The 144,179-nt window shown below is 39.3% G+C and overlaps 5 protein-coding genes across 7 annotated transcripts in view; 4 read left to right on the plus strand and 1 right to left on the minus strand.

The window, feature by feature from the left end:
• The first annotated feature begins 35,598 nt into the window (after nucleotides 1-35,598).
• Nucleotides 35,599-38,406, plus strand: LOC124153348. The gene is made up of 2 exons (XM_046526457.1): nucleotides 35,599-36,458; nucleotides 36,546-38,406. The coding sequence occupies exons 1-2, from the start codon at nucleotides 36,068-36,070 to the stop codon at nucleotides 38,237-38,239; spliced, it is 2,085 nt and encodes a 694-aa protein (XP_046382413.1). The 5' UTR covers nucleotides 35,599-36,067; the 3' UTR covers nucleotides 38,240-38,406.
• Nucleotides 38,407-44,720: 6,314 nt separating this feature from the next.
• On the minus strand, nucleotides 44,721-114,284 carry LOC124153351 (putative gustatory receptor 28b). Of its 3 annotated transcripts, none has more exons than XM_046526460.1 (8): nucleotides 114,146-114,284; nucleotides 110,420-110,512; nucleotides 108,489-108,630; nucleotides 105,050-105,183; nucleotides 53,773-54,136; nucleotides 45,902-45,970; nucleotides 45,723-45,812; nucleotides 44,721-44,921 (listed from the first exon to the last, which is right to left on the minus strand). In XM_046526460.1, exons 5-8 carry the CDS (start codon nucleotides 54,127-54,129, stop codon nucleotides 44,868-44,870), a joined length of 570 nt encoding a protein of 189 aa, XP_046382416.1. In that variant the 5' UTR covers nucleotides 54,130-54,136; nucleotides 105,050-105,183; nucleotides 108,489-108,630; nucleotides 110,420-110,512; nucleotides 114,146-114,284; the 3' UTR covers nucleotides 44,721-44,867. The 3 variants fall into 2 exon arrangements, with proteins under 3 accessions (XP_046382416.1, XP_046382418.1, XP_046382417.1); XM_046526461.1 differs by lacking the exon at nucleotides 108,489-108,630.
• On the plus strand, nucleotides 61,051-70,975 carry LOC124153349 (facilitated trehalose transporter Tret1-2 homolog). The gene is made up of 3 exons (XM_046526458.1): nucleotides 61,051-61,313; nucleotides 62,461-62,585; nucleotides 67,759-70,975. Exons 2-3 carry the CDS (start codon nucleotides 62,498-62,500, stop codon nucleotides 69,099-69,101), a joined length of 1,431 nt encoding a protein of 476 aa, XP_046382414.1. The 5' UTR covers nucleotides 61,051-61,313; nucleotides 62,461-62,497; the 3' UTR covers nucleotides 69,102-70,975.
• LOC124153350 (facilitated trehalose transporter Tret1-like) lies at nucleotides 82,865-92,088 on the plus strand. The gene is made up of 3 exons (XM_046526459.1): nucleotides 82,865-83,119; nucleotides 83,676-83,805; nucleotides 89,791-92,088. Exons 2-3 carry the CDS (start codon nucleotides 83,718-83,720, stop codon nucleotides 91,122-91,124), a joined length of 1,422 nt encoding a protein of 473 aa, XP_046382415.1. The 5' UTR covers nucleotides 82,865-83,119; nucleotides 83,676-83,717; the 3' UTR covers nucleotides 91,125-92,088.
• Nucleotides 114,285-129,792: 15,508 nt separating the features above from the next.
• Nucleotides 129,793-144,179, plus strand: part of LOC124153352 (facilitated trehalose transporter Tret1-like) — a 14,940-nt gene continuing 553 nt past the window's right edge. The window contains exons 1-3 of the mRNA XM_046526463.1: nucleotides 129,793-130,204; nucleotides 132,289-132,527; nucleotides 141,046-144,179. The exon at nucleotides 141,046-144,179 is cut by the window's right edge and continues 553 nt beyond it. Of these exons, the coding sequence (XP_046382419.1) occupies nucleotides 132,434-132,527; nucleotides 141,046-142,400 (1,449 nt within the window). The 5' untranslated portion in view covers nucleotides 129,793-130,204; nucleotides 132,289-132,433 and the 3' untranslated portion in view covers nucleotides 142,401-144,179. The remainder of the gene's footprint in view (nucleotides 130,205-132,288; nucleotides 132,528-141,045) is intronic.

Consider the following 144,179-nt stretch of genomic DNA (forward strand, 5'->3'; position numbering starts at 1 on the left):
TGCTCTTTCTCTTGGTAGATCGCTTCTTCCCTTTTTTTACCCTTCTAACATTATATTACTTCCGATGACAATGCCATAATGCGTGACACACCGTAGACGTGTGTTTCATAATATCGCTCCTTCACCTAGTTCAGCATGTGCACAAATATTCGGGAGCGAAAAATCTATTTCAGAAAGTTGCATGATTTTTTTTCGTTGTGTAATATTTTGCACGTTTAATGAAATATATATTATAATGATAACAAAACTTTTTGTGCCATTGATCAACAAGTGCTATATGGAATAAGATTAGAAGCGATGACTATTACCAATACCTCACATTAATAATTATTTTTTCCAAGCATACGTACAGGCACACGAAAGCAATTATGGAGTGCTATCCCATCAATTACAAAACAGAATTGGTTGTGGAAACTATGATAGCTGTTAGACATTAAACCGTTAATTTTTCAGAGCGTATCCTTCCATCTAACAATAAGACTTTACTATGTTTTGAGCCACCACTTGCGAGGTGCACAATGCTCTCAAAGATGGTGGCGATTAACCCAAATTTCCTCGTGTATGTTTCTCTCATATTTCATCGTTATTTTTTTATGGTCTTGCAATCTGCGGAAATGAAATGAAAAGAAATAAGTGGGCATGGCACTCAGGGTCAGCTCAAGGGATCTCAACGAAAACAGACGGCACTTGTGTCACAAAAATACTCCTGATGATGAAGGAGGGTCGTGATGGTGGAAGGAGCAGGCCAGGGGTCTCTCTCTCGGAGGTGGCAATAAACAAGACGGACGAGGCCATCTCGATTGCATTGTCGCCTACGGGTTGTGTTTCGCGCCGGACCGGAGGTCTGCGCGCCAGCCGAGAGAATATCGGGTGTCCTGCCCTAATTGGCCCCTCATCATCGCGACTCGTTGCGCTCATAGCGAAGGAAGGAAGACGAATAGTGATGAGCAGCGCAGAGGAGGCGATATGTTAAAACGCGCACGCAGATAACAGCAGCAGCAGCCTGGCGTGGCAATAATAATAATAATAATAATAATAACAACATATTAAAACTTGAAATTGCAGATAAATGTAGAAAATGTGGGAAAACTGATGAATCCATTGAACACATAACTTCGGGGTGCTCAGCTCTTGCCGGTAATGACTATCTCAACAGGCACAACCAGTTGGCCAAAATTACCCACCAAAACCTAGCAACTACCTATGGACTTTAAAAAAATACTCCACCATATTACAAATACCATCCACCCGCCGTACTAGAGACATATACACACATTTTATATTGGGACAGACCGATACTTACAGATAAAACCATATATTACAATAGGCCTTATATTTTACTGATCCACAAATTACAGCAAAGAGCAAACATAGTCGATGTAGCAGTGCCACTAAATCACAATGTTGAGTCTACGGAAAGAGAGAAAACACAAAAATATCATAATTTGGCCGGTGAAATAAAAAATATTTGGAAGTTGAAAGACGTCAGCATTCACCCACTGATAATCCCTTCGGAGGGAGTCTTGTCTAAAAGATTCAATAAAGAAGTCGAAGACCTGGGAATTAAAAAACAACTGATTAACCTCGGGCAAAAAGCTGTTTCACTACAGACCTACCAGATCGTGAGAAGATTCCTGGGTCGGGCATGATCGGACAGTGTAGGATAGGGTGAATTCTCTTCCTTAACATCCGAGCCTAATCCTAATTTGCCCTAAGGATAGGTGAATATATATATCTGGTCTGTTATAAGCAGCTGAGAAAGTGCATGAAATAATAAAAAAAATAATAAAATGCCTTTATTCGGGCGAGGTTGAGACTAAGAAGTCCCCTCTTCCACCTAACCCCTATAGTATTTGTAAGAGGCGACCGACAACTTAGCTTATTTGCGCCTCAAGAGAATGGTTTAGAAATAAGGGTGGCGAGAAACTTGGAGTTACTGTGGTCACAGCGAAAGGCGCCAAGGAGACCACGGCCTAACGTCCCATCCGACGGATGGAAAGGCATACTCTCTGAAAATAAAGGATTTGATACCGGACCCACTGAGTAGGAGCACTCCACATCAACCTGATCCCCGGCAGCAGCTTCAATTACACCGCCTTTCCCCTCTTGCTCTCCTTGGCTCCGGTATTCTATCCCTACATATGCGTAAACACGAAATTTTAGCTATTCAACGGGGCCAATTCTTCTTTAGAATACCAAAGGTAGGATTTATTGCAAAGAAGCGTTTGCATCGAAAAATATTGAAATGCAGTCATGTTTTATAATGGAACAATGCCACACCTCAACTAAATTTATCTTTGAATCCTATAATAACGCTTCGTCATTTGCGTCTTACTCTGCATCTGTTTGCATTAACCGCTGTTAAAATTAACAAACCTATAATAAACGACAAATAGTTGAGGTTACCACAATGCAATTAGTTTTTTTTTTTTTAATTGTAGCCCTCGCGGCTTATGCATTCAATGAGCGTGTACCTTAAGCCAATACACTCGGACACATGCCTCTTTATGATTTCTCACTTTCCCATCTAAAGCGCGTCCCCTGTGTCCCACCTTTCAACCTTTGCTCATGAAATGATCTGCTGCACAGCTATTCAAATGCACACTCCACCTCTGTCCCCACTCTTTTTATTTTACACATGTCCCAGAGGTCGTAATAAACGTGAAACCCCACGAGAAATTTGATCTGCTTGATAAAGTCAACGGATTTAACATCTTCATGGCTACAGGTCTGCAGTACTTGAGTGATACAAGTTGGCCGCAATGAAATAACATAAGACTAATGCTGAGATATCCACTTCTGATTCTCACATGACATATTTTCGACTACTTATGTGGCGTGAATTTTCCTAGCGGTTCAGTGTCTTCTTGCACAAAGGTCATTCGAAGACGGGTGTTTGAAAAATACGCATTTTTGTGTAGGGTATTTCTTTTCCAGGAACACCTCATATCTACTCCCTTTACTTTGTACAGTCTACCCCAGGTCATTGCAAAAGAGTAATAGAATGACTGATAGTAGATATTACTGTATAGGTATGAATATTTTTCAGTCAGCGAGATCATTTCCACCGTAGATACGGGTTACAGTAGGATTACTTCACCGAAGCGACAGTCTTTAATCATGCCATTTACGTTCTATCAATTTTTATTGGCATATTCGAAGTGCCCTTCTTCCTTATGGTAGGGTTTATGATTTATTCGTCTCAAGTGAAATTTAAGTACTTCATGTCCACTTTCATTTTGAGGGCATTCATTATCAATTGCACAATTACATAGTTAGTACATCAATAACAATCATTCATTATTCATTAGCTGAAAAATATGCTTTAAAAAAATTCCTCTAACTTTCTTTCTGTTGAAAACAGTATGTAAAATACTCGCAACTCCAACATCCATTCAACTTAACTTATGATATTACATCACAAGACTGCTAAATTTCTTTCTTGTCTTAAATGGAGGTGGAATAGATGGCAACTCCAATTTATGATTTTATATTAAATGAAACCTTTAATATGCGGTAATAATAATTAATATAAATGGATATGACGTGCAAACTTCGAATTATATTCCTACATATGAATCGAAAATACAGCGCAACGTCCTATTCTAATTTGAAAATAAATTATAATAATTATAATTTACTGTTAAAGACCAAAGGCAGGAGGAAATATTCTATTCGGAGCGAAAACAGCGAAATCACAGCCGTAATACTCATTTTCCCCTAATCTGCCGAGGAAGGATTTTCACGGTGCAGGAATGTGAGCAGATTACAGACTCACGATTCAAAGCAAAAACTTTTGGGGGAGTCAGGAAGGAGGAATGCCAGTTACGGGACATCAAAACCAATTGGCTCGAAACAGACGCTCACTCCCTCCCCTTTCCCCTCACGCTCCAACTCATAGTAGCTCATAAATTAAAAGCGACTCGGATTGGGAACGCTCCCAAAAATATTTCCGCACGATCAAAACTTCGTGGAATTTTTGAGATGCCCTCGTCTCCAGCACGGGTGTGTCGTAAAGTTTCCCCCCTATCACTAATGCACTCATATCAATAACTTAAGCACTTCAGCAATGCATATAACTTTTCTCATCATAATTTTTACTGCAAATATGAGAAATCAAAGTCATGTAGCCGTAAAAATGGCACAACATTTATTTACGTATTCAAACACGTCTTTAAATTCTCTTCCTCTGCGTCTAAGACATACTGGGGTTATAAACGCATCGAGTTGTATTGGTGTAATAATTTCTTACCTTAACATTTTCCACCGATTTTCTGATAACACATGTCACACCTCAATTTTACATGGAATAATTTTAAACTGTAATAAAAATTAAATATTTTCTGCAATATCAATTAAAATCAAAAAATCAATAGGTAAAATAAATTAGCACAAGTGGGAAAATTTATATAAAAAAATCGGTTTTCATACTTTTAGGAAATGCATTTCTATTTTTAATATTTTGATTTAATTTACCATAGAGGGTTTTAAATAAGAAATGACAATAGGCAGTCATTTCAACCATGGTAAATAAACTCTCATCATGAAAAGTCATAGAATGAGCGTGTTAACATATCGTGATTTAGTTAGACCACCTTCTGCTCGCATTGTTCACGATGGAGAAAAAGATGGCCGGTGGCCGTAATAGTCTTTTCATGTTCAACTGATGAGACGAAGAAATATTTTTTCTGAGAAAAATTCTGAACTACCAGTAAAACTTGGCTTTGTACAATAAGCTAATCTGGGCGGAAGAATCCCCACTCCGTAAGCACCAAGCGAGAAGGTTTTCTTCGCGCCTCACGCCCGAATCTTCAACTACGGATGCTGCTCGAATAGAGAGTGGAAGCGATGAAAAATATTTCTCTACTCACTGCTGGCTGGGTTTCGATTCATTGTACGTTATGTATATCGCAAATAACTAGATTAGTAGAAAAAATGGAGAATTTAGATCAATGTTTAATGTTTTCAAGCGCATTTCCGAGAGAAAAAGGGAAATTGCTACTAATGTAGTTGTTTAGCATATAATATTTTCACTTCGATTAATGGTTTCAAAATTTACGACCAATACTTTTTTGTACTATTTCATATCATGCTATGGTTTGATTCTCCTAGTGTCATTATCGAACCACCGCGTTGGGCCCGGATTCATTGGTGTGTAATATTACTTGGGGTCAAAAACCTTTCCCACTTGATTCCACTTCCCATACGGTACGATTCTAGCCGTATGCCTTATTGTGTCTCATTTTCGGTATTTTTATAATGCATCGACATAACCAAGAATTATGTCTGCAATTCAATGTCACATGGGTTAAAAAATCACGTACTACGGCAACCAAACCAATCACAATCCTTAACAAGATCTTATTTTTTTTCATTTTTTTGACGTGCCGAAATAACCTCTGTCCTGACGCGTGTATGTATAAATCCAGGCATCTCCCAAAGGTTAATCCCTCCTGATTCCATGTCAGCGTGTTCCTGACGTCCGACTCCCCATCCTCGGAGACGCTATGACGGACAGATTTCTTAAATGGAACTCGCTATCGTCCCCTTAAAATCATCTAACTCGTCCTCGAATTTCGTGAGAGATGGCGAGAGTCGTCTCCTTTACTTATTTGAATTTTCGTCGACGGAGCCGGAAGCCAACTCTTACCCTTCATTCACGAAATTCTTTCCCGCGCCGCGACGCGTCGTCAGCACGAAATCGGTCATCGGAGCCGTCGGACCAGTTTTCTTCTGTCCCTTTTTCAACATTCAGCCACGTGGCTTTGTCACAGCAATACTCGTGTTGCTATCCATCAAATAAACTGTCTCTCATAACGCTCACTCAGGAAAATACCCAGCAGAAGTGGTTTGATGGAAATCGTAAATCGGGAGATCCAAGTTCGAATCCCGGCTGAGTCAAATATTTTTTCGTGGCCAACTTCATCCGATGGTGTATTTAATAATGCGACCTTCTCAAAAATCTTCCCCACTCCTACGCTTAGCATTGCCTCTATCTCCAACTTCAAAAATTGCTTTCCCGAACTAGAGCCGTCCCATGAAATACGATCGTATCCCCATCGCATTTCCGATTTCCATTTTCTTCACTTAACCACAAGGACCTTAGTCACATAGCACCCCACACCCACTACCCTTATGTCTTCTCCATGCTCAAGGGTTTCTGCAGCGCGGGATGTAAATTTGAATAAGAAACTTTACTATTAAGAAGTAGAATTATAAAGATATATTTCAAACTAAACTTTGTTATATTCCACACAGTATTTTTTAAAGACTTAACGGTTTAGATCTGTTTACTCTTACCATGGATTTTTTCAGTTCTTTAAGTATTCACCAATCCCAACTTTTTCGAATGATAGCAACTTGGAACTAAAGATTTAAACTCATTCGCATCACTCTACTCTGCTCCTTCGCCAAATTTCCCCTTGCTTTCTTTTGAATATTCAGTCACGGATTTAAGACTAGTTAACAACAAATATCGGTTTTGGCCTTAGGATACTCAATCAAAAACCCTCCCAGGGCGAGGTAGCCAATGGAAAGGAACTGGCGCCTTGAATGAGAGAATTTCATTCGTTAGTGATTCAGTCTGGGCTGAGCTCTACCATCGCCCATCCAATCCAACCCTCAAAATGTATCATTGAGTTAAATTGAATAAATAATAATAAACAATAAACAACAGCTCGCCTTTTTAAAATTAATCATTTAAAATTTCTAAGGAAATACTTCAAAACCTGAACAAAATATTTATTTTTTTAGCTAAATTAATTTACAAAAAAGAATGAGCAAGTTGGTGAGACAATCGGCGTTTTAACTCGGATGGGCTTGGGTAGGGAGTCAAAAATGGCCATAACTTTGCTTATGTAATAGGTCGATGAAATAAACTATATTGGGTCCTACCGCGTAGTACTGGCTATATTCCGACGTTTTGTGACCCCTGTTGGTCGCTTTTTCAAAGGTGATTCAGATTACCTAATCTCAAAGTGATTTGAATCAACTTTAAAGAAGCGACCAACAGGGGTCGCAAAACGTCGGGAGATACTTGTACTACATGGTAAGACCCGAAAAAAAATGTTATCAACCATGGACCGAGAAAGCGTCAAAGAAGAATAATCTAAATCTACATCTACACAATACCCCGCAAGCCGCCTAAAAGGCGTGTGGCAGGGGGTGTTAGGACACCAGCCGTTTACAGCTTCAAAAAAATTAAGTGCTCTAACGAAGTTGGGACTAGCGTTTATTAAAGTCCTTTATGATTCGGGGGAAGAACGAATTCCCATATCTATCCGTTCGGCAAAACATGTCTCTTAATTTATCGCTTCTATCGGACCTGGAAATATAGTGTGGCTCCAATATTATGTTCTCTGTGTCGCTCTTAAAGATATCTATTCTCAATTGTTCAAGTAATCTAAGCCTAGCGCGCAGCCTCCGAGTCGCCAGCGGCTCCCAGCCTAATTCGCTTAAAATCTGGGTAACACTGTCTGTACGCCCGTAGCTGTGTATTTTATTCAGTTCGCGGATTAAGTCTTTCTGCACCCGATCCCATACGCTCGCTGCATATCCAAGGTGCGGTCGGACGAGAGCGAAATAGCACTTTACTTTTACTTTCTCATCCGAAAATCTTCCCACAATACGCTTTACGAATCCTAATTTCTTCAGGGCTAGGCCGCAAATATTCTTTATATGTGTTCCCCACGTGAGGTTCGAGGTTATCGTAACTCCCAGGTACTTCACTTCGTCTGTTGCCTTTATGTTAATACCATCCCCTGCATAAACATGGTTAGAGTTGGACGAATTCCGCAAGAAATATCCCGTCATGCATTTGCTCAGTAATGTAATAGATATTTGAACGGTCCCTTACTACGCATCAGCTACTTGTTTGTCAATATACGCCTTCACTTCCTTTCACCACGCTCAACTCTTGCCCCCTCCAACCCCGAATACCAAATCCTTCTCCTCCATCCTCCCATTCCCTTATTCCCATCTCCCCTCGCTCCACCTTCGCCCCCCAACCCACATCTTCGCCGTATTTCTCACCCTGGAACTAAACGCTTCGATTTGGGGCGAACAGCTTGCCTTGCATTTGAATCGGGCTTAATGAGGCGCGCTTCTTTCCTCGTCCCCTGCGCCTGCATTGAGCGGATCTGTTTTCTTGCGAGGGTAAAAGGCAGAATGGAAAGAAAGAGAAAAAGGATTGAAAACGTCCAAAAAAAGTGGAGTGCTAACGGGGTGGCGGGCGGAAAGCCCCCGTGAGGAACGCCCGGTCACGTATGCAGGTCTTCCTTAATTTCCCGACGGTGATTGCTTTTGGTTTTCCATACGCTGTGTGAACTTGCCTCTCCTACTCACCATCCACAGCCCATTACACTCTTCCTAGTTTCATTTGTTAATCAAGCATAATTACGAAGCACTTATTATTAAAAATCATATCCCGAGGATTCAAGTGCACGAAGCGAACGAGCAACAGAACTATCGCCAGTAGTTTAGACCGGAAAATAAAAGCATACTTATCTTTTTCACTTCGTTTTAGTCTCGGACCATTAGAAAAAAAACAACTTCAATAAACGACATATACAATCCCTTAACCACGGACGTACGTAGATAAGGGATTATGAGTTGATAAAAGATAGCACCACTTGTTTGCCAAATACGGAATAAATACCGACATTTTCCTCATAAAAATATTATGTAACAGAAAAATAAACACTTATATCATCCCCCTTCCGAAAGATTTTTCTAAAACAGCCCCATTTTCAACTAATTTAGCGTCGATCAGTTAACTCGGATTCTCGAACAGCGATGCTTAAAAGAGGTAATGTGATGACTTATTTTAGCTATAGTAGCTTTACATTCAATAAGCATTCGATGAAATTGATCAATCAGATTTACAGTTTGAAATTTTAATGCCAAATATGTTTGGATTGGTCGTAGGTAATGGGCAATTAAGATCCTATGCCTCGTTTAGATTCCATGTTACTCTACGAAGAGGTGCCTTTGTCCGTATGTTTCGGCTTACCAATCGCCCCTTTTCCCCAATTACAATTCTCTCTAACATTATAATACTTTTACTAATTCACCTCAGTAGAAAAAGAGGAGTGAGGGAAAGAGATAAGTACACATTAGCACCTTTCAAGCCTGTAATAGGATATTTTATGCATATAACCGGATATATAGCGGAAAAAATAATAAGGCCAAATACGAAAGCAAGAATGAGGCCAATACTCTCCCTAGTCATAAAAACATATTGGTTAGAGAAGCATGATAATTCTTAATGATAATTCCAGATCCATACTAAGTCAATTGTTGAAAAAACACTGGTGAAATTCATAGCTTATTTCTTTAGAAATGGTCAACAAAATCCATTTACGGAGAAATAAATAGAACGACACGAATCTCACGAAAGAAAATTATATCGAAAACCAACGATGAATTTCAACGGATGATATTTTTTAAGTTATCCATACTGCTATCTGGGATTTGAAAAACAAGATTCGCCACAATTCTTGCTTTTTAAAGCTTTGTGGAAGTTTCAGAAAAAATGGTATCTGATTGACTGCTGGTAAAAACTAATGATGAAATTACCTCATTCAAAGTTTAACCTTTCAACCATTTCCATATTCTAATTCACTGTTTTGAATTTGCTATGTATTATGCGCTTATATTTCATGTAAGTACAAAAATTTTTCCATTAGAATAACTCATTTTAGTCACCCATTTCCTCCTGAGGCCTCGGTAGTTAACCTGTAATTCATGAAGATTCATGGGCATAGTAACTTTTATATCGATCTTAAGCATTGGGAAAATCTAGTAAAAATAAAATGGTTAAATTCGATTTGTACATGCAGAAAAGTTAAAGAAGGATTACCAAGACATGAAAATAAGCCTTGCAATTCCCCTGAAACATCATCATGTCTCAAATGAAACAGTACCTGCACTAGTAACACCTTCCCTGCATTAGAATCCGTCACCTGATTGAGACGAAACTTACTTCTTCATGTTTCGGAGGGATGCGTAAGGGTCTCAATTTACATCCTGAGCAATAAAAATGCGTTTGGGAATAGACTACAGAAATTTTTGTATTTCCATCTGAATAGCAAATGCAAAAATTGAAGAGAGAAACATAGCGAGATGATTCATATGGAAATATTGAAGGGCGGATAATGACAAACGCTAACCAAATATTTAGGAAGTTATTAATGTAAAAAAATGCGGCAGCACTCTGAGATTGCCAACGTCTGACGGAGACTAAGGGCCGTATTCTTAGTCGACCCTACATAAGTGGTGGGGGGTGATTCCGTCGTCAACTTCTCTGAGATGACGTAGATCAAGGCCATATATGTGTAAGGTTCTGACAACCTCATCCGGCGGCCATTTTGATTCCTGAAGCGGACGATGTTTGCATGTACGTGAACGCATATTACTCGCCAAGGATAAGGTTTAATTTCTTTTAGCGATAGAATTAATGACTTTGTACTGTCGATTGTACACCTAATTACGCAATGTATCGTCTCTCAACATGGAATGTACTTCTGAAGAAAGTAAGTAAGATGTGGGACACTTTAAAATGTTTTGAAAATCTCCGCATTCGTTATTAGAAAATGAGGCAATTCATCTCTTATTTGTGACATCTTTGCATAAAAAACTGATTAAAAAGTACGGATCATTGATGGTCCGCAGTGGCGACGACTCCATTGGGCCTGAGGGGGCCCGAGCCCCCTCAAAAATTCGTTATAGGTGTGAGAAAAAATGTGTCAGTCTTGTCCATTTTCCCCGGAGTGTCCAGATATCGAGATTCAGCTTATCAAAGTTCTGATGTTGACGATATGATTCTTCTAAAATGTTTAATAAACTTAAAACTCACTGCCTATAAAATTCCCGGGGCATGATCCCCGGTTTGGGCCCCCCAATATTTTTTGTAAGTCGATATCCCTGATGGTCCGACGAATCAGGTGAGGACTTAGATTAAATTTGAAAAGGAAGCAAATGTTCGACTATTTTTAAAGACTAATGCGGGAATAAAGGAGCAATAATTGCTAAAACTTGATAATGAGAGTTGAAACGATCCAATGTACTAAAAACATAATCATAGTCCAATATATATTCTGTATAAAAAGTAAAATATTAAATAGATTATATAATATAATATGTTCTATTTAAATAGAGCTCCTCAATTAGGCCTGCAAAAAGTAATACTAATGCTCTGTGCTAAAGGAAATTTAATGTCTAGTAAAATCAATAGCATTGAGCGAGCAAATCATTTCTTTGTATATTTAAACGCAGCTTCACCGAATGAGATTAGGCAATTCAAATATGAGGCAGACACGTCACAGGTCAGATTACTCTCTGATTAACTTTTTAACGTTCACAGGGTCAGTTGATCACGGTGTCAATACGTGATCAAACACTTGAGGTGTGCAATTCTTTTTCTGCCACCCGAGAGTGCCTGGCAAATTAAATATAAATTCTGTAACATAGGCTAAAGGCAGGATAGCATTGAATCAATCAATTTTTTAAACCATTTTACAAAAATGCAAACCGGCTCCTGCAGAAGTACCGGGATAGTATGGAAGGGCAGATTCTGGAAATTTTAAAGATTCTGCGAGCCAATTTTTGTAGCGACACAAAATCGTTCATTGTTTCGGGTCATCTCTGCCTATTTCTTAAGTAATGGCCGTAAGATGAGTTTTGTCAGGAAATCATAAAGAGATTTCAGGGCGTCAAGGTTGTGTCTTAAATTCAGCCTCCGCGATAAATTATCCAGCAATTTATTTCTGGGACAGTGATTTTTTTCTCCGATTTCAATATCATATGGACATCACGTCGTGAGGTGGCATTTTTCATAGAATGATTTAAATATCCTATATAAGATTAAAAGATAGAACATTGATAGAACCCGGGGTTAGACAATATCCTAATAAGTTCACGGGAAAGAAGGCATGGCAAACGTATCACGGGCATGAGTTGTCTTTCATAGCACGAGCATAAATAAAAACAAATTGAAAGAAAAAAAAGAAGTGACGATAAAAATGCTAAAAGAAAGAAAACGCAGAGCATACCTGATGGAATGGTCGGATAGAACTGAGAGAATGATGCACATTTTTAAAACGCGAGAAGTTCTCCTGGAAAAACCGCGATAAGCCCGTCACAGCCTCCGTTCCGCGGTGTCATAAAACGACCTTTTTCGCTTAGAATCCTGGGTGTTAAGGATTGCAAAGTAAAGAGGGTATGTAGATATTAGGTGTTATCTTTGAAAGAGGTATTTTTGTATGAGTCTCAGGAAAATAGCTAACTTTTTCGAGGTTTGAACACATTTAATAAAAACATGGTCCCCCATCGTATCCAAAAAAAACGAAATTAACTCTAATGAAACGTGCACATTTACCTCTTTTATTTTCTTCACCATAGACCCCTTGAGGGTCCATGTCTTGAAGAACAGCTTAAAAATGATGAATGCTGAGCATTAAAACCCATACAGTTCCAATAACCTTACCGCGTCGCGGCTAATCCAGCTCCCGACGCGTGGAGACGAACCCTGCCGCGCGATCGAAAAATCAATTGAATATCCGGCGCCGCAAACTTATTTCAAAGTAAACTGCATATACACCTTACACCTTATATTTTTCCAATTTTCGCCCACTGTGTAGCGGGTGGAAACCCCAGCCAACATAAACACCAAGGCATACATAGTCACTGCCTCAGGAAGCAATGTCGTATAACCAAACAAAATTTAGACCTCTTGTCAAACTCCAATCTTTCCTCATTAGCCATTTCATCAATTAAAAGAAGGCTTATTCTTTCCTTCTCATTCGTGAAGTTCACCTTAATTTGGAGGAATTCAAAAATCTCCTTTTGGACTTCAGGATAAAGCTTGAAATCCCTTTTCTAATCGCTTATTATATCCAATAGCACTACAGCAGGGCAGTGGCGTAACTATGGGAGGGATAAGGGGATAGAACCCCCTCCAAAGCCTCAGAATAATTTAAAAATTATTTAAAAATATTATCTAGTTTTGTCATGTAATAGCGAAATCTGCTTGAAGTTAAATCTAAAGTGCCAAAATTATGTAAAATGTATTTCCAGGCATGTCATTTTTCAAAGATTTATTCCCGGACCCCGTTGCCTGGTGGGGGAGGTGTCGCCACCTTATCCCCCCCAGAGCCTATCCCTTGCTAAGCTACTGCAGCAGGGCATGATTTCGTAGTCAAAGAGTATGCCCACATGGGCGTACCCAGCGAGGGGCAGGAGGGGGCAGCTACCCTCCCCTAGAAGCAAAAATCGCTCAAGTCTTTAAGGAAAACCAGACTGCACTGAATTGAAAGTTTTCAACAATTTTTCTTTAATATTAGTTTAAAGAATGTGCAAGGGCGTTCCCAGGATCAATACAAGGGGGGGGGCAAGCCATAGTTTTTCAAGTTGTAGGTAAGATTTAATCATGTAAAAGGCGAATGAAATCAACATTTTAAGGAAACTGTAACAGATCTTTATTAATTTTTAAAATTACTTGCTTGAAAAAATATTATTTTCCTTAAAAACATTTGCTATTTTTGCTCCTTGGGGGTCAGCTGCCCCCTCCTTCCCTTCCCCGGGTACACCCATGGGCATGTGACTAAAATGTTTTATAAGCGAATAATTTTAAAAACTAATAAAGGGATGTTATAATCGTCCTAAAATGTTGGTTTCATTGACCTTTTCCATGCTAAAATGTAAAATGCTACAACTGGAACGACCATGGCTTGTCCACCCCTAGTTTTAATCCTGGGTACGCTCTTGTATGCCTACTGTTAGTCTTGCAAAGTACGGAATTCGATCAATATTTAGATCAAAGATAAAAATTAATGTGATCTGAACGTTAGAAATCCTATGAATATTTCAGAAGAGAGCAAAGTGGCCACATAAAACGTTTCCAGAATACATTAGACTCAGTGGTTCCCAACCCTTGATGTCTAGCGACCCACCTTTTAATTTTTTCCATTTTCGCGACCCACCCCTACCACACCCATGATTACGCACACACACGCACATAAAAATACGTATGTATGCATCTTGTACACTTAATTGGTATTTATATACGCTATTGCTTTCGTTTCAATGTAATAGGCAAGCATTGCACCAAGATTTTTTATGTTAAAAAAATAATAAAAATGACACATACATAAAATTAAAATTATTTGGTGAATCATTTAAATTTGGTACATTTTCAAGAGCCACGCCGCGACCCACTTAAATTCCGCCCGCGACCTACTAGTGGGTCGCGACCCACTGGTTGGGAAACGCTAGCCTAGAGGACTATGGCCGAGTCGGGAATCGAAACGTCGGCAATAATGCAGTTCCTGATCCGGTGGCAATCCCGAGAAAATTTCACGGAATCTATTCACCGGGAAAGCACCAAATCATAGATGAAATTATGACTGGATGATATTATGGACGACGTCACGCGCAGGATAAATATGATAAAATTACATCAATCTGCAATGGATAAATATTATGTAATCGATATCAAATACATTATTCACTCACGTCAACCAGTGAGGCAATATTATGAGTTTAGATGTTCTTATGCCGCAATAGGTGATCAAGTCCCAAATTATATTCTCTATGGTATTCCACTCAGGGTCGCAGGTAGGAATGAAGGCTGGGGGGATTGGGTGCAACTATACCAAGGTGTGTGGAGGTATGGTATACCCATCAGGATAAGCGTTAGGTGCGAGATTAATAAATTGCGCAATTTTAAGATAAATGGTTCAAAATGGTGAGTTTTACGTCTTTCGGAGGGATATTTTATTATTTCGTTCACTATTCTATATTAATATCAATTCAAAGTATAATGGATTAAACTTAAAAACTTCTATGAGCTCTGGGGGGGGGGGGGGGGTGTTTATCCCCCAAACCCCTCCCCCTCGCTACGCCTCTGATTCTGCTCAACTCTGTGGAATTTCATTCTAGCCAATGAAAAGAAAACTGTATTTATCCACCAATTTATTCTCGCGGTACAACTAGTATCGACGCAACGGCGTTCTCATTAGGCACCTAATGATGATGAATGTACCTGATGAAGATGCCGCCTCGTCGAAACTAGTTGTACCGCGGAAATGAATTGGCGGAAAAATACATACTTTCCTTTTCATTGCCCAGACTCAAACATTGGCCAAACATCACGAGCTTTGAAATGCAAAATGAAGGAACATCTAAGGGCCACCAAGAATACACAATATCACCTATCCGCCATCGTCGAGGCTGTATGGGAAGGACCAACGCAATAGGCTTCGAAAATGCTTTACTCATTGCTAAAGGGAAGTATTACTATCCACGACTCATGCGAGAGGATATCTAAGTAGACAAAAAACACCTAATTTCAAAATGGAGGAAAGCTAATCATTCTCCAACGCCTGGATGAAACTCGTCCACAAACCGACCAGTTAACAGGCACCTGCCCAAAACCAACGATTATGTAAGACGGGAAAAAACTTCCATCCGACACTTCAAGCCTGAAGACACCTGCTGCAATGCCGACGAAACTGCCATAGCGAAAATGAATGGACGCGGAGGACGACCCGAAAGCCAAGCTGCGAGTAAACTCCGTTGTATTCCACACAATATTTAATAAAGACTCGACCGGTTTCAACCTTTTCAGGTCATTATCTTATCAGGTCAGGTCAGTATTATGATTCATTTTTTTTCAATTACTCAATACTTCAAATAGGAGTTGTATCAGATACTAAATTATCGACCAAAATGATAATTAGAATCTTGTCACAATCAATCCGCGAGCTGGTGGTATTACCACTCTCTTAAAGTAAGGTCTTATAACTGACACCGGTGGAAGACAATTTTTTTTAAATACTTAACTCGCGAAGGAGCTGATTCATTCCACATTGGCTCAAAATTCCACCATTTTACATAGCATACGATGACGAAAGAAAGAGTAGGAGTAGGTAAAGCGCATTCAATACTATACATAGATTACTGAAAACCGAATAAATAAGGTTATTTCAACGTGAGGGAATGAAGAGTGGCTGGATATATTAGCAAAAAGTCTCATTTAAACCCAGATAAATCTAAATGAAAAACCCATGATTAAACATCTTCTAACCAAGCTTCAAGCATTCTCATAACTCTTCTACAGGTCGCTGCATCGGTGAGTCCTGGTTCTTATTAATACCACGTAAGCATTCATAAAATGAATATGACCCATAGCGATTGTATCTCACTCCGACCGCAATAGGGTAGTTTCCATCATCAAAGAAAACGAAAGGCGTTGATTGCGATTCGTTACCCACCATTAGTGTATTCATAATATACAAATTAATTGGTTTTGGAAATCCCAGCTTAGACGAATGTTAATGGTCAATTTTAACCTCATTTGAAAAAGGTCTGATTGGCGCCCTTGCGATGCCACTCCACGTGACGTCACAGGGACCAAGATGCTATAGGAGTAGTCAGGAGTTTTACATCTTCTGAGATTAACAATGCATGCATTAGGCACAGAGCTCAGGGAAATATGTCTTAATAACCACCTATTAAAGTTGCCTATGATGGGAAAATTTTCTTCGCTTGATAGGGTATTAATAATCCTTATTTAATCGAAGCGCTACCTGCTAGCAGGGTACTCTATGCTACCGCCATACTCGGCAGCAAGAAGCCCGCATAGAAGCGGCGTTCATTGCCTCGCACCCAGGTAGACACACACCAGATGTCACACGGGCTTTTCCCAGCATTCATACTTAGCCGTCACGTTTCCGCGCTCTTGAAAATTTTCACTTTTCATTTTATCGCGAAAAATAGATATCGTCATTTAAAAATCTAAAAGCGTGAAATACGTACTCCAGGAGAAATAATCTTTGGATTTAGGCAATAAAAAATAATAGGAAACCACCCTAGTGCCGGAATCCGAAAGACCTACATAAATGCCGGACATTTCATAATTAAAACACAAAGTGGACTGTATCGAAAATGATAACTAGCCTCCACGATAGCACTGAGTGACTTACCCCAGGCCGCCACGCTATAGGCTCCACGGTCAGGCGTCTTCAATATTACGATGATGCCCGTTAGTCGGTGAGTCAGTGAGTGAGGCCGGGTTCGAAGCCTCATGGGCCCAGGAAAGCATTAGATAACGAAAACATATTCCGACAGGTGTCGCGGTTAGTGGCAAATCCCTTACTGCCCTCTTTAGGCCAAAAAAAGAAAATCCACTACAGGGCGCGAATATCAAACATAGTTTTATTATTAACAGCATTAAGACAAATTTGGTATTTTTCAAATCTTACTTCCTTTATTTCCTGCAAAGTTCCAGGAAAATTCCGTTTTTTTTTCAATTAAGCTTTGCATCAAAAAATAGTTTTATTAGATAATTAAGTCATCGAGCAAAATGAAAATTAGAACCTTGTCACACTTAATCAGCGATGTGGTGACATTACCACCCTCTTACAGTAAGGTCTTAATGAGGAAACCGGCGAAGGGCAATAAAAAAGTGCGTGAATTAAAAAAAGGAGCTGATTTATTAATCATTGGCTCAAAATTTCTTCTGGTTACGTAGCATACGATTGAGTTTAGTACCCGAGACTTCATGAAGCAAAAGAGTAGGAGTAGCAGTAGTAGTAGTAGTAGGACACCTCACAGCTGCGATAATACTTACAACTCTTCATCATTCGCACATTCGGGCTTTTTTCTCGTGTTTTTTTTTCGCTCTGTATTCCTCAGGACTTCTCTCTTTTAGATAACTGTCTTTGTGGTGGCTTTTGAAGAAAAGAAACGCACTTTATTTCAAATGATTGCGGCCCTTTCATTCCAGGGTTAACCATGAATTTCTCTGCACGCATCCTCCTAAATGACCCGATGGCATTTTTAGCCAGTCATGAATTAAGGAGCCACTTCGTGAATTTAAGCAATTTTTTATTGTCTTCCACCGTCGTAGGCTATAAAACCTTACTTCAGAGACGTTTGTCAAAGTTCTAATTATCATTTTGGTCGATGATTTAGTTATCTGATACGACTCCTATTTTATGCATGATATAATTGAAAAACAGACCTTTCCTAGTATTTGGAGGGAAACAAAGGAAATAAGTGTTCTCTCGCGTTTTTTTTTCGCTCTGTATTCCTCAGGACTTCTCTCTTTTAGATAACTGCCTTTACGGTGGCTTTAAAAAAAAAGGCATTTTCTTTCAAATTATTGCGGCCCCTGCATTCCAGTGTTCACCATGAAATTCTCTCAACACATCCCTCTTATTTCACCTCAGCATTCTTTCCACCGTTTCATCACCGCTAGAATCTGCCATCGCTTTGAAAGTATTTTTGCTCTCATTCGTCAAGATCCGTTTAAAATAGTCACGGGTCATTAGAACAAAAAGGCAACGTTTTATTTAACAGTGTATGATGCAGTCCAAGAAAAGAATTTTTCACATATTAGCAGTGTAGAGATTCCACAGAAGACAAAATAACATTGCGGTGAACCATTTCTTACTAACTCTAACATGAATGTATTTGATTAAATGTAATTTTTAACAACCCATCTTCAAACAGGAAGTGGAGTTTGATTCATAATTCTGTAAGCCCTATTCCAGCATATGTTTCCACGACAAACTCAAAGACTGGCCAGAAGATGTTCGCGGGAGCTCCGGCTACACTGTAGACATCAAACATTAAAAAGCACGATGGAAGTTCACAAAATGTAAATGAACTATTCATCCAGGAAAGAACACCGGCACATTATATAATAAATACGTGCGGCTTTTGGCGAATCAGCTAATACCTTTAGACTTTAAATAAATACACGGTGACGTAAAATATTGTTTTCATTACTTATATTGTCATCAAAAATGATTTCTCGTATAATCGTAAAGATAGAGAGACATTTCAGCTCATTTATTCCATAATTATCAAAATAAAAATAACATTGAACACTGCGCAACATTCTTCAAAATCAGTATCCGATGTAAAAATATGGTGATCTTAAATGGTATTTACCACTCACACAACATGATAATCCTTAAAACAAACAAATATTTCATCCACCCTCCTCTACGTGGACAGAGCTCAGCCATAGCCACCTCATAGGGAATAGAACTTAGCGCATATTCTACCGCACGCCAGCAGACGGCATATCTGGCGCGGCAACAATACTTTCGTTTACCTTGGCAACCAGAAAACGTAGCCGTACGGTGACATTTTATCAATTGGATTTTCCAAGCGATAGAGAGCGGATGCGGCAGCATATTGTGGTGTTATAAACGAAGTTTAAACGCACTGATTACAGTATAAAACAGCTACAGTGAGTAATACATCAATCACTTGAGTAGTAGAGGAAGAAAATAGTCATCTTGCAGGCGTTTGCAGTCAGCAACAGCCGGCGGAGTTCCGTCTTCGGCCAGCAGAGTTCGAAAAGAGCTCGCGCAAATACGAGATTCCATTTATATCCTGCATTTGAATCTCATAATCGGTTCCATTCAGTGGATTTGGAGTTGATACCAAACAGCAGATCTCGCCATCCAAATTTTCCGCCACGTACATCATGGAACGGATTTTAAAGAGATGTGCATCGAGCACCTCTGGAAGTGTGATGGGTAACATCCTGGAGGAGAGGCTGGATAAAGAGTATAGCGTCCACCTGGAGCACATTCAACCGAATTTGATTAAAATCCCCAACGAGCTTCGAACCCAGGCAAAAAAATGGTTGATTTATCTAGTCGGAGTGACTCCCAAGACCCTGGACGAAAAGGAGAGGCGAAACATCCACCTGTCCGTCCTCCTCAATGACATGGCATCCGGAACTCTCACGGGGATACACAAGCTCACGAATCCCCCAAGGCCAGGGGAGCAAATGCCTCCGTGTTCAAAAATATACTTCGACGACACCGAGGAGAAATTGCTGGCCGCGGAAGTCGTTGAAGAAGACCTGAGCGACGATTTGTGCTCAGAACTCAACGAAGCGGAAGGTGATGGTGCAAATTCGGCCAACGGAGAACGTGTTCAAGACCATCCAGTGACACAAACTCCTGTCGTCGCTAGAGAAAGCTCGCCTGGTGACAAAAACCGTCTTTCCATGACGGATGATAAGAAAAGAGAAGGACACGACCATAGAAGTGGTAACACCGACGTTCGTCCAGATGCAGAAATTGATGGAGCTAATTCGGCCAAAAGAGAACGTGTTCAAGACCATCCAGAAACTTTGGATATGGGAAAGGCTCACAAAAATGGGAAACTTATGGGAGATGTCGCAAATGAAGGCATTAATTACGGAAAATATCGATATCTTCCATCTGAGAGTAAAATAATTGGAAGGAAAAATGAAACTGTTGTCGAGAATAATTCCTTTCATGGGAGCGGCAACGGTATCAATGCTCACCACTTCTCACCAGAGCAATTTCATGACTTGGAATATTCTGTTATGCCGCCTAAGAAACAAATATTGTGCCAGAACATTAAAACGGAATGCAATGACGCTTTCGGCCATGGTGATGGTGATTCATTAAAGCCAATGTGTATCCCATCAGAACCCGTTGACGCCAACAAGCATCCTTATATTTTGGCTGAAGACGAGAGAAATAAATGGGACAATAGAATGGACCGCGAGAATCCATGTCAACATACCGAAGGTGATTATATAAATAAAAACTTCATTCCATCACAAAAAACCAGAGCCTCCTACCATACTAATGAGCCGGCTGAACGGATGGAATATAGGACCCCCAGAATGGATCGCAAGAACCCTCATCTTCACAACGAAGGTGTCGTTATAAACGAAAACTACGTTCCATCGCAACAACGAAGAGCCTTCCACGATCCTTATGAGCCAGCTGAGCAGATGAAATTCTGTACCCACGGATTGGACGCTAAGAATAATCGCTTCAAAACTGAATATGACTTCAGGCATCCATGCCAACATGGACCCACAGGAGATCGGGAACAACGGAAAGGCGCGATGCCTGGTGTCAGGTTTGCAACTGATCCACCACCACCGAGGCGACCCGCAGAAAATCTGGGCATCTCACAAATGCCGTTGGATTATCTCCTGGAGCTAGTGGACAGGGCTTGGAGAGGCGAGGCATTTGAGGAAGTTGAGATTCTCCTGGAAAGCGTTTACGAGGATATGAGGGAGGAGCCAGAAAACGAATGGCTGTGGGAACAGCCCGACCCCCTAATAATAAGAGAGGCCCTACTACACAGGTTGACGCAGACAATCATCAACGAAATGAGGCGACAGGAGCATAAAGAGCTCCACCCGCAACAGACGACCCCTTCCCGCCAATACTTCGGCCAGACTTCACTTGGATGCAAGTGTTCCTCCCACTTTAACTACCAAATGCATTCATCCCAAAATGTACGTACATAATTCAAATTATATTAAAATACCTTTGCCGAGAGTTACATACTTAATATGCACAAGAGCGAGAATCGATTTCTGTTCTTGAGGCCGATATTGAAACGGTGAAAATCTAGATGTCGCGGTGGATCTGATAGGCTGCCTATGCCATTTTTTCATGCTGTTCCTTTCGTTTGGGATAAGCATTTATGTGAATCTCACGAACAATAAAATCCACTTCTACGAGTCTTTCGCATGTCTTAACCTTCTTTTAATCATAGGTCACGAATAAGTATTGTCAATTATTTAATTTTCAATATTTGTGTTAATACTCTACATAAAAAGAAAATACATCACAAAAACATTTGAATGACCCCATTCAAAACCTTATTCTATAAGCACATTAAAAGGCGTAGCCAAAGCGATAAGTTTGGGGGGCCACGAACAGGGGGGATCGGCGGGGTTATATATGAAGACTTCTATCTCTAGTAATCGCATTTTATGCTATTTTGACACTTAAAATTACACAATTAATCGGTCGTCGGGAAGGCTTAAACATATTGGTGGAGTAGAATAAATTTGTTTTATAGGTTAATATTTTCCCGCTTAAATGAATTGTCTAAGGGGGTGCGTGTCCCCCTGTGCCCCCCTTTCTAAGCCGTTGACCACTTTAGATATCATCTAAACATTATCCATAACGAAAGCTTCCTTTTTCATCGCAGATGATTCGTAAGGATTACGCCGATGCTTGGGAATTAGGAGAAAGAACACATCATTCCCGCACCCATTGCCGTAAGCACAACAAACCATTAATGGAGGAAACGAACCAGTCCCAACGCAGAACTGGACATCTGGAAGGAATGGTAGCTGGTGAAATTCAGCCGCGAGGAAGACAGGGGAGAGGTACAGCAGATATGGCTGCCTATCTGCAAGACTACGAAGAAATGGAACGCGATTTGAAAAATCTCGAGAAGAAGAGGAAATCTATGATACGGGCATACAATGAAGGGCTACAGAAAATATCCAACCCAAATATTCCACTCCAAAGTGTATGGATGCCACTTCGCAGCGAACTGGATGACATCACGCGCGAGATAAATATGTTAAAATTAGAACTATCTCAAATGGATAAATACTATGGGATGGATATCAAAAAAGATATTCCCTCTTGTCAACCTGTGAGACAATATTACTAGTTTCACTGTCATCATGTAACAATAGGTAATCAAGTTCGAAATTATACTCTTTCTAAAATGAAAAATTTTAGTTGCCACGCACCCTGATCATACGATGGCATTAAAAAATTTAGTAAGAGCAGAGGGTCATTCATGATGAACTCTGCTAGCTCAAAAAATATTATTAGAACGCTTTCATTTTGCTAATTTTTCAATTTTCTGTGAGAATGTGATTTTTTCCTGCATGGCCATTTTGTTCTACACATTATGTTGCATGTGACCAAAGGCATCGTCACAATGTCACCATGGCATGCCAAATACCAAATTATATTTCCTTGGATGTACTTTGGGATGCATTAAAATTTGATGACGTTGTTGGCTATCTAATTGTATTGCATTATATTATTTTACCCTTATTCTCCCATTGATCTTCATAGATTATGTATTCCGCTGAATTTTATTATTTTTAATGACATCCAATGCGCGAAATTTTTTTTAATGGCCCAGAGCTCTTTGCCAATTATTTGTCCAGTTCTTAAGTGTTCAATTAGTGCCACTTAAAATCTCTATCCACGCTTAAGTAAGCCAGAATGACGCGACCAATATTCATGTACTAGTTCAGGGATGCCGCAAATGACGGCACAAATTATGCCTCTCGGACGTAATCATTTTCAGATGTCATCATAGTCCCTATTTCCATCATTTTTTTCCATAGAGCTTGCCATCATTGGACACTTACGTGGAATAAGCAGCAGCCAATCAAAGTACGACAACGATAAGGAAGCCTTAAATGACAGAGTGATATAGAGAATGATGGTTTGCGAAATATTTCCTCAAGGGGTCTGCATAGAGGAGGGTCAATGTCATTCCATTAAAGGCTGATTTCTGTTGCCACTGCGGACGCATTTTAATCTGTTTTCAAAAATGTCCGCGGCGCTGTGGTGAGTGTAACGCGATCCTCTTTCATCCAATATTTTGCAGAACAAAGTTTGTCATTGCGAGAAACGGCATTGAAAAATAACGAATTTGACAGATCACATTATCATGGGCGTACCCAGCGGGGGCCAGTAGGGGGCAGCTGCCCTTCCCCCCTCCCCCCCGCCCCCCTATAAGTAAAAGTAAATTTAGTTCAAAACGAAATTTTTTCAACAAATTTTCTTCAGGAAATCCAAGAAAAGTGATATTAGTGCAGGGGAATGGATATTTTTACACTTGTAAAATGTTATTTTCGGCTGAGCTAGTTGCACAGCGGAACCGTGATGATTGACAATAATTTTTCCTTGGGAAAAGATATTCGAGGCATATTTTCACGGAGCCATCCCATAATGATAGAAAAAAGGTTTACTGTGTTCGTTTGCGATAGTTTATTTTAGCGTAACAACCGAATATTTCACCAAATAGTTAGCATTTACTCTTAAGGGATTACAGTGTTTTGATCAAAGTGGGCGTGGCTATCCTACCCAAGCACCCCCATTCCTGCCAAATTTCGCTCCACGCTCGAAACCAGTGGTTCCCCCTCCAGTATATTTACCAACAACCTCCTTGGCGACAACATATTTAGAGGACGACATGAGGATCCTCTTTTAATATTCGTGCTTTCCCCAGTCAAAGAAAATCATAACTGAAATGCGTGAATGCGTGAACTAAAGTACTCTGGATCGCCACCGGATCAGGAACTGCATTACTGCCGACGTTTCGATGTCCAACTCTGACATCGTCCCATTGCCCATGGACGATAGCTTTCACTCAATAGCCTAGAGCAGTGGCTCCCAACCCTTTATGTCTAGCGATCCACCTTTTAATTTTTTCCATTTTCGCAACCCACCCCTACCCTACCCATGATTACACACACGCGCACATAAAAATACGTATGTATGTATTTTGTACACTTAATTGGTATTTATATACATTTATATACGCTATTGTTTTCGTTTCAATGTAATAGGCAAGCATTGCACCAAGATTAGTTATTATATGGCAATATAGAGGACTCTGACGTTGATGATGGCGCAGCGCCAATTTTCCATACCGGTGGCGTAATGGAAACTAACTATGAAAGTAAGAAAAGACGTCCGATTAATTTCGGGCGCATTGTTAGGGCAACAGCTCAAGGTAAATAAACAATCGGTGTCGTCCGCCAGGTCGTGTCGGTACCTTAATTATCGCTACAAATACACTCATATCGAGCCAAAAGTAGAACCTTATTGTCTTCAAATTACTTCAAAAGTGGTCTGTACAAGATAGTAATAAGTACGGAGCAAATATGATCATTGACGTGGGAACTTACGTTGCATCATCAAGGCAAATAGTGGCATGAAAATACGTTTTCTATGGTTGTACGTAAACGAAGTATTGGTTTTCCAAAAGTATACCAAGTGCCAAACGTGAAAAATATTATATATTCGTAGAAACCAGATGCTTGTATACCGCTATATTCTTCTTATTAGTTTGTAGCAGGCGTAGGAATTGTCTGCTAGCAATGATAAGGCACTGCAATGGTTTGGACGATGTTTATTGATCCGTTCCATATTTCAGACTGACTTGCCGGCCGAAAGGCCGCAGTATTAATTCTATTGGTGCACTTCCAGAATGTTCTATGTTACTGTTCTTGAACATGAAAGAAATTTCTAGAAAGGAATTCTAGAATGCAAGATTAATAAAAAAATTACACTTTTCGGACCGGCGAATCGAGCTCGGGCTGCCCACTTGGGAGGCGACCGCTCTACCGCTGGGCTAGCTGACCTTTTGAAGATATGCGATGATGGAGCGCGATTTATCTTGCCTCCGGGCAATCGGTGTGGCGACGAGGCAGGACGTGCGGCCGCCACAAGTTCAGTCAATTTCATTATTTATTTAACTTGGTGGCTATAAAGTGGAAGTATTATTACCTTTCCGCTGTGTTACTGTACATTTTAAAATGGTTTGTGCGAGCTCGTCTCCCTTAATATGCATTACAACGTAAATTATTTAATCGAGGTGATCAGCAGACGATATTTGGCCGCCATGTTTTTGTAGGGTGTAGCGTTGGTTCGGGTACCCTACATCAAGTAGGGCCCGTTTAGTTCCAAAAACGGCCATATGTAGGGCTTGATGTGGCGTATGTAGGGTGAGATCGGTTTATGTAGGGGCTGATGACGTATCCAGGGTCGGTTGGCCCTACAGGGTCGCCTAAGAATACGGGCCTAAGTAAGACAAGTGCGCTCCATTGGTTGGTAAATGGAAATCAAAGTTGTAATTTCAATTACGGAGGAGAATTTTCTTTTGGTCTTTTCACGGCTCTGAGCATGAAAATTAAGAACTCTTCCCACACAAAATCGTCTTTTCTCTCCTTAATTAGGTCACGTATATCCTCACCCATAAATATGAGACCGAAGTGAATTACGAATCCCACAAACTAAGACAATAAATGAAGAGGTTGGAGGAAATTGCAAAGAGGGAATTATGTGCACGACAGTGAATATTCGATGGTTTAAGACGCATGACGCGAGGATGAATGCGTTGGAGATGCGGCTGAGAATTCCGAATCACGCCCCCTGCGAGAGGAAGCCGGCGCGGCGCGTTTAGTTAACTGGCCGCTGGATTTATGGACCAAGGGTCCTTGCGGAGGTTGGGCGCGAACGAAAAGCAAACGCTGGGTGCCAGGAGCAGCTTCGTAAGACAAAACCATAGGGCATGAAAATGTCATTTGCACGTCTGATTTATGAGTGCTACTTTTTATTTCGATCCTTAAATTTAAAATGCGGTTAAAATTATTCACATCTACTGAATGTAAAGGTAAAGCATTGTGATTCTGGGATGTTTTATCATATTCCATTTCCCACTCTATTGTTGTCACACATTACTGCTGACCTTCTTATTGTTGACGCACAAAGAAACTTACTATTGCTTTCTCGGTTACCTACTACAATATTCACACGCTATTTTAAAAGTGGGTCAGTTTTATTTTTTTATCGGTTAACTTATGATTCCACCTTTTTTTGGGAAATTGGTGAAGAATTTGATGCAATTCCCTCTCTTTCCATTTGTCCAGAGTATAAATTATTTTATGGCGTGATTATTTTCAAGTGTTATTAAAACTAATTCAAAATGTGAATAATGATTATTGAAATGGTATGGTGAAGCACGTAAATGAGAACTGAGTTATTAGTGCAATATAATTGCATTTATTGTCAAAATCTTTGTTAGTTAACGGAAAATAACGCTAATTTGACAAATAAATGCTCTGCGAGATAACTAGAATTGGAACTAGAACATTCCAGCTAAAAACATATGTTTGCACTGACAACAATACCGAAACTAACTAGATTGAAAAAAAAACTCCGAAGAATCATAAAAATTGAATATGAGATACTTTTGACAAAATACAGAAGCATGTCACATTAGTGGATACATAGGTTAAAACGAATTAAATTTAAAACATACATTACATTTCCTTATCTCTTTTCCATGGCCATTGGTTGACAACCTGGGTGTAGACACATTTAGGGAATCCACGCAATACCTCACACCTACTACTATCTCATACAGACTGTCCCAAGGGTCGTGCGTCATTTTTGACTTCTAATTTTAGTAACTTCCCCTCGAGCAATATTCTTGAAATTTGGCATACTTATGGGGAAAGGTCCTAAGTTTTATTGAGTGCAAGAAATATTTTACAATTTTGACCTTTTGACCTCACAATGAGGGCCAAACCAGAATTTTTAATTTGCCTAATGGGGTTTCTATGTTAAAAATTCGAGATAGAAAAAAGTCTGAATTTCATTGACCAAGATGTCAATTATTTGGTTTTCGGACACGAGGAAACCGAAAATAACTCTTTTATTTAAGAAAATTCAACCGTTGACCCAGTAAGGCCACAGTCAAGGTCATAAGGGTGGCAAAAAGAATAGGATACCAACAAAGGTGTCGATCCATGGGTTTTAAAGGGTGCCCAAGTCATTGGTATTGTCCAAATGCTCGTCTTATCCACTATTTGACCTCCAAGGCTAATACTGAGGTCAAAGGTCATAGAGGTAAACGTTGGGCCATCTTGACAACCAACGTGTCGAACCATAGGTTTTAAAGGGTGCTCAAGTCATTTTTGCATTTTATTTTTCGGTATTGTTGATTTTTTGACCTTCGGAGGTCATAATGGGGGTCAAGGGTCATAAAGGCATGATTTGATATATCAGGGAAACTAATGTCTCCAACCAAAGGGTGACCAATGAGGTGCGTAGTGCACATAGTATCCATTTTGTTGACTTGCTAACCTCCCGAGGAGGTCATAAGGTGGTGCAAGGTGAAAGGTGTGCAAAAATATCCAGGAAATCAACCCGCTTACCGAGAGGTTTTCAAGGATGCCCAAGACAGTGGAGCGATAAACATATCCATCTTGTTAGTTTTTGACCTCTGATGGATACATGGGGGTCGAAGATCACAGAAGCTTGCGCGGGAATATCAGCACAAGTTTTTAATTGGCTAAAATCAGTCCCCATCCCCTTCTTAATCACCAATTTAATAATTTATACATCACTAAACAGAAGTGCATGCTCTCACTATATGCGCACACCTTTGAAATACCTTACCAAGAGTACAAAATACTCGAAATACCGATTTCCTCAAACGACCATCCTCACTCGCTGATCAGTATTCTATGTTTGTCCTTCGAATTTCTCTTATGTGAAGATATACATGCACAAATACGGTACTCTTCATATGAAGTATGTGCGGATAAAATATTTGTAAAAAGGTGTTTAAGTTCTAATGCTACATTTCAATATATTATTTCTCAAAAACTAGTATGTTCTAAAGACCTATAAACGTCAATACATCATATGGCAAAAACGACGGATAAGTATATTTTTTTCAAAACATCCGCTGTTTCTAAATCATACAAGACATGGATGTGAGTTGCATCTATTGAATTGAATGTGAGTTGTGGACCTCGGCAGCGTAATGGAGTACACCTGAAGATGTAACCACGTTACGAAACCCGGGTCGTGTCCATATTAAAATAATAGTGAACCTTACAAAGTTTTATTTCTTTATTTCCTGTAATGGAGGACGATCTCTTTTCGACTCCATCCGGTAGGAATGCGGTCGAAGCGAAAGAATTCCCATTCGTTTTAAAATGTCAGCCGATGCTCCAGCGGTGAGGAGAAGAGCTTTTTCGATGGGAAAAGAAAATGATTCGTAGGGAAGCTGGGAGTGCAAGCCCCGGCAAAGAAGCGAGCTTCTTGGGCGCCGAATTGAAAGCAGAGTGACTCAAGAGGGTGAGATCGGGGGAGGATTAAGGGAATGAATGTGTTTCAGCGACCCTTGAACCGGGACCCCGGAAAACGGCGAAGACGGAGGTAGGGAAAGGAATACATAGTAGGAAGGGTGATGGGTCAGAGTAGGGACAGGCAATATAGGTACAGGCCTAAGAGTATTTGAAATACAAAATACCGCTCCAAATGATTTTGAAATACAAAATAACTTTGACTTGGGTATTTGAAAAACAAACAACAAAATAGTATTTTAAATACCCTTTAAAATACAAAATACAGTTGCATGACAACTCAGAAATCTTAAAAAAAATATAGCCTGCATTGGCACGTTAAGGATGGTTGTAAACATGAAGAAAAGACGATTCTAACGAAAACAAAGAAAATTCTGAATCATAATGTTACAGAAGTGTTATCAGAGCTACTTCAAAAGTATTTTACAAATGTATTTTTTATTTTGTAATGGGAAAACACCAAAACTTTGTGTATGAATTACAAAAGACAATATACATTCAGGCCGTGTATTTTAAATACCAGGTAAAAATTACAAATGTATTTCAAATACGTATTTTAAAATACTCGTATTTGAAATACTGCCCAGCACTAGGTCAGGGGTACGGGAGGACTTGTAGGAATAGAATTAGACCGTGAGAGAAGTAAGGCACCGTTGAGAATTTTCTATTCGCAGACTTTGAGGCTGCACTCTTATGATCACTTGAATAAACTCAATCTCGGATTACACACCTGCCCACCTTGAATAAGCAAAGAATAGAGAACGGAGTAAAAATCACCGTTGTTGAAAACCAAAAGCAATTTAAACTTAATTAAAATCGGTTTACTACATATCTAACACAATTTAATTCTGGCACTGCAAGGAGAACACACCCATTAGCTGATAGACAAGTCGTTTTTTGATTCTTCGATATCACTAGAAAAAGTTACCCGGTCCGAAGCCCAATAAAAGTTTCTGCAATTACAACTGCCCTATCTCCATATTTTTTCGAAAGCATGGATAATTAGTGACAAAGATGGAGCTTTTTTTATTTTAGAATAAAATAATGACCTCATAAGAAATCTCATATGAAAACTATCGCTAAATAAAAATAACTAAAAAGTTATAGCTGCATATTAAAGTAAAAGTGATCTATGTTAAATTGAGGATTTAAGATGCAAAGCAATCATTGCACCCAATCGAAGACGATATACTTTTTAGGTCATCAAACTAATTCTTAAGAAAAATTTCTGTTGAAAATCTTTTACTCTGAAAATTACTTAGACTTCTTCGTATCAGTAAATTCTTCGCAATAATAATCACACCCCTAATATCATTTCCAAAACCTAAAAGCTATCATTGGAAATTCTTGCGAAAATTACGTGTTTTTAATAGCTAAAAATTTCCAGATCCTATTTTGGATGACCAGCTGCCCCTGACCTGCCTCATTTAACAATGACGGTGGAAAAAACGGAAGTCTCAGGAATGGAAGGAGGAGAAGAAGCGAGGGTCGGGTCGTAAGGTGAATTCAGAAATGTGGAAGAGCTTATTGAGGAAAAACTTTACGGGAGGGGAATATGTCCTCATTTGACATTGTCCCAATAATATATCACTAAAATATATAGGTTCTAAGAGAAAATCGTGAGTAGATAATTTATGAAGGCAGAGTCATATTTCCCCCGAGGGTAAATTTTTCTCTTATTGATCATAGTCTTCTATGCGTGTCTATGTGTGGTCTACAAACAAAGTAAATCAACAAACTTTAAGTCCGTTTAACGTTTAAGTGCTTACGAAAGAGTAATTTCAGAGGTATATACTAATTATTTTTTCCCATTATGGCTATTTCCCATAAGATGGTAGTTTTGTGGGGAAAACGTTATGAATAAAGGGAAAATGCATTATTAAACATGCCTGAACGAAAAAAATTAGACGGAGAAAATATTCGAAAACAGATGGTAATAATGCCGAGTTGAAGTCTCCGCCTTTTTCCTTGAGTTCGTTACGTCCTCGAAGTCTTACCGCGGTCGAGACTCCTCGCCTCTTTCGCCATTATTTCCTCTTCTACTTAAGTTTGTAGTCGCGTCTGAGTCCCTCGTGCCTCGATGATCATCCCACAAGAAGCATCGCCGTCTCCACTCTTCATTCTTGCAATAAATTACTTTTCTCTCCAGCCGCCACACCCATTCTTGCCAGCCTTCCACGAGACCATTCTTCCCGGAAAAAGGCCTGGGCGAAATTGCTCCTCTTCCAAAAGTTTGAATAGGGTGGTTTCCTATTATTTCTTATTGCCTAAATAGAAATATTATTACTCCTGGAGTAAGTATTTCACGCTTTTATATTTTTAAATGACGATATCTATTTTTCGCAATTAAATGAAAAGTGAAAATTTTCAAGCTCGCGAAAACGCGACGGCTAAGTATGAATGCTGGGAAAACCCCGTGTGACGTCGTTCTGGTTCCCGCTGCCGCCAAGTGAAGTGACCTTTGAGCGAGGCTTTGAGCGCTGATATGACGCAGGATGCTAGCACGTAGCGCTTGGCTTAAATAAGGATTATTATTACCCTATCAAACGAAGGAAACTTTCCGAACTTAGGTAATTTTAATGGGTGATTATCAAGAGATGTTTCCCTGAGCTCTGTGCCTCATGCATGCATTGGTAATCTCAGACGATGTAAAACTCTACTCGTGTAGAAACTAGATCCCTGTGACGTCACGTGGAGTTGCATCGCATGGGCGCCAATCTGGCCTTTTTCAAATTGACCATTGCCATTCGTCTAAACTAGGATTTCTAAAACCAAATAATTTGTATATTCTGAATACACTAATGGTGGGTAACGAATCGCAACCAATGCCTTTCGTTTTCTTTGATGAATGAAACCCTACTATTATTGCCTTAACTTACATTTGATTTTACACGGAGATATTTTCAAAAACTTTCGTGACACGAAGGCCAGTACACCCTCGCATTTTCAAGTCGCCAGCCCCCACTCAGTATTGCATGCCACAAACTCACCGGTGAAAGTAATCTCTCTCTCCCACCCTCCAAAAAAAACGAGCCCTGTGATGAATCTTGGCGTTGACCTTCACCCAATGATCATTTCATCGATGATGAATTCGTCGCGGCTCAACTTGGTGGAATTTCGCCATGAAGACTGGAGTCATAACCCCTATGAAAAAATTGTATGAACCTGCATAAAATTTGTATACATTCTTGTACATTGTCATGACAATTGTATAAGAATGTATACAAATTTTATACAGGTTTACACAATTTTTTCATAGGGGAATGAATTCATTATTTTCATCAGAACGTTTATTCACCAAACCTGTTTCGGCACTTCGTATGTGCTCATGTGAACCAGTGGTGTCGTGGTGCCGGAACGGGCCAGAACGCCGTTCCGGCATTGATTAAAATAAGACATAACAGTCAAATAACACTTTTATCAATTTTGTTTAGTCCAAATATCTAATATATACATTCGTAACTGAAACAAAAAAATTGTCATCAAATTTAAATTATAACTTGTAATAAAAAAGAGACAGAGTAATATTTCACTAATGAAAACAGATAAGGAAAGCGCGTTCCGGCGCTGCTAATTTTTCCATGACGTCAATGATGTGAACTTGTATACATGAGACGTTCACCCCAAAAAGTTCAGATTGAAACCCTTGAAAAAGTGGCTCAGTAAGAGCTGCAACCAGTTGAGTGAACAAACGTAACGTGTAAAATAGCAAATTCCTCGTTACTTCTGTCACCTTCACATTAAACTACTCGGCCTACAAGAGGAGTCGCTTCCCTACCGTCATTTTTTAAATCAGCTGACGGCCCCACAAGCGGCAGAACTCTGCTTTCCACCGGCGATCTCACGATAGCAAATCTTCACTGAACACATGACTAATCACTCGTTGTGATTTAATTACAAGCACTGCCACAATATTTCACGGCTGAAAATTTCACACACGCGTTTGCCAGGAAATACGACTGAGGTCTGAATGAGGTGCACGGGAGGCGTGAGAGGAGAGGGAAGGGAAGGGATGAGTGGACACGTGGCAGTCAAAAGGAGTCGAAAGCGCTTGCGAGCCGCAGTGGACAATTCAATGCGTCGCACAGTGGGCTGAAATCGAAAAAAGCTGGACAAAAGTCCAAAATGACGTTTTTTTGAGATAGAGACTTCAAACTTGGCGTAAATACTTATAAATGATTACCAACTATAAATGTGTGTGCCTTTTTACATCAATACGACTCGTTACCGAGATACAGTGGCCCAAACATGACCAACTTTTTAGAAATACGCGCGATCTCGTTTTTCTTCAGAAACCTTTGAATTTAATCAGGTGGTGTTGCGTTGGCATGATTTTTATGGAATAAAAAACGCAATATTCCTTTGACCTGATGCTTTGCCTATACTTTCCATGAATTTTGAAGATTTTGGTTCTCATTTGACTGGTTTTACAACGCAAAATGGCGGACCCGTTTTTCACGTGAAATTTGACGTAAAGTAGACATTATCTTTCGTTCACGAAATATATAACTCGGGAAATTCGCATTATGGTGTAAAGTAGAGATTTCTTAAGAATACTAAGCAGAAATCTTGGAAAAAAGTCTGCGACGAAGGAATTGAGAGCGATTTTTCGATCGCGAGTCAAGACTGAGCTACACGCCGCGGGACCCTGAGGCTCGGTAACAGAGGTCGATGTTTCAAGTTTTTTGAAACTTTATTCTTGAAAATCGTCATTTTAAGCACAGAACCTAGTCATTAATGACCTAAAACACTATACTGATGACATTAAGAAGCATTATGGATCGACCGAATTGACCATTTAACGCGTTACTCGAGTGAAAATGCTAGGGATTGGATATTTGTCGGAACCAACGTATAAGAAACATTATTCGGGTATTGAAGTGAAGTTAAGAGATTAAGTTGGCATACTAAAGAGAGAGAAAAACAAACTGTTTCCGTGAAAGGCAACTACCGATTCCCTTTTCCATTTCCAACCTCGCCGACGTGGGTCGCGCGGAAAGGGGCGTTTTATGACGACGCACAGCCTTTGAAGGTATTTAGCGGATTCTTCCTCAAGGGTTTTTCCCTTTCCTAAGCAAAAATACGTGTCAATTTGCAGTCTTATTTTGAAATCGGTGAAGTAGTGTCGAGCTTGTTCTCCTAGTGTTGTGTCGTGCAGTAGTGTGATTGTCAAGTTCGTTTTGTCTATTGATTTCTTTCGGGTTTTTCTGAAATTCTACCTTTTCTCGGAGTTTGACGTCGCAGTGATTTTCCAGCTTAAATTGTATAAAGTAAGTTTATTTATTCTTTCGATTTCAAAGATGAGTTGTTGTAGTTCATTTTTAATGATATATTTTAATTACCTATCGATTTTTACTATTTTTTCCACTCAGTAACCATGGCAATTATGATGCGTGTTACTTAACATATATTTCTAATTTTCAATCCACCTCGCAGGGTTTCGAGCGCTTTTTGACGTACAAATGGATTCAAACCAAGTTACTCGTTTTGAGTTACATAGTGAATTGTTAGAAACGAAGGAAATGACACCAGGCAAAAAAATACACTTGTTGGATTTTTTGTAGCGGAGATTAAATGTTGAGAGCTACGAGGCTGCTAAAGATGCTCAACAGCTACGGTGGTGAATGATTTGAAGGTAATATAGAATCGACTTGTAGGTGTGATCAAATATCTTTTGGATTATCAACCTCACATTGCTACATCCGATTTTTTTAATCGTACAGGATATAATTAAAAAAGTTGCAGGCAAGAAAGAATACAACAAATCTGGAATCTAGTTCAATGGTGAAACATCTGGTACATCTCTTGGTTAAATTAAAAACTGTTGATCCGAAGATGTAGCACTTAAATATTTCATTATTCCGTCAATATTGTCTCCACATTCTTTCGTAATAAGACCGGAGACCATCTTTAGCAGCCTCGTAGCTCTCAACATTTAATCTCCGCTACAAAAAATCCAACAAGTGTATTTTTTTGCCTGGTGTCATTTCCTTCGTTTCTAACAATTCACTATGAAACTCAAAACGAGTAACTTGGTTTGAATCCATTTGTACGTCAAAAAGCGCTCGAAACCCTGCGAGGTGAATTGAAAATTAGAAATATATGTTAAGTAACACGCATCATAATTGCCATGGTTACTGAGTGGAAAAAATAGTAAAAATCGATAGGTAATTAAAATATATCATTAAAAATGAACTACAACAACTCATCTTTGAAATCGAAAGAATAAATAAACTTACTTTATACAATTTAAGCTGGAAAATCACTGCGACGTCAAACTCCGAGAAAAGGTAGAATTTCAGAAAAACCCGAAAGAAATCAATAGACAAAACGAACTTGACAATCACACTACTGCACGACACAACACTAGGAGAACAAGCTCGACACTACTTCACCGATTTCAAAATAAGACTGCAAATTGACACGTATTTTTGCTTAGGAAAGGGAAAAACCCTTGAGGAAGAATCCGCTAAATACCTTCAAAGGCTGTGCGTCGTCATAAAACGCCCCTTTCCGCGCGACCCACGTCGGCGAGGTTGGAAATGGAAAAGGGTATCGGTAGTTGCCTTTCACGGAAACAGTTTGTTTTTCTCTCTCTTTAGTATGCCAACTTAATCTCTTAACTTCACTTCAATACCCGAATAATGTTTCTTATACGTTGGTTCCGACAAATATCCAATCCCTAGCATTTTCACTCGAGTAACGCGTTAACACTAGAAGGCCGAAGGGGTCAAATTTGACCCCTCGGCGTTTTTAAATTGCTGACGATTTCTTAATTTTTTTCTGATTGAATTGAATTTTTGTGACTTTTCATCTGTTATGACAAGACGTGAACACGGTGAATTTCATAAAAAACGGTTGAACGGTTAATTTGGAAATTTAACTTTTACCTTCGAGCCCGGAGGGGTCAAATTTGACCCCCTCCCTGTGATAGAGTTTTCAACGTTCCCATTTCTTTGCATCATAGCTATTATACTATAAATGTGTTTTTGAACTGTTTGAAAATACTCTAATGAAACACGATCTCATCTCTCTATACCTTCTAAGTCGTAAAAGTCCATATTTTACTCCTTAGCCACATCAACATGCTTGTTTTGCATTTCCTCTCTGATGTTTACTTGAAATATCAGTCACCGTGGTGTTTGAATTGAAACTTGATATTCGTTGAGTGTGTTCATACTTTCAATGTGTCTATTCCTTCAATTTGAAGCTTACTCATTCACAAGTCCGCGTCGTTGATTTTGAAATCTGATAGTTTTTTACTTGGCAGGCGGAGTGTTGACTGGCGAAGTTTTTTGATGCTTAGTGAGCGTCGATTTGAAACTTTGTCTCTGCGTGGTGATGGTGATTACATTTTCTCACATCATTTGTTCTCATATTTCTACTACCTACCATTCAGTGTTTGTTTCAAAAGCCAGTCGAAGACGAGCACTGTTGGAAGGTGGACTTGTCGACAGCGAACTTCACTCGTTGTCCGTGTTCTTAGCTATGGCTCGGAAAGGATTATCCCACGAGGAGCTTCTCGCAGCCTTACAGGACATAAGTGGAAATGAATCGGGTTCTGATTGTGGTTTAGGGGAAGATAGTGATTCGAGTAGCGACGAAGAACCTTTTTTGCTGACAAACCATTCCATCCCATCTTCCGAATCGGATTCAGATGTCCCCGATACAAGGTTGGAAGACAGCAGTGCACCCCCTCAGCAAGATCTAAGGAAAAATACTATTGAGCATGGTAAGTAATTTGAAATAACATGAGAATGTGATGTACTAAAAATAGTACTGGTAGATATTTATTTCTTTCCTTGAAATTATTTTTCAGAGAAAAGGAAGCTTTTAGAAGGAAGCAGGGGCCGTGCGGTTCGAGGAAGTAGGGGCCGCCGAGGGATCGGAGCTGTTCGGAGAGCAACGAGCCTACGAGGACATCTAAAAAGTCGTGGGAGTCGTGGAGGTTATGTCATGACGACAGCTTTAGATACCACGGATTCGCAAATGTGTCTCCCAAGAGGTAAAGAATCGGAGGGAGAAAATGGCATAGGTACTATTCTATATGCCGCAGATGGTAGTGAGTGGAGAGTAGTGCCCCCAAATGAAGGTCTTCCTGGGAGGCTTGCGAGACAAAATGTGTTCGTGGATAGGGCAGGACCCACAGCGCATGCCAAGCGCTTTATAAATGAAACTTGCTCGAGCGCCTGGAGGCTGATTATAGACGAAAAAATTCTCAGGATAATAAAAAATTGTACCGAAACAGAAGCTCGAATGAAGCTTGGAGATCAAAATTGGTCTGTGACATTAGAGGAGCTAGATGCTTTTTTAGGAATTTTCTATTTGAGAGGAGTCCTCGGGGCCAAATCTCTTCCCATAAAATCATTATGGTCAGTGAAGTGGGGTTTGCCCTTATGCAAAGCCGCAATGTCTAGAGACCGTTTTCAAGAAATTTTGCGTTTTCTTAGATTTGACATAAAATCAACAAGGCCAAGTAGACTGGCTACAGACAAATTTGCGCTTATATCCGAGGTGTGGAGCAATTTCATTGAAAATAGTCAGGCATGCTACATTCCAGGGCCCTACGTAACAATAGATGAACAACTTTTCCCCACAAAAGCCCGTTATCCATTTTTGCAATTTATGTCAAGTAAGCCGGATAAGTACGGGCAAAAATTTTGGCTAGCTGTGGATAAGGATAAAAAGTATATCATAAATGCTTTTCCCTATCTAGGAAAAGATGATTCCAGGCCAAATGATATGCGTCTCGGAGATCACGTGGTGCTACAGTTGATTTCCCCCTACTTAGGAAAAGGAAGGAATATAACTTGTGATAGTTTCTTTACTTCTCTTTACCTCGCAGAGACTCTGAGGAGTAAGAACACTAGTGTAGTTGGAACTATCAACAGATCTCGAAGGGAGATCCCTTCTGAAATCAAAACCTGTCGCATGCAGCTGCACGAAACTAGAGTTCTGAAAAAGGATAATGTCACACTCACCGTATATCAAGGCAAGAAAAATAAAAATGTTCTTATAGTAAGTACTATGCACCCAAATGTGACCGTTAATTTAGGTTCTAAACATAAACCAGAGACAGTTTTATTTTATAATGAAAACAAATACGGCGTAGATATAGTAGACCAAATGGCGAGGCTTTATTCAGTAAAGCCTGCAGCTCGACGTTGGCCTCTTCACACTTTTAGCAACATTCTGGATCTCGCTGGGATAAATGCTTGGATTCTCTTTAGAGAGGTAAACAATTGTAAGATCTCTCGCCGTAAGTTCCTTCTTACTCTCGTAGAGGAGCTAACAGCTGCTAACACCCTCGCACGTCAGGGGCCATCGCAGATCGAGGACGATGATAATCTGTGTGAAGCAAGCGCGAAGCGCAAGAAATGTCAAGTGCGTTTGAAATGTAAAAAGGATGCTAAGGGATTCCTAATTTGTAAAACTTGTAGGAAACATGTGTGCAACAAATGTATTTTTTTAGAGCGAAAGGTTGTTACATGTGTGGGCTGTCAAAGTAATTGATTCTCTTCTAAGGATGCACAGCAGCTGAATTTAGTTCCGTGATGTATGGTTCCCCTTGAATGTAATCATGGCTTATAAAAATAAAAAATTGTAAAAAAGTATGATTTTTATTGTCATTTGAAATAATACTCAGTTAACCAATATAAAATATGTTTTTCTGTACTTGTAGTCTAAAAAGCTGTTAATAGTCTTGACAAATAACTGAAAAAAAAATTAAAATGAGGACCTGCTGGCATTCATGAGAAATAGGTTCTCACAAGAATAGTTTAATAAAGAGAAAATGTTATAATAATACATCTGATTGGAGAATAAAGTCGTTATTTACAAGTATTATGTAATCCCTAATGAATAGCATAGCATAAATCCCATGAAATAAATGGATGAGTCAGAAAAAAATAAGGGGGTCAAATTTGACCCCTCCGGCCACCAAGGTTGAGCGAAATTGCCGTCCTCCTAGTGTTAAATGGTCAATTCGGTCGATCCATAATGCTTCTTAATGTCATCAGTATAGTGTTTTAGGTCATTAATGACTAGGTTCTGTGCTTAAAATGACGATTTTCAAGAATAAAGTTTCAAAAAACTTGAAACATCGACCTCTGTTACCGAGCCTCAGGGTCCCGCGGCGTGTAGCTCAGTCTTGACTCGCGATCGAAAAATCGCTCTCAATTCCTTCGTCGCAGACTTTTTTCCAAGATTTCTGCTTAGTATTCTTAAGAAATCTCTACTTTACACCATAATGCGAATTTCCCGAGTTATATATTTCGTGAACGAAAGATAATGTCTACTTTACGTCAAATTTCACGTGAAAAACGGGTCCGCCATTTTGCGTTGTAAAACCAGTCAAATGAGAACCAAAATCTTCAAAATTCATGGAAAGTATAGGCAAAGCATCAGGTCAAAGGAATATTGCGTTTTTTATTCCATAAAAATCATGCCAACGCAACACCACCTGATTAAATTCAAAGGTTTCTGAAGAAAAACGAGATCGCGCGTATTTCTAAAAAGTTGGTCATGTTTGGGCCACTGTATCTCGGTAACGAGTCGTATTGATGTAAAAAGGCACACACATTTATAGTTGGTAATCATTTATAAGTATTTACGCCAAGTTTGAAGTCTCTATCTCAAAAAACGTCATTTTGGACTTTTGTCCAGTTTTTTTCGATTTCAGCCCACTGTGCGTCGTGGAGACACGCGCCGCCATCCCTCCGTCACGAAAGGAAAGACGACCAAACACGTGGGAGCTATAGCGTAGCCTAGCCCGACAGAGCACAAGCCCAACAGTGATGCCTCGTGCAGATTGCGATTGTTCCAGTCAGCGGCGCAGCGAGAGGGGGTTTTTTGGGGGATAAAACCCCCCCAGAGCTCAGAGGATTTTTTAAGTTTAATCCATTTTACTTAATTGGATTGATATTAATGACAGAATAGTGTAAGGATTAATTAAATATCCTTCAGAAAGCCGTTAAACTCACCATTTAGAACCATTTATCGTAAAATTCCGCAATAGGGTAGTTTCCTTCATCAAAGAAAACGAAAGGCATTGATTGTGATTCGTTACCCACCATTAGTGTATTCATAATATAAAAATTATTTGGTTTTATAAATCCCAGTTTAGACGAATGGCAACGGTCAATTTTGAAAAAGGCCAGATTGGCGCCCATGCGATTCCACTCCACGTGACGTCACAGGGCCCTAGTTTCTATATGAGTAGATAGGAGTTTTACATCGTCTGAGATTACCAATGCATGCGTGAGGCACAGAGCTCAGGGAAGCATCTCTTAAAAACCACACAAAAAATACCTAAGTTCGGAAAGTTTCCTTCGTTTGATAGGGGAATAAAAATCCTTATTTAAGCCAAGCGTTACCTGCTAGCAGGGTACTCAGCTACCTGCTAGCAGCCTGCGTCATATCAGCGCTCAAGCCTCGCCTCAAGGTCACCTCACACGCCGACAGCTTGGACCAGAAATCCGTCACACGGACTTTTCCCATCATTCCTACTTAGCCGTCGCGTTTTCGCGCGCTTGAAATTTTTCACTTTCTGTTTAATCGCGAAAAATTGATAGCGTCATTCGAAAATCTAAGAGCGTGAAATGCGTACTCCAGGAGTTCGATTTAGGCAATAAAAAATAATAGTAAACCACCCTATTTATTAATTTCGCACCTACCGCTTATCCTGGTGGATATATTATACCCCCACACAACCCGGTAATAGTTGCACCTAACGCCCCCCCCCCCCCCCCCAGCCTTAATTCCTAGCTGCGCCCCTGGTTCCAGTATTCGTTGGAACTATCGTGCATTCACACAACGATTGTTAAAACCTGAGCTGCCCTCTAGTGCTGACATCTAAAAAGAACGAGAAATTGACGGTTAGTAAAGCTTTTTAGGTATGCAGGGTCAAGATATTGCTGTATTCAACGTGTACCTATTTAACAAATAATTTTTCTTCCGCCCATATCCTTCCTTGTTTTGACAGCTCCATGAATAAAATAGAGCGAAGGGAGCTTCACGAACTTTTCGTCTTTCTCTTGTCACTTCCTCTTCCGGTCTCCCAGCGCCTAACTATCGTAAAGTGGCCACGTTCGGAACTACCTGAACTATTGTCAGGACATGCATTCACACAGCTAGTTCTGCCAACTATCGTTAGGACGATCGCTCGGACAATCGTAATGTGAACGAGGCATGACGGGAGCCAACGAAGCCCGACGGGTTGAAAAACCTACTCAGCCTTAAGGTCCTATTTTACCTAGCCCGACTCAAATGCAAAAGTACTAGACAAATAGACCGAACTCTATCGTAATATGCCGGGGCAGCCTGGCCAGGTCGGCTGGTCGGCAATCGCCGAGGGCCAGTAGCGTAGCCAGGAATAGGGTAGTTTCCTTCATCAAAGAAAACTAAAGGAATTGATTGCGATTCGTTACCCACCCGTTAGTGTATTCATAATATACAAATTATTTGGTTTTAGAAATACCGGTTTAGACAAATGGCAAGGGTCAATTTTATCCTCATTTGATAAAGGCCAGATTGGCCACAGGGACCTAGTTTCTATAAGAGTAGATAGGAGTTTACATCGTCTGAGGTTACCAATGCAATCTTCGTTTGATAAGGTATTAACAATCCTTATTTAAGCCAAGCGCTACCAGCTAGCATGGTACTCTGCTACCTGCTAGCATCCTGGGTCATATCAGCGCTGAGAGCCTCGCCCCAAGGTATAAAGGTCGCCCTCGCATTAATAATTGATAATAACTTTTATTTCGATAGTTAGAGCCGATGATCGCGAAGGGGCCATCAGATATGGAGTTAAACTTGTAATAAGCTTCTTGGTCACCTCTTTGGTTAGACGATATAATTTAATAAATTTGGAATTGTCTAAATTAAAGGGCGACTTCCGTTCCCGTATTGCTGGTGAAACTTGTGGTATCTTTTGCTCTTCCTCTTCTAGATCTTCTAATACTTGCAGTCGCAATAGTGCCATCGCCATGTTTGTTGATTACTCGTACTTCAAAAAAGGTTTTCACTGGGTTTGAGTAAGGGAGAGAAATTTCATACGTACGAGCTCACTCCCCCGATTTGAGCATACCAAATTCACTCGTAGTTCGAGAAAAGGTCACGTGACCCCTTAGTTACCACTCACTCGCATGCGAGTGAAAACTCAGGCATAGGCCCCCTGGGGGGGGTTTTATCCCCCAAAACCCTCCCCTCACTGCGCCACTGCATGAGACCACCTTCTGGAAATCCAAATGGACTGGTGGCCAAGCAGGAGATGCTGAGAGGGCATCTGCTTTCAACCATGGCAATTCGTCTACTATGTACTCCCAGCCACGGATGGAATGGTGCGCAATTCCTGAATCCCTAAGGACGATGGACAAGTTGCACCTTGAAGCGTGATGGGAAGGAGGTATGGAAGACCTTCCCCAATGTGAGACCCAAGAAATCTTCACAATCTTAGGAGGTTATTTTCAGAAGGTGCAGACCAGGTGCGCAGCTAGGAATTAAGGCTTGGGGGAGTTAAGGTGCAACTGATACCAGGGTAATCGGTAGGTGCAAGATTAATAATTTGCGGAATTTTAAGATAAATGGTTCAAAATGGTGAGTTTCACGGCTTTCTGAGGGAGATTTGATCAACCCTTACACTATTATATTAGTAATATCAATCAACAGGGGCGGATCCAGGATTTCTTTCTGGGAGGGGCACAAGCAAGGCCGTATCCAGGATTTTGTTCAGGGGGGGGCACAAGGATACCTTTTTATACAAAACAAACGAAATTATAATGGGACCGTATTAAAAATCTATCAAATTTTTAAGGGTCTGGGGGGGGCACGTGCCCCCGTGCCCCCCCCCTGGATCCGCCTATGTCAATCAAATTAAGTAAAATGAATTAAACTTAAAAATTTCTCTGAGCTCTGGGAGGGGTTTTATCCCCCAAAACCCCCCCTCGCTGCGCCACTGGTGCAGATTACAGAGGCTGATCCAAAAGAAGGGTAGGTACTTTCTTAATCCAGGTCACTTATTTTTGAACCTGAAGGAAAACTTCAATCTATACGACAATTAGCTGCAAGAGCTGATCTGAAGATCTGATAGTGAGTTGCTACAGAAAATGTTGCCAATATGTTATTAAGTATTATTGCCACAACCAGGAGTAAAGAAAACCAGAGAACAGCCATTGAGGTATTTATTTTGGCTAGGTTTCTCCCTGGTGATGGACAAATATGTGAGTTCATATGATCCCCGTCAACATGGACGAAAGAGTTGAGAGTGGAAAAAGGCACGTCTGATGTTAGTCCTAGTAATTCCCAAGGTAATGAGTAAAACTAGCATTGATTTATGTGGTCCTTTGCCAGAGACGAGGAAGGGAAATATGTAAGTTCTTAATTACTCCTATCTGTTTGGCATTGAATCAGTGGCGGATACAGAAAAAACTCAAGGGGGGGGGGGCACAACATATCTTGAGTTGTCTTTACTTTTATCGTAATAAAATATGATCAAGTCACAGACAAAGTATATGAAAATTATATTTAAAGTGATTATAAACATGTAAATGACAATGCCATCATATGATATAAAAAAGCTACAATTTGTGGTTTTGAAATGTTCGGCAATACAGGCGGACCCGCAAGGGGGGTGCGCGTGCCCCCTGCGCCCCCCATCTGTATCCGCCACTGCATTGAATTACCTTGATGCCAGTCCAATGTTTGACAAAACTTCTTGCATGGTGATTGATATTCTAGCGCAGTTATTTTAGCAGTTAGGGTCTCCCTAATGTTTAGGGAAACCCTGACTGTTACTACTTAACTTTTGCTCATATTATTTCAACTTAACTGAAGTACTGAATTTTTCTAGTAATCAAAAACAGTTAACTTACACTCAAAAAAAATATGCTGGCTTATCTATAAAACTGCGATTTTTAATTTGTAAATGGCAAATCATCTTGGAAGGTTTCATACTCTCCGCCCATAACAACTCGCTGCAAATAACACACTGTGGCCGATTTCCGAGCACCGTAAATCCATACCTAATGTAACTGTCACCATACTTTCATGATCATCATGAGAAGTCAAAGGCCCTGCACACTTAATGAACTTATCCATAATTAAAACTGAGTTAAACAACATGCGAGCGAACAAAACACAAGACACGTACGTGCTTCAGCCACTGCTCAACTCAAACTGGATACTCCCCAACCCTACACCTTTGCTTTGGACAACTTTCTCCCCCCACCCCTCCCCTCATAGACAGCTGCGCTCTCTCAGCCCCTCGCTGCTCACCACACTGCAAGTTTTGACCTGCACCATGCCATTCAGCCTTACTTTAGTGGCTGTGTAACCTGAAAATTCCGGAATTGACGATAAAAGTACGGTTTGGAAATATACGGGTGTTTTACAATTCAAAACGGGTAGGTGAGGATAGCAATTATGAACTTTAAAAACAATATCATTTGAATGCACACATTGTTTGTTATTTTTAGGGTGTTACGGCTAAAACGAAAGGGCTAAAATGTGTTGCAGAAAAAAAAGTTTGGGGACCGCTGCCCTAAAGAGTTGTAAATCAAGGTTCTTATTTTGAGAGTAATCTCATGACAGAAAGTTTTGAAAGAGCCATAGATTCATGCAGTAAATAGCTCAGTATCCCAAAGTATTCCTGCAGAAAGAACCATGCCTAAAACTTATGATAATATTGTAGCAGCTTTAGAAACATGTAGCGCACTAACTGTTAGTTCTGTAATAGGGAAACTATTGGGAGAGGGAGGGAAAAGAAACTGTTTAAAACAAGGATATCATAGACTAGAAGCGTCAATTTAAAGAGCACCATGTACTTGTTTCTCATGTTGATAATCTGGGCATAAGGAATGTTAGTGCTACAATGGAGGCAGAGGTCATAATGACAATGTAATTAGAGGACAAGGCCAAGAATTGACACCAGTGCACAGATTTGGTGAAAAGTTGAAAGTTGAGTCTAGAAACAAATGCATTCAATTTGATTCTCATATTGGTGCACCATTTTATTTACCAGTTACAATGTAATGTTTATGGATGATGCATAGTGACAAAATGATTCGTAACCACTATGGAGAAACCATAACAGGCAATCAGGAATCAAATAGTATTCATGTCATTATATGTATCCCTCAAAAAATCACGGTTTAAACTGGAGCAGGAGAACAAGATACGATGCAACAACTTGACTCATCTGAAAGAAAAAAATTTGCAACTGGATGAATATGATTCTAGTGTAAAAATCAATTTTTTCAGTCCTATTTCTGATTGTTTAGTGACAACAATAAGCAACTATTATAAATGGAATGCCCAATCTGGTATCTTCAGGAGTGAATTAAGTTAATATGACTTGATTCCAAAAGTCTCCATGGATTCCTTGAAGACACTGCTTCAGAAGGAAAACCTCAATCATGGCAAAGATCAATTCCATTTCTAGGTTAACCGGTTGATTGGAATAAATAGTTTGGATAAGAAATTTACAAGAACAGTAAGGTAATTATTAAAACATGCATAAATGGGTAGTTAGATTTCAGGGTTTCAAACTGCGTATCCCTAGCAGCCAGTAGGTATAGTTCAAGAATGCATGGCCGCGTGTATATCAGGCAGTATAATTTCAAGACAAGAATAACAAAACAAACAGTATCAATTCACCGTGTTTCACCAGCATGTGAAGCATACAGCAGTGAGTTCAAAGTGCTTGAAAATTAGTTTTAATTTCAAGATGGTCGACTTAATAGATCCAAAATATGTCAGTATAAATGCTAAGTTTTTTTTATATTGCTTAACTTCTCTATTTTTCATGCAGTATCCCAGAAAATCAATACATAATTCACAAGTTTTTCCCTTCAGAGTCTGATTCCTGAGTTTTTTCTCCTATTTCTCTAGATTTCCCAAAAGAATAGCAGCTCTGGTTTTTTGATTAAGCATCGAAAATAACCGAAACAAAGTCAAACAAGGAGCAATGATTTAGGCATGATTCAGGTGACGCTCTCACCGTCAATATTAACTCCATGTCAACGTGAAAAACTCCAAGGACGCTGAACTCCACCTTCTTGTGAGATAACTGGTTGATGAAAAAATGGATCTGCAAATTTAAACGTTATGTTTGAGAAGTAGGTATATCAATTCAAACAATCATATTTCCTTCAAATGTTACAGAAATTGATGCTCTACCTCTCTTTTCATGACATCGTCGACACCTCTTCCCAATTGTTTCACAAGATTAACGCCGATTGTCTGACTCTGAAAATAACAGAAAAAAAGTTATAGGCTTGAATCAAACGGTACTCCTCCCATTGCAAATGTAAAATTTGTCCCGGTTGTCAATACAGATTTTAGCAACAATGCTATAATTAAGCTCCCATGGACAAAAAGACCGATGCTACATTGAAGACAAAAACTTGAGGCATGATTTGGAGACAGGGGTCTTCAACATTTTTTAATTTGAGGGCCAAAAATCAATTTCACATCATCTGGAGGGCCACAATCGTACACGTGACTTTACCACCACACAGTGGCGGCGCGTGAGTGAAATGCTCGGGGGGGCACACTTCACCGGGAGGTCAAAATTTTTTAATATTTTGTTGTGTATTTTAGTGAGTTTTTAAGGCTATCTAGGTATTAAATTTGTTTAATTTAAAATAATATAATTTAAATATTTATAATAATAAATTTAAACCAAAACAAGGTATTCTGCAACACTGCAGCACCAAGTAGATGCCAGATTATAATGCCGCCAGCCGTAGCGGTGAGGCCATCTCACAAGATACGTCGCTCTGCGCACGCTCGGGCAGCGTTCCAAGACTTTCATAAGGCACAAGCTTAGACGCGTCATAGCACCAGCAGCCCCCACCACTACCACTCTTCATATAACTGCATGGTGATGGATTGGGACCTTCTGGCCAACGCCCCACGGCTACTAATACCAACTTATCGCTCTATTTATGCATGTTTGTCCGACATTTTTGATGTATGCGATTGAAAAAACACCTTGGTTAATACATGTATAATTATAATTGAATCGTTGCTTAATTTTTTTTCCTTTTTCAAATCTTTGGGAGGGGCGGCATCTGAGAGTTTTTATGGGTAAGCCGCCACTGCCACCACATCAATAAAATTAAAAAAAAAACATTATTTCAAAGTGTAATAATCTCTATTGGTTAAAAACTTCAATTAATCTATGCAATTTTTGACATTGTTTATTCTCGAAGAGTGTGTCGATATATATTTTATATTGTGTGATGAGATGCAATATTTTCTTTTGTCTCTGGGGGCCGCAAGAAATAAGCTTGCGGGCCGCATGTGGCCCGAGGGCCGTGGGTTGAAGACCCTTAGTTTAGACTCTCAAAGGGAGTATGGCAGCCAAGAGTAGTGGCAAGGCTGCTCATCAAGGGGACCCAGGTTTAAATATCAGGTGAAGCTTTGGACACCGCAAGCAAACAAACATGCATACATACATGGTTGGAGGTTCGAAGATTTTTGCGGCGTTGGTTAGATGATCTTTCCATTCTATTCGGGTTTTTTTCACCGCGTTTGTTGTATTTTAAAGACAACAGTTTCGCCGGCGTTACAGTCGGCGTCTTCAGGTCGAAGAAACTGTTGTCTTTAAAATACAACAAACGCCGTGAAAAAAACCCGAATAGAATGGAAAGATCATACATGGTTGGAGTTTGTCAAGGCCTAGGGAAAGAACTTCTACCCCGGATGTGTGAAATTCACGTGCTGGTGAATTTGATTGGGGTGAGCACTACCTTTCAAAACCAACCTCTGGGTTAGACTAGTGTGTGAGTGAGTAGGAGCTCAATGGACAGTTACCAAGCAAGAGCAATCATATGCATTTTGGGGGGTCATTTTATGAAGAGTTCACCACCTAACCCTGATTCCACCCCCTACCCCCTCTCCCAAAACATGATGGATAACCTAACCAAAATAGAGGTGTCAACCACCCATCCCGCAAAACTAATCGTGAGTATTTTTCCAGACCACCAGCTGTGAAGTAGAGAAGGGGAAATGGGTTTTGGCAGCAATGTGCTTTCTGGGACGCTGAGCACAAATCTTAGTGTTTTCCACCAAAATTTCTGGTAAGGAAAAATTTTCTCATAGAAATATCAAAATACCTCTTTTTTAAATCAGTTCTTTCCCTAAGTTTTTGCGGCTGAAGTTTCTAGAACGGTAAATGCAAAGAGCCAATTAATATGACTTATAAAATACATTATGAAAAAGTTCCCCTAAATAGAAATACTTCAATGTGCCACCTTTTGTGGAAATCAGAGAAACAGTGTAGAAATCTACTGTTCTTGGATACACTAATGGCAGTCAAAAAGCGGGGGGCGGGGGAGGGTTTGGGGGCCTCGGTGCCAGTGGTGCAGCGAGGGAGGGTTTTGGTGGATAAATCCCCCCCCCTCACCCCCCAGAGCTCAGAGAAATTTTTAATCTATTTTACTTAATTTGATTAATATTACTTATAGAATAGTGTGTGGATTAATAAAATATATCTTAGAATGCCGTAAAACTCACCATTATGAACCATTTATCTTTATTTTTTTATGGCGGATGGCCCCTGCACCTCCCGCTTACCCTGGCCGGTATGCCACACCCTCAGGCTCCCCAATATTAGTTGTGCTTGAAACGCCCCCTAGGGTTTATTCCTAGCTGCGCCCCTGCTCAGTGGAAACTACATCTGCTGAGAAGGCCAAGAGCCAGGGCCATTACATATCTGCTTACCACTCCATTTATTGATCGAGTTACATTCCATTATATCTGTCAAGAACCAACAATGGACTTAACTCTCAGCATTATGCAAATTAAATATAAGAATACTTTAATGCAGTGTATGGTTTTCAATTAACAAAAAATATTGGTATAGACAACATGACATGGGTGTACTCAGTGAGGGGCAGATGCACCCCCCCCGCCCAGAAGCAAAAATCGCTTAAGTCTTTAAGGAAAATCAGACTGGATTGAATCAAAAGTTTTCAACAATTTTTCTTTCATATTAGTTGAAGACATGTAGCTTGAATGTTTTTTTAAGCAAATAATTTTAAAAACTAATAAAGTGCTGTTATAATTGTCTTAAAATGTCATTCACCTTTTCCATGCTAAATTGTAAAATGTTACAGCTTGAACGACCATGGCTTGCCCCCCCTCACCCTTAGTTTTGATCCTGGGTGCGCTCTTGCAACATGACACCTTCGCTGCCCCCGAAGCTAATTCCTAGCTACATATGTGACTAACACCAACTTTCCACTCATAGGTGTAACACAAAGAGAGCCACTACCTGTTTGTGATTCCAAGAATCTTTTAGAAATAAGGTATAAAGGCAGTACCATTTTTCAAAAACATTATTAAAAAAAGGAAAATGTATCAATAGTAAAATATTGTGCCTCTACCACCAGGTCTTGAATTATTTCTGATAAGAGCATGTCCTTCATCTTTTTATTTGAGTCTTTAGCATATGGAAATTCAGAAACGGAAATACAGGATAGTTAAGTTAATTTTTTATTTCTTTAGCCTAGAAAAGTTTTGCTGTCCCCGATTTTCTAAAAGGTACCTTTCTCTCTCACTGTTGCTATTTCAGACTACTGGTTGCTGTAGGCTGTGCTTCACAGTGTTGTACGTATAGTAACTCTCTGATAATATCTGGGAGCAGATCTCATGGCATGTATCTTCTTCTACATCATAGACAAGTCACATTTGAGTAATTCATTACGCAGCCATAAACTCCTTTCTTTCTGAGAATAGAAAATTCCATTGCAGCAAACCTTAAAAATTTCTGTTGGACCCACTCCACGGATGATTCATATATCCCATCAGTGGCATAACTAGGAATATGCTTTGGGGGCCAGGCAGTGGGGGGTGCAGAACAATTTATGAGAAATGGCAATGTAGGTACCTGGAAATACAATTTACATCATTTGACACGCAAAAATTTAGTGTTACGCAGATGCAGTCATTCAATATAAAAACTAGAGAATGGTTTTAAATAGGGATGGTCTGATAGGATACGGCGGATCCAAAGTCGCAGAAGTCATCGGATCTGGATCTGAAATTTTAAATAATAACTTCAGCGAATGCAATAAGGGTGGAAAGAGTTCCGATTCTCTCTTTGAATGTGCCGTCGCATGCGATTCTTGTCCAACGCCACTGGTCAGTGATTTATCCGAAGATTTTTCCTATTTTTATTTCCAAACACAAGCGTAACAGTTTAGGTCCTGAGCATGTAAAGATGTTTAAAAAAAACAACTTGAAAGCATATAAAAATGATTTTTAATTTATAAAAATATTAAAATGTGTATGAAAATCTTAAGAGCATTCCTTCAATTGTATGTACCCAGAATAAACTTGAATAATTACTTCATTTAATAGCAGGAATTGCAGGAAAATGCATTTGGATCCAAAAATATCCTATCCGAAAGATCCAGCTCTGAAAATCAAGGATCCGATCAAAATCTGGATCCAAAAAAATCCTGAATCCGTCCATCCCTAGTTTTCAATATTTTTTTTTAATTTCTCTGAGGCTTTGAGGGGGGATCTATCCCCTCACCCCTCCCCCCGCCCCCCATTGTTAAGCCACTGCTTCCCAAAATATGGATTCCACACTATTGATCAGCACTCTTAAGATTGATCTGACAAGAGACATAGATAACATTCTTATACAGTCAATATTTTTAAAATCCTTACATGCACGACAAATGAAACCCAACATGATTATATTTCTTGGATGTTATGCTTGAAACGTGAGTCATAACGCAATCTGGAATCAAAAGTAACTCCAAGATCTCTAAAGTAATTGACTCTGGGTAGAAGGTTCCCAGAACATGAGTATTCGTACGAGACATATGGATTACCTCTGCAGTAGGTCATTTCAAAACATTTTCTATAGTTTAGGGACATTAAATTTTTCACGCACCACTGGGTGACATGTGTGAAGTATTCCAGTAGTTCTATGGCATCATTTTCAGTCCTCACTTGGTGAAAAAATAATATATGTAACAAGTATTTGATGGGAGTTAGCACTTGATCAATGTCATTTATCTACTTTTCATCGGCATGTCTACGTTAAGGCAATGTCTATTGCCTTTAGTGATGAAATAAAGGGGGATCAGCCACTTTTCCATGATTTATAAAAAAAATGGAAAAGATGGCAATCTCTAAGGTGGCTCTCCAATGAGTTTTCATTTCACCAGCTTACACCCTCATTAAAAATACATAGCTGATGAACATAGGTGGATCTAGGGGGGGTCAGAGGGGCACGTGCCCCCCCAGACCCTTAAAAAAATATGCAAGGTTTTTAATACAGTCCCATTATCATTGCGTTTGTTTTGTATTACGAGCTATCCTAGTGCCCCCCCAGAACAAAATCCTGGATACAGCCTTGCTTGTGCCCCCCCCCCAGAAAGAAATCCTGGATCCATCCCTGCTGATGAATATCTAAAACCCACTTTTCAACATACATCAGACCTCTAATGCACCATCCGAGAGAGTTAATGCATACCACCAAGGCATAGTGGTAAGTAATGAACCCTTCCTTACCCCCCCTAGAAAAAAACGACCTTGATGCACCTTGTAGAGGTAAGGCTATGAAGCCTCCACCAATTGATGTTCTTTATGGGAGCTATTGAATTTATCAAGACAGAAAGAGGGAAAAATAACGGAACCACTTTTGCTAACAATCCAGTAATTAAAATAAGCACTCGAAATATGCTCAAGCAAAATCATTACGAGCTTCTTTTTTGGCTCAATTTTTGATAGCATAGCTCGCACATTAATGCAGGGGCGCAGCTAGGAATCAAGGCTAGGGGGGGGTTTTAGGCGCAACGAATCTTAATCGAAGAGACACAGGTGTTAGCCAAAGAGAAATTTTATCATCGACGACTAATTCGGGAGGCTATTGAGATTGAGAAATGCCCCCAGAATTTCAACAGACTAGACGGCGTCAAACTCAGCCAGACTTGGAAAACAATTTCCCAAAAGAAGAAATGGTGAATATGTATCCAACAAGGTTATTCACTAGACACGAAGAAGAAGCCGCTCGCCGTTCAAGGACAGGGCTGAGAGTTCTGCTGACGTCAGTGCCGCCCTCCTCCCTCACTACTCCGGTGGATGGGGGAGGTTGGACGAGTATATTAATTGACAACCAATTCCGTAATTTCATTCATTGCCTGATGATGCGCCCTGTAACAAATGCGAAAGCTTGCGCGAAAGCTTGCACAACATGCAGCTGCACCCGAAAGCCATTAGTAACAATGCCCCTCGCTGCGAAAACCTACGTTCAAAAGCGTTTGAGGTTGAGACGGCAACACTTCCAGTTGCTCGTGTGCAAGACAGTGAAGTATTTCAGACCACAGGAGTAGATCTGGCTGGTCAACTTATCATTCGAGATGGACAGAAGGTTTGGATCGTGATCTACACTTGTGCGGTCTATAGATGTGTATCACTGGATGTCATTATGGGATTATCAACTGAGACATTTCTCAACTCTCTGGAACGTTTTGTGGCCAACTACGAAAGACCGAATACTGTCTACAGCGACTACAGCACTAACTTCATTGGTGCAAAGAACATATTCGACAAACTGGATTGGGAGGACATCGCAAAAATAAGTCAAGAAATTGCAGTGGATACTAAACTGTGAAGCAGCACCATGGTGGGGTGGAGGCGGTAGGCGAGTGGATTTTACAGTTACCAACTGGAGCAGAATGAAGAGGATGGTGATGTAGGTGGGATTAATATGTAGACCAGGAAAAGAGCAGAGGTTACATAACAACCAACAGTATCCAGGTGGCAATACATATTGTAATTATCCTAGGAGAAGAATCTGCAATGGAGGATTTTCCTACTTAAGTGAGTGAACAATATTACCTACATAATAGGAGTCTGTCAAGTAAAGGAATATGAAACACAGACTACCTCAATACATTGATGATTGAAATGGTGCAACCAGGAACCCATGAGTTATTCAAAAGATGCATGTCCCATTCTTAGAGAGTTTCAAACATTTTCAACTAAGAAATACATATGCCATCTTGATGGAGGACCCTGTGAGACCTCCCACTCATTCTGAGTTCCACAGCAAACTATCCATGTATCAGGGATCTGCCGAGAGCTAATTGCTGGAAAAGAACCTGATAAGAGCAAGGATAATGAAACTAATGCTATTTCAACAGACAGGCAGCTGCAATAACACATATTTGATTTAGGTGCATACAAAATTATATTTGCAAAAATTGTTTTGCTCATTTATAATCTGAATCTGCTCAGTTTAATGCAAACAAAGCTATTCACATTCTAACTTATATTTGTTTCAAAATTAATCTAAAACATATTTTCAGGTAATGACTTAATTCAGCCTACTCTTATTTCATAGTGGTTGCTCTTATATAGTCAGATAAATGAGCTATAACTGAATGTGCAGAACAGATATAATGTTATATTATTCCTTGGAAGATACCTCTAAAAACAGTGAATACCAAATATTTTAAGGGGACCAAAAACCATCTCAATTTTGCAGTTGCATTTTGCAGCAAAACTATCTCAAACTCTCTGATGCCTGGGCTATATTGCAGTAAACAGCAGTAGAGGCCAGAGATTTTGCTGAGAGATACATGAAACTCAGCCCTATCTGGTGCGATTAAATCAAGACAGACACAGAATTTTCCCACAAAGCTTGAAAAAATTTATCCAAGAATAAAAGTTATCCTATATTACAACAATCCATTGCAATGTGTATCAAATCTTCACTTATTATGTATTATGATACTTGAGCAAGTTTCATGGATTCAAAACCATGCAGTGGATCACTGGTATGAGTAGCTGAATTCAAATGTAGGCTTCCATTTAAAAGAATAATCTGCACATGAGATAAGAAGTGCTCTCATCACATGAACACATACAGCAATATCTTTATGCTTCATTGGTTGTAAATACAAAAACATCCATCAGTTAGGTAAAATGAAATTTTGATGCTGTGAAAATAATTGAACAAATTCGAAATATGGTGTTACACACAGCAAAAAAAAGATAAGCAGCAAGTAAGTAAAGCACACCTCAGATATAGCACTCCCAGTGGACCAGCAGAGAAGCAGAAAATGGATGAGGGCTGTGACCCCATTGCTCACGGGCGTGCGCACCAACTCTAACGGAGAGATCAGCTGTGAGTTGCAGATGTGGTATCCAGAGTGAACAAGATCAAGGAATGCTGAAATTACAGTGCTCAACATGGATGGACCGAACAAAGAATTTGCGCGGCCTATTTCCTCCATCAGAGAAGAATGACACAGTGTACACTCTTCAACCAGGTGCAAGAGGCTCCAACTGCTCATTACTTCATCGGAGTGATCCTCATTGCTGTCCAAGGGCGTGCGATGGACGTCAGGGGCTGCATCAGGTGATTTGACCTTCATAAATAACCTATAAAAAATGCGAACAGGGTGGTTTGTGTAGGATAAATACAAATTACATTTAAAGTAATTTTCATTGTGTGTCAAAAATCCTAAAATGGTTTGATGCAGCTCTCCATTTTGTTCCCCTATCCGCTAGCCTCTTCATAATGACATATTTCTTCTCTTTCGCATCCTTCATAACCTTTCCTACGTAACTCACTTGGGGTCGCCAATAGCCCTTATTCCCTTCTACCTATCCATTATTTTTTTTTAATTTTCATCAGGCCATGATGCCTCATAATGAGACCGCTAAATTGCCCCCTCTTCTCCTTAAGGATTTTAGAAAACTTCACTTTTCTCCCACTCTTCTTTGCCCTTCCCTATTACTTCACTCGGTCATTCCATTTTATCATATCATTTTTGGGCTGCACCACACTTCAAACTCTTTACTTCTCTGGACCTATCGGTGTCCAAGCCTTGCTCCCATGGAATCAATTCATCAGATGCTTCACATGCAGCATATGATGAATTGTTTTCTCTCTTCTATATGTACTCATATTTTCAGCAGTAAGTAGATTCTCCTTTCTGTAGAAAGTCTGTCCTGTCTGTGCTATTCTACATATGCACATATTTCATTTTTGCTTTGTCCATATCATAGTGCATACAGTGCATATTTTAGTAAATAAATACCATCATAAATCTCTCTGCGTCACTTAGATTGGTTCTTCGATGTTCATACGATTCATTTGATTTTGCAACTAACATACAGCCACTACCATGACGAGAGAATCTAATTTCTCTAGTGCATGTCACAAATAATTTATAATGCTAGATTTAATGACATTCTTCATGGCATCATAAAGCAAAATGGTAAGAAAAATAAACCAACAGTTTAAGTATGAGGTCTAAGAAAAATTTTTCCCAATGTCAAATCCACGTCAAACAAATTATGTTTTTGATGCATATATCTCATTTAAATGAATGCATTTTAATCAATTACTTATCTCTTATTCATAAGAATTTACCTCTTTTCATTCTGATACCCCATATGGATACCCTTTCATATGGATATTTATATTTTGCTGGTTTTTGCTGCCTTCCTCTCTTTCATCATTCTACTTCAACACTGCATTTCAAAAACGTGCAACTATAATTTCCTGCTTTTGTCATTTGACATTGCTTTACTTCAACGCTGGCATTCCCACCTGTGATAAATGCCCTCTTCCTTTGAGCTATTCAACTGACTATTTCCAGCTCATTCATTCTTTACATTTTCCCAGTGAGATGATCAGTGTAAATGTTAAACGATTGGTTGAGAATTGTGCTGAGAGTTGCTTCAAACTAATGCAAGAAATATTGACCACTGATGATGGTATATATACATATCATACATTAGGGCTCATTTACAGGGGCATACCAAGGGGCTGGATTTGAGAGGTCTGGACCCCCCTCAAAATATAAAATCACAATTAGTTTACTTCACAAAAAACACAAAATATGTATTGAAAAATCGTGAATTTACAAAAGATTTAGAAAAAACAAAGATTTTTTTGGTTATAAAAAAGCATAAAAATTAGTTTAAAACCCTAGACTTGGTATCGTTTTTCAAATATTCCCCTTCCCTAGTTTTGGACCCTCCCACATCCCCCCTCCAACGAAATGATTGGTTACTCCACTCCCCATGTATATGCTATGAATTTATTTATAGTAAAGAAGAATGTCTAACTATGGGAGTTAAAATATTTCTTTCTCGCTTGTTAGCGCCACCATAGGCGTATCCAGTAAGGAGCAGGAGGGGGCAGATACTCCCCCAAGAAGCAAAAATTGCAAAAGTCTTTGAGGAAAATCAGGACTGGATTGAAACGAAAGTTTTCATTAATTTTTCTTTGACCCAATGAAAAAATCAATATACGACATGCAACTAAAATATTTTTTTCATGCAAATAATTTTAAAAACTAATAAAGCCGTGTAGTAATCCTCTTAAAATGTTGTATTCATTCACCTTTTAAAATACTAAAACCATGCTAGAATGTTACAACTTAAATGACCATGGCCCCCTAGTTTTTATTCTGGGTACGCCCTTTAGTGCCATGGCAGATAACAAGGCTGAAACACGTATCCTTTAATACATGTACGATGTACATGAATAGCCCTGAGAATAAATTTCCCTATACCATGAATGGAACCACGGACCTCTGACCTCCTGGGCTACTGCGCAGACCACAATATTATAACGGCCTGAATTCCCATGATAATTTTACTAAAGGTTCATGATACAAGATTGAAATCCAAAGGTCCAAGGTTCAATTCCTGGTCTGGAGGAATTTTTCTCACGGCAATTATATAAATTTCTCCACCGTTCACGCGGCAGGCTTCGAAATATTACACACATTCTTTAACATTAAGTGATATTCCCCCATCTGCTGACAATATGCGCATAAGTGATGACTCTGCTCTCAAATGCATCTCCAATGGACAGCTTAATGTAGAAAAGAACGTCAATGTGCGGGCAAAAATCTTCAAATCAATTCCTAGATGCATGGCCGAATTATGGAAACATTTCATTAAGTATACAACCCATAACCTGCTGCCATTGTCTATAAGCGATCGCCTTAGCAGACTGCACCCATCCTCTATTGGCGATTTTCATTTATTAATATACATATTTTGAAATTATTTTTCGCACAATTATAATACATGTCCTAAAGTCCATCATTTGAAGTAAAATCAGCAGAAAATTAATCAATAAAATATTTTTGAAACATTTTTTCCTTAAGTAAAAAGTTATAATTTATAAAATTATGCAAAAATAAAAAAAATATTATAATTTTTTGCGCCTGTGGGGAGCTCTCTTTCAGCTTATTTGCGCAGTTTAAGGGTTCAGCAGGCCACCCACTCAGGGAGAATATTACCCATAGGTGGGGTCAAAAGAGATACTTGGAATTCATGGTCACATAGCAGGATTTTTAGGTAATGGAACAAAGCAGGTACAGTGATGGTATATAGGTATCAATTTCCATAAGCTGCGCATGAGATCAGCTTATACACCGCTTCACAACATTGATCATTGTGTGAGTGTGTACATGCGTCGACCAAAAGTGTTGTGTGAATGCATACCCCAGTAAAAAGGTTTTCACTGAGATGATAATAGTGAAGTGTAGTATCCTTCGAGTCCCTCCCCCCTCTGTGAAAAGGTGTCGAGAGGTAAGCCTACCCGGCAGGATGTCCAACCACAGAAGTTGCATGACGTGACGAAACAAAAAATAATGAGAAAACGACGCAAAGGACGCATTGGACGCATCCGAAAGTAATCCTATGGTGTTTGGGAGCATGAGGTGCATCTATATACTAACTTCGGTTTCAATCCGTCAAGCCATGTGGAAATGCATAGCGGACAGACAAACAGTCATCCCCTTCTATATATATGTATAGAATAGATTAATGAGAATCCGAAAAAGTATAACAAAGCCAATTTAATGTTTAAAGATAAGGGCACTGAGACCAACGTACCTCTCTGCTTTATCGTTTTTCTTGGATACCAGAAATATATTGTAGAGACCACACTCTTTCCTCTCACCTTTCTCCAATAAAACTTTCATATCTTTTAAAAGGTAACTAGTTTCGACTGCGATGGCAACAAATAAGAGTTTAACGCCGGCGTACATAGTTCTGGACAATAAGATCAGAACCATGCGGTAATAGGGCTCTGAAGCGAAGATAAACCTTGGTATGACAGCAAAGAGTTCCAAGCACACGACGGAAGCGGAGGAGACAGTTAAAATACGGATGGACCAACATTTCTCGTTTATCGCCACCCGAGTTCTCTTTGATTGCTTCAAGAGTTTGCGTTTCACTCTCCTGAGGCCATAGAGAATTTTCCACACCTCTTCCATGCGAACAGTGAATAATACCAGACCAAACCAATTGCAGAGGAATAAAGTGAACCTGTTCAGTGTTTTCAAAAGCATCCTCACCCTTAGCGCGTCTTTCAGCTCCAAGTCCTCCCCATAAACACTGTCGTGCATAAAAACGGACATAAATAAAAACTCTAAACCAAAAACGATGATTCTGAACACTTGAAAAATCTTTTGAGACCGTCTGCTATCTCGATTAAGAATGACCAGGAAAGCTCTTTTCAATTTTGTAACCATAGTGACGCACTACGTTTTCGTATCATCCAATCATATCCACAATTGAATTTTCGTTCACCTCCAAAGAATGGACTCAAATTGGCCAATGTGAAGGACACGAATATTACAATAAAAGAGGATCCTTAAGTTGTCTCCCACAGTGCATTTAAGTGGGATAACAAAAGTCGCCACTCCTATCGCTGACGGACAAATTGATCCGAGTTTCACGGGAAAATTAGGTAAAATTCGTGATATTAACCGAAATTTATGTTTATGATGATGTGATCTATCAAATTCAAAACTTTTCAATGCTATCCCTCGCAATTACAAACATTGCAGTGCAAAATATTGATAAATAAATAGGATCGCATTGCACTCATCACCGCGCCGCGGACATTTTTGAAAACCGATTAGAATGTGACCGAAGTGGCAACCGAAATTAGCCTTCCATGTTATGGAATCGGGCCTCCTCGATGTAGTCCCTTTGTCGAAGGTAGGTAACTAATGAACTCAAGAAGCTCACAGCTCGGTCCCTGTACCTACTTCGGACACCAGGGCGCTAGGATCAACACACGAAAAGCTAAAAACGTCATCTCGTGCTGACTGAAAGGTCATTTTTAACGATTTCCGTGTGAAACGTCATACGGTGCAAGCAGCTAAAAGAGTTTCAGTTACTAACACAAATTTGGAGTGAGTAAAATGGACATTACGTTTATTACAGTCAATTTTACTCTAATAACTTGAGCTCCCTATGAGAAAAACATCAATGCCTAGAATGAAAGAAAGGCTTTAATGAATCTCATGGATTATTGAAACTTGTTCGCAAGGATCAAATTTTTTGTTCGTCCCATTCTGAGTGTCTGTAGATAAGGTTGGTAAATAATGGTTCTGCATGCGCTGGAAAGATGAAGTAAAAAATGGCCTAATATAAAAAAAATGGAAGGGCGATTTTCATTTGGAAGTGTGCACGATTTCAAGAAAGAAAATTACTACCTTCTTTAAAAAAAAGGAACAACTTAGAGATTCAAAGTGTACAAAGGTCACTCATTTCCTTTACTTTAGAGGCTATTTTTCTCAAAGATAAACTTGGGAAATTGAAATGGTGGCCTATTAATGAATGATGCCGGATTTTAGACTCTTTAGCCAGTATTTCCCATGCCCTAATGAAAAGAAGTCCCAACGGGAGGGAATACATCGAAACCTAATAATTTACGAAAAGTGTAAAAACCTATTGCAAAAGTATGCAACTAATAATTTATCCAATCCAAATTGTGGCGTAGGTTTTGATCTTTTAGATTCGCAAAATTGCATACCGATCGATAGTCAAATAATATCTGTGAATTCCCCAAACATTCAATTATAAACACTCTGCTACCAGGTCAATCCATAATTTTTGCTTTGTTAGTACTGCAATGAGAAATGTTATTTTCTCTTTTCGCTTGAGATTCGGCCGATGAGATTTTTCTCGAAAAGTTTCCTTCCTCCTGATTTAATGTTGAGGCCAGTGGCGTAATAGGGCATATGCTTTGGGGGGGATGGGATGGCCTCGTGTGGCCACCACCCTGGCAACAGGGATTCCGGGAAAATTAAAAAAAAGGAAATGTCTGTAAATACATTTTACATTATTTTGGCACTTAATATTTAACTTTAAGCAGATGCTGTTATTATATGTCAAAACAAGACTATACATTAAAATATTTTTTTTTGTCTGATGCTTGAGGTTGATGGTTGAGGCTTTGGGCACTTTGCCTATAATCCAGATGGCCAGGGATGCCGACTTACAAAAATTATTGGGGGGGGGGGGCAAATCGAGGATCTTGCCCTGGGAAATTTTATAAGTAGTGAGTTTAAAGCTTTTTAAGCATTTTAGAAGAGATATATGATCAACATTAGAACCCTGATAACTCGAATCTCGATATCGGGACACTCCGAGGAAAATCGACAAGCCTGACACATTTTTTCCTCACGCCAATATCGAATTTTCGTCGGCGCCACTGCAGATGGCGCAGAAACCTATTCAACTCTAAAAAAAGAAGATCTTGTTGCTTTATATATACGGCACATTAGAGATATGATAAATTGGTATGTCAATGAGGAAACTTGGATTAGGTTCCAGGGTATAATCACGGGTATATGACGCGTGGAATCGTAAGTTATTTCCAATCAAACTTTCACTTTTCTTCTCTTCATGTACTTGTCGCTTTCTTAAAAGCCTCCTGCCCGTGTGTTAGAAGGTGATTATGAACTTCTCGTACAACTGCTTCGAGATCTCTTTCCCGCCGGTTAACAAAGGATTAAGTAATTCTTCTTTCATTTCTTTTTTTAATTCGTTTTTTCCACACCGCTCATCTAGTCAAAAGTCAATTCCTATATTGGTGGCATCGTAAGATAGACAGTTTTGAATATCCAAATAACTACACGCAAGCTTAGTTTCTCAATTAATTCAGCCACTGAAAGAACTGAAATTTTCAGAATAGTCAACATTATCACGGATTTTATCGGTTGATCACTTAAATCATCGCCTCATTGGGATGTCAATATCAATCCTATCAATGTATATCACTTCATCAATGAATTTCAGCTTAGGTACATACAGCGGCTACGTGCATGGAACTATGCAATATATGGCGCATTTATATCATTAGACTATCAGAGAAGTTCAGATGTTTTCGATGAAACATAAGCAAATCCACTCTTAACCTTTATAAAAATTACGTCGATAAGAATAACAATAGAGATACCAAGAAGCAAAAAAAACTATCTATCTCACTGAGATAATTGTTCGAGTCTTTTTAGTCGAGTCTGTTGCCTCATTACTGTGCTGTTACTGCAACGGACGACGACGATGAATGATGTCAAGAGTGCAAACTCATCCTCGACACCACTTCACTGCGCCTGGCTGCTGATGTAATCGCGGGCTGCATGGACAAGTTACGCGGGAGCTTCACATATGTTTTGCCGAGGCACTGCGTCCATCGAGGACAGAGGGCTTGGAAGAATGAACGCGGTATTCTGTGAATAAAGAGCACCTCGCAGCATTCTCTTGCACTACGCCAGCAACCCGACTTCTTGCGGTAAGTTTTCTAATTTCTTCTCTGTGCTAATTATTGTATGGAAGAATATTCTGCTTGAATATAGATATTTTTGTAGGCGCAATGCACACTCAATCACAAAGTAGAGGAATTTATTAGCTCATTCGGTCAATCATAACATTCCAGAATAAATCTGGGAGGAAATAAATCTCGTATTAAAAATGAGGGACCCTCTTTCTGATAATTATTCACCAAAAATTCCATCACCACTCAGCATAAGTTCTTCAATTGAAAATGTAAGTTTGGTATTCTGATTGGTGAGAATGTAATATTTTGGTATCATTAGAACTATAATGATGAAAAATTCAACTCAAAAATAAGTTTGCAAGGAAATTATTCCGTTTGTAAGAACATCCTATTTCGGTATACGAAAGATTACTTTAATAATGTTTGTATTTTGTAATGCATATGAGGGCAACTGATGTAAAGGCTAAAATACGGAATGGCGAGCATCATGAAAGGCAAAATATTGTTATCATTCTGAGGAAACATAAGTATAAAAATATGGAAATTTTCTCAAGAGAAAGATTTTTTCAAGAGGTTTCATTATTCATCCCATCAGCCTTACCCATCCCATTACTACTGCCATAAATTTCCAGTCATTCATAATGAAACCTAATCCTAAAGATTAAATAACACCGTTTCAGTTATTTCTCTATTTTGTGCCGTTTAGAGAATTGCATATCGATGGCTAAGTTCTAACAACACCTATCTCAAAAAAAGCAAGTTTTCAGGAGAGAAAAAGAAACGATTTATATTTTTAAGTACACTGAAAACCAAAAATTCGTCAAACTGAAAAAGAAGCACACATTTGCAAACAAAGAGTTGTTTTTTTTTCCTTGAATTTTATTTTTTAAATGTCATTACACTTTGTTTAAGATACCTGTTTCAAACCGGCCAAATTTTGAGATACGTGTTGTTAGAACTTGGTCATCGATATGTTTAAGGAGAGACTCGTTACATAAACAAGCATCTGCAACTCAATTTAAACAGAATGAATTATTTCCATGATTGCATGAATAATTCAAGCATGAATAATTCAATTAAATTATTCTGGATTGAAAGAATGAATTGATATTTATTAAGACATCATGTATAACCTGAAATTTGAATATTCCGCCTACGTTAGGGTAAAGAGTGAGAGAAAGTATTGGATACACTCCAGCATGGAGAGCGGCGAAGTGAAACCTCAAGAGCCAACTAAACCATTGACGGCGATGCAAAAGCTGCCGCAATACTTCACCGCTGCAGTGGGTGAGTACTTGTTTTGCCCACCATTGGTGCAGAGTGCATATCAAGCAATAAAATTAATGGATAGCCATAAAAAATACTGGGTGATACTAAACTGGGTGATAAATGAGAATGTTTGAATACTTACGTACACCATGTTACCCCGAATTGGCGTGTCCCATACGTGCCTGAGTAATGGAAAATTTTTAAGTATACGCCTCCAACTAATATAATGTATTTCAGAAATATTTGGTATTAGAGATCATGAAAATTGTACACGGAAACTATATTAAAAATATATCATTCGCCGGTTCGCTCTAGGGTGTAGTTACGTCCGTAAATGATGATGATGCTCATAGAATCATGATATCGGAGTGAATTAGTGGTGAATATTTTTATAGTTTTTGTCGGAAAGGCTGGAAGCAATATTTTCAGAGTTAATAGGATCATTTGAAACAACGCAAAATGTATACAAATGTATATATTTTATAAATTTGTCTTCGACCTTCGCAATTTGGGAGAGCAGAGATTAGATATCATATCATTGTTGTGGGATATTCAGATTTAAGGCAATAATCGTGGGTTTGAAATTCAATACAAACAAGTCACGTTACAAATTGACTGACGCATCTATTTAATTCACTTTCAAAACATAAGTTGAATCGCCATTAGAATTTTTATCTTTGGATATTCACTGTAACGTCTGACAGCAAGCTCATTTCCGTTGATGTGTTTGATGTGTTGGTGGGGTTGCGTTTGAACACACAACTTGTGTGCGTTGTGTTCGAAAGGTTTTGCAAATTAGATTGAAGGGTGAATGGCTGAAAAGGGATGGAATTCTACTTTTTTGGAAAATGATTCCGTTGTACTTAATACTTAGATAAATACATTTTGCTGAAAGACGGTAACACGTGATCGTCTTTACAACACGGTCAAATCTTCACCTAATTTCCTACATTTGGTGTCTTGTAACTTCCCCTCTAATTGTTGTAAACCTCTGAAAAGTAGAGGTAAAAAAAATGGAGCATCACTTGGTGGCACATGAAAGAGCAACAGCTGCCCTTCCCCTGCAGTGCGTATACCCCTCCAGCAGCGGTCAAATCTTATCATTAGGACACCAGACACGCATCAACTGGCATCTGCACTCAGAAGACGTGGGCAAGAATCTGTCCGTAGGAGAACAATTGTAAAAGGCACTATTGCCAGTATTCAAAATAATAGAGCCGGTTTGAATAAAGCCCATTTAACGAACCGATTCGAATATGTCCCGGTAAAATGTTTAATACTACTGACCTCCTACATTATTTAGATTTGCACAATTTAAATGGAGCGAATCTCACCACTGAGGATGAACGTCACCTTATCTTTCAAATGTGGAAAGGAGGAAATCCTGTGAAAAAAAATTGCTAGAAACTTCAATGTCTTCTCGAAAGCGCGTTCATAATGCCATCCGTTAATCAAAACAACGCAACCCGACTCCTCAGAACCGGGATCGACCGCGTTCAATGTCTTTACGTACAGATCGACGGATTTGCTTGGAGATCAGAAAGCACCCATTTATGTCTACATCACAGCTAATGCAAAAGTTACTCAATACGTACGATGAAAATTTGTCAACATCAACTGCACAAACAAGATTCCGCTCTGCACAATTGCTCGGCCGCAATGCATTGAAGAGGAATCCACATGGTTCAAATGTGAACATATCTAAGAGCAGTACCAAGCGAGGTGTACTGACCGAGTGGCCTGGCGACCTAGTGTAATAAGCTACGTATGCTACAACGCAGCGTCCGTCGTCAGTATGGGTAGCCGGTGGCGACCGGAGTGGCGACGGGGCTCGGTAGCCAGTCAGTCGCCAAAGTGTGGCTACGTCGCTGGCTACCCTCGTGTGATAACATCCATAACAACCAATGACCCCCGACAAGCTGAGTAGCCAATTTCGTCGCTGGCGACGTCGCCTGGCCACCTCGTCTATAAGGGCCTAAAAGACAAGAGCCTTTGCTAAAGGACAAGGATACTCCAGGGCGGGCTCGCAAGGTTACACTCCTCTACAGCAAAGTTAAGCGCGAGCTTTTCACCTCTGCACCTAGAAGTGGGAGGACGGGAAGGAGAAAGGAATGAGGCGCCGCCGCGATAGGAGCCCAACGACGCCTCCTAGGAGTGGATAGGGAAGAAAGAGAAGGGACGAGGAATCCCGCACCGTCGCAGAGGCGGGCGGGTCCTATCATCTGCGAAACCAGGCAAAGCCATTAATATTCTAACGACCTTGGAGGATTATTCTATGAGGAAGAATAATCCAACGATCAGATCGTTAGATAAAGGACAAGGATAATTGTTGGTGGCGCTACGTGCTGTGGTCCGATGAATTAAAGTTTGATAGATTTTCCTCTGATGAAAAAGTGTATGCTAGACTTCTGCCAAACCATGAGAGCAATCCTAGCATCACAATCATAACTGCGAAGCATGGAGAGGGCATTTTCATGGTATTGGGCTGTAGCTCGTGATACCTATGTATGGTGTGGCTCCAATAATAATGTGCTATCGGCATGATGAATGCTGAAATGTACAAGGCTATTTTAAAAGGTGTTATGTCGAGAAAGTGATATAACTAAAATGGAAATTCACGCAGGACAATGATGCAAAGCATATCGCCCAGTTGGTGAAACAGTTTCTAGACAAGTATGACGCTCCTAAATTGGCCACCGCAGTCATCTGACGGGAATTCTATTAAAAACCAATAGGACTGTATTGAAAAGAAAAATGGCCTCCCCAAAGCTCTAATCTTGATCAACTATGGGAGCAAATAAAAAATGCGTGGTTCTCCATCATTGAAGAAGACTGTCGATATTTAGTTGAGTCTTTGGGTATCAGATGTAACGCTGTTTTGAAAAAAAAAGTAAAAAATTACTGAAGAATTAATGCAGCAAGAAGAAGCTTTGTTTTTGATTTGTCCTAGCTTTTTAAGAAGTTTTTTGAGTGGCCCTCTTTTTTTAACCTGGTGATGAGTGCTCAGTTTTCTATTCGTTGAGTTCATCTCCAAAGGATGATTTTTATTTTCAGTGCCGCCCTCTGAACTTATTAAGCGATATGTTGTTCAATTTAAAATTTACTCATCAGAAATAATTAAATACTTTTAATCGCATAACTTTTCTTCATTCTAAAGAGTACCTGGGCGGCTTTATTTATTTGACCGTCACCGTAATTACTTACAAAAGGTCACAAAAGAAGCTAAAACTGAAAAACATTTCCCGCATCTCTCGACCAACAACTCTCTTTCCGATCCGCAGAGGCAAGATTTGATATCAGTGTTATGTAACGCTGGCCTAGAGATTGGCGATTAAAATTCTTGTTTACTTCTGTCCCATGGAACACTGAATATTTTTGCGTAAAAAAATACCGAGTGAACCAAACCGTAACAAATTCGAACTACCTACCCATCTTAGAAAATGGCGATTCGCTTCCAACAGCCAGTCCTAAAGTAGGCTCAGCCGTCTCAGTAGGATGCAAAAATCCTTCATTGAGGATAATAACAAAAACTTTTCTGGACCTATGTTAGGCTGCCTGGAAGTCATATTCCATTCATTGAACACAAGTATTTTCGGTTGAAAAGAGAGAAAAATAACTAATTCGCCTTTGAAGTGAATATCCGGGGACGAAAAGCAAATAAATTGTCCCTGCAGACGTTATTTTGGAATTTTTGGAAGTATTACTGGCTGTTGGAAGCGGCTCACAATTTTCTAAGAAGCTTGAATTTGTTAAGCATTGGATAGCTTAGTATTTTTTAAAGTGAAAACATTCAGCATTCCGTGGGACGGAAGTAAACAAGAGTTCTAACCGCCAATCTCTAGGTCAGCGTTGCTTAACACTGAAATCTTATCTCTGCGAATCGTAAATACAAAGGTTGACCGAGAGATGCGGGAAGAATGTATTGCCAACAACTGTGCGAAGTTTCAACGTGTATGCTTTAAAAAAATAATCACAAGTGAGGTGTGAACAACGAAAGCAGGGACCGATTGGTCTAGGTGGGAATTCCCGCCGGCCGTGCCCCAAGTCCTGCGGGACCCCACGGTATAAGGTAGGACGGCCTCAAGAAGCCATAAGCTCTTTTAGCACCCTCCATTTTCCTCGGATTTTACAATACGTGAACAGTATAGTTAAAGAACACGTGAGACCCCTGTTTAGACCTTAGGGTTGGGGTGAGTGGATGGCGCGATGATGGATGTATGAGTGGAGGACTGGGTTAGGGACCTTCGGTGGGGTCGGGGGCGGAGGCCCTAGGGTGACATGATTTAGTGTGAGGGCTGCACGCTCAGAGACAGAGACAAGGAGCAGTGTTCGGCGTGACATCAGCCGAGAAGCATCTGTTCTGTTATGAGAACCTTTTCTATTTGTTAATACAGTCCACTAAGTATCTTCAGGCGTTTTTCATTTCATCACAGTTACCACCCTTGGACAAGTCGGTTTGAAGACGCATACCAAGTATCGAACAACCCCTGCAGAGATTATGGCCCGTCTATCTTTATCTCACACTCGCCTTCGATCTTGAATCGTAGTTATCAAGAAAAATCGGGGATAGAGGAGAAAATTAGGGATGGACGGATCCAGGATGTTTTTCGGATCCGGATTCGGATCGGATCCTTGATTTTCGGAGCCGGATCTTTCGGATCGTATATTTTCGTATCCAAATGCATTTTCAAATTCCTGACGCTGAGATTCCTCGAATGATTGTTCAATCTCTTGGGAAGAGTAACACTATGTACCAGTCGTATTTTGCCTTTTTTATTTTCCACGGCTGAAATTCTCCTACGTAACCTCTGCGAGAGCTTTCAAACAAAACGGTTCATGAGTAGGTCAAGAATAAACAAGGTCGCCCGCGGATATTTGTATCCGAGGTATCCGATCCGACCATCCCTAGACAAAATCATCCCGCTCCCTTTTCGATTAAATGTTCACATTCTTACTCTATGGTTTTCACGTTTTAACACCGCGCTTTTTTATGTCCCTTACTATATTTTTCCCATTGGGATCCTTGGACTAAGTTGATGTCGAGGCCCTTTGGTAACCAGTCCGCCCCTGAACGCAAGTAGTCTGGGGCAAACTGATCATGACTTCTCGAGAAACAGTCTTGACCAACATTTTCCCCAGCGACGCATCTATGGCATTTTGCAAGTATCTAATGTGAGACTTTTTTCGACAGTGTCATTTTCCAGCCTCGGCGCGGGTTGCGCCCAAGGGTGGACGTCCCCAGTGCTGGGCCGTTTGCAGGGAATCACAGGATCCCACGAGCCGCTGGACCACCCGCTGTCCCCGGACGAGGCGTCGTGGGTGAGCTCGCTGCTGACCTTGGGCGCCATCTTCGGGCCCATCCCGTGTGCCATTCTCATGGACCGCTTCGGACGCAAACCGAGCATCATCGCATTGTCCTGCATACCAGGCATTGTAGGCTGGTTGATCACCCTCCTAGCCACCGGACCGGGAGCACTTTACGCGGCCAGGGCCGTGATTGGAACCTCCATGGCGGCTTCCCTGGGTCTCGGCCCCGTCTACATAGCGGAAACGTCTTCCCCTTCGGAGCGAGGGAAGCTCTGCTCACTGCCACAGCTGATGATCACGATTGGGGTGATGCTACAGTATTCGATCGGCCCATTTGTGTCTTACCACGCTCTCGCCGGCATGAATTTAGCTTTCCCGATCCTGTTCATGATACCGTGTGCCTTCCTGCCCGAATCTCCTTATTACTTACTAGCCAAGGGACGAAACGAAGAGGCGGAAAAGGCCCTCAAGTGGTTCAGGGGTGGAGCGGACGTATCTTCGGAACTAAATGAAATGGCCGGGGCCATCGCGGAATCCGAAACCAAAGACTCCAACCTGTGGGAATCCATGAAAAACGTTTTCGAGACGCGTGGTAATCGCCGCGCCATCCTCATAACGTGTGGCCTCATGTTTTTCCAACAGTTCTCGGGCATCGTAGCGGTCCTCATGAATGCCGAGAGCATCCTGAGAGGGAGCGGTGAAGGTGAGCCCGCCATGGAGGCCAGCACGGCCGCTATGGTCGTGGGTGCGGTGCAGATCGTAGCGTCATGGGCCGTGACGATGCTGGTTGATAGAGCTGGCAGGAGAATCCTTCTGATTCTGTCCTGCGCACTCTCTTCCATTTCTCTCTTCGCTTTCGGTGCTTACTCATACTTGGACGTTCACTCTCGAGCGTCGGGTCTGGGCTGGCTCCCGGTCACCTGTCTGGTGATCTACATCTTGTTCTATATCCTCGGACTGGGTCCCTTGCCCTGGGTGGCTATGAGTGAGTTGTTCCCCAACAGGGCTAAGAGCGCCGCCTCGCTCCTAACCAGTGTCTTCACCTGTGGCGCGGGATTCGTGGTGACACGAACTTTCCAGCCGATATCTTCGCCAGAGGGGCCATACGTAGCCTATTGGCTCTACGCTTCGTGCTCTTTGGCTGGTGCAATATTCGTGGCGCTGCTGCTGCCGGAGACGAAGGGAAAGACTCTGGAGCAAATACAAAGGGAACTCGCTCATCGGTGAAAGTGACGAAATTCTGGAGGAAATGTAATGAAATTTTTTAGTGAACGTGATCACTGCTTTGATAGATCATTGGATATCCCAGTGGGAACAGAAGAATAGAGTTTCGTATTCTTCTAGCACTTGGCGTGCTACGGGGGTCGAAATCCTTCGATTTTTGCTACGGGTGTAATATTACGCCATCCATATTTTGAATCGTAGTTTGCCATTAAAAAAAAAGTGGTACTAACCTCTAAATAGACAAATAAAAAAATAATTAAAACAATCATTCCTTAACATGATATCAAACACTTATTCCTCGCGTCAAAGAATGGTTGATAAGAAGTAACTTACGAGAGCCGTTTTTTTTCAAGTTCCCATGTGCCATGAACAGAAGACGAAATGAGTGATTAAAAACTATTTCATAGGTGAATATTGAGCACAGTCCCTTCGACGTAATTGCCTCGGCGATTGAGGAATCGCTCGTGACTGTGGACAAGCTTTACTGTACCTCCTTCAAAGGATGTTTCCGTCAATGACTTCCAATGAATTTTGCCTTTGTCTTGAAGCTCACCGCCCGTTTGAAAACGCTTCCCTCCTGGCCACATATTTATTTCAGTGTAAAGATGGAAATAAAACGTCTCTATGGCGGCATTGTACGGCGGGTGATCGAAAATTTCGCATTGAAATTGCTCAAGGAGCAGTTGGGCTGCAACAGCGCTGAGATGACGGGCGTTGTCATAGATCAGAACACTTTCAGAATTCCGCGTGTCTCCACTTTTGTTCTGAATGTGAATGGAAGTAATGTTTCACACTAAGCAGCTGCATTTACGTTAAAATTCTCTTTCATCAGCATAAATGGTCACGAAAAGTTAACGCTGAATACGTTCGGCGAGTTTTCTTGATGTCGCTCCGCAGTGCACACTTGGCGGGAGATTCAGTTGAGGTAGTGTGGGTAATGAGATTGCCACGAACGTTAAACAACTTACGGTTAGAAATGACTTGAGGGTGTGGTGTGAAGGACGCGCATTTGCGCTGTCCGCGAAGTACCCCCCCCCCCCTGACGCTTTTCTGGTATTTTTGCTGAGCGATCGGAGGTTGAAAAAAACGGCCCTCGTAGAAGTATTGAAAATGGCCAACACTGGAATACAGATCTACAGTGCTTAGGTGAGCACGATAAGAGTTAATGTTGCTTTCTATTTAAAATATTATTCTTCAGAGAACACAGCAACTTTTACACTAAAATTCAGCGTTGGTCTTCACATAACCCTCCTTTGATGTCTCAAACTGGTCTCTAGCTGCTACTGAAGCAATTATGAATTGTGTTCCATTGCTAGGTACTAATCTCGCTGAAATAGCAGTAAGTCCATGAATTTAAAAAATCTAGATTTGTTTCAATGGAAAAATGGAATTCCCATAGTATTACTGGTTTTATTTTTTTAATGGATTAAAATTTCAGTAAAATGCGTATTTGCTTTATATTTTGATTTGTGAAAAACATTAGACTAAAATGGTGTTTGAAATCTTGGAAATATAGTGGACTAAAAACTTTATTACCAAATGAGAATTAGGGTCAATCAGGGAGAGATGCCGCACATATTGTAAAATAACTATATTTTGTCCTATTTTGCTCTTTCGATTAAACTAAGAAGTAAATATCATGAATATCCTTATTAATAACGCACAAAAAAATGTGTACTCATATCATTCTTCTCTTAGCTGTAAGAATTATTCTTGTAAAACATTACCTCGCGGCGTCCATCCCGTATGTTGAGGGTGACACGCCACCTATAAGGGTTAAACGCCGCATTGTATTGAAACTGAAGCCCTTTAGAGCCGATTTTCTGTTTGTTTCGACTTATCTCTAAGCGTTTACGAGTTATCGTCCGTCGTAATGCGATCAGTTTTACGTTTTACATAGAAATGGCACTTTTTCGGGCCCAAAAATCTCAATTGAGGGTCCTCATTACTAAGGGCCCTTGAGGCACGGGTTGCCGTTATTTTAAAGTAACCAAATTTTAACACATGAATATAAACCTCATTTGGATCATTTTGAGACCATGAAAACATAAATTTTCTCAACTCTGAAAAATAAGGGCCGCCCTTATGGCCATTTTTCGTCACTCAAGGGCTTTCACTCAAGGGTTGATTTGGATTGGAGGGGGAAGAGGCGCGTGACGTCACACATTTAGGGTGGGCGGGAAATTACCTTTCCCTGAGCTAGCCCGCAACTTCCGAGGATTATCTTCGAGGTGGTGCGAGGGCTTGAACCCGGAGGCCCTCTATCAGTAGCCACGCGCTCTATTCAAAATTGCATAGTGATTCGGAATTCAGGTATCAGTGTACACACGAATTATTTTCGAAGATAAAAGGTTACATAAATAATACATAATAGTTTTGCAGCTCGTATGTAGTTATTTTAATTACTGAATTTTGTCCGCGGCCGGAGATGTATACAGAAGAGGAATGCTAATCATAGTTCATTTAAGTTCACAGAACACCACGTGTACTTTAGCAGATCTTTCAAAGGACACAATTTTTTATATCGGTGAATACGGAACCGCTTCAAAAACGGATTAGATAAAAGAAAGAAATCATGATTACGCACGCAATATCGTGAAATAAAAACAATGACATGAATTATGCAAGAATGTGATAAGATGAGTGAGACTTACTTGGAGATCAACGTAAAGAATAAACGCGCAATGATTCAAAGATAAGGCTTATCGATGAATTGCTAACAGATTGCGGACATTGGCATTGAATACCTTCATATTTCATGCAATTAGTCAGTGGCGCGTAATTACACTCACATGAATCTCGGCTACCTTTCAGAAAAATTCAACTTTTAATTATGAGAAAATGGATTAGTGCTTTGGAAGCGAGTGTGCATACAATTTTTGTTACCAGAACAAATCTTAAAAAAAAAAACAATATTGTTGAGTTCTTTATTATCCCTTCGCGTATTTCTCGACCGATTGGTTACAAATTAATTCAGCTCTTTTACATTTCATGATCGGGGGAAGGGGCACTACAGTGATTCACTGGCTCATCGCCAATTGATCTTCAGCTTCTCGTTAGTAAACAACCATTTTTCATTAATACATACTAATGGCATTGAATATGCTCCTCATTATTCACAGTTTTACCCGGTCCAATACATTGCTTATCACAGGATATAAATATGAATTTCGATTCTTTCCTCTTGAAGCTAGTAAAGCAGTATTGGTTAAAATTTTACAAGAATAGAAATTCTCTGACTTTCCACATATCTTCTTGATCTTCCTGAAATTTTTAAGCACTGTAAATATATGCTTTATGGGGATGATTTGCAAGTTCATCGTCATTGTCCTCCTCATGACATCGAAAATACTATTGAAAGATTGAATGAAGATATTGCCTCCACATCCAACTGGGTTGAAAATAACCACCTTATTTTTAACTGAATAATTATAGGCTCCTCAAAGCTTGTAAATAAGATTGATTCCGATTCAATCCCTTAACAATAACCTGGGAAATTTTAATGTTCCTTTTTCAAGCACAATAAAAAAATCTATGAGTGACAATGCCTAATAATATCTCATGGCTAAATCATGTCCATGACATTTCTAACAAAGTCAGTAGAATTGTGTATCAATTAAAACTAAGCAAAGAACTGTTAAGCCGATGTCCCACGGTCAAATTTGCGTCAAAATATTTTGATCAAAATTTGATGCAACTGACGCGCACCCTGTCCCACGGTCAAAATTTTGTCCAACTGGCTTTTGGTCCTATCGTTTGTACAAATCACCGATTTGTACAAATGGATAGGACAGGTTCTAAATTTTCATCCAATTGGGTGAAACCAACCAATCACAGGGCCTTTGACAAAAAAGCATCGCCAAGCGCTGACACACAGGCCAAATACGTTAAACTTATTTATCGTCTGCATGAGTATTTTAATTAATATTTATGTTTATTATGGACACAAAAATAAACTTTGTTGTATTCCAAACAGTATGCATCAAAAACCCAACCGGTCTCCACCTTTTCAGGTCGTTATCTTAATCGTAAACCTCTAGATAAGGACCTGAAAAGATCGAAACCGGTTGAGTTTTTTCATTAGTATTGTATGGAATACTAAAAGGTTTAGTTTTAAATTTATAATATCACCGTACCACGAAGTGAATTCACAAAACATTATTTCAAATATATATATATACGTTCGTGATCGTCTATTTCATCGCCTGGTGTGGCCCTAAAGGTAAATATGAGCAAAAATTTGTCTTAGTGATAGGCGATGGAAGTCTCAACTAGGAAATCCGTAATAATCAGTTGATCTTAAATAGAAAGGAAGCGATCTTTAGAATCGCAATACCAGGAGGGATGTTTTGGAAATAATAAAAGATTTACTTAAGGTATCGAGGCCGAATTTTACGCTTTATGGAAGGCATACAATGCGAGCGAGCAGCTGGAGAAATGACTAATATGAACTGACGATTGTACCTGTGAAACACAACAGCTGCCCGTTTCTATTACTATGATTATAGGATAAGGACCTTATTTTAGAAACTGCTAGATTAGGAGAGAAAAATGTGATTTAAATGCACGCTTACAGCACTATTCATAACATCTCCTCAACCACAATGTCCATCATTTATTAATAACATTTTCCTCGCGGGAATAAACTGCCTCACGTTTGTATCCTGGCGTTTTATTCTGCCCTCAACCTTGCTGATAAGGGACATGAAAATATCCTGACTTGTCGTCAATTATTATCGATAATAAACGGGAACATCGGCGACCAACTCCTTCTACAACATGTTTAGCATGCTTATTCCAACGCTTTCATACCCCTTTTCCAGCCAAGGCCAAGTTCAGCATTCCTTCTGTTTTCTTTTTTTCGCATATTTAATGTTCAAGAGGCCTGTTCAAACAATTTCGCCTGCTTAAAAAGAAAGAATCCTCCACCTCCACAAGTTTCCTAGTTGTTTACATAAATATCGTCTTTCGTTTGTTTTTGATCAAAATGAGATGCATCGTGGGACACCCCCAGTCCAGTTGTATCAAAATATTTGCATCAAAATTTTTGGACAAAAATTTTGATCAAAATATTTTGACGCAAATTTGACCGTGGGACATCGGCTTTACCTATTGAAACCAGAAAAATGTTAATATCCTCCATTGTTTTCCGCATTTCGATTACTGCTGTTTAGTTGATAATGATATCCCAGATGAAGTTGATTTAAAACTTCAACGCCAATTAAATTCCTGTGTAAGATTTGTGTTCAACCTTCGAAGATATATATCGCCATATATATCGCCATGCCTCAATGAAATTGGATAGCTTCCTACGTTAAAACAACGAAAATATTTCCTCGCTGCTTTCCTTTGCCTATTGTTTCTATATAAAAATCTAGAATATTTACATTAGCTATTCAAAACTAAGCCTGAAAATACTACTTTGACTACAAGATCAGATGCTAACTTCATCTATTATCTCGTTCATCGCGCAACTTCTTTCCAGAAGTCATTCCAGGTTGTAGCATCCAATTTCTGGAATAATCTACCAGACGATGTTAAAAATACTCGGTTTTTGAAACCGTTCAAGGCAAAAGTTTATAGCTTATTACTTACAGCCCCATAACTTATTGGTCACTCGAAGAAAAATGTGTATCTGATGTATGCCTTTGGCTGTTTGTTCTTCTCATCATGTTACTTATTGCTATTTTTAAAACGTCTTCCTGGTTGGTTCCGTGATTTGTTGCTGGAACATTGTGTATCATATGTTTTTCTTAGCATAATGTTGTTGTTGTTGAGGTGTAGTCATGACATGATTTCTTTGTAAAATGGAACTCTTTTGTTGTGTTTTCCTGTTAGTTTATCGCTCACAATGAGTAAGTTGAATTGATTTCATGATTTTATGCTTAATTAATTATATCCTTAAATTTACTCTATGATTTTGTATCAGTAAATTGTATTTGTTCTTAGAGGACAAGAGTCCTAGAACAATAAATATCTTTTCTAAAACCAAATTTTCTAAATCTAAATCCTGGGTATAGGAGCCATTTTCAAGAGAAGAAAATACTATATGAGATTATATTTCTTCCTGCTGTAGTTTTTTGGTATTAAATAACTGATGTGCATGCTAAGCTTCAATATGTTTTTCCTTTTTATAAGGCATTTAAATCATGAAAGTCTTTTGCAAAATTGCAGATAAAGAATTAGTTGGCCAAATCTGGTATCTGGAAGATCTATCCCTGGAAGACAGTAGAGATTTTCTTTATAAAAATTAACACAATTTACCATAACTTTAAATAATATTTCTATAATAAATCCGTTTTAATACCGTCAATTGTTTTTCTTAGAACCATCTATCGTAGATAGCAGCTAATAGCCCCTTGCCTTTGCAGACGACGATATACAGAGGAAATGTAAAACGCGAGAAGTTAATGGACAGCTTTCACCATCAGCGAATAACTCTCGTTCATAAGGAATTCAACGTCACCTTCGATATGCTTGATTTCGGCAACTCCTAAGCTTCTAAAACTGAACTGACGAATTTCCTCGTCGCCTGGAGAATGGTATGGTATATGAATGAGTCGACCGAGGGCTGGGGTCATTTGCGCCACTAAGGCATGGTGCGGGAAGGGTGGAGAGAAACCCGGCGTCGGCAACGGACACATCTCAACTATATGCCCTAAGGAGACAAAGATTTAATTTCCCATTCGCCAGAAGCAGTGCTGTATACTTGAAGTTCCCTCCACAAAGCAGGTAGAGACGTAGAGATGGTTAGCTACGCTTAAAAAATCTTCGTCACCGCCAGGATTTGAACCCGAAACCATAGGGTGAAAAGCCAGCACAATTTATCATTTTTATCGTCTTCATAAACTTGTTATCTTTAAAACAGAATCATTATTTATTTTTAACTAGTAATAAGTAATTTATAACTCGAGGGAGTTTCAAATCCCAGAAAACATAATTTACTTATTATTAGATGGAACGGTTGCATACGTAATATGTAGTACTTCCATTATACGTTTTCATGAAATACCATATAAACCATCGAGACATCTTTCCAGTTCTTCACTGAGTTAACATGACAATCGCAGTTGCATAAGTGACGAACGTCATAGTTCAGAGGAATGGAGCTAGGTGCGCACCATTTACGGATAGACCGTGCGGGAAAAGTGGGTGTGACCAAGAGAACCTTTTTTTTACCAAAGCAGCGTAGGATTTAAAAAAATATAAACTTTTTGCCGGTTCATAGAAAAGGCAGTAGACGGATTTCATACAATGCTACGATAATAAGCAGGATTTTTCAAAACAAAGGTAAGTAAGAAATCAAATACCTACCATTGAATACTGAAAAATCGTTTTCCATGATTAATAATTGAAGTAAACCAATTTTAATAATATAAATTTTATTTATCATAATTCAAAGGAAGCCATATCGGGTGTAGTTCGCCCATGTGCTCGGAGCAGTCGCGATAATGTGGAATGTTGTTGGGATTTACGTCCAACAGGATAGGGGGTACTTTGCCGCGGACAATTAACTTATTGGTGCAGTACATAAAATTAAATCTTACGTTGACAGCTATAAAAATGCAGTTCCCCATCGATCCCGTGTGTGCGAAAAAATTTATTCGCGGTCAAAGGTCACAAAAATGTTTTTTTTTTATCTTTACGGCAAACCATGAAAAGTGCAAAAGTTTTTCGATGAAAAGTGTTAAAACCAAAATTTTAGATCAGAAAATTACCTACAAAATTCTAAGCGTAATTTTTTTCTCTAAGATTTACCATTTCTGAGAAAAAGCCATTCGAAAGTTAACTGGAGCTGTATTCTCCGTAGTGTGCATGACTCTTTTGATGCCTTCTCCGAACATTATTGGACAGCTCTCCCTAACTTTCGACTGGCTTTTTCTCAGAAATGGTAAATCCTAGAGAAAAGAATAACGCTAGCAAAGCAATGTTGTTGACAATGACGGTTGGGTGGATGTTATGAGTGTTCAGACAATGGGACGTGAGGAGGAGAGGGACAAGAAGAAAAAACACTAATCAATGGGTCGATTCAGTTGATGGAATGAATGAATAAAAGTTTGTTATGCTCTAGGATAAACTTTAAGAGCAACGAAAATAAAATAAATATCATGTTCTACTCGGAAAACAAATATCATTTTGAAAAAGTATTCCATATCAACGATACAAAAATTATTTTTTTCTGTTTTAGAGAAATCATAGTAGGGCTTCACAAGAAAAAAATGTTTTTACAACAATACAAAAATATTCAATATCAATAACAAGAAAATATTTTTTAATACAAATCGTGACGAACACATATATAAATGTAGAGTTATGATAGATTAAAAAAAAACCCAAGTGATAAAAAACTTAAATCCTGTTCTTCAAATAACTGTACAATCTTTCTTTTGAAGACTGACGGGATTGTGATGTTATATCTATCGGTAAGGGATTTCAAACTCTATATGGGGTTGAAAAGATTTGACATTTACATTGGTGAGGGCTTGAGGAATTTGAAGGTCATAATTATAACGGGTGGACATCGCAGTTACTCTCTTGCGGGGGCTAAATAGTTCGCACAGGTGTGCATGAGTAAAAAAAATGCATCTTACGCAGGAGTTAATTAGCCGTTGCAATCACTTTTCAAGTTCGCACGGTAAGTCTGTATTAATCAATATACAATCGCCAGTAATGGGGAAGATACCTAACAAGTATAATCCTGATGGAAACAGGAATATTTTTTTCTTTTCCATTTTCAATAAGTAATGAGCCTTATTCCCTTTGTTACGTACACCAAGCACATGCTGATCTCATGATAGATTGCAGGCGAGCGTGAGTCCAAGATCAGTCTTGGTAACCGGTGCTGGAAGCGACACACAAGTTTGAAAGGCTGTTGTAAGCAATTATATTTGAAGTAGGTATTTTATTGCCAAATATCGTGCATACATCATTTGATGAATCACTCAGTCATTAAATTATAAATAACAAGGACATTAAGTGATCAGAGAAATTTCTATAACGACTTTAACATGGACACCATTACATTTCATAATCAAACCCCTGAGTCAAACCAAACAAGGCAAGGGTACTTTATTTCCGAAAACACTTAGGTGTTTAATACTTAGTTTGAGTTGGCAGGTATGACACAGTCAATGATTCCAGCAAAGAAAAAATAATTAACATCTTTTCCTATCAAGGACACATGAAGTAAGTTAGGACAAAAAATGGATATCAACTGGGTAAATTATAAGAATATGGCTGACTGTATGCGAATAATAAGAATAAAATAGTGCAAATACAGAATTTTCTCAATGAGGGGAGGGGGCACTTCATGGATGAGATAAAAGTTTGAAGAAATCTCGTAATCATCCATCCTGGAATCCTGGTCTACATTAATAATTATAAATGAAGACTGAAGTGATGGAAGGGATAAGTTTGGGAGTTTATCCCAACCGCGTGAGATGGAGCGCGCGACCGCCTTATCAAAAACCGATCTATATATTGAAGGTCAAATAATAAGTATATCGAAAGAAGGCCGAGGGAGTCCAGCCGTCATGAAATGATCACTGAAGAGGCGAGAGCCCCTCCAATCGAGAGAGAATAGAGTAGTCTCCTTCATCACAGAAAACGAAAGTCATTGCGATTCGTTACCCACCATTAGTGTATCCATAATAACCAAATTATTTGGTTTCAGAAATTCCAGTTTAGACGAATGTTAATGGTCAATTTTAACCTCATTAGAAAAAGGCCAGATTGGCGCCCATGCGACACCACTCCACGTGACGTTAAAAATCTAAAAGCGTGAAATGCGTACTCCAGGAGTAATGATCTTTCGATTTAGGAACTAAAAAAATAATAGGAAACCACCCTATTGGAAATCAGTAACTCCATATGTTGACGGTAGAGTTGGCGTCCAATCTATCATTACAAGAGTTAAATCAACAAATATGATGTTAAATACTTTTTTATAAGAAACTTCCTAATATTCTATCAGAATAAAAAAATAATTTTAAATTTCTGTGCGAATACAAATGCATTAGTTCATCAAGTTTCTGTTCCAGTTAAACTCACATTTGGTGAATTTTCGGCGTTGAGCAATAGCTGTAATTTTATTAAATTTCTTTGTAGGTACACATGCACGACGGGAGTGTAGTATGATTTAATTATGCTTTTCATTATCTAACTTCTATTATTTTGTGTATAACCATTGCCTTTTTTTACGGAGGACTGAATTATCTATCATTTATGAACGCGTTAAACTTGCAGCTCTAATCCAACCGCAAAGGTCTTTATTTTGCATTATGTCATATTTTGGCGTTTTCTATTTAAATAAATTGTCTTAAAAAGAAGGAATATAGTATCTTCATGACTTTCCAGGCAAATGAACATGGTACGCGGTGAAAGTGAAGTCAAACGGGGTGAAAGCGAGTTGATCGGTCGCGGTAACAAATGAAGGTAAAACTGCAAAGGTAAATTTGCTACACATTTTTCATGATTTTCAGTCATAATACAGGCAAAGTTCGACTTTGAAGTAAATATCAGTAAATTCATTAAAATATCGTGTATTTTTATTTAAATTATTGCCCTTCTGGAATACACTTTTGACACTCAATATCAGAGAGACTTTCATTGCACCAACAGGTACAGGCTAAGTGCCACTTACGTGCTATTGAGACACTGATGGCGCTAAAGAATACTTGTTTTATCTAGTAGTTTATAATTGATCCGGCTGTTAAAGGACGATAAGGAAGAAGAAATCCATAAGAGAAGGAAATATTCCAATCGTCACGAAGTAACATTGATATATGACGACATATTCAGTACTATCTTTCATTTTCAAGTAAGAATGACGATGACTCATTATTATTCTCCCACCAGTTATCTACAGCACTGATAGATTTTATGAGTGCTATATATCACAGCAAATCACTCAAATTATGAATCAATCGTCTATCCACTCATAGGCAGGAAATTAAGAGTCCCTCTTGATGATAAATAGGAGGTGGTTTTTCCATAATTACAACATCGAGGGTTTCAGGTTTGAAGAGATTTTACACTCCATTTATGGTCCACTTGAAGGTGTATACCGGGTGAAAATGCAAGACGGAAGTTTTTCAATTAAATCTATGCTTAAATAACGACATTATTAGTTCAATCTCACCATTAGCATGCGAAAAAACATATCAGTCGGCGGCAGTTGACAAATTCCAAATTTTGCTCATATCGGAATTGAAAAAAAACGGACAATGCTCAACGTTCCACCTCAGCACACCATTTAAATTGGGACGCGTAGACGTGAAATCTCGAAATAAAGCCTAAAAAAGAATAAGAAGCGCCTATAAAATTGTAATTCCTTAAAAATACTAGAATGAGATGGAAATTAATGTGATAGATTAGCACTTTTCAACATGGAATATATTAAATTATGCCTTCCTATTGTTAATTAAAACTGTCCTCACGTTTGCAAGAGAATGATAGATACTGGAGACTTACGACGAATGAATAAAGATTCTATTCACAGGTATTATTGGAAAATAGAGAACAATCAGAAAAGGCTTAACCTCCAGAGCGAAGTCGAACGTAATATGAAATATTATTGGTAGCTTTCCATAATGAAACCCCCGCGGCCTACGGTTTTGAATGTAAATGAATGCTCGGGATAGTGAAGTTATCACCGTTTGTTATACTTACCTAAGGGATTGGGCGTTTAACCGAAATTTAATGTTAATTGTGACCCTAGATTAATACTAAAGAGACCTCAATTTCATCTAAAACGCGTCACGGACATAAGTAAAAGACAATGAATATGAAATTAGAAACGGTCTCTTTAATTTGACGTTTGAGTGAGACCACGTTCTGCAACTTCTGAAAGCATGTCGTGATTGCTATCTTTTCTCAAATCTTCACAACACAGCGTAAAGATAATAAGATTGCGATAAAGAAAATCTGGTTGTTGATATTGGAAATCTCTTCGAGTGGCAGAGAATGGTCGTTGAAAAACTGCATTGGAAACACGAGATCAAAGAATGAACATACGGATATTTTCTCGTGGACTGGGAGAAGATAACTCAGCTGAAAAATTCATATAATAATTTCTAAGAAAGTATTTTCCACAGGAATTCCCCTTGAGATCGCTAGAAGGTTTGAAGAGAGCTATGAAAAAATCATTTATTTTCTGTACTCTACAGTTCACATTGCCAAAATCAAATTAAGCTGTACTTAAAAAAGCAGTCGTTATGCTAAAACAATTTCCATCATACTCATTTTAAGAGAACAAGAATTATAGCGATTTAAGCCAAGTTTACATTAAATTTACATTCTTGAAAGCGTGGCATCTTTTGCTAAACTATCAAAGCAATCCACTGGCCAGTGATTCATGTCACTGCAGGAGTAAACGTATTACTGCTCACTGATGAAAACATCTGATACTCAAAACAGGCGAAGATAGTTCAATAAAGTTCCGCAGGGGTACCGCAGTCAGTGGCGAATACATACAGGGGCGCGCCATCCCCCCACCCCCCAGCCCCGTTAAAGGGCCGCCCGCATTGCCAAACATTGCAGAATCACAGCTGTAGCTTTTTTATATCATAAGACGACATTGTCTTGTATATGTGCATGATCAGGTTAAAGAAAACTTTCTTAAAATTTGCAAGTGACTTGATTTTTTTATTAGAATAAAAGTAAAGGAAGCTTAAGATATATTTGGTCCCCCCTTGAGTTTTTTCTGCATCCGCCACTGGCCACAGTCACCGCAATATAGTCCACACCAATATTCATTCTTTTGCCGGCTTTAACGCAACACTATAATGGAAACAAAGTCAAAGAGTAGGTTTCGGTAACAGGAAGGAAAATCAGAGCCAGAAATTCCAAGAGGAACAGAGATGAAGAGATGCAATGATAAAACTCATTGTTTCCACGCACCTAATTGCTAACAAATATACCGTGTATTGAGATTCATATATTACAAAGTCCATTATGAACACAATTTAACTACATGAGTTACTGTATTTATCTGTTATTTCAGCTAGTGAATTTTATCTTTTATTAAACATTTGCACTTTTATGTTGTTTGCAAGACAGGGCCGAATCAAGAGAAAGAAGGGGTAAGGTTCAGTCCTGAAGTAGCAATTAAAAATTTTAAAACATTGATAAAATCAAAACAATGAATCGAGAAAAATTAATATAAACATACACACGAACCCATTACGAAATAATTTGGGTAAATTTTCAAAGCTTCCGGGGAAACTTTTCCCTAAAAAATTCCTATGAAAACACAAATATGATGAAGTTACTTTCACTCCCTAAGGGCTATGAGAATGAACTAATTCGATAATTAATTACAGCACATCACTTTCTCGCATCAACCGTTAAAAATTTTACACATGTCCGTTATATTAAAATTGGCTATTATTTGTTCCTCAAAAAAAAGTTATTTCCACAAGTAGAACTAGCACACTAACTGTAAGCTTCGTGGCAAAGAGCTAAAATTTAAACAGTGGAAATCACCTTTCATTGAAACTGGAAACTTTACACGTCACTCAGCCGAATACCGAATTCGGAAACACACGCCATTCAGATTGTGAACTGGTCCGTTTTGTATGAATATCGACTAATTCGGAGAATGAATTCCTTGAAAGTGGCGAAATCAAAATTGAAAACTCGACGAGCGGCTTATTTTTTTACTAATGCATATGTATCGATTATTATCGAAGGAATCGATGAGAGATACCACAGGAAACAGAGGTGAAAAAATAAGTATTTATCAGTATCAGATGATTAATCTAGATCTTCGCCTCGTTAGTTACTTCATCGGTGCTGTTCAGGGCAGAAAAGGTAGATACGTCCCCCGGCCTTCGCTAGATACTCCAACATGCGACTTGGATCCAGAAAGCTGACAAGAACCATCGGAAACAAAGAGCTCCTGTGCACGCTCTCTCTCGTCCCGGACACTTTATTAGCGCTGAGGATTTGAAGACATCTCAGACGATAGACATTTGACTACCTTCTTCCTTACGGTCTGCTCTAGCCCAACGATTACGAATGTAAGTCTTTCACCACCTTTTTTCACATTTCTGTCCTATGTCATGCACTTTCACATTTCTTGATTAACCATCTCATAAGCATCATTTCACTCTCTTTTTGCGTCCGACAATAATTGAAAGTGACAGGAAGACTTAAGAAAAATCACATTAAACGTGCAACCATAGGTTATTTACTGAAAGATATTGTTAGCAATAAGCTACCTCGTTGACATTCATTATCTTTCACTTCATTGTGTGTGGTGAAATAGTATTTAAAGCATTTAAAATTTAGTGCTCCAGAATGCTTATTTTTTTGTAAATCCTTATTCACCAACTTTCATTTCATAAAAAATTTTCTCAATTTCATTTCTTTGACTTTAAATTTATCTCTCGTTATTATGTGATGGAAAATGTTAATTTCGGTCTTTTTTGTTAGAAACTTCAAGTTATGCATGAATTAAGAAGAGATACGATAATGCATTATTAATGATAACTCAGGTGTTACTCACATCCAGAAATAAATTATCAATACTTAGCTATTAAATGTTTGATAATATTCGCCTTGCATTCACATTAGTTGCAGCATTCAAAGGGACAGCTCGTTTATCAAGAGGTCAGCATGGATACCGTTGCAGCAGAAAAGGGGGCCCCCAGAAAATCGCTGTCGGCAAAACAAAAGATTCCGCAATATTACGCAGCATTAGTAGGTGAGTACTTCATCACTCTATCACCATTGGCATTTAAGTGATATTTTCCCCATCATACCCCTCACTTCGTCGTGGTCATGGTCACGGTAGATGATTTTCTAAACAATAAAAGTACCACGAATCCTAACAATTGTCTATAAATAAGCGTAAATCTTTTTACAAGCATAACAGTAGATTCAGCTCAATTATGCAACGTTGAATAAATTAATATAAATTGATCAAAGAACTAAATCAACGTCATTTACTTCGATAAGTTAAAACTACTCTAAAATAAGGGATACCTTCCGTTACATTCATCCGGCCATTATAATTATATTATAAAATCATAATTAAATAAACTTGCGTTTTTCATTGATATGCCTGAAGAAAAGAATTCTCTTGCTTTTCCAACAGATGATTACGAGCCTTAAAATATAAAACGTTGGCCCAATATTCCTAGATCTTAGATAGCAATACCGTTCATTTTTGTTTTAGCATTTGATAGTGGCGTTGTTGGAAATAAATAAAAGTTATGCACTACCTACTCCTGAAAATCAGTTTTCATCTTTTTAAGGGCATTTTTTACTATTCCCACATTCCAACTGCGATGTCTAACCTCGCAAAATTAGCAAATGGACCCATTTTCAGCGACTAAATTGAAATGTTTTTTCTTGGCAGAGGCGTATTGAAATAACTGAAAATTTTTAAGAAAGAAATTGTTGACTATATTAATGGAGAAACATTTTGATGTGCAATTTTCTACCAATGTCATCAACATGATATCAGTTCTTCACACATAACCCGTAAAATATAAACAACTTTATATTCGATTTTATTTCCGTGAACGATCGCCAAAAATTATTTTTATGTTTTTCACGAAGCGAGATGGAAATTTTCACGTCCATAGATGACAGTGGTATTATAGATAGCCCATAGATAGATGATAGTTTCTTTGAGAAGCCCAGCATACACAGCCTGTTTTTTCTCCATAAAAGAAAACTTCATCCTTGTACATCAGAGAGATTGAATGGCTATATAAATTAAGTATTATCAAGTGAAACGTAAGATAATCCTTCAATTTTTTTTCATTCAGCAGTTTATCTTAATTTTCGGCTATTTTGCACGTCTCCACTATTTCATGGAAAATTTACCAAACAAATTGAGAAGCAATAGAATTGCCTAACGATGCACCGATTTTTCTGCATGGACATTGGTTCATATAAACCCAACCAAAGTTCCATATTTCATAGATGGTATCAGACCTATTATGCTAATCTACTTGCGAGTCTAGAATAAGCCTTAGAGGTGGCTACGCAGTAGTATGAGTAGGTACATTATGATGCTGCATTTTAAAATGGATTTTTTGCGTAATGACTCATTCGTTACCGGCATACAGACAGTGCTACCCAGATGTTAAGCGAATTAGGCTGGGAGCCGTTGGAGATTCGGAGGCTGCGCGCTAGGCTTAGATTTCTTGTACAATTGAGAATGGATATCTTTAAGAGCGACACACAGAGAACATATATGTTAGAGCCACACTATATTTCCAGGTCCGATAGAAGCGATAAATTAAGAGAGATGTTTTGCCGAACGGATAGATATGGGAATTCGTTTTTCCCCCGAGCCATAAAGGACTTTAATAAACGCTAGTCCCAACTTCGTTAGAGCACTTCATTTTTTTTTTGCTGTAAAAGGCGGGTGTCCTAACACCCCCTGCCACACGCCTTTTAGGCGGCTTGCGGGGTATTATATAGATGTGGATGTATATTTAGATTCGTCGGAATAAAATTATTGACACGCCATAATTAAATGACACATTTATTAACAACTTCTAGCATGAAATTCGATTTCTCTCGATCGAACAATATCATCATCAACACTGGTCAAAAATCTTAAGATTGGTTTGAAGCAGCTCTCCACTCAATTCTCCTATCAGCTAATCTTTTCACGCCTACGTATTTCTTCTCTTTGTTCTTGTCATCTACTTGCTCCACGACGATTGTCTTCATCAAGCCAAAGTGTCTCATGATATGGCCTATAAGGTTGTTTCGAAAAACAAACAAACAAAATTCAATAAAAAACCCACTCGAACTCTAGAAAGGCTTTCATTTAGTTCACGGTTAGAGTTAAAAACCACTGAAACAGACATACAAAGATTGTTTACAGGTTTCACAACACACAAAGTCCTCCAGACCAGGGGCACGGCTAATAATTAAGGCTGGGGGGGGGGAGGATTTTTGGCTCAACTAATACTAGGGGTTATGGATTACCCGCCAGCGTACGCGGGAGATGCGTGGTCTTCCCCCAGAATTAAAATTTTTAAGATAAATGGTTCAAAATGGTGACTTTTTACGGCTTTCTGAGGGATATTTCATTAATCCTTACACTATTCTATAAATAATATTATTCAAATTAAGTAAAATGGATTAAAATTAAAAATTGCTCTAATATCTGGGGGAGGTTTTATCCCCCAAATCCCCCCTCGCAGCTCCAGACGACTCTACTAATTAATCATTTCAAATTACAAATGAAAAAATTAAATCCTTAGCTCTGTGGCGCATCAAGAAGTCCGCTTACGACGGGTTGTCTACAATAGCCTTGGGAGGATTCCATCAGCCAACACAAGTATTCCCTACTAACTGGAGTTCTTGAAAGCGATATGCATTGAATGAATGGGTGTGGAAAAAAAGCTATCATTAAAGTGTTCAAAAATATTTTACTTGATCACCTCTGACTTTGGCTATGAATAGTGGTTCATTTAGATTTACATACCAGCCCAAAAACAGCCTCAATAGACCGTGGCTGTTAGAACACTAGCCAGTATATGTCTACTACTAATATGGTTTTTGGGGTGATTTGACATCGACCTAACGTTTATAATAGTCCTCCATTGCACGGGGGAAAATGGAATCCTCATATCTATCCGTCCGGCAAAGCATCTCTCTTATTTCATTGTTTCCGATGGACCCGGAAGTACAGTGCGTTTCTAATATGATGATCTCTGTGTCACTCTGAAAGGTATCCGTTCTAAATTGCTTGAGCGATCTGAGGTAAGCCTATCACGAAGTCTCCGAGTCTCAAGCTCCTTCCAAACAAATGCGTGTAAAATCTGTTTAATACACTCGTGGCAGTTTTTGATGAATCGCGTCACTCGCCTTTGTATCTACTTAGCCCCTTCCAATTTGATTAATTTTCCGAACATTCCGTGCTCCTATTCTCTAATTATTTTTTCTCTGGTTCTTTTTTAAATGGTAGGCAAAGAACTGATTTTTTTTCATTTGTAATAAATCTAGATCCGTGAAATACAATGTGATTATTGAACATTGAGAGCACAGCTATCGCTACTCGAATAAAATCATTTTAATCCTTCCAATGCATCATGTTTTATGAAATATGAATTATTTATGTATACTATGAATGTTTTAACATTTTTAAGCTTTCAAAATAATTATATTGTTCCTTTAAATAGTGCTAAAACTATGAAAATCCGATGACGAGATACACTCGTCATTGCGCGGTTTGGCATCGCAAGGTCATGACGAGTTAAGACTCGTCATTACAGCGCGAGGGGTTAAGTTCATGGATTATATATTCCGGCAACGAATTTCATTCTCTCGCCGCGTATTCGAGGCGAGGTTTTCCCAGTGCGACCGAATTGCACCTCCGCTTCAACGCATCGTCCGAAGACCTCCCAAAATCACGCTTGATGAATCCTAGCTTCTTGTCCCAAGTTTGTCGTTATCTCCCGGACATTTGACCTTACCTAAAGGTTGACGTTACCTGAAGACTTTGTCTAAAGGCCGCCGCAGATGGAGTAAGTGACAGGGAGGTAGATGTACTGTAAGTAGATGATTTAATTTCATGTTGTGTGCTCCATAAATTTCAATGCGTTGTAAACCAATGAACTAGAGATAGAAATTGGCTTTTACGTAGGTTAGCCACCAACGAAAATACGCCAATATTGGGTCAAAACCCGAAAATTATGCGCAACCAGAAAGTCCTGAGGAATTCCTCCAACTATGGGGAAAATTTCTGATTTTGTAAACGTAACAATTAAATGGAATTAATGCATTTATACAGACATATGATGAGTCATTAGTAGAAAATAATATGCATAAATTCTGCTCTAGTGTGAAACCACTTCGATTAATAGAAAATATTTGGTGTTAGTCACACTTAACATCCATTTGCTTTTGTAGTGGAGGAATCAGACCGTTCATGATAATGTCCATGCCTATTTCAGTTCACTTAGATGACCGCATTTTTTAATATATCTAAAAAAAACTCAATGTAACCAGGAATACAAAATCAGTAACAGTAATTATGGTTATGCAGCTGAAAGGCCATCCAGGCCTATTGGTAACGCTGGGAATAATAAAACGGTACTGGGAATAATATAAAGGAACGCTGGAAATACGTAAAAAATATAATAACTAGGGAATCAACCATATCAACGTCAAATTTAAATGCCAATTTTAAATAAATTATGTATCCAAGGATATGCCAACAATAGGGTGGTTTCCTTTTATTTTTTTATTACCTAAATCGAATTTTTATTGCATATTACTCCTGGAGTACGTATTTAACACTTTTAGATTTTTAAATGACGATATCTATTTTTCGCGATTAAATGAAAAGTAAAAAATTTTAAGCGCGCGAAAACGTGACGGCTAATTATGAATGCTGGGAAAACCCCGTGTGACGTCATTCTGGATCCCGCTGCCGCAAGTGAGGTGACTTTGGGGCGAGGCTTTGAGCGCTGATACGACGCAGGATGCTAGCGCTTGGCTTAAATAAGGATTATTAATACCTTATCAAACGAAGGAAACTTTCCGACCATAGCACAGTGGGCTGAAATCGAAAAAAGCTGGACAAAAGTCCAAAATGACGTTTTTTGAGATAGAGACTTCAAACTTGGCTTAAATACTTATGAATGATTACCAACTATAGATGTATGTGCCATTTTACATCAACACGATCCGTTACTGAGATACAGTGGCCCAAACATGACCAACTTTTTAAAAACACGCGCGGTCTCGTTTTTCTTCAGAAATCTTTGAATTTAAGCAGGTGGTGTTGCATTGGCATGATTTTTATGGAATAAAAAACGCAATATTCCTATGAGCTGATGCTTTGCCTATACTTTCCATGAATTTTGAAGATTTTGGTTCTCATTTGACTGGTTTTACAACGCAAAATGGCGGACCCGTTTTTCACGTGAAATATGACATAAAGTAGACATTATCTTTCGTTTACGAAATATATAACTCGGGAAATTCACATCACGGTGTAAAGTAGAGATTTCTTAAGAATATTAAGCAGAAATCTCGGAAAAAAGTCTGCGACGAAGGTAATGAGAGTGATTTTTCGATCGCGAGTCAAGGCTGAGCTACACTCCGCGGGACCCTGAGGCTCGGTAACCGAGGTCGATGTTTCAAGTTTTTTGAAACTTTATTCTTGAAAATCGTCATTTTAAGCACAGAACCTAGTCATTAATGACCTAAAACACTATACTGATGACATTAGCAAGGATTATGGATCGACCGAATTGACCATTTAACGCGTTACTCGAGTGGAAATGCTTGGGATTGGATATTTGTCGGAACCTTTCCACGTATAAAAAACATGCTTCGGGTATTGATGTAGAGTTAAAAGAATGAGTTGGCATGTTAAAGAGAGAGAAAAACAAACTGTTTTCATGAAATGCAACTACCGTTACCCTTTTCCATTTCCACCCTCGCCGAGGTGGGTCGCGCGGAAAGGGGCGTTTTATGACGACGCAGCCTTTGAAGGTATTTAACAGATTCATCCCTCTGTGTTTATCATTTTTTGATCCGACCAAGATCTATACAATGGGGAATGTTTTAGTGAAAATGAAAAAAAACGTCATGTTTTACCATGATTCGTACAATCATGGTAAAGTTATTGAGGTTACCCAAGGTTATAATGCATACAACTGAGAAAAATGATGATATTTTAATGCTCTCTTAACTGCTTCATCGACAGTGACGATTGCGTGCCTGAGTGCGGGAAATGCTACAGGATGGACGTCCCCTGTCCTTCCCCGTTTGCAGGGGGAAGGCGGCTCGCTGGAGCCCCTGGACCTGCCGCTCACCGGGGATGAATCATCTTGGGTGAGCTCACTGCTCACGATGGGCGCCATTTTCGGGCCCATCCTCGGGGGAATCTGCGTGGACCGCTTCGGTCGCAAGATCAGCCTCATCACACTCGCCGGCGCCCCCTCAGTCCTCGGCTGGATTATCACCCTGGTCGCCACGGGAACGGGAGCGCTTTACGCGGCCAGAATCTTCATCGGCATCTCCGTGTCCGCTTCGCTGACGCTGGGCCCGGCTTACATCGCGGAGATGTCGTCGCCGTCCGAGCGCGGGACACTTTGCTCTTTCCCGCAGCTCATGATATCCATCGGAATCATGCTGCAGTTCGTCATCGGTCCCTATTCCTCCTACTACGCCCTCTCCGGAGTGGACTTGGTTTTCCCGATCATCTTCATGATCGGCACCTTCTTCCTCCCCGAATCTCCGTACTATTTGCTCGCTCGTGGGGATGACGCCGAGGCGGAAACGGCCCTTAAGTGGTTCAGGGGCGGGAGCCCCGACGTGAGCCTGGAGCTGGAGATAATGTCCGAGGCCGTCGAGGAATCCGGAATACGCGACTCCAATTTCTTGGAAGCCATGAAGAACGTTTTCGAGACGCGCGGGAATCGCCGTGCCATCGTCATCTCCTCTGGGCTCATGTTCTTCCAGCAGTTCTGCGGCATCAACGCCGTCCTGTTCAACGCCGAGGAAATACTCAAGGGGAGTTCCGGACTGGACGCCAGCACAGGCGCTATGGTCGTCGGGGCGGTTCAAATCGTGGCCTCGTGGTGCACCACCGTGCTCGTCGACAGGGCTGGCAGGAGGCCTCTGCTCATTCTCTCCTGTCTCCTGGCTTCCATATCCCTCTTCGCTCTTGGAGCGCACGCCTACTTGGATAAACACGGCCAGGCCGCTGATCTGGGCTGGCTGCCGGTCACCGCTCTCGTGGTGTACATAGTATTTTACTGCTTGGGGCTGGGGCCTCTGCCTTGGGTGGTGCTGAGTGAGCTGTTTCCCAGCAAAGCCAAGAGCGCCGCCAGCATGCTGGCCGGCAGTTTCTGCTGGCTCCTCGCCTTCGTCGTCACCCGCACCTTCCGCCCAATTTGGGACGCGGCCGAACTCTACGGAGTGTACTGGCTTTACGCTTGCTGCACGCTTCTGGGCGTGGTCTTTGTGTATCTTTTACAGCCAGAAACAAAGTGCAAATCTTTAGAACAAATCCAAAAGGAGTTGGAGGGTAACTGACATTTTTAGTCGAATACTGAGTGGAAAGACAATACCATGACAATTTAGACTCATAGCATCTTAAGCCCTAGGGCTTCTAATTTACATGTATGGAACGAAGATAATTCGTTCCCCTGTGAAAAGTGATATTTTTTACATGCTGTTCCAAAGTATTTAAGCCAAATCATCATAGAATCATGAACAGCACCCCGGTTTTCGTTATAATCAGTTTTTACGATTAACGGGTCCATACGTCATAAAGAGGAGCTAATTTTAGAAGGAGTTGTACGAAGAAAGTATTATTTGCACCTCAAAAGTCACATGGTTATGCATGCGACCGCAATGAAAATTATTGCTCTCTTTTAAGACGGCATCTTCTTTAATAAATTCAAATACGTCAATCCCCTGAATTTGTAGCCTTAAAAAATACTGGCAACACAGTAAGCGAGATATTATATAACACAAGTTAAGTACTGTCTTAGAAATATTTTATGAACCTTATCTTTCCAACTAGCCTTTTCATGATAGCGTCGGTGGAAATCACATTTTCCCACGCAGCTACCAGATGATTGACCAAGACATTTCAAAATTTATCACCCTCAAGTTTCTGATTAATTGCAAGTGTATTTTTACCGACTTTTATACGCTATCGATGACGTCCGCGCCTTATTAGACGTTATTTTCAAATTAATTTATTATAATTAATATATTAAATAGGCACCTATTTAAAACATAATGATATGATAACCCAATTTATAGAATCATTACGTCATCAATTCCTCCCAAACTCTATCACTTTTTAAGATGTTCAAGAAAAATTTACCAATGAAAGTTCCTCCCAAAAATTTTAAGCCAACCCCGAATTTCCCACTGTAGTAAGAATTTCAGCTGCGACAAACGCCCTCAAATGATGTAATCCGTGCAGCAGATAGTAAATAAAATCCTTAACACAAAAAGACTAAAATTCATTTACCATTTTCATAAGCATCTGTTTATTTTATTTTTATTTATTTTATCGTGCACATTTTAAGGGTAAAGAGGATTTTTAATGCAGAAGTCGCAGGAACAGTGGAAGGAGAAAAGAGAAGAGGAAGAATAAGGCTGATAATGACAGACGAACCAATGAGAACCCAACGGGGGTTCTATGAAGGCTACAAACACCGGAGCCGGGACCCAGTACTCAACTGATACGCCCTCGCTCCCGGGGAGGGGTTTGGAAGGGAAGGAAAAAGGAAAGAGGAGCCGCTGCGATAGGAGCCCGACGACGCCTCTGGGGTAGGGATAGGTTCGGAAGGGAAGGTCGGGGAATACCTACCCTCCCCGCTATGAGAGCGACCAGGGCCCATTACTAGCGAAACCATAATTTAATGTTTATACAGAATGGAAAAATTTCCTATGGGGAAGGAAATTTCTACGATTTTCCGTAGATGATGACAGATGCATGGATTAAGGGCTCAAAGGGAGCCCTTCAGGGATAAAACACACCGGGGCCGGGAACCAAGTCAGAGACTTATACGCCCGATCACCCGGGGAGGGGCTGGAGAGGGAGGAATAAGGAAAGAGGCGCCGCCGCGATAAGAGCCCGACGACACCTGTGGGGTAGGATAAGTTCGGAAGGAATGGGACGGGGAAAAACACCTCAACGCTATAGAAGCGAAGAGGGCCCAACTGAATAACGAAACCAGGCAAAGCCATTAATGTTCTAGCGATTTTAGAGGATTTTCCTATGAGGAAGAAAAATCTATCGATCAAATCGCTAGATATGACAGATGCAGCGAGGTTAAGAAGAAGTTGTAAGGAAACTAAAGGGAAAGCCTTTGAAAGAGTGAGGTGGGCACGACTTTGGTGTTTGGGATTTACCAGTGTAAGGCAATAGATGATAATAGTTTTTAAGCGAAGCTCTGATCGAATCACCCCTAAAATGAAAGCATTGACACTTTTATGAATCACTGTGCGGGGTAAAAAAAATACCCCTCTTTTCCGTTTGTCAAGGTACGCCAATATTCTGGAAGATATTGGTCGAAGAAATGAGCATCGATGTAAACAAGGGGACCTCCTCGTGTGGGACGACTTCCCCCAATCGTGCAGCTCGCAAATCTCACGTTTTTCCTAAGATTCCGTTTTTTCTCGGCCAATTATATTAATTAATAATTCACGTGTTTCTAGCCGTGTGAGAAATTTTCTTACAATGGCATATACGAGGGTTGCCAAGGAAGTGATGCACCACGATTGTTTTTTTCTCAGTCAACAACAATGGTGCGAATTCGAACCGCTACTTAGGCATTATCTGAAGTTTCTTGGATGCGCGCGCAAAGTTTCTGGCTCATCCGACAGAAAGCGTAGCTGGAGGAAAGTTTCAAAAAGGCATCTGATGGTATGTGAAGGTAAGTGACCTAAGTAAAGCCTGAATCACACGATCATTTTTTTCGTCGCGAAAGTGTTCACTATCGCGGTCACTGCGCAAAATGATCGTCGCCGGCAATTGTTTTTCGCGATCGCGATGAGGATTCCCATCGCTATTTTTCATCACTCGTCCGGTCGCTCTTTCCGTCGCTAAAACCGTCACTAAAAACCCATATCAGCCAATCGGAACGCATGCCCGTATGGAGCGATTGCAGCGCAACGTTTGACAATTGTGGGAACGACATAAATAAACAAACACGCTATATAATTTCGTGATGTGGGTCCTATGACACCGAGCTGTGATATTGGAAATGATGCGAAAAGCGACGGCGGGAGTGACCGTGTGATTCAGAAAAATGATCACTAGAGCAATTGCTTTTAGCGACGGGAAAAGTGATCTCGATAGTGATCACTTTCGCGACGAAAAAAAATGATCGTGTGATTCAGGCTTAATAATAAAAGTGCAGACATTGAATTGGAGAAAGAAAGTGTAAAAAATATTCAACTACGTTCATGCAAAGTCTACGGAGCATCCGATGTCTAGAGGGGAATGGTTAGCCGCTGGGCTCATAGGACGAGGGCATCAGAAGGCGGTGCTCCAGGATTATCAGCGGTCTGGGACCTGAATAAGGGTTGGAACCAACAGGGCAAGCACACCCTTGTTTCGTACTAGAGAAGGGCCATAGAATGGGAGATTACATGGAAAATAGAGTGCGTAGTTGAAAAATCACTCTTTCATGTGTGTATTTCTCATTAAGTGCAATAAATAGATATCGAAGAAAATAAATATGCTGCATTACTTTGTGGGAAACCCTCGTATCAACGCATAAAGGAATTCATTATGGCTCTAAGGAAGATGAAAGTGTGTTCGATTGAAACATCAGCCGAAAATTTTCTCACTCGGATGGAAACCGGAGTATTATTTATTCACTCGTCATTTGTTTCTGCGATCTCAAAGCTTAAGTCAACTCATATAGTTTAAATTATACATTCAACTACTTCAAATGCTGCTTTTAACACATCCGAGTCACTGTTATAACTCTCTGGTTCCATTCTAGACAACATAATATTTGACGCTTGGTAGAATGAATAATAACTGGCCTTGTAACTCCAGACGAAAACCAGCTGTAAAAAACGCTTTGGTATCTACCCGTAAAATTGATCTCATTAAACTTTCTCTAGCTTTCAACGAATTTAACGGAGTTATTTCCACCCGTAGCCCCATGAAAAATATCAAAAATAAAGAATAAGCTCTATTTCGCTGATGATTACTTCTTACTTAGTTTGATTTTCACTAAATGTGTAAGATATTTATTTATCAGATCGATTCAGCCACAATGTGTATACCAAAATATCAGTAAAATGTGCTTGTAACATGATGATAAAGGAGCAGACAACGGATTCAATTACTTCCTATTACGTTTTCTGATTCAGCTGGTCGACAATATACAGATAGAAAACCGTTCACCTATACCATGGCTTTAATCAATGTATCTGGAACTTTCGCCGTATTTTTCAAAAAATGAACTACCGCGGAACGAAACATCAGGCGTATTTCAACATAGCGGAAAAATATATTTATTCTACAGTCCTAATAGCGAATAACGACCATAGGATGGTTTAACTTCTCAAAATGAGCAGCATATTTCATGAAATCGAGTGAAGAAAATGGAAGCTGAAGTGCGATGAATGGATGCATTCGGCGTTAGAGGGTTTGAAATATCGAAGCAACTACGCACGCTATATATGAAAACAATCCATTAAAAAGATGGAAGGTTCGGAACCTAATTGAGCCCCATCTTCCGTCCAGGAAATAGTGAACTCGTATTTCAGTCGTGCACTAAGTATCATGAACAGTTTATGAATACTTGTCCTCGGGAATTAAAGCGAAGACAAGATGCTTAGACGATGCGCTTCACCAACAATCACGTAGATATAAAATAACTCGCTAACGTTGATAAGTGCAGGCAGAGTCCTCTGTATGACACTAGCAGGAATACTCATTCACCTTGAGGTTATTAAATGATGACATAGAGGACTCTGGATGCTCCTCAACCACTACGAAGCCCGGATTACAAGCACAAGTGCATAACTGCGATCTCATTATCACGGCGAGCAGTGGGAAAGAAGCCTAATTTGACGACCAAAAAACTTTAAAAAGACAAACATGAAATTAGTTCGATCATGCAATGTCCTCAGAATATAACCATGTACATAATCACAATACATGTACTTTGAATGCTGAATATTATGGTCGAATGCCCAGGTCAACGATTTACGTTCAAGAAATTTCAAGGTAAAATTTTAATCCGAATCCGTTTCTTAGTGACATGATAGTCTCCTTTCCATCGCCTCCATCACAGAAGAAATATCGATCAACGAGAAAATATAATTATAATTTCAGTACGGCGGAATGTCTAATGCCTGCTCCTTCAAATATCGTGACCAAACTAGCAGAAGAGAAAACTTTACATGGTGGTACCTAAATAAGTATCCTTGACAACTTTTTGCCATTGACGACTCAGTATTTTTTTAAATGACTAACGATGTCCGGATGAATTTCAAATCGTAATAGTTTTGCTTGGAGAGTAATCGGTAATATAAGTCAACACACACATCCACGCATTCTCGCATGTGTTTTAGCAATTCACCGCTTTACACGACGTAATTTCGATTGCGCCTTCGCACGTACGTCAGATTGCGCAATTCCGTGTACCGTTTAACACGGCCTTGATAAATGGTTAACGCTACTGTTAAAAAAAAAACAATTTATCCGTTGGCGTTGTAAATTGTAGCTCTGAACGCAACCGGTGGCACACTGGCACGTATTTCCTGTTATTACAGTACAAATTTCAACACCTTGAAATAGTGTGTCGCTCACTAAAATGGGTCCCAGACCACCCGCATCATAAATCCGGCCCTCATTGGCACTTATGATGAAAATAGGAGATATCAGAACTGTATTACCACAGCCTCAAAACCAATTTTCATGGGATTAAATATTTGAACCTAGAGTTAAAAGGCCGAACATAGTGATGAATGCAATCAATTGGACTGATACGTAAAAAATACGAGGCTCTTTTTTTTCAACCTGCGATGGGCCATGAACAGAAGACGAAGCGACTGATTAAAAATTATTTAATTGCTAAATGTTGAGCACACTTGCGGTGTTCTTTCGACATAATCGCATCGACGATTGAGGAATTGGTCGTGCCTTTACTACACCTTCTTCACGAAATGTTTCCGCCAATGACTTCCAATGAATGTCGCCTTTGTCATGAATCTCATCGCCCGTTTGAAAACGCCTGCCATCTTGCCACAACTTCATTTCAGCTAAATGATGGAAGTCCCCGTCATTAGGTCGGCATTTCTCGGCGTATGATCGAAAATGTCCCATTGAAATTGCTCATGGAGCAGGGTCTGCATCAGCGCTGATATGACGGGCGTTGTCATGGATCAGAACACTTCCAGGAGTCAGCATACTTGTTCTTTCGTTTGAATGGGAATGGAGGTAATGTTTCACACCATAGCCACATTGCATTGAAGTAAAATTCTCTTTTATCGGCATAAAGGTCAAGAGATGTCAATGCTGAAGCCATTCGGCGAGTTTTCTCTCGGTCTCTCCGCAGTGCACACTTGGAGGTAGAATCAATTGAGGCAATGTAGTTAATGAGATTGATACTAACCTTAAACTAACAACTTACGGTCAGAATCGGTCAGATGACGCGCAATTGTCCTACCTGCCTATCGTTTGCATGGTTTTTTTGCTGAGCTATTGGTGGTTTAAAAAAATACATTCCTCGTAGATGCATTGTTTTACTTATACTTTTGATGCAAATTACACTGAATATCAATCGAATCGCGCAATTTTGTCTTTTCTTTGCTCCTCTGACTCTCACGGCCCAAATCCTTGGCCGAATTTGTAAAGACTCAGGGGAAGTGCGGTGGTGGGTAGTCGCCTTAAATCGAAAAAAGCTGGCCAAAATTGAAAATTTTCACCTTCAAACTTGAGTTTATTTACAGAAAATCGTCGACATTTCCTTCCTCATAGGAATTTTTTTCCTTTCTGTAGAAACATTAAACGATGGTTTCGCTAATAGTAAGACCCGCCCGCCTCTGTGACGGTACGGGATTCCTCGTCCCCTCCCTTCCTTCCCTATCCCCTCCCAGGAGGCGTCGTCGGGCTCCTATCGCGGCGGCGCCTCCTTCCTTTCTCCTACCTTGTCCTCCCCCTTCTGCGGTGCAGAGGTGAAAAGCTCGCGCTTACCCTGCCCCAGGAGTGTATCCCCGCGAACCCGCCCTGGAGTCTCGTTTCACTTTCACACTAGAGTTACATATATAACATATAAGGTACAAGTTACGAGAAACCGGAAATTTAATAATGTTAGACCTTTTTTAAGGTTTGCAGAGACCGATAAAGTTGACTGGAACTGGTCAAATTTTTAATCTCCTGGATTTTCGCGCCGCCACGTTATGGCAGTTGAGGTCTAGTTTCACTATCATTTGCTGCAAATCTTTTTTTTTGCAGATTACATATACCGATAATTCCATTCTTTCACATTCGATTCAAGTATAATGGTTAGCTTTTCCACCTTGTACAAAACTTGGCCCGGACAACTTTCCAAATTTACACACGACTTGTCTTACAATTTCACCGCTTTGAATAAATGGAGTGAGTGCCTACCTACAATCTCCGTACAGCTCGTAATTCATGGATTTTCATTTTTCTGATCGAGCCCTTCTTAAAGCGAAATAACTGTTTCTATTCCTTTTGAATCGTTCTAGAAAACGGTTTTTCTCTCATATTGACACGTTCGCGAAGAAAGAATCCCCTTCTCAATTCGAATGACAGGCGAGTGACTAACTGGAACTACACACGAGATATAATGTTATTCTTTGTAAGTTAGAATACATATTTAAGACGATAGCGAGTTACGGTATCAAAGCTGAGATTAAAATGGTGAAAAAAGATACATCAAATGCTTTTATAACACGAATGGGGCTGCTAATTGATACGAAAAAGCCTATATAACGCGTTGCGAATGACGAGAGTGATGCGAAACGCTTCTTTTTCGAGCTTCTTCGTTCTTCTTTCTATCAGCGGAACTTTTTGGCTCGTAAATATAACATATTCCATTCATGTTATATCAAGATACAAGTTTCGGAAAAATAGCAAATTTTGTCATTTACTCTTACTTGCCTTGAGTTTTTAAATCAAGGAACGATGAGGAGCTGATGAGAGGGATATCTAGGATTTTGAAAGCTAATTCAAACATATGCCCAATTCGAGCCTCAGCTTTCACACATAAATGCCTCTCTACTGCTGTCCTTATGTGAAACTCTACCCGTGGTATTTCTCGCCAACTACACTGCTAAAGGTGCTTTTCCATGGGGCTTCCATAGCAAAGGCACTCCCGATAGGGCAATAGGGTGGTTTCCTATTATTTTTATTGCCTCAATCGAAAGATTATTACTCCTGGAGTGCACATTTCACACTCTTAGATGACTTCGAATGACGATATCTATTTTTTGCGACTAAACGAAAAGTGAAAAATTTCAAGCGCGCGAAAACGAGACGGCTAAATAGGAATGATGGGAAAACTCTGTGTGACGTCGTTCTGGTTCCCGCTGCCGCGAGTGAGGTGACCTTGGGGCGAGGCTTGAGAGCTGATACTACGCAGGCTGGTAGCTGAGTACCCTGCTAGCAGGTAGCGCTTGGCTTAAATATGGATTATTACTACCTTATCAAACGGAGGAAACTTTCCGACCTCAGACAATTTAAATAGGTGATTATTATGAGATGTTTCCCTGAGCTCTGTGCCTCATGCATGCATTAGTAATCTCAGACGATGTAAACTCCTATCTACTCCTATAGAAACTAGGTCACTGTGACGTCATGTGGAGTGGAATCGCGTGGGCGCCCATCTGGCCTTTTTCAAATGCGGTTAAAATTGACCGTTGCCATTCGTCTAAATTGGGATTTCTAAAACAAAATAATTTGTATATTATGAATACACTAATGGTGGGTAAGGAATCGCAATCAATGCATTTCTTTTTCTTTGATGAATAAACTACCCTATTATAATATAATATTATAATAGGGTAGTTTCTTCTGATAATTATCAGAAGGTAAAATGAGAATCGGAAGCACAGAGAGCATCACTTAAGAAAAATTTCAATGGAAGCAAATATAGCCATTTATTCCCGAAGTTACGAGCGAAATAAAAGCTTTCCAAGTTCCCTCTACATTTAATTTTTTTACTGATTCTTGAAACGCGGGGAAAGCATTTTTCAAGTGACTATTAAACCCAGTAAAATCAGCTCTTTAAAAAATGAAAACTTTACGTTCTTTTTTAATATTTTTCGCGATATTTAAAGAAAACTTAGCAGTTACTACCTGAGGTCACTGATTTCTTTGAGAGTGCTCATGTTTATTACCTGATGACAATTGTCGCTAATAAGTTAAGAATACTTTCTCTTCTGTAAGGTACGGATGCTATGTGAAACAATCCATTTCATGTAAAAGTGTGTAATAACGCCTCGTAAATCACTTCTTCTCTGCCACCAGGAATGAAGCTATACGTGTCCCAATCTATTGAAATCTCCACCTACAGTCACGTTTCTGTCAGGATTTGTTGATACTATGCTGTTTACATGGGTTTCAAAATCCAGCATTGATGTTATATCTGAGTTGGGTAGTCTGTAATACGAGCATAATAATATAGTTTTGAATTTTGGACACTTAATTGAACACCACACAGATTCAACTCTGGTCTCAGTTACGGTTACCGCTTGGCTGACGATTGATTTCTTTACAGCTTCAAATACTCCACCTCCAGCTCGATTAATTCTATCTTTCCGATAAATGGTGAACGATTTTGAGAAGATTTCACGGTCTGAATCATCAGCTGTTAGCCAACTTTCTGTTCCCATTATAACGTTACACTTCGTACCATGAATTAAATGGTGCGATTGGGGAATCTTATTCCTTAAGCTATGGAAATTAACCACTGCCACGATTATTACTGTGGAAGACATGTTATTGCGATTCGAGACAAATTCTGATTCGCTCTTGTCGATTAAGGCATTCTTAGGCTCTATATTCCCACTTAATGGAACGTCAGATTTTTTTATCCCACCATTTATATGACTTGAACCTTGAATGCCTTTGAAATTATGACTCAACCGACGTTTCTCTTGAATTAAGTTCCTACTTGTATCGTTGTAAATTGGTAATGCTGATTCTGAAATGCTGATTTTTCCTTCTAATACTCAGTTCTCACTTCCGGAGGAGCGTTTGTCTGTGAGAACTTTTGAATTTACCAATTTATTTATCAACACACTGTTATATCTACACTCTATGATGACGGGATCTTGGTAGGCGACTCTTAATTCCCTATTGGTCCTTATTTTCCACTTGTTTTGATCACGTACTGGGCCAAGAATAGTGCGTATAATTTTTCTTAGGAAGGCTATATAAGCTTCTTTTCTTATTTTTTGCTTAGTGTTCAGATCTCAGATCCATAAAATACAGTTGGTCGTATCATAATTTGATAGAGCCTCACTTTAGTGTTTTTTAGACTTTTTACTCTTTTACATTTTTTTGCAGAGCCCGATGACATCTATTTCCCCGCAGATCTATAAATTTAATTTCTATCATCTCAACGTTCCTCTCGTCTATTGTGACTCCTAAGTACATAAAGTTATGGCACATTTGGAAGGTGAATCTATCTACTTTTAAATGATTTCTAAAAATATCTGGGTTTCTACTTACCACAATATATTTCCTTTTAGCTTCCCTAACTTTGAGTCCAACTTTTCTGCCTGTTTTGTAAGCATTCGTGCCAGATTTTGCAAAAATCTACCGGATTTTACCAACCAATTTTAACCTGTTCAAAAGAATATTCAAATACCCTCACTATCATATTTCCAATATTACAGCACGACTTAAGTTCTTCGTGTATCGTGGCTATGACTTCGATACCGAAATGTGCAGCATAAATAGCCATCAAAAGAGTGGAAAATAACAGGCAGAGAAAGATACGGAAGGGACCAGGGGCTTCTTATCTCGACTCAGGAAAGGTAAACAACGCCCACACCAAATGGAAAATATCCGACAGTCGGCAGTGAAAATAGATCTGATTAATAGATGCCGAAATTATCGAAGGGGTGTGACAAGGATATAACTTATTACCAGGAGTCTTCAACACGCACGTGGTGGAAGCAATTAAGGAAGTTGGAGAGCAGGAAATCAATTTCAATGGAGAAGCAGCTACCATGCTGCGGTTCGCAGATGATAAAACTATCGTAGCAGTGTTGTATATTTGCATATGTTTTATGTTTACCGCCACGTACGCCAGCGTCTTGATTGGCTTCTCTTGTGAGCACCTGCATTCTTCACTTGTTCTCTCCCAGGCTAGTAAAAGAACATGGCGCGCTTGAAAACTGCTGTTTCATTAGAAAAGAACGGATAGTATTTCCTGCAAAGGACGAAACGCTCTAGTCACGTCGACCAGAGTCGCAACAGGTTACGGGTCCAGTACACATCCATTTTTGTGTATTGTAATAGTAGTGTGCGCCGACAAGTTGCACCCGTTCGTCACAAGAAAGAATCCCATTGCGACGCAATAAGTATTGCGACCGCATGTGCGAGAGAGGACGAGCAACTCAGGCACCCAGTGCTACGGGCCGACGGTAGTAATTATTATGCATGCATGGTCGAAGAGGACTGAATCGTTACTAGTCGACCGGAATTGTTGGACAGCAATCAACCCGGGTTTTGGTGCCGCGACCCATGACGATGCAGATGAAGAAGCAGCTATCACGCTACTTAATCCGGAGCAGGCACGGCTAAACAGGAAGGCGAGATCAATCATATTCAACGCAGTACATGACACACTCCTCCACGATATTGATGAGCATCACTTAGCCAAGAAATGCTGAGAAACGCTGGAATCCATGTGCTGTAGGTACGTACTCACTGATGCACAATGTGGTATTCCTCAAGAATTTGTGCACCACGGAGAAGAAAGAGAGTGACAATATGCAAGAGTACATCAGTGAAATGCAAGAGTTAGTACAAAAGATACGCAAAGGAGGTCTTCAGATCCCGGATAAGTTGTTCGCATTTTTTCTGCTAATGGGCCTACCCGCCAAATGTGATAATTTAGTCCGATCGCTTGAAGAGGATGAAGTCAACATCACTGCCCACATTGTGAAAGCGAAGCTCCTTTTGGAAAAAAAAAACAAAAACCGGTAAATATTCCTGACGTTAACGGCGCACAAACTGATACATTTGTTCATTTGAAACAATATCTCGCATTCTTTAAATAACTTTTATCAAAATGCGGCTGATTCCACATTCAAATCTCCTGTTGATACGTAAGTATGAGTCATCATGTGCGTTTAACAGAGGATAGGGTAATTACTTCCAATGTTGTGTTTAAAGAGGTCCTCTGACCTCAATTTGTACATGAACATTCCAATTAAATTTGTACATAAGACCCTGCCTTTTTCTACATTTTAAAATTAGAAACGCGCCTATACCTCTGTGGACCTGCATTGAAAAGGGCGGGGGAAGCCCGCTGGGAGCGGGCGCATCACGCCCGTTTTATATCATTCACATTGGCCTTTTCAAAGGAGAATGTTAACGTTAAATATACTTTTATTAGGAAGTTGAGAACGCGTGCCTGGGGGAAGAATGGTTAATATCCGGTATGCGGGGGAGAGGAAGGAAGAGAATAGGATTTATTTACAGAATGAAAGAGGGTAGACTGTATTGTGATATGAAGATATGAATCCAAGATGGGAATGGAGACGGCCGGAGTGATTTTCAAATGAACCATGGTTATAAATTTAAACTAATAGTTTTTAAAAACTTTATTAGCTAACATAATCGTTATATTCATATACTTATCCAACGTAATGAAACCTCTATGGGAACAATTGCCTAATTATTCATAAAGCGGTCGGTTTGGTTGCGTTTGAGAATATAATTGCGTGCACTAAAATTTTTGTTTGATATTTATGATAAATGAATATTTTTGTTTGATATTTATGAGAAATGAATATTACTGATTCATAAAATATTTTGTGCGTTCAGAATAACTTTATTTCGTCTATAATTGTAAATGGTTGTGAAAACGTCATAATAGACTTACCTAGGAGCTTGTTTCCGTTGAATAGGTTTTGGAATTGAACATTCACGTTATTGACGCTGTACTCTACTTTGTTGGACGTAGGAGCGAAGTATAATTCACCGTCCGACTTCTTCACAGTATCACAGCTAAACTCGTACTGTACGTCAATGCCAACAGCAAAGCAAATATAAAGGCTAGTTTTCTGAAACTTTCGAGACTGAATCACACGCTTCAGCATGTACTGTTAAGATCAATTTTCTGCTTATTAAGATCGATCAATCAGATATATTATAAAAATCACGAAGGCAGCTTTAGTATTTAAGAGGGCGCATCACTCCCGGTAAACCTGGGTCGAGAAATGAGCAAGCTTGGAATTTATTGAGAGTATGATTTTTTCGTGGGGACGAAAATTACACGCTGCGAACCCATCATTCCTTCCTGACAGTTAAATACAAATTTACTAGTATTTCATTCGCTTTTTCCATTCCTCATTTTACCAATTGGGATTTCTGGGTCAGCTTTAGCCTTGTCGTCCGTAGCGTTCTTTAGTTGCAATGCACATTAATTGCATTATTGCAGTGAGAAAGTTGATTTCGTATTAATGTGCTTCTTACTAAGACGACCTTTATAGCATCTATATTTTTAGCTTAGTATTCCATTTGTTTTTTCGTATTTCCAGTACCATTTTTTCATATTTATATCGGAGCATATTTTCAAATACATCAGCGCGGATTTAATATTTACTTATCATTGATAGACAAACTGAGCGGTGGTAACTTCAAGCCTCTATACATCATCTTTACATCTTTCGTTCCATTAAGATATACATGCTTGATGGGAGCTAACTCCAGTTGCCCAAATATTTTTGCCTAATTTTATTACTAAATACATATATTGTGACATACCGGTGGTATGTCCGCTTATTTATTATGTTCTGCCCTTACGTTTTACGCGTGTATTGTTGGAGAGACGGCTCATGCCATGTTTGAGTTACTGCTATTATATCTTGTTGTTCAGTTGTTTGTGGTTATTTTCATAAACAGGTGGCGTTGGGGATTGACAAAAAACACATAAATACCGGGGACGAGGAGGCATTGAGGCATTTTCGTCATTCGCAATTACGCAATACGAAAGAGAGTAAAAAAATTGCAAATATTATTCCAACAGGTTATTTTAATTATGAATATCGTAAACTTCCTCAAGCCCTCGCGTTATATGAATACTCATGTCAAGTTACCCGCGTTTACTGAGGCAGTGGGTATTCTTAAGGATAATTTGTTTCAAAGCTTAAAATAATTAATATTCTCTGCGACCGTAACTTAATTGTGTGGCATTCACTTAGCATACTCTATTTCACCGTTTCATCCAGCATTATGGACACAATTTATCTTGGTAGGTACTTACACAAGGTCATATTGAAGTCACCCTTTCCGGTGATGGGCAGAGTGAGAATTTTTCCGCTGGCTTCGTACTTGCCAATCATTTGCATCACGGGAGTATAGACATTCCAAATGAAGTTCGGGGGATCATGCTGGATCCTAGGGAAAGATTAGGATCAGGTTTATTAGAGTAAGTATACTCCGTAGTGTAACGGACCCTAATTTCACCATCTCATAATTTAACCACTATTTTAATCTTCGTTTTTAGTGATAACAACTTTGAAATCTTCATTGCCTAAGCTGAACTTATTCAATTCAGTTATTACCCTGGGCATTTCTGGTCCGTGACATATTTTACATTACAGAACAGGAAAATTAATTGAAAGTGGTGTAAAAAGTAATACAAAAAGGTTCAATAAGTGTGAATACAATTGAACAGGAAAAAACAAAGAAAAATTCATACCTATGTAAAGACTTGAACACATTTGTATCCCAAACCCATGTGGATACCAAATGTCCAAAATGCCCGCTCATGTGAAACATATTTGGAAACAATTTTATTATTTATTTAAACAATATGTTTAAGGCTAACGGTAAAATTTAATACTAGTAGAAAATATATCAAAATTAGATAAAAAATACAAAAATATATTCTTCTCCTAGTCATATTTGCAAGCTGTCATACCAGCATGGTTAGTTAATAAGGGAGTTGCCATGGATTTTAAGAAGTAATTTGTAGCTTTTGGCCTTAAACACTCGTATTGATGGTAAATGTCTTATTTCTATTCTCAGTGAATGCCATACTATGGCAGCTGTTATCATAAGGGATTTCTTGAGGTGAAAATTTCTACGTTGGGGGAATGTCAACATCGGGATTCCTAGCTGATATTAAATGAATATTTCTTTTCCAGATAAACCTTTCGCCTCCAATTTGAGGAACAAAAGTTGCGTCCCAACATAGAGTGTCTTCGAGGAACTGCATTATCAGAAGATGCCCGGAGCGGGCGTAACGGAAAGCTAGCGGAATCCGCAAACTTAAGACAGGGAATCCTGTTAAAAAAAACTTCCGTCACTCGATAATCAAGTACGTTATCGGATTTCGCTACCACGAGGAAATAGGGAGAGTGTCGTGGTCTTCGCACACCAAATGTGTGCCCATTTTTGGAGGCACAAAGACCACCGCGGCATTAAAAACAAGATGTAATTGGCCTAACGTAGAGATGGAAATCGGAAAACTTGTATCGAAATGATATCTGTGTCAGAGAACCAAACACACATAAAAAATGTTCAAGGCCCAACAGCCAATATTATTCCCACCAGACCAAATGAACTCATAGCTGCATATATTTATGGTCCGCTTCCAAAAGCAAAAGGGGGCAATCGTTATATATTCATTTCATACCCACTAGAAATCACAACTTTGACATTCATATCCCCCACCATAGAACATCTCACCTCAATAAATCATTCATGGTTACAGCTGCCAGAATATGGAACTCACTGCCAATAGAAATAAGAAATTTGCCATCAATACATGTTTTTAAGAATAAAGTATATAAGTTGTTTAATGTCAGTTCATGGCAATTCCCAGTGTAACAAACCATGCTGACGTGACTGAGTACTGATGTGGATGAGGGGAGAATGTATTCTGTATTCATGATATAATTTTCTATTGGTCCTACATTTTTCTGTTACACCTGAATATTTTTCTTGGAATAAATAGTGATACTGTTTCAAATGTATTTAAAATGTCTGAAAATGTTGTGTGGCTAGATACCCGGGTATCCGCATTCGGGATGCAATTATATGTATAGGTATGCTTGCAGAGATTTATCTTTTGTTTTTGTTTTTTTCTCTACTTCTTGCATTTACTGAGTCTTGCTGCACTGTTTTTTTTCTTTGAACCTTTGTCAAATGAATATCACTGAATTGCTGTGCACTTGTTAATTATCTCATGGGCCAAATAGCCCACGATAACAAATTAATTGAAATTGAAATATATTTGTATGTGTTGACGTGTTCTCCAAATTTGTCCAAGTATATTCACTCAACAGGACAAAGGTAAAATATTGTTTAGCCTTCTTAAAAAATAAATTTTTTCCATTATCTGGAGCATCCGTAGCCATTATATCGGACCACGGGACTATGTTCACCAGCGATAGACGGAAAGACGAATTGAAAGGGCTATGTATAAAGGTCACATATTCATCTCTAAGCCATCCTCAATCAAATCTAAGTGAGATGACGATAAATAAAGGAGTTATCTCGGGTTTTCGAGCGTAATACAGTAAAAATAACCGGGCGTGGATTGAACTCGTACCTTTCATAAACAGGTGATTCAAGCGGTCCATGAATCCACTCCTCACCGCGAGAATTTTATCAATTAGATAGATAGGTAAATGAGCAGTTGTGATTGTGGCAGGAGAAGTGCAGTTCGAGGTGCAAAAACCATGCCAGTAGGAACTAAAATCACAGATAATGCTTCGGTCAAAAACGCACCATTTTTTAACCATAGAAATTTTGAGCCGAGCGCTCGGATTGGGCGCGATTTTGCACTGCCTCCGGATGCTCCGGACAAGTTATGTCTTCGAATTGCGATGTATCAAAGGCATGCGGCAACAGGGCAAACTCGCGGCAAATCGGTGCGCTTGACTCAAAGCTTCGGTATTTTAACACTAGAACTGCTGAACTTTCCAACCCCACCAAAACCAGGGACCAGGAACTCTTTTGTCCCATTGACAAAATACGTTAATCCTGTCATGTTTAAGTATTATTCACGTTTTTTTGTGGTTTGTATGAACAAAAACGTGCTTAGATAATTTTTAAGACGTTTTATCAAGTATAACTAGGAATACAGTAACAGTTTGACATCAAAAGTGTTGTTGACAGTAAGCTCAGACCTGCAGACGCGCCGGGCAGAGGTGACGCGGCCGGCGCTGCGTGAGTAGGCGGCCGGCGCAGTGCACAGACACAGAGTGCCTTCTGCGCTTCTAAATGGCAGAATAACGGTATCTGTGCATCGATCCCCTTCGTAATAAACTGTTATTATGCTAAATACAAAGTAAGTGTACAAAAAGACTGAAATTGTATGTTTTCCCCATATGGGACAAAAAAGTCCCATCCCGCGGTTCTAGGTAAATCGTCGTTTTTCTCGCGAACCAAACATCGTACAATATGTTCAATATAACCATTCGAAAGAGCATAAAAAATGAGTAAAAATCAGTAAATTTCAAAGGGATCAAACCGCTAGTACATGAATGGTAAACATTTGCAAAGGGCGATGGGACAAAAAAGTCCCGTCCAGGGTTCGAGTGTTAAAAATGGTGCGTTTTCGGCCAAAACCTTATTGGTAATTTTGGTTCCTACTAGCATAAGCATAGCTGGCCAGTTTTATGCAGGGTAAGTAATTAAGCGACACAATTTTCCTCCACCCTTTACAACCTTGCGATGACGAACCCGCTCACCTGATGGACTTGACTTTGGTGTTTGACAAACCGTGGAGGTTGACGTCACTGACAACAAAGTGCATTCCAATGTCCTTTATCTCTATTTCGATTTTCTTCACGCAGTAGGGATCCATTGACGGAATTCCGTACGAAGGAATGCCTGCGAAAGTAATTGAGATTTGTCTGTAATTTCATTATTATAAATTGTGAATGAAAAAGCACCAGGACTGATAATCCTCGATGAAAAAAATTGTCATGCCGCCGAAGCCATAGGAAAAAACTAAGAAGAAAGTTCTTTTCACTGAGGAAAACATAATCTACATCCACATAAAAACCGGCGAGCCACCTCTGGGGTGCTTGGCAAGGGCTGATAAATCACCGACATAAAAGATGATTTCCACATGCACACCACACCCAAAAATATTACACATATTAACAAAATATAAGTGCACATACGTGTAAAAGCAACACTTGTTAACTGTTAGCAATTCCTAAAGCAAATCCATGTAAGATTAGAACGATGAAAAAAATAAAAACATGCAATTAATCGACCCAGCGAAAGACACCATTATTTCTACTAATGAAGACACCGTTGCTATCCCTGATAATGACTGGCTGTAAGCTGAAAATCAATGCCGAGGAAACTAAAGTATTTGTCTGCTGTTGGAATGGAAGATATGCCCTCTTGAATTGACCGACTTGAAACTAGAAACCATAAAATTGAGGAGGCGAAGGAGTTCTGCAACTCGGGTAGCCAAAGGCGTAGCCAGGGGGATCCGGGGGGTCCGGACCCCCATCCCTCCCCCCCGAAATATAAAAACACAATTATTGTCCTTCATATCCTTCATAAAAGAAAACAAAATACTGAAAAATCAGGAATTTAAAAAACGTTTCTTTAACAAATTAAGTTTTTTCGATTATGAAAAGCGTTAAAATTAGTTTAAAACTCATTACTTGGTGCCCGCTTTTTCAAAAATTTTCCCCCCTGGTTTTGGACCCCCCCGAACGGAATTCCTGGCTAAGCCACAGCGGGTAGCCGAAAGACTAACGATGGACGAAGCAAGAATGAAATAGTAGTGTGTACGGAACCTTCCGTGTAAATGAATGCAACCAGTACTTAGCACTTCATTTTAAAACATACTAATTACAGTTGTAATCGGTACTGAAAAGTATGTGTTAAAATGTCAATTTTCCGTTTAAGACTGATATTTTTTGTATCACCCCGGTTGCTTGTCTAGAATTCTTAAGGACCCTTTAATCCCTTATTGTGGTGTTGATATCTGTGAAGATAAATTGTGGCAGCGGATATGGAGGTATGGAATCATTATTTCTAAATATATTTATATATAAATCTAAATATATGGATTACTAGCTGAAATAAGTGCTTGCAATTTTCGACGATATAAAATTTATTACGACCTAAGTTTCGATGTTGCTACATCTTACCTTGAAGATGATGTAGTGAAACCTAAGTCGTCATAAATTTTATTATCGTCGAAAATTGTAAATATTTATTTCAACATGGAAAAAGTCCACTCTATCACGCTTCAATCCTCGGATTTTATTCGGGTTTAGTGAATTGAAAAAAATTCAACCAATCCTCATCTTTTGTAGTGCCGTTTAAAAAAATCTCAATTTTTGCGCAAAATTTGGAGTTTATTCTCTAAGACCAAGCGAATACTGCACGAAGGCAAACATTTTTATCGGCATTATAGTAAACCAATTTTTTTTTTCGTTTCGAATCATTCAGTTATGTTGGCATACATTTAATTGATAAAATTATATGCTTGCCGGTAAACACTGTCAATATACGTATTGCTAGAATACGGACGGCTTTGTACGTTACTTTAATTTCGTATTTTAAGTTATGAAGCTAAGATGTTTGTAAATATTTTCCTGTATCTGAAATTTTAAATAATTGATGTATGGCATGCTGTAGTGAATCTTACCGTTTTTTAGATTTGGTATGGCCAAGTTGCCATTGACAGCCGCGCACTCATTCAGCTTGGGGTCGTTTTTCGGACATGGCTTGATGATGCTAGCTGCAAGAGGAAAGAAAAATGTTGGAATTAGTATAATAGATGCTTACCATAATCGTGGATGCATGAATTCAGTTCGTCCTCATTCAATGCAGATACATTAATAATAATGGTAGCGTGCAAATGCTCCAATGAATGGGGGCATTGCTGAAATCCTCTCGGGGTTTTCATCGAGTGAGCTGCTTCTAGGCCGACGTTTTGGGATTTTTTTCCTCAAATTATGAAGATAAAAATAGCGCACCATTATATTGAACGATGTATTTCCTAACGTCCGTTATACTTTTTTTCTTGCATTATTAGTATCCCCGAAACAAATTATTTGTCATTCCTCTTCAACCGTAAACTTTTCCCGTGGATGGGGCAAATTTACGCAGAGCCTGTGCCAAGTTTATGCTTCCTCGTAATCTGGGTTTGGGACATGAAATAGGAACGAATTTGCGTAGCATTTGAGAGCAACAAAAATTATTTTTTTTAATTCTTAGCTTATATTGATAAAAATTTTAAAATCGGCACTAAAAATTGTGTCTGTATCTACAGGAGACATTTTTTTCGGTAAATGTTTCCCAAAATGACATGGTATGCTGTAATTGAGTTCAATTTAAAACGAAATAAGATGTTTAATCAGTAATTATAATTATAAATAGCGATCCGAGAATGCGCACGGAACAGCCGCAATTTCCTCTTTTTTTATTCATTCGCCGTCCACCGGCGTTCGACCTTGAACTTCTTCATCGCTTCGCGGCAAGCCGTTTGACACTGAGACTACTTACCAGACTGCCCACTCAGTTTTTATTGCGCTCATCCTCATTTTTCTTCTCCGGAATATCGCAACAACACATTCGGATTGATCATAAAATTAATGGATACAATAATATTTACTGAAGACAGAAGAAGCTCGTAATTAGGGCAGGGAGGCGCGTGCCCCGAGCGGCAGTCTTCAGGGGGGGCAAAATTTGAAACATCTTTTTTATTTTTCTAAATAAATTATTTGAAAACAATTTTTGAATAATTTAATTACGACAATTATTGTTAAATTAAGAATCAGTAAGCGACAATAAGAGCATTAACAAAACTTCTTATCGTAAAAACATGCGGTGTGTAATTTCAGCTCTTATAATAATCACTCGAATTCAAGAACAAAGCATCTCCTTTTCCCATATCAGTGGAACACAGCCCTATATTGCAAAAGTTTTGCGAAACTTATTTATTTCAACGTTACCTCTCTGAAAATAAGTGGTAATAAAAGGCAATTCGTGTATTAGTAACACCCCTGTTTTCTTGACCTATCTACTAAGGTGAGGGAGAAGACGCTGAAATCATTGAAAGACCTCCTAGATATAGAGCTGTTTTCAGCGAAAAATCCTGTCGCTTCAAGAATCTTTTTCAGCATCTCCACGGAAATTTATGGAGAGTTTAGGAAATGAATTAGTTCCTACACCGCATTAGCTATACAATTACGTTGTTCCCTCCAACAGAAAGAGATTTTAATAAATGTTAGGTGGAACTTGATACTTGCATTTTCTTTCTTTTAAGTCGGCGACTGGTGCACTAACACATCCTGCCATACACCAATTGATGCAGCTTGCGGGGCAGTATGTAGATGTTGAAACTCAGGTTTACAGGGATTTATTGAAAACTATTCTCTGTATAATACCTTTAAGAGCATCTTTCGATTCGATTTTAGCACACTGAAATTTTGAAGGCCCAACATGAACCCTTTATTTCATAAATACACATTAGCAACTAAGGTCTCATTGGAATCTAGAAAAATTTTGACGTGAAGTAATTCCTAACAGCTTACAATGAGCAGTCTTACGGCAAAAAAAACGTTAGATATGTTGAAACCATCTGCGATACAACACTGGCTTTCAGTATAGACCACATGCATTTTTTAGTTTCATTTTTCTTGTCGATAGTGTTTAGGAATCGATGGTTGTGATTGTCGATACTGGATGAATTTTCGTATCGTATTATTGCTGGCCTATTACATAACCGTATGGACTTTATATCGCATTAAGGATGAGAAATAGTAAGTGCGCGATCAAAATTTTCAGTGAAGAGAGCTAAAAGAGACCGTCGACAATAATCGATTCATTTATCAATCCATGCCTTCAATTGGATTACGTTGATCAATTTGATAGTTTCAAGGCAATGGGGTGGTTTCCTATTATTTTCTTACTGCCTAAATCGAAAGATTATTACTTCTGGAGTACGCATTTCATGTTTTTAGATTTTTATATGGCGATATTTATTTTTCGCGATTAAATGAAAAGTGTAAATTTTCAAGCGCGCGAAAACGCAACGGCTAAGTATGAATGCTGGGAAGGCGATTATATGTGCTGCGCTGCAGGCTGCTAGCAGGTAGCAGAGTACCCTGCTAGCAGGTAGCGCTTGGCTTAAATAAGGATTATTAATACCTTATCAAACGAAGGAAACCTTCCGACCATAGGCAGGTTTAATGGGTGATTATTAAGAGATATTTTCCTGAGCTCTGTGCCTCATGCATGAATTGGTAATCTCAGACGATGTAAAACCCCTATCTACTCGTGTAGAAACTAGGTCCCCGTGACGTCACGTGGAGAGGCATCGCATGGGCGCCAATCTGGCCTTTTTCAAATGCGGTTAAAATGGACCATTGCCATTCGTCTGAACTGGGATATCTAAAACCAAATAATTTGTATATTATGAATACACTAATGGTGGGTAACAAATCACAATCAATGCCTTTCTTTTTCTTCGGTGAAGGAAACTACCCTATCGTGATCACTTTAGACTAGTCGGTGGAATTTTGGGCACTGACTGAATGGTTTTGGCTACGGATCTTTCTGAAGCTTAGACCGTCCTCATATTAGAATCTTTAAGGCGCGAGTTGAGCCTTAAAAAAGAAAATGCTCGACTCTCTGAATGCTTTTATTTCACGCGCTTAGGATGTAGAACGTTACGAGGTCTACCTTCACCTATCGTAACCAACCGATCCAAACCATGGAGTAGTCGCACGCAGTAGCTTCAGGTGAACGGTTGCGAAGGCTCTCCAATTGTATCTGAATAATGAAAATTGTCGGGATGAAAAATCATTCATGGTGATTTGTATTTCTGGCCAGGGTCGACCAAACCTGCGCGCAATAGCCTGACATATTTATCGTTTTCTCTGCGACAGATTTTCTCTCTGAATTCATCACAAACCAACATGGGAAGACGATGTTTTGGATGCTAAGAGTAATTAGAGCAAATTTATAGGGTCGTCTGTGTTTATGCCTTGGACAACGGATGCTCCCTCTTGGAATTTTTGGATTGAAGAAAAAACATTGATCACTCTGACTTTATTTTCTTTCTTTGTATTATTTTTAAAGTTTCTTTCTTTCTATTAATAAAATTTAATTATAATTTGAGTGAACAAAATAGTGTGAATAACTATACCCTCTGAATTTATTATTATGTAATGAATTTCCGCTAAGTGAACTGGTGAGAAATTGACCTGGTATATCGGAGTGATCGAATAGCTTTGACGCACAAATCAGACGCTTGATAAGCCTTTTCAGCTTCGCCACTGTAAATAACGGCAAACTCCTGTAATCTCACACGAATTGAAACACTTTTTGGAACACGGTTCGGCGCAGGGAACCCACATTCACTCACGCAGTGGTTTTGCGGCGTTCGTAGACTTGGCGCAGATGCATAATAGCACCGCCATAGTCAGCGCAGTCTTCGCAGCCATGGTGTGTCTCTCTCCGCTCGTTGAATTCTCCGGGAAGATTCGGCCCGCTGCACCGGTGTCACTCCGCTGCAACTTCTATTGTAAATTCCGACCTTGGGTCGCTATCCCTTCGCTAATAAGATCCACCCTCCTTCCTTCCACCATTCACCCCCTCCACGCCAATATCCGACCGATATTATTCCTCGCGTGAGTCTCTCTCTAAAATAAAAAAAGACAAAACGCCATCCGCCAAACGATTTCCTCCAGCAACGACTGCGTCATTTTTTTCTCGACGTCGAGTCGTGTTAAGATTTCTGGTTCGGTATTTTTGTAAACTTATCCTTCGACTCACCCGTACTATAGACTTGCTTCAGGGTTGGGAGTACCCAGGAATGGAAGTTTTCACAAGTTACTTAATGTGAGCAATCATCCTCGTAATTTTACCTTTTTTGGGTGATGAGAAAGAGATGCAGTGTTTTAATAACCTCCAAATTCAATTTTCAAAGCAATGCCTTATGAATACCAAATCTGACAATAAATAAGTAAAATAGCGGCTTCAATTTGAAGTAGCGAATATTTTTATATTACGTCAAATTTCTGCGCGAAGACGTTAAGATTAAGGCACCCTAGGCGTTGAAATTAGGTATCCTTTCAAAATTTTAAAAAATTATTAATAAAAAAAATGAAAATTGATTTTTATTTCACAGTCATAGGCTATCTTATAGTAAGCCCGAGGAGGACTGTTCTAAGTTAACAGGAAGGAGCTTTTGAGAGGATCGTTGTGTAAGAGTTTAAAGAAAAGGCTGGTGAAGAGTTTGATTTGGAGTGTAGCTCTCTACGGTGCGGAAACGTGGACACTGAGGAAAGAAGACGAGAGAAGATTGGAGGCATTCGAGATGTGGGTATGGAGAAGAATGGAGAGGGTGAAATGGAGGGAGAGGAAAAGGAACGACCAAGTGCTGGATATGGTTGGCGAGGGGAGGCAGCTTTTAGATGAGATACGCAGGAGACAGAAGGTTTGGATGGAGTTAGTGCTTAGCGGGGAGGGGATGCTGAAAATGGTGTTGGAGGGTAGAATGTTAGGTAAACGAGGGAGGGGAAGGAAAAGAATAGGATTTTTAGATAGATTGAAAGAGAGTAGGCCTTACAGTGAATTAAAGAAGGCAGTGCAGGAAGGAAAGGGAGGCTCCCAGATCGCTTCTCGAATACTCCATGGAAACCTACCTTAATCGGTAGAATACTATAATAATAATAATAATGCTGAATTCCTAAAGAAAAGCATAGGGCGAAGAAGACAATAAAAATGGAAAGAACGATGGCCGTGTATCAAATGAGACATCATCTACACTTACTAAATACCCTGCCACACGAAGTACCTGATGGCTGGAAAATTGCTAATGTATTGCCAATATTCAAAAGTGGAGACAAGGAACAACCGTCTAATTACAGGTATCTAAATATACATCTACATAATACCCTGCGAGCCACCTCCAGGATGTTTGGCAGGGGGTGAATAATCACCAGCATGCAGTATGCAATTGGACTCTTACATGCACACCACCCGGTCCTAAAAACGTCACTCATACTAAAAAAATTTACTACCTTATGCTGTAAGAAGTAATTGTAAAATTCAGAAACATACATTGAGTTATTCATAAGTTAGTGGGCTACACAACAATTCAGGTAATCTATTTGTGAGTTCTAACGCTGCCGTTATAATCTTTTATTTATCGTGGAAAAAAAACATTCTGAATCTGTTCTCCAGTCAATCTCTCTAATATTATTTACATGATCTGATCTTCCGCAGTACGTTGGCGTCCGTAAGATATGGCTTACTTCGTTAGAAAAGACACTGCTCTTGATTTATCTAATAGGTTTAGTCTATTTTTCAATCTACGGTCCGACAGATATTCCTATCCGAGTTTATCTAAGAGGTCAGTTACACTAACGAGACTATCGTAACGATAGGCTGTCCCAAAAAAAAAAACATTTTTTTTATTATTTGAAAATCGGCAATCGGATTTCGATGACCCTCGGGTATACAAGGATAAGCAAAAAAATATTCACGAAAAACTTTAAATAATTAGTTAGCGAGAGGCGCCTAAATGCCAACACCCTTAATTTGTCATACGACGTCGAGAAAATCCCCAAATTAAGGATAATCAGGGTAAGTTATGGTTCGTAGGGTAAAAATTTCGTCGGTTTTTGCATATCTTTTACCATTTAGACTTTGCGACCCGCGCAGCCTGGCGTCAAGAGTGGCGCTAAGCGATGCGGCTTGCGCGACGCGGCGCAACAGACGGCTGAGGTCGTCCCCCTCCCTTCCCCTTCCCCTCCTCCTCACCTGCGGTCACCCGCCATGTTCACATGCTTCAGTGACTCTCCCTCTCATTCACAAATTTAGATTTTGAACTCGTTTCGTAGACCAAATCATGTCGGCACGTACAGTGGTATCATACTCTGATAGAGCCTTACATTAGTTTTTTTTAGTCTTTTTTACCTATCACTTTATTAATTATTGTAGTGCCCAATAACATCTATTTCCCTGCAGGGCTCTTAATTTTCATTACTGTCTCTTCATTGTTACTCTCGTCTATTGCGATCCAAAGTACTTAGAGTTTTGGCATCTTTAGAAGGCATAGCTGTCTCCTTTCAAAGATTTCCTAAAAAAATGTAGTTTTCTCCTTACCACTAGAATAAAATAGAACTTTTAATGGTATTTGGAGGAGGCGACCGACAGCTGAGGTCATTTGCGCCATTAAGGAGGGTGGAGAGAAACCCGGCGTCGGCATTAGCCTGCTCTTAACGAAATGCGCCATGGGGACCACACAGCGTCAGCTGAGTGGTAAAGTTTTTAATAGAGACCGGGCTAATTAACAGTGTTTAAATTCCAACCTTTTTATAATCTGGCTACCCCTTTTATTTCAAAATTTTTATGAATGTTTAAATGTTTTTTTTATGTATCTTTTAACATTTTGATTTTATAGATTGTCAGTGGTGCAAATGACCTTAGTTGTCGAGGCACCCTAAAAACCAAATACTACTGCTACTACAACTTTTGAATACTTGGATTGCTCTTCACTAACATTAAGCCCACCTTTTTCTATTCTGTTTTTGGATGGGTTCTCATATTGTGGTAACATTGATCTGAAATCACTTTGTGTAAAATATAATGTTTTAACTGTAGATAAATTATTTAAATGGTAAATCATTTCGGAAAATTATTTTTAGAGAGAATACCAAATTCCCTGTATGAATACACATTATATGTCTAAAAGATATTATTATACGCTGATAACTTATAATTATCAAACTTTATATGGAAAACGGTTGCCTACACATATTATACCATATACTTTTAATTGTGTCACTAAGCAATTGATAAATTTAAAAAGAATGGCAGAAATTTAATTAAAAGTATCAAGGAGTGGTTAATTAATGTCATTGTGAATTTGTAATCCCTTAAAACTATTTACTATATTTATGAATATGTTACATTTCTGTGATCATTTGTGAATTTTTTTTACTTATATCATTGCAATATTATGCTACACCTACTATGTTAAATGTATTCATGTTACAGGTTTTTAAAATTTTTTCCAATGAAATATGTTTTGAGTTCTGTTTTATGTATGTTAATATTATTTTCCACTATGTAACATGCTGCTGGTATGAATACTACGGAACCTTCTGACAAGCCATGTGGCTTAGTAGGTCCTGATATAAAAATGCAATAAACGCAAATTATTAATTAAAGTATTCCTGTAAGGTTTTACATAATTCTACCGGACTCAACCAACTGCCTACTGGACCCAATTAGCAAATCTAGCCAAGGACGGGAGTAATGTAATCGAGGGACGTAGAGAGGAATAGGCCAAAATGACCTTTTCCAAAGAATATGCTGTTACCCTTAGCATTATGATAGCAATATTAAAGCGAGGCTTAAGTTCTTCCCGGTTTATAGCTATCGCTTCGATTCCGAAATTATGTGCAACACAAAAGCCATCGAAAGAAAGGAAAAAAGCAGGCAGAGAAAGATACAGAGGGGACCAGGCACTTCTTATCGCAAGAAAGGCAAACAACGCCCACGCCAAATGGAAAATATCCGACAGTCGGCAGTGAAAATCGATTCTGTTCTGGCAGATGGCCGTTTGATATTGATTTTTTTTTATTCCTGTTATGCGGATGGCACAAAGCAAATACCAGAAACATGAAAAAAAATTTTAACCTAATTTTCTTTTTTCCTAATTTTCAACGCTTTACAAGAAGTAATGACTGAAGAAGTGTTTGAATCAACAACATTTACACCGAAAATCTAATTCCCTTTGCTTGAAATCCAAATAATCCAGGACCACTAAAATATGCGAGAGAGATACCCTAACTGCGGGTATCCGAATAAGGAGTTTGATAATGTAGAATGGAATAAGAGGGTCAGCACCATGGAAAAAAATTGTTTGGATTGCAATAACAGAAGAATAATCTACTCCCATATCTATCCATCGCGAGCAAATGGTCGCAAACACGAACTCAGGAATAAAATAAAATGGAGGCCGAAGGTAAAAAAAAAGGTGCGACAAGGATATTGTCTATCAACAGCATTCCTCAATACACACATGTTGGAAGCAATTAAGGAAGTTGGAGAACGGGAAATAAATGTAAATGGAGAAGCAGCTACCATTCTGTGGTTCGCAGATGAATTCACTATCGTGGCGGGACACCAGGAAAAAGGACATTAGGGAACTGAAGAAAGCTTGGGAATAGAAGTCTCCAGAGTACCAACCTTTGGAATTTAGTGTTATGAATAAAATACCCAAACAAAATCTTTATCAGGGTGATATCAGGAAGTGATGTGCGCTCTCAATGTTCACCTCCTCAGCGGGAATATTTGTGCGAATGTAGGACCCGTTCCCGGGAAAAATTGTGCCCCGTTCACAAAACGTTCTTTTTACTGCCCGACCATGGTTAAGCCCACAGATATATACACATACATCTGTGGGCTTAACCATGGTTACAAAACGAGGTGAGAACGCAAGTTACCGTTAACCGTGGTTTGGATTCAGACCACCGTTTTCCAACCATGGTTGGCGGTAGTTTATGCGTGTGGTAACGCAAGTTGGTTAAAAGCTGGTTAGAAAAAGAAGAAGGCGAAGCAGCAAAAAGGTGGGATAGGAGGAAAGAAAACAGAAAGTAAAGCATTCGAAGAGGAGACAGCCGTTCTTATTGAACTATATTCGTCAGAATTAATTCAAAGGAAAGTGCTATAGATTCATTCCGTAATTTGTTGTTTATTATGAGATTTTAAACTTGATGTAAGTTATGCGCAATAGTTCGTAGTGACTTAGCCATTAGCCTGCATTGTATTGTTACGGACATATTGAATAATCTCTAAAAAATATTTTGCTAGAAGAATGTAAAATAGGCGAAACTACCTTAATAAAAATCTGAAGGCCACAATGATTTTGGTCGTGGGACTGTCTTAAAAACCATCTCCTCTTTTGATTTCATCAATAATCATAAAATGTATCCACAGTAGACATTGCTCCGCTATACAATACACCGCTGTATAGCGGCAATAGAGCCGATTTAAACCAAAATTCAAAATTTCAAGCCCTCAGACGACGTCACTACGAATATAAAAACTCGTTGTCGAACAGCAAGAAAGGAAGGCCTTCGCTCTAACCTTATTGTTTGTGCTTTTTTTATTTTCCGCTTTCGGGGCCTGGCTTGGTGACATTCAGCTTCGGCAATGACTGAGAAAAATTCCGTCCCCTTGGAGGTAAACTTTTTCCGCGTGAACAGTTCTTGGAGAAGTTATGGTTTTTTTCCTTGCCCTCAAGTTTATTGAACGCAAAAGAAAAGGACTTCGAAAACCCATTAGCAGTGTGGTTTTCTATCATATCATTCTCCATACTGCACCATCTTAGAGCCATAGTCATGGTTGTACTGCAGAGGAAACAACTTTGTTACAAGATACGTATCGTTTGAATCCCTTATATAACTTTTTATTTTACATTCCATAAAACTGGTCAAAGCAACACTGCATTTTAAAAAGCTCACGCGTAAACAAAGCATTCCGTCGCCGGCGAATTTCAAGACAGCGCACAGTGGTCTGAAATCGGAAAAAGCCGGACAAAAGTCCAAAAAGGCTTTTTTTCGGATACAGACTTAAAACTTAGTATAAATACTCACAAATGATGGTTGATTATGGGTTTGCATGCTATTTTACATACATTTGATCCGTTGCTGAGATACAGCAGCTCAAACATGACCAATTTTTCAAAAACGCGCGCGACCTCGTTTTTCTGCGAAAATCTTTGAACTTAAGAAGGTGGTGTTGCAGTTGTATGATTTTTATGGAATAAAACACACAATATTTCTTTGACCAGATGCTTTGGCTATATTGTTCATGGTTTTTGGTTCACATCTGCATGGTTTTACAACACAAAATGGCGTACCCATTTTTCGCGTGAAATTTTAAATAAAGTGGACATTATCATTCGTTTACGAAATATGGTAATCGGGAAATTTACATCACAATGTGAAGTAGAAATTTCTTAAGAATACTGCAGCGGTCTGTCATCGGAAATATCTCTAGAATTGATACGCATACTAAGGATTCGCACCACTGCGCCGAATGCGCAGAAACTTCATAAATCATCGTGTGAAGTTCAAGACTAGACTAGGAGGGTCGAAACCGTTTGAAAAAGATTGGCCCTAAAGTCTCGATAAGATGAGTAAGTATATCAGACAGGGCCTGAGTACCTCCGGCCATTGCTTCCTCAGCTGTCATTTCCCTTCCCCTGTGTCAACTATAGCTCACGTCATCACTTGGCGTTGAAAACTCTACACTCGCGATATAGCTGATAATAGGTCTTTGGCGTATGAAAATTCTTGTTGGCTATGGCTGTCTTCCAGCAAGAAAGGCTTAAATCCGCTTCCTCGTCCAGCGATACAGCAGATTCAGCATAATATTAAAATTTAATTTAAAAATTGCTTACGCACAGAACAAAACAATATTTCATTTCAATGTATAAAAAACCGTATGCACAAATATATCATTGAAAAAAACTATTGACAATATAACCACCTCGCAACAGATTCCTGCGGTGAGGATGATCATAAATAAGTGGGAGGGTCGGGCTTAGCCGTGGAGTGGTGGCCCTAAGGACTCGCTGAGCTGGGCCTGAATGCATCCGACAATTGCTACCTCAGTGGTCATTTTCAAGTGGTCATGCGCAATACATTACGCATACATCATCCATCACGTAAAACTGCCTTTAGGGCCCTAAAAACGATGGAATAATTTCCAAAAAATCTTAAAATTCCCTATTGAGTTAAGTTTGTTTATTTTCGGTGAAATCTCTGTCATCATCATTAGCCAACAATTCTAATATTTAACTTTCCCGGTGAATAGAAACGTCGCGTCGGCGCTCTTATATTTTCTCACCCGCACGGAAACCCGGGAAACGTTTATCCAATCCTAAGATTGAATTGTTTGACGCAGCTCTCCATTCCTCTCACCTACCCGCTAACCTTTTCATAGTGAGGTATTTTTTCCCTTTTACATCCTTTATAACCCGTCAAAAGTAACTCCCTTCGTGATTCGGGGCGTCCCTTGTCCTTCTTCCCTTCCACTTGTCCTTCTATGGCTGTTTTCATCAGGCCATCATGAATCATAATATGGCCAACTATGTTGTCCTTCTCTAAAGTTTTTAGAACATTTTTCTCCCACTCTTCTTAGCACTACGTCATTACTTACTCAGTCGATCCACTTTATCTTAATCATTCTTCGGTGGCACCACATTTCGAATGCTTCCACTCTTGAATTCTCTTCTGCTGTCAGCGTCCAAAGCCTCACTTCCTTAGAGAATCACACTCCATATGTAGCGTATGATAGTTTCTTTGCTTTTATGCTTGTATTCTCAGCTGTAAGTAGATTTTTCTTTTTGCAGAAAGCCCTCTTTGCCTGCGCTATTCTACTGACTATTTCTTCCTTGCTTCGCCTATCGTTGGTAATTCGGCTTCCTAGGTCTTTCTCTTTCATCTCATCAAGCTTTTGCTTTCCTAGCTTAATTTTTGCCCTATTTTGCTCTCTTTTGCTGAAAACTAATGACTTAGTCTTCTTTTTGTTAATATTCATCTGATATCTGGCCATTGTCCTTTCCATATTTATCGAAGTCTTCTTCAAATTTAGTGAAGAGTTCTCGGGATCGCCAACGGGTCAGGAACTGCATAACTGCCGACGTTTCGATGCCCGACTCGGCCATCGTCCTCAGGGCTGTGAGGACTACGTCATTACTCACTCGGTCGATCCACTTTATCCAACCTCACAGCCGATGGCCGAGTCGGGCATCGGAACGTCGCACAGTGGGCGGAAATCGGAAAAAGCCGGACAAAATTACAAAATGGCTTTTTTTGAGTTATAAACTTGAAACTTCGCAGGTATACTCAAAAATGATTGACATTTATTGATATGTACTTCATTTGACATAGGTCCTACCCGTTACTGAGATACAGAGGCTCAAACGTGAGCAAATTTCCATAAAAACGCCCGTCTTCAATTTTCTCTGAAAATCTTCCAAAGTAAGTGAATGGTGAAGTTATGGGTGGATTCTTGCCGAATAAAAAACCACATAATCTGTTAGCATGGTGTTTTTTCTTTAATTTTCCGTAATCTTAAAGAATACAGCCCATAAATTCTTACCGTGCAGTAAAACAATGGCGGATACTGTTTTTCGACGAAGTTTTACATTTAGGTAGAGTTTCAAATAGGTTTTCGGCAAGGTCGCGCAGAGTAACTTATATGAGAGCATTGTTTGAAGATTTCTTGAGGTCTTTATGCAGTTTTCTTTGAAATAAGTTTGCGTCGCCGGAAATTACATTGATTTTTCGATCGCGCGGCAGGGTTCTTCTCCGCGCGTCGGGAGTTGGATTAGCCGCGCCGCGGTAAGGTTATTGAAGCTGTATGGGTTTTAACGCTCAACATTCACCGTTTTTATGTTTTGCTTCAAGACACCGATTCTCAAATGGTCTATGGTGAAGACAGTGGAGGTTTTTCATGCGATGTACTTGCACGTTTCATCGAAGTTCATTTCGTTATCTTTGGATACGATCGAAGACCATACTTCTATTAAAAGCGTTCAAACCTCGACAAAGTGAGTTGTTTTCCTGGGACTCATACAAAAAGACCTACCAGAAAGATACCAGCTGAGACCCTTATACCTTCTTCAATCACCGATCCCTGACCCTCAGGATTCTAATTTCGAAAACGGTCGTTTTATAACACCCTGGAGCGGAGCCCTTGGCCGTCTTAACGGAGGTATTTCCATGGGAACTTCTAGCTTTATTAAAATGTGCATCATACCCTCAGTTCTACTTTGACATACAGATTACCATGTCTTTACACGTTTACCATACGTTCCTCCCCGTGTACGCATTAGGGCATTGGATTAGGATAGGTTCGACAAATTTATTATTTCTAAATTTTACATAGGCTCCATCCGCCATTCCATTGAAAATGCCACCTCACATTATTACATGACTTGATATCTACAAAATAATTTGGGGATTGGTAAAAAAATCATTCACTCGGTAAAAAATATTTGCTCCACTATTTATCGCGGAGGCTGAATTTAAGACAAGGCCCTGATGCTCTGATATTTCTCAATGACTTCCTGACAAAACGCATTCTATGGCCATACCTTAAGAAATGGGTAGAGAGTTCTCGATATAATGAATGATTTTTGTGTCGATACAAAAGTTGGCTCACTGACTCTATAACATTTCCAGAATTTGTTATGCATCACTTTCCCGATACTTCAACGACAGCCGGTTGAGTATTGTATTTTTGTAAAAATCTATTCCTCTCAAATGGATTGACTAAATAAAATTCCCCCTGTAGCTTCATGCTACAAAATTCATATTATATTTGCCAGGCATTCCAGGGCGGCCAAAAAGATATCGCACCTAATGTGTTAGATCACGCAGAAGAAAATTTAAACTTTAAAAACTACTGCTACTACTGCTGAGCTTGCTCTCGCGGCATCTGTGAGTTTGAGAGAGAGGGAAGCACTGCAGCAGCTCACCTAATTGCAGAAATAACAACTACGACCCCTACTCGGGCTAAGAGGGTTCTTTCAAAGTGGAGGACGAGTGAAAAGGTCCACCCTGAGATGACAGTGGAAGAGGCACTGTCATTGATGATTGCCTCTGATTTGACCAAGTGTCAACATCGGTCTTTTCGTAGGACAGCTCTGAGCCATGGACACGAATTGTATCCCAGTTATGATAGAATAGCGATAGCAAAAAAGGCAGCTTATAACGAAGGAATTAAAATAACTGAGACCATGTGCGAAGTAAACCTTCAAGCACCACTGAACCACACCATATTGGGAACAATAGCCTGCTTAGCCACCACTTCCACCTCTCAAGAATTAAAATGTGTGGTGAACTACAGATTAATCTCTAAGTACGGTTTTGATGGAAGTTCGGGCCACTCTCAATATAAGCAAATGTGGCAACAAGTGGATGCTTCAGATAAATTCCTAGTCATGAGTTCCCTTGTATCTCTTAGTTTGATTAAAAAGCAGCAGGTAACAAATGCGCTACAGGTAACGACTGAAGTCTCCACTTTCTCTTGGTTAATTACATTTATCTCTAAACTTTTGATAAAGAATTTAAATTGCATCGGAGGCACTTCTCACATATAGGCTCTACAATTTTAGATGACACTATCTGGGAAAATCCACTGCCGACGTCGACACGATTTTGTCATCCCATCCGCTTTAGGTGAAAAAAAGAGACAAAAGAAGTTACAAAATCAGAAAGACATTACCTATATCGAAAGGCAGGTGGATGGCCTTAATGATTTCAACTCTGGATTTTACACGATCAAGCTCTGTTTACTACTGACCATGATCAACGGAAAAGTAATGCTTACATTGCTTACCTTATTTTCCTAATTTTTTCTTAATCTTAAAACCCATATAATTTATTATCCTACAGGGAAGTATAGTCATTTCGAAATTAAGAAAAACGATAGTTTTTAGTTTGCAACACACTGAAGGACAGCTGAATCATGGGGTTCTAAATCTGCGGTGCAATAGCGTCGGGTATGAATAACTTAGGGGATGTAAAATATCGTTCACCTGATATCGATAAATATTCTGTTGGTTTGTGTACGCTGCACTGCCACATATGATTTTCTGAATGCATATTGGATATGTCGTATCGATTGGAATTTAAACAGTGGCATTTGATAATTTAAATTTTAATTTATTTTAGTTAGGAAAGGAATGCTAAGAAAATTTTCAGCTAAAATTGATAATATAAATTAAAATAACTATTTTGAAAAAGATGTTGGGGGATTTATTCAAAAACGTACTTACAGGCAAGTGGAAGTTTGAAATTTCTACGTTCCACAAGCAAATTAAAATCACTTTCACAAATTCTGCGCACTCAAGAGAACTTAACTTTCCTTCACCACAGTCAAAGTAGAACTGAGGGTATGATACACGTTTAAAAAAATCTAGAAGTTCCCGTGGAATTGTCTACCTAAACTACCCTGTCTTCATCGTATCTGCTTCAACAACTCTCTAGTGCTTACTGTAGGTGCAGAACATGAGATTGTCACGCGATCCATAATTTTCGTCCATAAAATTTTGATTATTTAGTTGCCATCAGTAATCTATGTTCATGATTAGTAATGTTAAGTCACTGAACACTGCATTATTAGCCATCTTCTTGAACATTATTCTCTTCATCTCAAGAGTAAAAAATTAGATTTAATGACGCTTTTTGCAGTTCGTTATTTGTTCAATTTGCCGACTTGGGTGGCGGTGGGGTAAAATGCTCGCCTGTCAAAGAAGTGTCGGGTTCGAGTCCCGCATGCGTAAGTTTCCTTTATCAAGCGCAACGTTGTCGCAGAATAATTTATTCACGCCATTTATGTCAATATTGATCCGTCGGTACGTATGAATAAAGTATGAATTTTGTAACGTAAAGCTTAATGTGGAATAGTATTTATTCAATAAATTTGAAAGAAATAGATTTTTACAAAAATGCCTACTCCCGTAGAAGTATTGAGAAAGTAAAGCAAAGCATATTCCGGAAATGTTATGGATTCAGCGAGCCAATTTTTGAAGCTACACAAAAATCGTTCATTTTTTCGTTCCCATGGAAATACCTCCGTTAAGACGGCCAAGGGCTCCGCTCCAGGGTGTTATAAAACGACCGTTTTCGAAATTAGAATCCTGAGGGTCAGGGATCGGTGATTGAAGAAGGTATAAGGGTCTCAGCTGGTATCTTTCTGGTAGGTCTTTTTGTATGAGTCCCAGGAAAACAACTCACTTTGTCGAGGTTTGAACGCTTTTAATAGAAGTATGGTCTTCGATCGTATCCAAAGATAACGAAATGAACTTCGATGAAACGTGCAAGTACATCGCATGAAAAACCTCCACTGTCTTCACCATAGACCATTTGAGAATCGGTGTCTTGAAGCAAAACATAAAAACGGTGAATGTTGAGCGTTAAAACCCATACAGCTTCAATAACCTTACCGCGGCGCGGCTAATCCAACTCCCGACGCGCGGAGAAGAACCCTGCCGCGCGATCGAAAAATCAATGTAATTTCCGGCGACGCAAACTTATTTCAAAGAAAACTGCATAAAGACCTCAAGAAATCTTCAAACAATGCTCTCATATAAGTTACTCTGCGCGACCTTGCCGAAAACCTATTTGAAACTCTACCTAAATGTAAAACTTCGTCGAAAAACAGTATCCGCCATTGTTTTACTGCACGGTAAGAATTTATGGGCTGTATTCTTTAAGATTACGGAAAATTAAAGAAAAAACACCATGCTAACAGATTATGTGGTTTTTTATTCGGCAAGAATCCACCCATAACTTCACCATTCACTTACTTTGGAAGATTTTCAGAGAAAATTGAAGACGGGCGTTTTTATGGAAATTTGCTCACGTTTGAGCCTCTGTATCTCAGTAACGGGTAGGACCTATGTCAAATGAAGTACATATCAATAAATGTCAATCATTTTTGAGTATACCTGCGAAGTTTCAAGTTTATAACTCAAAAAAAGCCATTTTGTAATTTTGTCCGGCTTTTTCCGATTTCCGCCCACTGTGCGTCGGCAGTTATGCAGTTCCTGACGCGGTGGCGATCCCGAGAACTCTTCACTAAGTCTATTCGCTGGGAAAGCACGAAATCCCATATTCTAATTATTTTCTGTCTCGGCTATGATAGCTATGTCGTCAGAATATTAATTCTTCCTCCCTGGATATTGACTCCCAAAGCCTTCTCCTTGATTTCATCGATGGTTTTCTCGATGTTAACATTAAAAATTACGGGGGAGATTGCACACCCTTGTGTCACTCCTTCTTCAACTCTGCATCCAATAAATTTAGAACTCAATTTGATTTAGATACTCGAATTAGACACGATCAGTGATTACTCCGTCGGATGATAAGTGAGAGCATGGGCACTCAAGAGGCCTCACGCTACGAGCACGCTGATACTATCGCCGGGGTTTTCCTATCTGTTCCTTTTTTGTTTAGTCACACCTTAGCGCGCCGAATTACGCTTCCAACACGAAAAAACTTATCTGCAATATATCGCACCGCGACCCACGAGGTTTGCATGTCCTTAAAAGACAATGCAGATGAAACGATTTGTCGTTGAAAACTGGAGCTTTACAGCAAAACTGATAAACACAAATTTGATATAAGTTGAAGCGCAACCAGCAGAATTGGGACGAGAAAGAAGGATTTTTACTGCTTTAACACTGCCTTTTTATATCCATGATCCAACTGTGCAATGAATAGCATTCACACACGATGAAGACATTCTGGGAATTCAGAGCGTGGCGCTGCGTTCCTTTCCTGAATAAGATGGCTCAGCACAAAACAGCCCGATTAATACAGGTAAGAGGAATTGGATACTAACATGCCTAATCCATGATAACATTCACACTAAACTACACGCGAAAACTCATCGCTTCTCTCCACCCCTGTCCTGAGATAAATAAGATTCAATGCACTACATATTATATTAAATCGAATTTTTAGTTTGAGGCGTAACTTTTTGAAAACAATTCATTATGAAGAATAAGAAATCTCTGTTGACCAACCCGTTCAACCCAGCTACCTTCCTTACTCCCCCACCAAGCCTGGTATAAAAGGATGTGATGGACCTCTGTAGAGTTCACCTGATGATGACGTCTAACGTTGAAACCATGGTCGTGTAAATAAATATTTCATGTGGAAGCACAAAGTGACTTTTTCATTTATAATTCTATCGAATCTATCGAATTAATGAGTCCGGGTACAAAATTATGTGACAAAAATAGACGAGTTGCGGCGAAAAATAACTGAATGAATGTATACTTTTCCTCAGTTAGTTTCCAGAAGACAAATTGTTCCACTAGCACAGCAGCATAACATTTTTTCCCAACTTACAATGTTTGGCATTTATTTGAAAATTAATTGGATTCAAACTGTTTGGATCATATGTATTTTATGCATATCATTGATGAAAATATGCACTAATGCAGAGGCTAAAATAGAGTCCGACGAGCCAAATAATGAAATTTTATCCATGACCACTGTGTTTTCGTTTACATCAACTGCATCACTTCGATCAGAAGTGCATGAAATCAAATAGAATAATCAACCAACCCTCTTGAAAAGACTTATTTGATACGATGATAAATATGCTCAACTACACCAAGTTTTTCTGGAATCAAAATCACTTCATGGTTGATAAGCAATAAAGAGTTTTATACCGTTGCATTCCGGGTGCATGCAAAATGAAAGAATAATTCGCCTTCTGCGATAACTTCCCTCTTTTGAAGCTAAAATTAACTCTTCAAAAACAATTCCTTACTCTTCCTCATGTTTTCTTTGGTGATTTACATGGAGATCAGTGTAACAAATAAAATCGCAAGCAACCACACAAGATAGGTCTCATCATGAGTCTCATAATATGTCGTTGATTATGCATACAAGTAAACAATTTTAATTGACGACTATTTAAAGACCGATCGTAATAAATTGTTTTTGGAACGGTTAGAATCTTCTCCAAATTGTTAATTTTTTGTTTCGACCGCATCAAGTAGCTTAAAAATTCCGATATTACCTCCACATGTGAGTACGAAAAGCGGAATGAGTCCATAAGTGTTACCTATTGCATAAACCCAGCAATAGGGTGTTTCGTCTGCACTTCGCTTATCTGTCATGTGAAATCCACGTCAGTGAACTCTAGAAGAAGACGACAAAAGCATCGCATTCATTTAGCACAAAAATAGCGCGTCAATTATAAGACTTCCGCATTTTACTGTGATTTTTAGAATTAAGTTGCCTGCCATCAAGGCCTCCATTGCGGACTAATCTCCTTGGTAATGCTCTCAAGCATAAACCAACTACGCATTCAAACATCCCTCAATAAATAAGGGGGTAATAAAACGCCAAGTCCACCTGCCTACTCGTGCGTTCCGAATGGGCTTTGTACCCGGAAATCCATGAGTTAATCAGGGAGCACACAAGAAGCGGAGCCTCTTGCCACCTCCTTCGCTAACCGTGTCACTCACATGCAATCTAGCTTGCACGGATTACGCATCAACTCCGGAGGGCTTCGATCGTGATTATTTTGCAGCTCCATTCATACGAAGAGGTTCGCGAAGAGCTTTCACGGTCAACACAAATCATCAGGGAAGGAGAGAGCCGGGGGAAGGATTGCCGTCAATCAATCAACAAGTATCAATGCCCCCTCAATGTCTTCTCAAGAACAATAAAAGAGCTTAAGCGCGATAAATTCTACGTTTATCTTTTTATCTTCCTGCCAAGGACAACAGCGGCGTCCCAACACTCGCGAGCAGAAAATGGAAACGGTAGCAATGCAATCTCCTTCCCATCTCCCGAGAATGCGCGTGTGAATTGGAATAGTAGACGGGCGTCTATCTTTCAAAGCAGAGGAGTGCTCCCTTTCAGAGGTAAGTCACCAACGCTCAGCTCCCTCGCCTCGATTCACCCAAACGGCAAGCACGAGGACACGTGAAGAGTTGTGAGTGATAAGAATTGGTGAAGGGATGCGAGTGGCAAGTATTAGTGCTGAATTGATGAGCTGCATTGGCTCGATACGTCTCTCTAACTGACATTTTGGTCCATGATAAACTCACGGGGTTCCTTAAATTGTACCGATGCGATGCATTCTGATCGGCATTCCCAAACTCCCGTTGAAGTAGGATCTAAATTAAATACCTAACATTTTGGCGGAAAACAGAAAAAGGATATTTAAAAAATTATATAATTTTGACTTGCTATACATCACCTTTTTTTTAATTTCCCGGGAGCACCGAATCGTGAGAAAATGGCCCAACAGAGCGTGAAAGCAATTATCTTGCACCAGTATCACGCTTCACCAAGTACATGATTTGTGGAAGCATTGCTGGAGGAAATTTTTAATTGAGGTTGATAAGTCAATGTTTCAAACCAATTCCGAAAACCGCAATTTTTATGTGTATTTTATGTTCAGACCTACCTTAAATTACGTGTAACATTGTCATTGAAGCATAAAAGGATTGCTTTAGCAAGTGTAGAAAAAACAGGACATGTTCAGAGAAATAATACGAACCTCCTTGAGTGAAAAAAACAGGACATGTTCAGTGAAATAATACGGACGAACTCCTATCTAAAACTTTTTCTTATAACTACTGCAAGATAAGGGGTTCTATCGGATAATACAACGCAGGCAGTTGCTTGAAGTTTCTCACCGCGTTAAGGATCTCAAAGCTCTTGACGATTTCATAGTCGAATCTCAAAACATTAGAGCCTCATTTCCGGAGAGAATCCTCACAAGATATCATGCATACTTATAGCGTGATTTAAAAAAAATTATCTTGTGAAAAGCTACAAAAACGTGTGCATACTAAACTGTCATTTTCTCGTGATCACTACGAGAATAATGGTGCTGGAAACAAGTGGAATCTGTAAATCCCACTATAACAGGCATAGAGCGAGTGAGAAGCGAGTCAGGCGCTTTCAATTCATGAATAAACCGCAGAGAAAGAATCAGTTTTAACGAGAATGTTTGTGGAAACTATGAGCAATTATTGGAATCAGTGCGACCCATGTGTATATGTGTTGAATATTTGATTTGTAAACTAAATAATTTAAAAAATTAATAATTAAAAGCTCTATCCTTTTTTCATAATTGGCTTCCGCAATGCAAGTGGTAAAGGATAACAGCGTGCAAAGTGAAAGCATCGATTTCAGAAACCCAGTACCGATAGGATAGTGGAAAAATTGTGGAAAGTGGAATTTTACTATCGGAAACAGACACAGAAAGTAAGGCTCACTACTGAGCATAAGATCTCGGCTCTTCTCCAACAAAAGAAAAAAAAGTATTGAGAGAGTTGGATATTATTTTCAACTAGCAATTTTTTCAAAATTTAGAACTTACATAACCATTTTTCAACTTCTCTTTTACATTTATTAGCTCCCACGGACCTCTTTGTGCCATTTCAAATACCACTTTTTTGACAAGTAACCATTGATAGCCTTTTTCGTGTAACATCTCAATTAAGTAGCACAATATTTGGATCCTAATCCTTACCAGTGGCGGATCTATGGGGGGTTAAGGGAGCTATAGGCCCCCCCCCTTGGGCATCCAATTTACACTAGATAGAATGGTAATTTTTTCCGACCCGCACTACTGCTGTAATTTAAAGCCCCACTTAGCTCTCCCCCTGTACCTACACTGGATCCACCACTGATCCTTATCATAGGTATTGATCTCAACCTAATGTTTGCATTGCCCATTTTCTTAGGAGCATGTTAATATTTGCAGAAAAGTTTCTCGAGTTTTCCACCGGTTGATGTTTTCCATGTCTCGGGAGACATGGGAAACATCAACCGGTGGTAAACCCAGAAACGTTTCTGCAGCTGATACGCTGGGAAAACCTAAGATCATATATGTTAATATTTACTAACCCCTAACCCTAAGCCAAGTAACTACTTCAATCAACTCGTTTCTTTGGCAATTTCCTAAATTAATTATTTCCTCATTTATTTCCAGATACCTTACCATGAGCCTCCTCTGCGTCACAACTGGCATTTAATCGCAAAAGGATAAAATAGCCAACAACAAGTTGAAGATACTTTGGCGAATTTTTGTTTTTCTTCCACTGTCTTTCGTCAGACGCCAACCACCGTCATCTGCAATGAGTGACGCTTTGAGTATTAGTGGATCGAGCGACTGGGAGTCCCCTCTGACGACGAAGGGGAAGTTGCGACAATACTATGCAGCCGTGTCGGGTAAGTACCTATGAGCAACATCCCATTCATACTTTACACGGTTTAATTTCCTCAACGGGGAACTGAATCTTTAGAAATTTCCCGAACCCTCGAGGCCATTGAAGAGCCGAGTTATTGGTAAGGGTGGTCGGATCGGATACCTCGGATCCAAATATCCGTGGATATTGCCCTTCATCGGACACATCGGATAAAAAGTCGCGGAAGACATCGGATCTGGATCCGAAATTTCAAATAGTAGCTTCAGTGAATGCAACGCCCCATAAGGGTGGAAAGAGTTTCGATTCGACGTCGCATGCGATTCTTGTCCTACTCATGAACTGTTTTGTTTGAAAGCTCTCGCAGAGGTTACGTCGGAGAATTCAGCTGTGGGAGATAAAAAAATGGCAAAATACGACTGGCACATAATGTGACTCTTCCCAATAGATTAGGGGAATCTCAGCGTCATTTGGAGAATCTCAGCGTCAGGAATTTGAAAATGCGTTTGGATCCGAAAACATCCGATCCGAAAGATCCGGCTCCGAAAATCAAGGATCCGATCCGATTCCGAAAAAAAATCCTGTATCCGTCCATCCCTAGTTATTGGAATTCGAAAACACACATCATTGGCAACCCTCACTACACACCCGAGCCAAGCAAAGAAAACATGCTGAAAATGTGGAATATTACTCATTTCTTCTCTCTTAATTCTTCTTCTCGAGCTTACTTCTTTTCGTAGAAAAAAACACAGTGGATTTTGCTAAGTAATAAAACTTTTATTTTAACATTGTTTTTCTCATTAGCTTTCAATATTTTACCAGGCATTTTTGAAAATGAAATCCCATTTGAGGCCAATAGCAAGTGAATTTATCGTTGAAAAAGTTTAAAAATAAAAATTTGAAGTTATAAACAAAATATGGTGAAAACATCTGAAAGATAAGAAAAATTGAATTTAAAAAATACGAGACTACATTCCGTTAGCTCTTTAACGATGAAAATTTACTCATTCTGTCTTCTAGTAATTTATATCATCAACAATTTTCACACCTGCTCCAAGCTAGGTTAAATCCCGTTGGAATTAATTTTCAAATAATTTTGGATTAAATAGATCCCATATTTTTGCGATAAAGTAGTATTTTTCTGAATTTTGCGCTAGGCAGCAAGAAAACACTAATCGAACAGTCATGGAGTAAATAGAGCAAACTTTTTGCATCTCGCGTGGGTGTTGCCACGCACTACGCTGTATAACGTCAGAGTCGCTTTGGGTACGGCCGGCTATTACGCAACGGTAAAAAGTCTGAGGAACCCAAATGGGGGCCATAAGGATAATAAGGTTGAATTCACGTAAACATAGCCAACAGAACAACAAAACCTCCACCAGCATACCAAAATTCCACGTGGGATCTATGTGGGTCTCTTTTGAATTTCACAACATACCCACGTGTCTTATTAAAAGTCTTCATCCAACTTATTTTCACCAGTAATCCATTTGAATTAAACGTGGGCCTCACCTCAATTAGGATTAAGCGCTACTTCAACTAAACAGGTTACAATGTGGCATTTCTCCTGCACCAAATGTGCAAATTGAGTAATTTAATGACAGATTTCAAGCAAAAACCTTCTTATATTTCCAATAATAAAACGCTACATTACAATTTGGGAGCCATTTACATTCGTATGAGGTATGTGTACCTGTAGCAAACATGTCAAATGTACAATTCCTACGGCAATAGTAAAAATATAATCCTATGATATTGGGCTATTTGTGGAAATTGCCGTGTTGATAAAAAATTTTAATGCATTGTAAGAATTTTTATAAGCCAAAAATTATAATAATACCGCTCTTTTTACAAATTTAAATGTAGATACTTTATTTCATTCCTTTAATTTGATTAAATATAGTTGCGAAATACTTCACCAAAAAAGTAAAGTTTCCAAGGTTTTACAATGTATCACTGAATTGAAGTTCTATGAACATGCCCAGATTTCAAGTCAAAAAAGCAGAGAGAGTAAAAAACCTTGCAGAATATAAACCTCGGTTTAATTGCCCTTTAGAGATGAAATTTAATACAAAACGCGACTCGTGGTACGAACACGAGCGTTGGCACGACAGGGCGCCATTGTGGTGGTGCGCGCTCACTCTTGGTGCGATGTCCCGGGAATAAAAGGACAGAAAAGAAAGATATTTGAGGAGACACTTCAAAAATGTCTAATGAGTCGTTGTAAAAAACAGGGAAATGATATAAAAATCCGAGAGGGGCGCTATCCTTAGTTATGTCCGAAAAAAAAAACCAAAAATACCAATATTTGAAAACTTTGAGCGCGATGCGGCACGTTTTCCCGGTATCCGGTTGCAAAAATTATTTTCTCGATTTCTTTTCTCGCCAAATGGAAAAAATCTGGTCCCAAAAGAAATACCAAGTTTTTAAAAATAAGGACCACCCCATTGCACATACTCCGAATCGTTACCTTACAATATTATTCTGGCCGCGATGCATTTTTTATTCATTTAAGGACTTTCATGTTTATTTAGTGAATTTAATCTTTTACTACTATCGAGAAATACACATTACGCACTCAAGCGTGTTTTTAACCTATTCTTGTGGAGAAATGTTTACATCTGCATAATTTCCACACTGGCATTTAACCCATTATAACCCAATGTTGTATCTTAGCAACATTAAAAATGTACAAATTGTCACCTCTATTTAGGAAATATTTGAACTACGTATTATACTGTGGTGTAAATTTTAATGACGACATACGTATCTGCCTCGATGATTATGATCGAGAGCAAAATTTTCAAGTTTTCAAAGTGAGAAATCTTGAAATTTTATTTATCCTAGAAGCAGCTCTGGGTTACAAAGGGTTAATGGATGGATATTGGGAAACTTTCAACCTCCACCAGACGTATGTGTGTATTCCATTTGCGATTCCGGAGAATCCAGGGAGCTGCGCGACAATTCCAGCTATTTCATCACTAAGAATTTGCTACACCTAACATGAGTCAGTGCTAAGAAGGTGGCATAAGAGTCATAGCGAGAGTCGATAATTTCTTCGCTTTCTTCCGCTAGGAGCCGCTAATGAGAGCTGGAATAAACGCCCTCTCCCGCTCATCTCTTTAGCGGGGTGAAACACGTGCTTCTCAATTGGATGACCGTTTCTATCGAAGGCCAGAAAGCACCTCCCTCCCTTTGAATCGCAGAAATCGAGGAAATGGAGAAATTATGGTTACAAAATATTACCTTGAAAGTAAGTATTTGGGGATAATAAGAGCATTGAGCATAGGCTTATGATGGGTGATTTCCAATCACATGAATCAAGCATGGACTTCTGTTAACTCTATTAAAAAAAAAAACAAGTTTCCGTGTTCATCTTTGTGTTGACTTGCGTCTTGGTCTTACAGCGACACACGAAATATCGCAATCGACACAAATAGACTTAAAGATTAAACTAATGTCTACCAATTAAATGCACAAAATACATGCGATAAAACGAATACTCATAGAATATGAAAAATGAAAAAGAAGAAACTTTGTACTTTCACGTGAAATATTTACTCACTCATTTACACGACCATGGTTTCAACGGAAGACGTCATCATCAGGTCTAACGTTGAAACCATGGTCGTGTAAATGTGTGAGTAAATATTTCACGTGAAAGTACAAAGTTTCTTCGCTTTCATTTTTCATAATGAATCGCTTTCGCAAAGTTACGCCTCAAATAATCAACTCATAGAATACTTCGAAAACGTAAAATATAAAATCACGAATTATGCATTCAATAACGCAATATATTAAATCTAAGCATAAACCCATTCTTTACAAAAGACTAAATCTTTATTTATCGCCGAATGCCATGAGAGCTTTAAAAAGCAACTAGCCTTACTGGCCAACTAGTCAGGTATCGAAGTGATTGGAAAATCACAGTGCCGCTCGTCACTAACATGTACATTACTGGAGGTGTAATCGAGACTTCACTCTACATGCAATACGGGAAGACACCCTGTGCGCACAAAATAATTCTTATGGTACAAATGTTTAATGTAATGTGCGGAATAATCTTCGAAATACATTAAATAATGATCTGTCACAGCTATCTGCGCAGCTAATCATACCACAAATATCGTCTTCCGTTTCCTTCTCTGATCATCACCACGTGATTTCTGCGTTCTTGGTGTCATTGTCATTTTTTGTACTTTTCCAGTAGCCTTCCCTGATGGCCTTGGGAAGGTGTGTCTTTAAATATGCAGCTAGGAACAGCTAAGACAAGCAACTACATGTTAACGCCATCTATTCCTCACTTTTTCATACATTGACGCCCCTAACCGGTAAAAACAATAATCGCGGATGCAAATATCGTTCGCTTCTAATTTTACTTCGCATACGAAGTTATAGAATTATATTGGATGCAGTGATTTTAAGCTTACTCTCTCATCCGCCAGCACCATCATTCGTGAATACTAGCGAGTAGTTTAGCAACCACAGGAAAACAGCCATTGGATAAAATATAATCAAATTAAATGTAAATAATATGACCTTAATTGATTATTTCCTTACATTTTTATGCCAGAGTCGCTTAACACTATTTCAAAACTTAAATAAATTTTAAAAATCTTATTTGAGACTCCGGAAATAACCAGTTTGACAAAGAAACTTCAATGAAGATAAGTTCAATGGCAAGGTAATCGCACGAAGGATAAGCATCATGAACATATAATCTCTTAAGGCCGCTTGAATGATGGAAATATCAGGTCCAAAAATCAAAGATATTGTAAAAGAATAAAGGCAATCCGATATGCTAAGCACTTAAGGATGATAATACACTATCAAAGGGATAAATATTGAACACGGAAGAATATTTAATGAGTATTTCCAATTTAAATGATAGTTGGTATCATTTAAATTGGTGGAAATTATTTATCGTGGCTATATTTTCCCGAAGGAGAGCAGGTTAAATTATTCGAAAATTTAATTTAAAAATAAAGATGTAATCAATAATTCTCTGCCTGATAAAGTTACGCATAAGAGGAATAGCCTTGAAATTGTACGCAGCCTCAAACTTTGTCTTCGCTAATCGTCGTGAGCTCGGCCCGCAAATGAATTACTGGTACTAATTTCTGCTCACTCTATTGCTGCGTTGTTTGAGGTTAAATCTTAATTTAAACTGATTCCAGTATCTACCAGCCTAAGCTTACGTACAGAGTTAAATAAATTCAAAGAGTTAGATAGAATTAAAGACAGTAAAAAAGGGCACCTAAGCTTTACTTTCGGTAATTACACTGATAAAATCTCCAGATTTACTCAGCTGAAAAGTAACTTGATTAAATTAAATTAAACAAATTAATAACCTAATTATTTATCTCCAACCTCAAAATAGTTTTATTTTAATGTTAAATTTTAAATATATTACATAAAAATTTTAAATTGGTATTAAATTTACAATAAAATTATTTAATGGTGAAAATTTTGTAGTAGAGAAGCCAGAGATACCACGCTAAAGTCTCTGATAAATCTTTCCTTTCACTCGAAAAATTGAGTGAGGATACTAGATGCATCCACCATGCCTTTTAAATCGTACAAATTTTGAAAATTACTTGCTCCACGCAGAAATTCGGAAAATTGATGCATTGAGAATTAAATTAGCTCAGAGATCGATTTAATAGCATAAATTCCGACTTCGCAATCAATGACGTACAGCAGCAGTAACTTCTGAGCTTCATGAAATCATTGGCAAACAGCATTTCACTTATTATAATGGCATTTCGCCAATCAAACATCGTGTCGCCTATTGAAGTCTTTAATTCGTTGCCCTCGCATAGGGATAAGCTTTGGTATGACTGTCCGTAAAAAGCAATGTGAATGCCTGTAAAATCATTGGCAATAGTCTCTCATGGGCTATCTATCCTATGGCAGGTAAACTTAGTGACAAATCAATGGAGGCACTCGCAGCGGCTAAGGGATATTTATAGTCGTCATGAGAGAATCCTGGGTCATAGGGTCTCACAAATCAACCAAAACCATTTCTTGGCGAGGAATTGGAAATGGAAACGCGAAGTATTATCCTCTGGAAATTTTCCAACCATAGTGAGCTCAAGGAAAATTAATATAGAAAAGGCATAAAAAAAGTTTGACGGAGTTATGCTTCACAAAGGTAGGAATTTATTTTTCTTTCTCTAATTATCAAAAATATAATTTTCAACTGCCCTCCATTGATATTATTTGATTTATTTCGTTTACCTGGCCCAGATGAGGCCACAATCCGGCCCCCTCTTCCTCTGGACCAGGGCTCTCTTTACAAGGTTATAGATACGGAAATGAAGGAATACAGTAATCAGTAAAAAATTAATATGATGGTAGATAATTAATATTATTATGTAGCTTACTGAGAGAGCTTACTAATCGAATCATTCTCTCCAATATAATAAACTTTTTCTTGATTGTAAGGCTTAATAAAATATTTAAATAATATTTCTGCAAAAGAATAAAGGCAATCCGATATGCTAAGCACTTAAAGATGATAATACACTATCAAAGGGATAATTATTGAACACGGAAGAATTATATATTTTGTAAGTACTTTTGAATACACATCAGTTATTTGGGTCAACAAAAGGACTGCAGAAAAAAATCTCTCGATGTATTTTAACACCTTCACCCAGTATTCAAAAGAATTTCCAACTTGCAATATTATAACCCATATTTTTACCGAGCTTAGAGAGAAAAGAAGCAAATTTTATATTCTTATGCTCTCCATCACAAACGGAAACGGAACATTTGGTAGGCATTATAAGCATAAAATATGAAAAAAGCGCTGACTAGGTGCTTGATAACTATCATAAATCATTATTTACTAACTATTACGTCTAATAAGACTGCAATGGTGCCCATGAGGTGATCTGAGAAGCATGTTTTTTTCTAATAGGTTTCATTAGGCGCGAGTTTTTCTGCTGGAATTGAAGGCTATGAAAATGAGTCTTTTCGTCTGATCACCACGTTTAAATTACTCTAAATAATTTGTATTCCACCAAATGAATGCATTTTCACGAATTTTACAGCCTCAATAACTTTTCATGTGCCAAAATACCCTTCCTTATCTTAAGTAAATTAATGACGTGGAGTTTCTTATAATTTTGGCTAAATTGTACGCTTCGAACATAAATTCACACCAGTCAGACACAGTAGATTTTTTTATCATCATCACTGGCACATTCCTCCGAGGCTATGAATACATTACATCATAAGCTATAAGCAAGGTAACTTTGAGAAATGAGCAAGCATGTTCATATGTGCTCGTGCAAGAGCAAAAGCAACTTTCTGCGTCCTTAAATGTGAGTATTCGTATTTTCATTACTAAATTGGATATAAAAATACGTAGCCTAATGTTCCAAGCACCCTTTTCATGTAACAGGTTCGACAAAAATTCTAATTAATTACCAATTCAGCCATTTGTTCTCCGGGGGTAGAGTAGTTTACAAGGGCTTGTTTATTTTTGTAAGATAATTGATCTATACTTCGCAAGTGGTTACGAATAGCCCTGGCCTTCTTCAATCCATATTGTAATTCATTTGTACAAAAATTACGTAAATACGAAACGCTACGAGTAGAACTACTGCATTTTACGCCGAGGACTTATTTGAGACAAAACTATGCGCAAGAAATACTTGTACACAACAACTCGGCGTAACTCGAGTCCATATCTCCCACTCCGAGGGGTACATTCCACCAATCACAGTTCATTCGTGTATCAAATCAAAACTCGACGGAGAGCGGATGATATCGACCTAAGTGTGCTTCCACACTTCATATGACTGTCGATAGGCATAACTAACTTCCCTGCAGCTGGTTATTCTAATGAGAAATGCTGTTCTTTCTTAACCAATGACAATTCCAAGTCGAATTATCTGAATTAAAATTGTTACGAGCAATCAGACGCTCTTCTAAAGTTCCCAACCACATATCATGATTTGTTGTAAATGAGGCCTTAGATTTAAATTGTAAGCATGAACTTCAACGAGTAGCTCATGTATTTTACTGTACTGACTTTTGTTGCCTCGAGCAGAGGCCTGAAATCTAACAAAGCTCGACGAAACCTAGAAAACGTTTTTCTTGAGTTAGAAAGCTCAAACTTCTCATGAGCAATATAATTTGTGCATAAGACGCCAGATTTATTTTTTCCGGCTCCCGTGCGATGAAATATTTATTCAAGAATTAGGGTCAAAGTTGAACAAATTTCGGAAAATTCGCCCATGCTCGATTTTTTCTGAAAATAATCAAATTTTGTCTCTTGCTGTACGTGAATGAATTTCCCCAAGGAATAATCTATCGTGCCATTTTAATATACAGCACTTTTTATTTTGGTTGGCGATTTTATTAAAGGCTATTCGAGGCCTCATTTGCACGTTACAGCCTTTCAAACTCGAGAATCTTACTTTTACTATCGGACGAGGCGTAGATCCATGTTTAAACTATATTCAAATCAACGTATTATCTGCATACTATTGAAATGGTTCCACTGACCGTCTTTCTTTTTTGCATTGCAGTTTACATCACAGCACTCTGCTCCGGGATCGCAATGGCATGGACTTCTCCCCTTTCTGAAAGACTGCTTGGAAAGGAAGGGACCTACGCGCCGCTCACCCGACGCCTGACGGACGAGGAGCTCTCCTGGGTCAGCTCCGTCGTCAACTTGGGGGCCATGCTCGGATCCATCTTGGTCGGCTTCACCATGGACAGATTCGGGCGGAAGAGGACGCTCCTCGCCCTCGGAGGAATACCTTCGGCCGTCGGGTGGATAATCACGCTCTTCGCGACGAACGCAGCGTCTCTCTACGCGGCGCGATTTCTCGTCGGGATATCAACGGGCGTGTCCTCTCTGGTGGCTCCCACTTACATCGCCGAGATCTCCTCCCCTTCCCTCAGAGGATCCCTCAGCTCCATCCTGCAGATCATGCTGAACCTGGGCGTGATGGTCCCGTTTTGCATCGGGCCCTACGCCTCCTACCAAGTGCTGGCCGGCGTCAGCCTAATCTTCCCATTCCTGTTCCTCATCGCGCTGTTTCCCCTTCCGGAAACGCCTTATCACTTGTTGGCCAACAAAAAATCCGAGGAAGCCGTCTCTTCTCTGGCTTGGTTCAGGGGAGAGGAGCCTTCTGCGAGTACGAAAGAGAGGCTGGGTCAGATGACCGAGGAGATTCAAGAGCTAGGCTCGCACGGCCTCATCAACTCATTTAAAGACCTCTTTCACAGTCGCGGTAACAGGTTAGCACTGTTAGTAGTCACTGGCGCCATGATTACTCTGCAGTATTGCGGAATAAATATCATCGTTTACAATGAAGTGAGCATATTCCTTGGGAGTGCCCAAAACAACAAGCCCTTGCTTCCCGCAAGTCAATCCGCTATGGTCACTGGAGCCGTCCAGAACGTCGCCTCCTGGGTCACCGTGGCGATAGTGGACAGGACTGGGCGGAGGCCTTTGATGATGCTCTCAGCCGGGTTGACGTCGCTGGCACTCCTAGCCCTGGGTACTCAGTCTTATCTGGAAATAAATAACTACCCTGCTGCAGCTAGCCTGTCATGGCTTCCAGTGACTTCCCTCATGATATACGTCGCCGCATTTTCTTTCGGGTTGGGACCTTTAACCTGGGTGATATTGAGTGAACTGTTCACTAGCGGAGCCAAAAGTTCGGCCGCTCTCTTGGAAGGTACTTTTTCCTGGTTTCTGGCGTTCGTTGTTACCCGGACATACCTTCCAATGCTGGAAAAAATGTACACCTACGGTGTGTACTGGTTTTATTCAGCGGGTGCCGCTGTAGGTTTCGTGTTTCTTGCTGTGATGTTGCCGGAAACAAAGTGCAGAACTTTGGAAGCTGTGCACAAGCAGCTATTGCGACGATAATGAATGGTGTCTTCGATGCAATTTGATGGCCAAGAATTTCTATGTTTTAAAACGAGAACTTTGGGGCAATGTTAGTGTTTCCGTAAATTATTTCGCCCTGGAATCAGCGTTTGGTAGAGCTGCATCCAAAACCGAGTGAGGTGCTTTAGGAAAGATTTCTTAGCAAAGAAAAAGCTTGCTTAAGAGATTCTTAGTGCCATGCATCTTCACTCCTACTTGGGATTACATATGGAAAGGATGGACAAACGCCATAGCAATGTAACTTATAGAAAAATGGCAAATGATAACTATATGCATAAACGGGCACTCAAGCCATTCAAAATGGAAATCATCGCCCTAGTCGCACTTTTAAACTGCTACGGGACCAAGTACGGAATCACAACGCGATGATGGAGAGAATGTATCACTCCATGCATATCATTTGGTTTTTATGATCTTCAATAGATCATTATAGCATGGATTGGAAACCTTGGCCTCGTTTCCAATTCTAATGATCAAGTATTGCGAGTATAGTATTGCGAGTACTTCACACATCTGGCGAAATTAATGGATCGCACTATGCTAAATATGTTTAAGTAAGTTCAACCGGACTACGCCGCAAACTTCTCAGCATCGATAATTTTCTTTGTGGTAAGGGTGGACACATTCGCTACCGGGTTCTCGTTCGAGTATATATATACCTACCACAGCGAGAGAGAGAGAGAGAAAAAAACAATTTTTATCGCATTAAAATCGTTTTTCTTTAATGCCTCCAGCACGGCTGCAGCATTCCCGCAAAGGGTGAACTGCAATTATAGGCTGATTAAAAATTCATTCTCCTTCTGGGACTTCGAATAGAAAATTTTTCCACATTGCTCACGCTTGAACTACAGTCATGCTGTGTAAAAGCCTAAATTTATGAGGCTCATCTCTAAAAATTCCAACCATGATAATATTAAGCAAACAAGATGGGAAAAACTGCAGAAGTTCATCTTCAAGTAAGATGTACAAACAGAACTCTTGGAGATTAATATTAAAGCTATCTCAAGAAGCAGCATAAAGAGATCGAAATAAAAAATTCCATCCGATCTCTTTTTCTTTTCCAAAAATTAATAAATTAATTTCAGAAATGTAAACATATCATAAGTGATACAGATAATAATTTAATATCAATATGCCACCTGTCGGAGCACGAACCTTAGGAAACGGATTTGAATAGACGAGCCAACTGCCTTCGGAGTGTTATTGCTTAGTAGTCTAGTTGTACAATTCAGAACTGATTACGTCATTAAATACATCGCTAATCACCATTCTCTTTCGTTTGTCTTATCACTGACTTACGATATTGTAAAATATGATCGGAAAAAATTAGGAACTATTACTCCTAAAATAAGCCTATAAAACCAGCATAAATCAAGAAAAACAGTAAAATGCCCTCAAAATTATAAGTTTGATACATTTTTATATTAAAATAAATAATTTATTTTTCTAATGGATAGTGTTTCAATAAAATTATTACCCTTTTTAATGCTCCACTATTTTTTTCAAGCTGCGGCAGGTAAATCCACATACATTGCCATTTGGCAATAATTAAATAGCGGTTTTCACGATTATGGATAGATTACGGAGACAAATCCGGAAATTGATAAGTCATGGATTCTGTTGTGAGTAATGCTTAATTTAACCCTCTCTTGATAGAGTAAACATCTCCCATATTGGTCATAATGAGGAGGGAAGACATCTTGACAATATCTTGTTCTTGAAGTGGACCATATACCTATCCTCACGAATAGTAGCACT

This window comes from Ischnura elegans, chromosome 2, assembly GCF_921293095.1.
Source record: "Ischnura elegans chromosome 2, ioIscEleg1.1, whole genome shotgun sequence".
NCBI lineage: Eukaryota > Metazoa > Arthropoda > Insecta > Odonata > Coenagrionidae > Ischnura > Ischnura elegans.

What these genes read in the sequence shown, in the direction of transcription:
- LOC124153351 (XM_046526461.1), bottom strand. Translation starts at nt 54,129, where the DNA reads ATGAAGGTCAAATCACCTGATGCAGCCCCTGACGTCCATCGCACGCCC. An exon ending in ACGATGTCATGAAAAGAGAG is followed by an intron (nt 45,813 to 45,901) that starts GTAGAGCATCAA and finishes TTAAATTTGCAG; the next exon opens with ATCCATTTTTTCATCAACCA. An exon ending in ACATGGAGTTAATATTGACG is followed by an intron (nt 44,922 to 45,722) that starts GTGAGAGCGTCA and finishes TTTTTCTTTCAG; the next exon opens with ATGAGTCAAGTTGTTGCATC.
- LOC124153350 (XM_046526459.1), top strand. Translation starts at nt 83,718, where the DNA reads ATGGATACCGTTGCAGCAGAAAAGGGGGCCCCCAGAAAATCGCTGTCG. An exon ending in ATATTACGCAGCATTAGTAG is followed by an intron (nt 83,806 to 89,790) that starts GTGAGTACTTCA and finishes CTTCATCGACAG; the next exon opens with TGACGATTGCGTGCCTGAGT.
- LOC124153348 (XM_046526457.1), top strand. Translation starts at nt 36,068, where the DNA reads ATGGTGATTACATTTTCTCACATCATTTGTTCTCATATTTCTACTACC. An exon ending in GAAAAATACTATTGAGCATG is followed by an intron (nt 36,459 to 36,545) that starts GTAAGTAATTTG and finishes ATTATTTTTCAG; the next exon opens with AGAAAAGGAAGCTTTTAGAA.
- LOC124153349 (XM_046526458.1), top strand. Translation starts at nt 62,498, where the DNA reads ATGGAGAGCGGCGAAGTGAAACCTCAAGAGCCAACTAAACCATTGACG. An exon ending in ATACTTCACCGCTGCAGTGG is followed by an intron (nt 62,586 to 67,758) that starts GTGAGTACTTGT and finishes TTTTTTCGACAG; the next exon opens with TGTCATTTTCCAGCCTCGGC.